General features: G+C 40.4%; 4 protein-coding genes across 7 annotated transcripts; 1 reads left to right on the top strand and 3 right to left on the bottom strand.

The window, feature by feature from the left end:
- Positions 1-3,463: 3,463 nt before the first annotated feature.
- ccn1 (cellular communication network factor 1) lies at positions 3,464-5,993 on the bottom strand. The gene is made up of 5 exons (XM_061780320.1): positions 5,711-5,993; positions 5,406-5,625; positions 4,838-5,182; positions 4,540-4,742; positions 3,464-4,447 (listed from the first exon to the last, which is right to left on the bottom strand). The coding sequence occupies exons 1-5, from the start codon at positions 5,756-5,758 to the stop codon at positions 4,145-4,147; spliced, it is 1,119 nt and encodes a 372-aa protein (XP_061636304.1). The 5' UTR covers positions 5,759-5,993; the 3' UTR covers positions 3,464-4,144.
- An 8,215-nt stretch (positions 5,994-14,208) lies between these two features.
- On the top strand, positions 14,209-83,814 carry ddah1 (dimethylarginine dimethylaminohydrolase 1). Its single transcript, XM_061779802.1, has 6 exons — positions 14,209-14,775; positions 61,657-61,756; positions 64,692-64,765; positions 68,304-68,423; positions 74,891-75,034; positions 82,587-83,814. Exons 1-6 carry the CDS (start codon positions 14,482-14,484, stop codon positions 82,701-82,703), a joined length of 849 nt encoding a protein of 282 aa, XP_061635786.1. The 5' UTR covers positions 14,209-14,481; the 3' UTR covers positions 82,704-83,814.
- A 2,005-nt stretch (positions 83,815-85,819) lies between these two features.
- On the bottom strand, positions 85,820-95,498 carry mpl (MPL proto-oncogene, thrombopoietin receptor). 3 transcript variants are annotated; one of them, XM_061779800.1, is made up of 12 exons: positions 95,175-95,498; positions 94,939-95,059; positions 94,519-94,697; positions 94,166-94,269; positions 93,051-93,201; positions 91,249-91,363; positions 89,018-89,181; positions 88,103-88,245; positions 87,271-87,430; positions 87,056-87,137; positions 86,805-86,892; positions 85,820-86,710 (listed from the first exon to the last, which is right to left on the bottom strand). In XM_061779800.1, the coding sequence occupies exons 1-12, from the start codon at positions 95,281-95,283 to the stop codon at positions 86,231-86,233; spliced, it is 1,896 nt and encodes a 631-aa protein (XP_061635784.1). In that variant the 5' UTR covers positions 95,284-95,498; the 3' UTR covers positions 85,820-86,230. The 3 variants fall into 3 exon arrangements, with proteins under 3 accessions (XP_061635784.1, XP_061635783.1, XP_061635785.1); XM_061779799.1 differs by having other exon boundaries at positions 94,112-94,269; positions 95,175-95,496; XM_061779801.1 differs by having other exon boundaries at positions 86,572-86,710; positions 87,100-87,137; positions 94,112-94,269.
- Positions 95,499-98,098: 2,600 nt separating this feature from the next.
- On the bottom strand, positions 98,099-116,275 carry tie1 (tyrosine kinase with immunoglobulin-like and EGF-like domains 1). Of its 2 annotated transcripts, XM_061779892.1 has the most exons (24): positions 115,945-116,275; positions 114,018-114,314; positions 113,815-113,925; positions 113,562-113,717; positions 112,069-112,200; positions 111,336-111,476; positions 111,085-111,213; positions 108,787-108,932; positions 107,976-108,120; positions 107,740-107,898; positions 107,472-107,612; positions 106,169-106,471; positions 105,537-105,827; positions 104,642-104,835; positions 104,345-104,491; positions 104,195-104,258; positions 103,964-104,074; positions 103,028-103,218; positions 102,004-102,117; positions 101,734-101,804; positions 100,682-100,722; positions 100,446-100,542; positions 100,276-100,375; positions 98,099-100,097 (listed from the first exon to the last, which is right to left on the bottom strand). In XM_061779892.1, exons 1-24 carry the CDS (start codon positions 116,006-116,008, stop codon positions 100,026-100,028), a joined length of 3,417 nt encoding a protein of 1,138 aa, XP_061635876.1. In that variant the 5' UTR covers positions 116,009-116,275; the 3' UTR covers positions 98,099-100,025. The 2 variants fall into 2 exon arrangements, with proteins under 2 accessions (XP_061635876.1, XP_061635877.1); XM_061779893.1 differs by lacking the exon at positions 106,169-106,471.
- Between the last annotated feature and the right edge of the window lie 319 nt (positions 116,276-116,594).

Below are 116,594 nucleotides of genomic sequence, written 5' to 3'. Positions count from 1 at the left end.
AAAATCATTGAATGATTCCCATGACTTTTGGGAGAATATATGGAATGACAAGATGGATGTTTTTCAAAGATGTGTCTCGTTACATCTGGCATAAATGTAGCATTTCCGAAAAAAATATCATACCAAGAGTCAAATGTGGTGGTAGTGTGATGGTCTGCGGCTGCTTCACTTGCGCAAGACCTGGATGACTTGTGTTTGATAGAACCAGGAATTCTTCTGCTATAATTTTATTTACCAGAAAATGTTTGGTCATCAGTTTGTGACCTCAAACTGAAGCACACTTGGGTTCTGCAGCAGGACACCTATCCAAAACACACCTGCACGTCAACTTCTGAATGGTGTCAAAAAAAAAAAAAAAAACTAAATGAAGGTTTTGGAGTGGCCTTGTCAAAGTCCGGACTTGAACCCGATTGAGATGTTGTGGCATGACCTTAAAAAGGCTGTTCTTGCTCAAAACCCTCCAGTGTTGCTGAATTTAAACAATTCTGCAAGGATGAGTGGGCCAAAATATCTCCACAGAGATGTGAAAGACTCCTTGCCAGTTGTAGAAAATCCTTAATTTCAGTTGTTGCTGCTATGGATGGCCCAACCAGTTATTAGGTTTCGGGGGCCATTATTTTTTCCACAAAGGGCAGGTAACCTAAAATATTTTTTTTACCTTAATAAATTAAATCACCATTTAAAAACATCATTTGTTTGATGATCCTAAACATTAAAGTGGGGAAACTGCAAAAATGTAAGAATTTGAGAAGGAGGCCAATACTTTTTCACGGCACTGTATAAGTTTGTCTACTGTAAATGTTGATCATCAAAAAATATATATTCCTTGTAAATTACATTGACTCTTATGTTTTTTTTGTCCCCTAATAAATAAAATCATTTAAAAACTGCCTTTTAATTGTACTTACGTTTGTCTGATTGTTTGACGAACTTAAACATTTAAGTGAAGGAACTGCAACCAAAAAAAAATAATTGAGAAAGGGACAAATACTTTTTAATGGAACTATATACTTTATTCAGTTGATAAGAATAAAGGTTGTCTCATGGTGACTGTTTGATACTGCAACATAATTTGAAATTGAAAGATGGCCACGATAACATTGTGTGTTCCACTGTATCTCACTAGTGTGTCATGAGCCATCAATAGAGTTGTGAGCTCGACCAAGACTGTATACTGCGCAGTATGTGTGTCCTTTAGGCTTTAACGATTTGGTCTTGGTCACGGTTCTCAGTATGAAATAATTCTTACCAATTAACCAATATTTGTGGAATTGAGTTTATTTTTAAGGCCGGAAAACAAATATACAAACAAAATCCAAGTGAAAGGCTATGGCCTTGTCCCTTGGTGAAGGTAATACAAATTGGATGGTTGTGACAGCTGCTGATGACTGTCTGCCATCCCAACACAACAATAGCGTAACTGTTAACCCAAGTCCTAAAATAGCAAATATTGTATACCATTGATATAGTGGTCCAGGGTTGGCAGACCCCATACACTTGTTATATTGAGCCAGTGTACCATTAAAAAATGTTGACGCTTATGTTTTTAAGTTACATTTCTACTAACTCTTGCTTTGCCAGCCAACTGAACACAAATGTGTATTGTTGACTACCATAAATTCACAGAATGACATGTAATTGTATCTTGCATATTTTTCTACTGTGTCAAAGTACCAAGTTTACACAATGTGTATTTCCTTTTCAACCAGCAGATGGTGCTTTTTAACATCTTTTACTCAAAACTTTCCTTTCTGCACCTAAGTTGGGTAAAAGTGAATATCAGCCTGAGTGACTGTATAGACCTAGGCTACAAAAATACTGACTGATGTTCATGAATTTACAGCCTGTAGCAATGCCCATTCTTGATCCTGCTTTAACTTCTTGGTTGCCTCGTATTACGTAGTGCATGTTGACGTTTTAATGCTAATGCGTTTGTCATATAAACATTTTGAGCTCAGGAGATGAGGTAGCCACTGAGTGATTTAATTGCTGGGGCGCCTGTGTGTGAAAAGGTTCTTTTTTTTTGTGCACATGAGCATAATCACATTTAACCATTTGTGCATGGTTGAGCAGGGCAGCCCATTTGTTGGAATCAATGATTCGAGCTGTCCTGAAAAGACAACGTTGAAAGATTTCTACCCTCCCTGCTGTACTTGTCTCAAAAAGGAACACAATGGATGACTGAAAGAACTGCTCACATAACATTCAAAAACCATTACATAACCACGTTAGCTGTGTTGTGTCTGATTGCATGGCAGTTTCCAAAGTACAAAGCACTGTGATGAAAATGTGCTTTTAGGAAGCAGCATAAAGGCAAAGAGCAAAAACAGGGCTCTCAGAGTGTTTTGACTGTAAATCAGGGCTGCAGGGGAAAGGACACGTCTCTGTGATTAGGTAAACTTTCAAGTCTTTCATGTGAGCAATCTGTAAAACTTAAGTGGGCACATCCTGTGCAGCATGCAGCTCCATCAGCGACAATGTGTCAATTAAGAATTTCCCGAATCAGAAGAACCATCCAAGAGTGCCTTCTCGAAAGAAATGCATCTAACTTGTAGAAGCCAAGTGAGTACAAGGGAGTGTTTGTATATTTTTAGATCATCCTAGCTAAAGTGAACACGCGGCTCTGAAATGCTTTCCAACATCTGCCGCCCATCAGGATGTCTGCTTTCTGAGCCACTACTGCATTCCTGAGCCACTCCCAATACCTGGCTCAAAAAAAGAAAAGCCTACCCCGTCGTTACCCCTGAGCTCTCACTACCCAAGTTCAAATCATGGTGCAGGTATTTAGCACCAGGTGACAGCCTCCTCTGTCAGTCTTGGATTTTTTTTTTTATTTTTTTTTTTTTCTCTCCCCTTCCTTCAGGGTCATAAAAGTAAAAGACATCGCCAGCATGAGTTCAGGTAAACAATGAACGAACTAGTGCTTATGTGACAGCAACACTGTTACATTAGCTCCAAAACATGGTACCTTTTTCTATGCCAAAACACTGTTTTTTTTTCTAAATGCCTGTTAATAAACACAAGGGAGACTTGTAATGAATTAGATCAATTTGATGACATGATTTGATTTTTTTTTTTTTAATTGTCTACAGTCCATATAACAGTTATATTAATTGTCTTAAAGCGTCTAATCCCAGCCCATTCAGAGCAGCACTTTCTAGACTCTTGGCATACTCTTATAGTCATTACGACTCATGGGCCTAATCTTTTCCTTAATCTTCTCACAATCATTCAAGTGTAAATCTTAGCCAGATTGAATTAAAAGAACTCGCTTCAGAATAGCAATAGAAAGTCAGCAGAGAGCCTCCGAGGTGGTGTTATATAAGAAGAGATCAGCCCTGCTCGGTGTCGGAGAAATTGTGGGATCCGCAGATGGATCTAACAGCAACAATTTCTTTGGAAATACTGTAGTGGCCTTGTGATCGTGTATGTTGTAGTTGGAACACAGCAAAGTGAGACAGTGTCATATTTCATAAATAAGTTCATTTTATTTGTAACATATAAAATTAAATCATTTTACAATTTATTCCAGTATGACTTTTAATATCCAAATAAAGTAGCTACATTTTCTTAGATAAATAATATTATTAACAACACCAAAAACATTCATTCATCTTTTGACATGTTTCGCTTTGCCTTTTTGATGAAGGGAGTTCACTAGCTGCCACAAAACATGAACGATAATGCCCACGTCAGGAAGTCATGAAACCACACACTTGATAAACAAGTCGAGAGGTTACATTGTGGGATGGTATGCTAATTGATATTGCGTTGTATGCATATGTACATATGCACACACAAGTCTACAGTCTTGGCCATGTCAGATGTTAAAGATCCAAATATACACAGTGAATTGATATCAGCGAATAACGTAAATGTACAAATGTTAATTACATCTTGCTCCATAACGAAGCCAGCATTGATGCTCCCTTAATATGAAGCAATTCTTAGATAAGTGCTGATGTAGTCACAGCAAACAGTGCACTTCATAAAGTCCTCCTGATGCAAGCTCACAATTCCTTAGGAATCTAGTTACAACAAGAAGCTGGTAGTTGCTTGGTGGCTTATTTACACCCCTGCATTCATCTGGACTGCCAGTGGCTGCCACTTCTCTTGCTTCGGGGTTCAGGAAAGTTTTCACTCATCAGTCTCTGAACTTGTGGATATCATTCGAGAGGCGGTAGAATGGGTAGGAGGCTTCGTTTGCATGGGGGCAGTTGTAGGTGCACTTGCAGGACTCGATCATCATGATGTTCTTGTTGAAGGTCTCGCCGTCCTCGCAGCGGAACTTGACTTGGATGGTTCTGGTATCATGAGGGCTGCAGCAGCGACCGTCCACACAGGCTCCGCAGTACTTGGGTCTGTACTTCTTCAAGCTGGAGCAGCCAGCGTAAGTGAACTTCACTGGCTGGCTGGACTTTTTGGTTCTGCTGCATTTCTTTCCTTTCTGCAAATAAATGAACACAGTGGGGCATTAGCGAGGAATGATGTACTCTCATTTTGCCGGGATAACATTCTGTGGAGCGGGCTCAAGCTTACCTTGAGACTGGAGTAAGATGACTGCGTGCATGGTCGCACTTCACAGATTCGAGTCTCCTTGACCAACTTGCACTCGCTGTTGTTGTTGGTGACTCTGGTGGAGATGCCTGTCCCACAGCTCTTAGAGCACTGAGACCAGGGTGTGGTTTGGCTGATGCACTTCTGGCTGTCAAACATGTGAATCTCAGCTTGTGGCCTGTAGGCTGTTGTGGGGGGGGGGGGGAAACAACATCTAATGAGCACACTTGGCGTTTGCATTTTTTAGGACGTTCCTGTAAATGTTAAGTTGTTTACTTACCAGCTAGTGACTTGAGTCCCCCCTTGACAATTGCAATCAGCTCGTTTCTCTTGGTGAGGTCTCTTTCGAGTTCCTCGCTCATCTTGTCCTTGCCAAAGATCTTCTCCATAATGTCTGCGTCCTTGCCATTGTCACACACCCACTCTTCACAGCACTGGCCTGCTACCTTGACCAGTCTTGGGTTGGCACAGCCCAGATTGGGCAAGGAGAGCTCCTGAGGGCACAGCGGGACACATCCCACAGCACCGTCGATGCATGTGCACTGGTGTTTACAGTTAGGCTGGAAGCTCTCTCCGTTCTGGTAGATCCTGCTGTTGTACTCGCAAGGTCTGCCCTCTGACTTGGCTGCAGAAGGGAGGAAAAAAAAGAAACAGAAGAATGTCACTCTCCCCTGCTCTTCGGTTCGAAGTGCCTGATAAGGATCATCTAGCCAGACCAAAAGCATTTCCACTGTGCTTTTGAGGTTTAGTCTACTTTATCTACATTCCGCAGTCCACAAATCTTGCCCAAATGTGTTGGAAAGCTTATGCGAAGGAGAATAAAAAGCGCAATCATGCTTTCTACATACCTCGGCAGATGCCACGAGTTGCAGCAGCAGCAAAGGTGGCCCCAAAGTTACACTCCAGCCCTTTGGTGTGGTCGCAGGGCTCGGTAAGGCTGCAGTCCTCGTTCAGCTGCCTGGAGCAAACTTTGCAACAGCCGCAACCGTCTAGGATCACGCTGACACCGGGTGCGCATTTGGGCATCTCCAGTGGACACTCACACACGGATGAGCAAGAGGAGAAAGCCTGAACAAACAAGAATAAAAACACTTAAGACTCCCCTTGACAAATCTACTTCACGGTCCTAATGAAGTTAATATGAATAACTCACCATGTTGATGCTCCCCAGGAAGGTAACGGCAACAAAAATCATCATCATATTGGATACGGTTCTTGCAAACAGGGATCCTGGTTCCAGAATAAGAGAAGTTGACAAATTCTTTCTCTTTGGATGTGAAGTATTCCCTTTCGCAGGCTTGCTGTGTCCGCTGCTGGTCTCTGGAGGTCCAAGCTGGGCTTAGTGAAGCTCTCAGTAAAGTCTGCTGAGCTCTGGCACCCTCCTCACTTATATACTCTACTGGGAAGCTGACGTCGTCCCCGGGCTGCCTGCTGAACTGTTCCCAAACTATGCCAGGAATGTTTCTCTGCCTTTTTCCATCCAAGACATAAGCCCCGCCCTGTCTAAACCGTACGCTTTTTTTCTCTCTCTCTCTCTGTGTCTCACTCTCAAATGGATTTTTTTCCCCCCTAGTGATGCCCATAAGAATGTACTTTTCCCTCTCACATTTTCCTTTCTTGTTGATCATAACCCGCTTTCAAAAACGCCACATTTTTGTTCATTTGGCGAAAGTCTATTCTTCATCCCGTTTGTGTGTGTTCACCAAATATTCTGACTCATTTTAATTGGTTTCTCCGTCCTATACATGAATGAGGCTTGACATAGGACAACGTGAAAATGTCATCATTCCGTGCGTCGTCGTGACAAGCTCGCGCAACAACTGTTTGCTCAACACACATTTATACCGTTACTGTGGAAACCGTTTACAATCGCAGTAGCTTTTTTTTTTTTTTTTTTTTTTTTTTCAACATAATAATCTGAAGGTGTGTGCTGCAATACGTTTGAACAGAGTCTATTTCTGTCTCCCCGGTTGCCTTTATTCAGCGCACTTAAGCGCTTCCAGATGCGCGCCACAACGCAGACGTAACTATATTACCATATTTGGTATGGCAGTAGCCTACATTATTAACATATCCCCCCCCCCCCCCCCCCCCCCCCCCCGCCCCCCTTCTTTTGGCAAGCACACCACAAAGCATTCCTGACACAGCTTAAAGACTTGTGAAATATGTTCTTCGGACGGGGAAATTCCTTTGCATTCATTGCTCGGGGCAATTTTAACTTTTCACGCCACCCGTCTAGCAAGTTTCCGAGGGCAGAAAAAGTCGGTCCCGTTACAGATAGTAGTACTGTAGTAGTGTAGGTGGGGGAGAGGCAAGACTTTGTTTGGATTTAGACAACAGTGTTCAATTTTGAGGAAAAAAAGAAAAGAAAAGAAAAAAGAACAACCCGAGTCGTCGTATTCCGTTATTCCTGCAATATAAGACGGTTTTCAAGATAGTTTAATTAAGTTTAATTAAGAATCTAGATATAGCTTAGAACACAAGCAACACCCGTGAGGACGCTCTGGTGAGTTTGTTTGTTTGTTTGTTCTAACTTGACGCATATGACGCACAACAAATCATCCATCTCGGAAACTCATCATCAAACTGAGCCCAAACAACAATGCGCTGAATGATGTTGTCGTTGTAGGAGCACGTCTGCCTTCCCGACGCTAGATGGGGACATTTAAAAGGATGTTTATTTCCCAGTGAAACATTATCTGGCATCTGTTGAAATGTCACGTTTGATGTTGCGATCGCGATAAGAACAGATCTGCGAACGCTCTGTGTGGTGTCTGCGTGTTACACACGGGGGGGGGGGCGTGTACATGTAGTTGCGTAGTGCTCGACGCGAATCAGTACACTCGCTTCGATAATTAGCATTTCAAATCTCATTTGCAATCGATGGCCCACATGTTGTATGCCGTAGAAAAGTAGTTCTGAAAGGAAACCCAAAGTTTTCTCACAAATATTTTAGAGTGTACTCTTTTCTATTGACACGGGATGTGTCAATCTGACTTTTAGTTATTTCTACCCTCAGAAGTACTTCAGTTTTGTCGAAGCGCGATAGGAAAGGGCCGGAATGATTATTATATACTGTACAATGTAGCATTACTGTATGTGCTATATTATCCTCGCGTCTCAATACTCTTATTGTAGTATGTCGTGGAGCTCCTTAAATAGTGCTCAATGTGTTATGGCAATCTGGTATGTTTCAAGAGCAGATTCCATTGTAGTACATTCAGGAGATGTCATAACTGTTATGCCGTTCCTTCATTTCTCCTTGTGTGCTTGAAGCAGCAGGAAGCTGCGCTGTGCCTGAGCAAGAACATTTGAAGAGGGACAGAGGTGAGATGATTGATTAAATCACTGAGTCAAGTTGGGATGAGATATGTAAAAAAAAAAAAATAAAATAAAATTGTTATCGAAGCATGGGCTTCTTAGAACACTTTCTTCAGGTTGGATCTTGCATAATAACGGAATAACTGAGCTCTGAATTTAGCTGAAGTCAACTGATGAAATCCAGAAACATGATTTCATCTTCTGCAACACACTAACATTGGCCCGCATCATTTCCTGTGTTTCATCTGTTTGTGCGACAACTGATTTTCACAAGTGTATGCAGTATGCTGTAGATGTAGACAGTCATGCTAGAACAGAAGAGGGCCTTTTTCAAACATCTACCACAAAGTTAGAAGAATAGCATTTTCCAAAAAGGTATTAGTAAAATGAAGAATTAGAATTCAGGAGAAACTAATCCAACTCCAGATTGATTAGTTAATAATCAGTTTATTGCAAACTGTGTCACAATCCTCTATCCTGTATTTATAATCTATATTTGAGTTCTTGATTCTCTAATGGATAGCAATTGCTCTGTAATTCCACACTCCGAGAGCTATAAAGGAAAACAAAATATGACATGAACAGATGAATGGATAACTAAGGGAAATGGAGGCCGATTGCAGCCACTCCTCCAGGTTGTATGCCATTTATGTTCTCTCTTATATTAATGAAACATTAAATAACAACAAATTGCGCCTTGGCTGTAGCCATGCATATGAGAGGTGGTTCACCTCTTCAAATGTTATTCAACTTGCAAAGTGAGTGGGAGTTAAAATAAAGACACCCATCCATCCATCCATCCATCCATTTTCTGAGCCACTTCTCCTCACTAGGGACGCGGGTATGCTGGAGCCTATCCCAGCTATCATTGGGCAGGAGGCGGGGTACACCCTGAACTGGTTGCCAGCCAATCGCAGGGCACATATAAACAAACAACCATTCGTCACACCTACGGACAATTTAGAGTCTCCAATTAATGCATGTTTTTAGGATGTGGGAGGAAACCGGAGTGCCCGGAGAAAACCCACGCAGGCATGGGGAGAACATGCAAACTCCACACAGGTGGGAACCCCGGTCCTCAGAACTGTGAGTCGCCCACCGTGCCGCCTGCTTGTATCCTATGTATAAGTATTTGTGCAAATCAAAGAAGGTTATGCATTCTATTCATTCTTATGCATTCACGCAGGCACGGGGAGAACATGCAAACTCCACACAGGCGAACTGTGAGGCAGATGCGCTAACCTGTCGGCAGACGCGCTAACCAGTCGGCAGACGCGCTAACCAGTCGGCAGACGCGCTAACCAGTCGGCCACCGTGCCGCGAATAACAGACAGTCTTTGTAAAATCAGGTTACTCTGATGTAGAAAAAAATGGGGACTTCTTTGTCAGAAGTGTAATTTTCTGCCACAGCTGTCTGGAAATATGCCTGCTATTAATTCTGATTCATTTTAAAGAAATGACAAGATGTCACACTAAATCCTAGTGGAGTCGAGTCGTTGTTCCGTGATGAAGTCTTGCCTCTGTGAATTTTCCTCTGCCTGTCTTGTCCAGTTTTTGCATAATCTTTTTGACTACGTTTCACTTTTCACCTATCGGACATTTTCCAGACGTCCCTTGGGTGTCGGCATGAATATCATATTTTGAACAGTTTGTGGGGATGAGGTTGATTATGCACAATGTGCAATGATACGTCACAATATCCTTTTCAATCTTGAAACATAGACAGTCCTTGCAATTGCTTGCAGATTAATGTGGCCCCTGCCGTTGTGTAATCATCCATGTCACATTAGATTGAGCATCTCATCACAGTCATACCAGACAAATTAGGGGCAGTGTTTCTGGTGTCGCTTCAGCCACAGCTGGTGGATTGGGTCTGGTTTCAGTCACTGCTTTCATAGCTGCATAGTATACCAGCCAGGTGTACCTCATGTATGAGGGTTTTTCCTTCGTCTAAGTAAGCCAAATTCCTCAGCATGAAGAAAAAAAGTGGGGGGTCTTTTTTGTGCCACATCTTTCAATGGTGAGAAATGATGGAAAAAAAATAGTCCAAGTGTCTGGGTGGGTGCAGGTGTTTGTGTCGGTGGGGGTGGGGTGGGGTGGGGATGGGGGGGGGGGGGGGGGGGTTGGTTGGTGAGCTTGGCTTGAGCGGAAAAAAAGGAATGTGGGGCTCCTGGAATGTTTCAAGCAGTCGGAGGTAATTGAGGGAATCTGGAACAAGAAAAGACAAACCAAGGTCCCGCAGTGGAAGAATGTGCTTCTGGGATGGCTGAAGAAACATTCCATCTATGCAGACCGCTTCACTGAGCCCAAAACCTCCCTCAGATGGCACCTTTGGGAATATAAACCCCTCTTCTTTTCTTCTAACGTGCACATGCTGTACTCCTATTGCTCTGCAATACACCTCACGTATTGCAAGACTTCAATTGCTATTGTCCTTGTTGATATACGTTGTCTATTTCAAGTCTTCATTAGTATCTTAAAAGCAGCTTTTCTTATTCTTTGAAATAATATATTTTTGTTTTGTTTGTTTTTTTGCATGTTACATCCTCTAGTTTCCAATTATCAGTCCGTCAGTCGGTCCATCTGTCCGTTCGTTGGTCAGCCCATCTGTCTGTTGATCGGTCCGTCTGTCCATCCAGCAGTCCCTCTATCCTGTGCATCAGTCAGTCAATCAGTCAGTCAGTCAGTCTGTCTGTCTGTCCATCAGTCTATTTTTCGGTCCGTTGGTCGATCGGTCTGCCTGTTTGTTTGACCATCTGTCAGTCTGCCTGTTGGTCCGTCCGTATGTCCGTCTGTCAGTCGGTCTGTCCATCGGTGGATCGGTTCATCTGGCTATCCGGTGGTTTGTTTGGGGTGCGTTTATCTGTGCATCAGTCAGTCGGTCCTTCCGTCTGTCTGTTTCTAAAAAACTGCTTTGTTCAAGTTGGTATTATACCTTTTCTATCATATTGCGATGCAATCTCACATGAACTCAACAGCTAACAACCCAAAATTATATTCAATTACTAATTTAATTTGCTGAAAAATCAAAAATTTAGTAGGGTGTCATCAATTAAAATGGTAAACGTGGCCCTTGTGGGGACAGTCTAATACGCTTAACGTACGTAAGCGTAAAAAAGCTTAACGTCGCTCGATGTCAGAAAACTATGATCAATCGTCGCCAAAATTTATGTTGACATCTCTCCTTATGCCCACTTCAACCTATGAAAATAGTTAAAGGATCACCCCAATATTTTGGATTTCCCTCTCCATAGGTGCTCACTATGCAGAAAGTGACGCTCAGTGACGCTTCATGTCAGAAAACTATCTTCAGTCATCACCAAAGATTTATGTGGCCATCACTACTTATGCCCCCTTTCACTTCTGAAAATATCAGAACAATAGCCCAAATTTTATGCATTTTATGGACGTGAAGCGTGTGTTCCTCATTAAGCGATGTTAAGATTTTTCTGTCGTGAGCATCTATGTAGAGGAAAACATCCATAAAATCCAAAATATTGGGCCTATTGTTTAAATATTTTCAGAGGGTCAAAGTGGCATAAGGAGAGATGTCCACATAAATCTTTGTAACAATTGGTTGTAGTTTTCTGACATTAAGCGGCGATAAGCTTTTTCTCTATAGTGCCTATGGAGAGGAAAACGCTTAACGTCCATAAAATAAAAAATATTGGGCCAATAATTGTAATATTTCCAGAGGTCGAAGCTGCCATGAGTAGAGATGTTCACATACATTTTGGTGATGATTGGTGACAGTTTTGCAACATTAAGCCACGTTAAGCTTTTGTAGATAGTGGGCGTCTATGGAGAGGAAAAAGCTTAATGTCCATAAATTAAAAAATATGAGGCAGATTGTTCTGACATTTTCAGAGGTGCAAGTGGACTTATTGTGATGTCCACACACAATTTGGTGATGATTGATCGCAGTTTTGGGACAATAAGTGACAGGAGACGTCCTCGTCACTTGCTCAAGCAAAGCAATCATATACCACTGCTCTCTCTCACATGAACACAACAGCTATAGCACTTCAAAATTATGTTCAATCACTAATTTAATATGCTAAATGCATATTAAAGTCCGCAAGCTGTGCACATCAAAGTTGCGTTCAGTCGAGCCCCATGACTGTACAAAAAAACCTTTAATATGTCACAAAATCAAAGGCCTGTTTAACATCATCGTCCAAAACTCGGCCTGTCACGATAACAATTTTTGAGACAATATATTTTCCCAAAAACCATCACAATAACTATTAATATAATTGTTCTTTTATACCTCTGAAATCATGAAAAATAATGCCTGCCCCTTATTATTTTTATTTTTTTTACTATTTTATTTTATTTTTGCTTTTAAATCAGCTGTTCACTGGGGAACACAATTTTTGTTGCGCTAGGTCTGACAGCTGTTTTTAACAAATTTTTGGGTGTGGAATCCAAAACCCATCTCAGTTTTTCTCTATCGCATCAAGTTTTTGAACAAAATGAGAACACAGTGGAACAAAGGAAATATATACCTATGTAAATAAAACACTAAGATGGAATAGTTACAAGCTTTGAAAACTAAAAACACAGCATAAAACTAAATAGAATTTACAACAGTATGCCCAAATCCTCTTAATTCCTACTATGGTAGCTTTCTGTTTGCAGATATTGATAGTGCTGACCTATTGGGAGCTGCACAAACAAGTTGCCACGTAACTGTAGATGAGTCCAATCGTAATCAGCTGGCATGTCTTACTCCAGCGATCAGTGGAATTTTGCTTATCTGGAGGGTAAGCTGTGGAGAAAAAAACTTGACGTCCTGGAAAAAACTGACTGCAATTTTGGAATCAGCATGCAAATTTTTATCAGCATAAAAATTTAACGCAACAGATTTTTTTTCCCAAATTGTTCCCCAGTGGCGGCACGGTGGACAACTGGTTAGCACATCTGCCTAGCACATCTGCCTCACAGTTCTGAGGACCGGGGTTAAAATCTCGGCCTCACCTGTGTGGAGTTTGCATGTTCTCCCCGTGCCTGCGTGGATTTTCTCCAGGTACTCCGGTTCCCTCCCACATCCCAAAAACATGCAGGGTAGGTTAATTGAGGACTCTGAATTGCCCATAGGTGTGAATATGAGTACAAATGGTTATTTGTTTAGATGTGCCCTGCAATTGGCTGGCAACCAGTTCAGGGTGTACCCCACCTCTCGCCCGACGTTAGCTGGGATAGGCTCCAGCACGCCCGTGACCCTAGTGAGGATAAGCGGAACGGAAGATGAATGAATGAATCTTCCTCAGTGTTGTTATTGTTGTTATGATTATTTCCATTCTTGTTTCTCGACTAAACTGTTTTTATTTACTCTGTGATATGAATCCCCCTGGGTCTGAAATGAAGAATAAATAGCTGTAAGACTGAGTGGTTGGTCCATTGATGACGAGCCCTTCACCTGCCAATCAAATATACGTTGACGTTTGCTGTATTTAACGACTGGCAGACTAATGTGCACCACTGAGTTTATAGGCTTAAAAACAGTTAACTTTAATGTGTTTGTGTTAATTGTGGACCAACACACAACAACTCGGAGAGAGGCGCTGATGTTTTAAATGATTTCGCTGTGGTGGAGTGAGCTGTTTAGCTCCTTGGCTCGCTAGCTCATTAGCTTGTGAGCTAGCGAACATAATAAACAGTTAAATGTCCTGTATTTTGGCTACTTACGCCTCCATAGAGTGTCTCTCTAACATGCTCATTAGCTCGTTCGCTAGCTGGTAGACGAGCAAAGTGTCTGTGTTGGGTGATACTACGCGCTGCACGAGGAGCAAGGCTGTGGAGTATTGGACAGAGCCAACACCGGCAAGAGTATACCAGTGTGCCGGCGATCCATAAGCCCTCTAGCGGCTAATGACACAGCTGTCCAACCCTGTTGGCTCAATGTGTAAGCCGCGCGCCAGGTCACCACAACAATGACAGTTTATCGAGTCTGGAAAAACTATTGTGCCCATTTTATTGATTGAACAATAAGTCAATATAGTATTGACCTGAACTGGTTGGCAGCTAATTGCAGGAGTAGCCATTTAATCCAATTTTGACAAAGTAAGGAGTAGAATGTACATATTTGTTCTCAAATGTAGGCTATGTGAAAGCATGTTTGACATGTTAATTAAAACGGTACAGATACAGAAGTATTGTTATTTTTTATTATTATATGGTTACCTATATATTGACATGTACTTCATCTGTTGGTTTGAAATTGGTGGGAAGTAAGCCCGTGTCCTAGATGCAATGCTGCCTTGAGGCTGTTTGCAGGTGCAGTGTTGACTAAAGCTGATGTTAGAGTGTGCAACTGGCTCTCACTTGTTTGGCAGAGCGCCTCTCCGAGGGATGACAGGCTGTGTGTTGGCTTCACGTGATGGTTGCTGTGCGTCACTGCGACCCGCCTGGAGGCTAGAGTGCGGCTCACTAACACTCAATGAAGCAGCCGTCTCTGTCAATTAAGAATGAACCCCAACGTGGTGAATAAGTAAGGCATGCAGCATTGTGACAGGGGATGGTCACTGATTCGCTGGGGTCCTCTACAGGCTTGATTGTTTCCCCCCTTTAGTTATTAGTGTGCCAAGTGAAGGGGAAAACATGGCTGGTTTAATGGCAGGTTTTGGTTGTTACACCCACGCTATCGTCCGGGAAATCCCTACGTGTTTGGCAAAAGAGGCGCTCCGGACCTGCCAGGCTGAGGTGGATTCAACTAAGGCGCAAAAGGAACATGATGCCTACGTCCACGTCCTGAGGAGCATGCTCGGGCTCGAGGTAGTGGAGCTGCCTGCGGATGAGACGCTCCCGGACTGCGTGTTCGTGGAGGATGCCGCTGTTGTGTGCGGGGACACGGCGCTCATCACCAGACCGGGTGCAGAGAGCAGGAGGAGAGAGGTAGGAAAGTGGCAACATATGCTCCGCATCATAGATCGCTGTCACCTCAAATAACATTGGATGTTATCGTCGGGAGCTTTGCTGGTCTTTCTCACTTGGCACTTTCACGAGGATTAAAAACTGCCGGTGAACGTGTATTATTTAATTGCATGTGATGTCTCCCTCTCAAAATATTTCATTGCATTCAACTACGTAGCAACAAAAGGCACCTTAGAAAGCCGCAATTTAAGTAGGCCTACTTTAGCCTTTACCACTCTGCACAAAAAGAATGTTGGTAATGAGGCACATGGGCAACGCCCATCTAAGACCACAATGCATTTATATTTACATTTTCTGCAAAATGTGCTACATTAGGTTTAGGGGTGCTTTGCATGAATGATGTGTATTAGACCAAATTAATACTCTAAATAAGGATTTTCTTCAAGTGTGTCTTATTTTGTAGTTATGTAAGCTAACGTTTGTTGCTAGACTTCATGCTCACACAAGATGCGTTTGTGTGTGTGTGCGTGCGCGCTTGTGTGTGACCGTGAGTTAGAGACAGAGGGAGGAAAACACAGACAATGGGGAAAACGGTTGGTCGGCTTCTGTGAAAGCCGCTGTCATTTCAGATCAATTCTTCATCTTCCGTTCCGCTTATCCTCACTAGGGTTGCAGGCGTGCTGGAGCCTGTCCCAGCTATCTTTGAGCGAAAGACGGGGTACTCCCTGAACTGGTTACCAGCCAATCGCAGGACACATAGAAACAAACAACCATTCGCACTCATATTCACACCTATGTGCAATTTAGAGTCTTCAATTAATGTATGTTTTTTGGATGTGGCGGGATGTGCCCGGAGAAAACCCACGCAGGCACGGGGAGAACATGCAAACTCCACACAGGCGAGTCTGGGATTTGAACCGTGACCCTCAGAACTGTGAGTCAGATGTGCTAACCAGTTTGACCACCGTGCCGCCCATTTCAGATCAGAGTCGCTTTATTTGAAACAGTGACTCTAAGGGGCCCCAGCCTCACTGTGAAACAGAATCTATGGAACATGCTGCCCTCAGCATCTATTTTTGCTGCGCATGGTGCAAGCTGCATTTATACAGCAGCTAAAATAAGTATTCAACACAACACAATTTTTCTCACAAAATAAAATCAAAGATGATATTGTTGTGAAATTTTCAGCAGATGTTGGGAACAACCCAAGTAATCCATACATACAAATAAAGTAGAACAAATAAGATCAGAAATTAAGTTGTGTGTAACAATGTGAAATGGCACAGGAAGGAACACATGAAGAAAGGGAGGTGCAAAAAGGCATGGAAAGCGAAGACAACACCTAAAATCTTCCAATAATCAAACAGCAATCCAGCCCCTTGTCAGTACAAATGAATATCAGCTGGTTCAGTCCTAATTGATGGCCTACAAAAATGTCTCATTGCCAAGATGTGAGTCAAGACACATCTCATGATGTGTAAGAGCAGAGAGCTCTCTCAAGACCATCGCAAACTAATTGTTGCAAAAAATAATGATGACATTGGTTACAGGAGCATATCTAAGCTTCTGAACGTTCCAGTGAGCACAGTTGGGGCCATAATTCGTAAGTGGAAAACGAATCATACCATCATAGATTTGCCGCGATCAGGTGCTTTTCGTAGGACTTCTGACAGAAGAGTGCAAAGAATAATCAGAAGAGTTGTCCAAGAGCCAAGGACCACCAGTGGAGAGCTTCAAAAAGACCTGAAATTAGCATGTACTGTTGTCACAAGGAAAACAGTGAGCTGAAAAAAAGCATGTCAAAGATCGTTTAAAATTTGCTGAACAACTTTTGGACAAGCCAGTTAAATACTGTGAAAATATAGTCTGGTCTGATTGGAGCAAAATTGAACTCTTTGGATGCCATAATGCGCACCATGTTGGGAGGAGAAATGTCACTGCACATCAGCCTAAAAACACCATACCAACAGTGAAGGTCAGAGGTGGGAACATGATGGTGTGGGGCAGCTTTTCAGAAAATGATACTGGTGATTTTCACATTATTGAAGGAAGGATGAATGGGCGAATGTACCGAGACACTCTTGACAAAAATCTGCTGCCATCTACGAGGATGATGAAAATGAAACAAGGGTGGACATTTCATCAGGATAATGATCCTAAACATACTGCCAAGGAAACTCTCAATGGGTTTCAAAGAACAAAAATAAAGCTGCTGGAATGGCCCAGCCATTGAATCATTGGCGTTATTCCAGCAAATGGGTGTTCATTAATTATTCAATACAGATTTGAAATGTTTGGAAATATATTTAGTGAGAACAATGGTGACATGTTAAATACTTATTTAAGCCCCTGTATACCTCTTATGTGTAAACAAACATATATATTGCTACTTTATGTATAAACTAGCTTGTTAGCTGGTCTTCTGTTTAACTGATATCATGTAATATGCAGTAAATGTTTCTGACACTTGGTGGGACTGGGACAAACTGGTATCACTACTTTTCTCATGTAACACATACAAATTCTTACTTACCACTATCACATTTTTTCTTTTCATTCTCTTTTTTTTTTCCATGCACTTTTTTGCATGCGATAAGTTCGCTTTATTTTCTTGTACTTCAGGTATATACCAACAAGCGCATTAATAAGGGACCCTATGCAGGGGATTCCCCACAGCGATATTTTGTCCTAGCAGTGTTAAAGCAGTTGTTTGTCATTTGTCAGTTGCCTGCCCTGTTGCTGTCTCTCTGACATACACAATAAGTGCCTTAATGTTGTCAAAGTTACCTCAATGTCATCTGGACTTAAACATTCCTGCCAATTTGGGGATACGGTTTACGATGGTTAAAGTGATCTGATTGTACAGTACAACACACCAACATTAATTATTTGATCAATAAATCAATCAATCAGCTTTCAGACTCTTACGTACTGGCAAAGACAAACAGCATACACATAAACAGGTGGTTTATGTTGATGGATTTAGACACTGCAGATTTTTGTGATAATATGGAAAATCAAACAAAACATCTGAATCGGAATGAACATGGTTGCAAATATGTTCATTCATTCATTCATCTTCCGTACCCCTTATCCTCACAAGGGTCGCAGGCGTGCTGGAGCCTATCCCAGCTGACTCTGGGCAAGAGGTTGGGGTAGACCCTGAACTGGTCGCCAGCCAATCGCAGTGCACCTAGAAACAAACAACCATTCGCATTCACATTCACACTTATTGGCAATTTTCAAGTCTTCAATTATCCTACCATGCCTGTTTTTGGGATGTGGGAGGAAACTGGAGTACCTGGAAAAAACCAGTGCAGGTACGGGGAGAACATGCAAACTCCACACAGGCGAGGCTGGATTTGAACCCGGGTCCTCAGAACTGTGAGGCGGATGTGCTAACCAGTCGCCCACCGTGCCCCCTGCAAATATGTTGTTTGAATATTTTTCTTTCACTTGAGCAACCAAATACCAGTAAGGTTCATGCTATTTTGGTTAAAGTCTATCATTAAGCCTGACCATAACAAGTCATTTACAACACATTTTCTATGGGTATTCTTGCTGCTACTGGAAAATAATAGTCATTAAAAAGTGGTTAAATCTGCCATAACGTGTAAAACCGTAGGTATGATTTAAGGTGTGCAGACAGGATGGAAAATTCTTCCCTGCAGACACAATATTTAGGTCATGTTTTAGCCAAAATATTTAGGTTCAGTCCTGCGAGTTTATCTCTTTGTGAAGCCCTCTTTCCGGTCACCCCCCCTCTCCAAACTAACACCATACTGCATAAAGACCTTGTTTTGACTAGACAGTCTGCAAATTCAAATTCCTAGCTATTCTTGCTTCTCTTATGATTTCCTTTATAGAACTAACCTGGTTTCCTTCAGTTAGTTTTGACATCAATGTGTGAATGGAGCAGAGAATGTTGAGATAACTGGAACCCACCAAGTAGCATGTAGGACTCGGGCAACGTCACTTCTCCAGCTGTCTTTCATATTCCTATTGCATTTAACCTTCTGCTGTAAGTCTTTCTGAGTTTGTCTGCTTCATACGTGCAGCATAATATTGTCGTACTGCTGCCTTATATTAATTTTCTTGCATATTAACAAAACTTAAAAAATACAATTTCATCAAGCGTAATTTATGACCACAATTCCTCCAGTTAGATATGTTAGTTAGATATGGAGTAAACTGTGCAAAAATTAGATCTATTTTGACTGACTGACAGGAAAATTGTCTCTCTGCCATGAAAGTCTGCTCTCACTGAAAACACATTTAGAACCCAATGTGAAATAATATATTCTATAATCTTATACAATGCATTCTATCATACAAGTGCACAACACTCCAAGGACATTGATTTTTTTTTAGCATGAATTATTTGATCACCCTACTGAATTTGTAACTTTGCTCACAGAGAATTGTCTCTAATGTTTGTTGCTGTTGTTTCTTTTTTAAATTGATTATGGTAGTAGACACTCGTTTTATTGACTAAAATAAGTATTTTACAAGAAATCGTAGTTTGCAAGCACATGGATGAGATGTTTCTGATAGTTGGTCAGCAGGATTGCAGTGCACACAGCTCAGGAAGGATTTTGACCCATTCTTCTTTCTAGAAACTCTAAATTCTTGCAGTTTTCTTGGCTGCTCCTGCTCCTGAAGCTCGAAGCTTCAGTTCCTTTTACAGGTTTTCTATTGGGTTAGGGTCTGGAGAAAGACTAGCTAGGCCACTCCATGACCCACTCATTTGTTACCCTGGAAGGATATTTTGGGTTATTGTGAGGCTGGAAAGTCCATCCACGACCCATATTCAGTGTTCTTGTTGAGAAAATGTTTTCATCCAAGATTTTATAGGCTCTGTTTATTACCCCCTAAATGCGGTTAAGTCACCCAGAACTCTTTGTAGAAAAACACATTTGCACCATGTTTGATTGTGCGAATGGTATTTTTTGGGTCATACCCAGATTTGTTCATCCTGCATACACAGCAGGTTGAATGCCAAAGTGCTCAACTTTGTTTTTACCTGACCACAGCACTTTCTCCCAAGCCTTCTGAGTCATGTACTGTAGATGTTCTCTGGCAAACTTAAGGCAGCCCTCCATATGTTCCTTCTGGAGCAGAGGGACGTTGCAAGCGCTGCTGTATCTATAGCTGCCTCAACGGTGACATGGTTACACAGCCAATCCACAATTTATCCCCCATTACCTTTGAAAGGTTCGTAAGAAAGAGATAAAGGACACTATATAGTCCCAACTACTGCTTTTTTTTGTGTTCTAGTACATGTATGCTATATGTACTATATCCAAATGATCGCCAAGGTCAATTCCGCCTTGGTGGACATTTACCATGGATTATGTGCAAAGACTTGAAGATTACCAGACCAGACAAACCTCTTCACACTCACACACACACACACACACACACACACACACACACACACTCACACACTCACACACTCACACACTCACATGCACGCGCGCACACACACAAACGCACGCACACACACATACACGCACACACAAACACAGCATCGTTCTGTCACCTCAGAAGACGCATAGTCCAGTTGGCTGCAAGACAGCTGCTGGAGACTTACAAAAAGGAACTCCTCTCAATCTCACAAGATGACGTGGTCACACTCAGCCGTCACCGGGGGTGTGTGAATGTCTGGTTTGGTGTGTGAGACCACAGGAAGTAGTCTATGCATGGTTGTGTTGGGAGCGAAAAAAACATCTCACTTTTCGGTCAGAGCGGGCACAGAAAAAACTTTACCTTTCTTTTGAAGAAATGCCTTAAGATTTGTAAAGCATAAAACCGAGACCAGTCCTCTCGTCCACCAGGGAGAACCCCAATTTACAGGTGCAGAACCAGGGGGCAATAGGTATACCCACACCTGCTCGGCGCCTCTTGCCATGGGCAACTCCAGAGACGAAGAGAGTCCAACCCCTCTCGAGAGGACTGGTACCAGAGCCAAAGCTGTGTATGGAGGCAAGCCCAAGTATATCTAGTCGTAACTTCTCGACAGCACACACCTTGACACCCTGCAGCAACATCGGGTGGACATTGGGGACAGTGCCTCTGGATTGGCAAACTGGGGTGGTGGTCCCCCTTTTTAAGAAGGGGGACCGTAGGGTGTGTTCCAACTACAGGGGGATCAAACTCCTCAGCCTCCCTGGTAAGGTCTATTCAAGGGTGCTGGAGAGGAGGGCTTGTTGGGAAGTTGAATCTCAGACTCAGAAGGAGCAATGTGGTTTTCGTCCTGGCCGTAGAACAGTGGACCAGCGCTACACCCTCGACAGGGTCCTCGAGGGGGCATCGGACTTCACCCAACCAGTCTACATGCGTTTTGTGGACTTGGAGAAAGCGTTCGACCATGTCCCACAGGGAGTTCTGTGGGGGGTACTTAGGGAGTATGGAGTACCGAACCCCTTGATATGGGATGTTCGATCCATGTACGAACAGTGTCAGAGTTTGGTCCGCATTGCTGGCAGTAAGTCTGATTCGTTTCTGCTGAGGGTTGGACTCCGCCAAGGCTGCCCTTTTTCACCGATTCTCTTCATAACTTTTATGGACAGAATTTCTAGGCACAGCCGAGGCGTAGAGTGGGTACGGTTTGGTGGCCTCAGTATTGCATCTCTGCTTTTTGCAGATGATGTGGTTCTGTTGGCTTCATCAAGCTGTGATCTACAATTCTCACTGGAGCAGTTCGCAGCCGAGTATGAAGCAGTTGGGATGAAAAGGGTGGGGAGATCGACAGATGGATCGGTGCAGCGTCTGCAGTGATCGGTGCAGCGTCTGCAGTGATGCGGACTTTGTATCGGTCCATTGTGCCGAGGAAGGAGCTCAGCCGAAAGGTGAAGCTCTAAATGTAGTGATTGATCTACGTTCCTACCCTCACCTATGGTCACAAGCTGTGGGTCGAAAGAAAAAGATCCCGGAAACAAGTGGCCGGAATGAATTCCCTCCCCAGGGTGTGTGGGCTTTTGCTTAGAGAGAGGGTGAGACGCTTGGTATCCGAGAGGGTCTCACAGTAGAGCCGCTGCTCCTCCGCATTGAGAGGAGCCAGATGAGGTGGCTTGGGCATCTGATTAGGATGCCTTCTGGACGCCTCCCTGGTGAGGTGTTCCGGTGTGGAAGCACCTGGAGAACCTTAAAGGCAGAAATGCACTATACAAGTTAAAGCCCCTTTACCTTTTATAATTACAGTATGTATTCACTGTGTGTAGTTTTACAGTATTTGTAAAGTGTAAAAAGATGTTAACCACTGTTTACTGTAGGAGAGAGACAAAGTACATTTTACATCTGATAACAAATGACGTATGATGGTGCTGGAGTCTGCATTAAATGTGAATCTGCTTATTTGACTAAAACATTGTACGTTAACATACTTTATTGAGATGGAACAGCATATTTTGGAGTAATTTACCCCCCAAAAAACAAGTATCTAATAATACCATATTATGACTTGCTAAAAAGGTCGATGCTTTTAAATGATATAACCGAGGAATACATTAGCTTTATCACCAGTCAGCTAGAGTTAATTCGAGATTTGTCATTAGGATGGACATTTTGCACTACAACAATGAATTTTAAATTAATCCATCAAGATGTGGAAGTGCCAAATACTTTCATGACTGGGAGGGTTTAATTACAGTGCATAGTACATGATGTTGCCTCATTAATTCTGCCTAGTAGCAACTTGCAGCAAAATGTTTGACCACTTCTGTTACTGCATCTGCAAGCTAGTACTGTAATTCAGTGATAACAGACTTTTGGTTCTCTACGTGGATTATTACATTGCCGTTGGAAGTCCTCAAAATGCATCCATTATACGGCCTACCCAACAGATGAAATGTGTACTTGATAGTTTGTGGGAGCCTGACAAAAACTTCCCCTTATCCTGAAGCTGATGTGGTGTTTTTCCCATTTGGTGGTTTAATTTGATACTGTTCCAGAAGGACCCACAAATGATCGCCCTCTGTGCCTGTAAATGGTGTTTTTTCCGATGAGCTCATGCCCACTGAAATGATGAAATAGCGCTCATGATCAAACTCTCCTGTAGGTGAGGCTAATTATACCTGTAATTGAAACTGAAAGAGCAAAGCTGGTCTACACGCCCCTGTTTAAGGTTCAAGGTGCCAGGTTTGTGTGATTATAAAAAAAAATTAGATCAAGATAAATTATTTTATTTAAAATATTATTGCATTTTCCACTATCCCACTATGTGACCTATAACTTGTATAACTCAATTTAAAAAAAACATGAAGTCTTTTCGAGAGGGGAAGTAAAAATAAATAATTGAAGCTGGGTTTACATGGAGCCTTGTGTTCCGATTACAGTCGGTTTAGAACCCCAAACTGAATGAAAATGCTCCATATGTACACCTCAATCAGAATAAATAGGCTAAATCCCAATCGAATTTCATTCGGATTCACAGGGATGGAATATTCCCAAACCAATCCAAAGTCATGTACAGCATACGGTTCAATTGTAATAGCCAGGCTGCGTCCCAGGCATGCTCTGTGTTGGCGTAAATGCTTGGCGTTGTCATTGTTTACGCATGTAATAACGGAGTCTTCCAACCAGAGCTCGTATGTGACGGAGATCTTGATTTAACTACTTGTAACTTGTTTTTTATCAAGTTGTTGCTTTAATAAAAGTGTAAAAACAATCTCATCTACTGCGCTAAACAGACGACTGACCAGCTTGATAGCCTCAGTAACTGCTCCCACCAACAAGAGTGGCAGGCTTTATTATGAATCCCACTTCAGTTCTCTTCTTGAGTTCTTTTGTGAGGTTTTAAAGTGTGTTTTTAAAAAATGTTGCCAGGCTTTAATGTTTCTCTTTGTAAGATGAGACTTCTGTCTTGCCTTGTACAACATATGAACTTTATTTGGGGTTATAGGAGCACTTTAAATTGTGGCAGGTGTGTGCTGTCTGCCATTTAACATGAGTTTGAATGTGACTGGTTCATTCTGAACAAAGCCACATCTCAAGTTATACAAGGGTGTGCACACTTGTGCAACTACTTGATATAATTTTTTTTAAATTTCCCTTCTCAGGATATAGTGTTTTTTTCTTTTCTTTGTATGATAAGGCTTCCATCTTGCCACCGTATCCTCTGGGCCAGACATATAGTATGAGGAAAATGGGAAATTGTTGTCACATGTACTAAAGAGTTATTTCCAGAAATTCCAAAAGAATAAAAAAAAAAAAAATAATTCAAAAATTTGTAAAACGCCTTCGCATTTTTTCCATCTTTGTTTATCCATCCATTGCGATTTAATTGTGATTTGGTATTTTCACGATCAAAACAAAACATAAAAACATTATAATCAAATAAAAACTATTAATGTGCCGACGGTATGTGTCTGCAAGTTCCTGCGTTGTAAAAACACCCCGAATGCACCTGCAAGGAAGTGTGTGATGTACTGTGTTATTCTGTCCTCCCTGAGCGTGCTTGAAACAGTTCATTGACAAGCCAGTTAGAATTTACTGTAAAACTAAACGCACAACAAAAGAATTACACAAATTGTATATTTAAATACAACACACTTTTAGTGTTTTAGCTTTGTTCTTGAAAATTACCAGTTCAATGCTAACAATTAGCATTAGAAGTCACGACGACAAACGGAGGGATTTCCCTTCAAATAACGAATATTCACACAAAAACACTGTAAAAACACATGCCAATAGGTAATATAACAATACCCACAGGCATATATTCTTATATTCTCACCAGGAACAGCAGGTATTTCTTTTTTTCGTTTTTTAAAAAATATATTATTATTTTACTTGGTGCTATTTTCTTGTTGTTCCTATAAGTTATATTTAAAGTTAGATTTTGGTAGTTGGATAAATACAAAGTTTTTAAATCAATGAATAATCATGTTTATTAATACTGATTTCAATCAAAATAATTGTGATGATTATTTTTTCCCATGATCGTCCAGCCCTAATTTAGAGTCTTCAATTTAGACTATGGGAGGAAGAAGGACCACCCTGAGATAAAACATACAAGCGCAGGTAGAACAAGCAAACTTCGAACAAAGGCCCAAGCTCAGAATTGAATATGAGACGGTGTAAACCATACCACTCATCCACTGCGCTGGCCGACATTACTTTTCTTGGTCTTGGTTATCAGGCCTCCTTTAGTTACGCCAATCTGTTTCTGCCTTTCTCCATTCTAGTCTATCCCAGAGGTGTTTGATGCGATTGAATTTTAGGTCTCTCTGTCAAGTTGTTCTGGAAAGCACACCTTTTATGAACCTTCCTCTACAATATTCACTGTGGCACTTTCATGCTAAAACAGAAAAGAACCTTGGTTAAAGTATTGCTTAAATGTTGCAAGCCTAGAGTTGTCCAAAATGTCTTGCTGAGATGAACAATTAAGGTCCAGATGGAATTAAGCACTTTACAACACCAATCAACCTGATTGGTTAAGGTTGGTCCCAGTCCTTTTTTAAAAAAATATTATTATTATTTTCTTTTTTTTAGTGTTTTCCATGCGTTTACTCTGAATCTACTTTTCATATTGTTTCTGTGACGACTTTTTTGGAGTACTGTTTTGTCAAAGTGTTCTTGTGATTCTTGAAAAGTCATCATTGTTGTTGTTCCAGATATGGTTTCCTGTGCTTCCATCCCTTGAGACTTTGTGCACAGTTTCTGAGTTGCTGCCCTGACATCACTGTGTTAAAGTCAGCTACCTTATTAAGTCAACAGACACTTTGTTAGTTAATTCATATTGTGGATGATTTGCAATCACAAATTTGCTAAAATTGTTGACATGCCATTGGCGTCGTGATATTTAAAATAATACGTAACAGTGAATCAAGTACAGTCATGTTTGTTGAGTTAATGCTGTTTTGTCTGATTACTTACTGGAATGCATGAGTTCATCACAAGAATGTACATTTTTCTTGGGTCTATTAAAAATTCTTACAGACTGTCTGCACGGGCCCATTCATTCATTCTCAGACATCGGAGGTGACACTTTCCACTTGAGTGTGCGTCAGGAGACAGTATTTGGCAAGTAGGCGCCACAATGTTCTCAGAGTAGCAGGAGGAGGCTGAAGGCCTCTGACTCCTTTGTACCTATGTGTTATTTGTCCACGTGTGTGACACCAGAGGTATCCAACTATGCAGATAGTACATACAGGACTGGAAAATCTGCATCCTTTCTTCAGTTAGCAAATAAATGCTCTAAATATCTGTATTTTAATTTGGGAATGTTGTTTCAGTAATGTATATTTAATTTTTCACATACATACATCATTCTACACTTGGGACTATGTGAGTGCCGGGATGCACATGTCTCGAAGCAATGAGTCCCAGCCCTGGAACAATGAGTCAAAGAGGAAAAGAACCATCCAGACTGTCATGGATGCAAAGTTCAAAAGCCAGCATCTGTGATGGTATGGGGCTGTGTTAGTGCCAATGGCATGGGTAACTTACACATCTGTGAAGGCACCATTAATGCTGAAAGGTACATACAGGTTTTGGAGAAACATATGCTGGCATCCAAGCAACGTCTTTTTCATGGGCCCTGCTTATTTCAGCAAGACAATGCCAAACCACATTCTGCACGTATTACAACAGCATGGCTTCGTAGTAAAAGAGTGCAGGTACTAGACTGGCCTGCCTGCAGTGCAGACCGGTCTCCCATTGAAAATGTGTGGCGCATTATGAAGCGTAAAATACGACAACGGAGACACTGAACTGTTGAACAGCTGAAGCTGTACATCAAGCAAGAATGGGAAAGAATTCCACCTACAAAGCTTCAACAATTAGTGTCCTCAGTTCCCAAACGTGTATTGAATGTTGTTAAAATAAAATAAAATTCTAAGTTAATGATTATTTGCTAAAAACAATAAAATGTATCAGTTTGAACATTAAATATCTTGTCTTTGTAATGTATTCAATTAAATATAGGTTGAACATGATTTGCAAATCATTGTATTCTGTTTTTATTGATGTTTAACACAATGTCCCAACTGCATTGGAATTGGGGTTGTAAGTATCAGTGTATAGAATGCATAACCTTCTTTGATTTGCACAAATACTTATGCATAGAATACAAGCAGGCGGCACGGCGGACGACTGGTTAGAGCGTCAGCCTCAGTTCTGAGGACCCGGGTTCAATCCCCGGCCCCGCCTGTGTGGAGTTTGCATGTTCTCCCTGTGCCTGCGTGGGTTTTCTCCGGGCACTCCGGTTTCCTCCCACATCCCAAAAACATGCATGACTTGGAGACTCTAAATTGCCCGTAGGTGTGACTGTGAGTGCGAATGGTTGTTTGTTTGTATGTGCCCTGCGATTGGCTGGCAACCAGTTCAGGGTGTGCACCGCCTCCTGCCCGATGACAGCTGGGATAGACTCCAGCACGCCCGCGACCCTGGTGAGGAGAAGCGGCTCAGAAAATGGATGGATAGCACATCAACTGTTGCATTGTTTTCCATTTATTAACATTAATTTGTTGTATTTTAGTCATATTTTATTTATCTACTTAAAAGTGAGGTATAACAATTGACCATAGACCATATATGCCAAACTCAGGCCCAGGGGCTAAATTTGGCCCACGATGTAATTATATTTGGCCCGCAAGACCATATCAAATGTGTATTAGAGCTGGCCCGGCAGTATATAGCACATGCGCCACTAATATTACAAACCCCAGAATGCTTTGCTAGTGTGTTGGCCCATCAGCCAAGACCGGCGAGCACCCCTTCCCTTTCTGTTGCTGTCGTTAGCAACTATGCTATGTCTCCTCGGGCAAATTTACACTTCCCCTTCCCAAAAATGGCCAAACGAAAGATGGAAAACCGTTAACTTCCAAGACAGGTGGGAGGCAGATTATCTGTTCACTAAAGTAAAAGACAGACCTATTTGTCGTGTGTGGAACAACGTGGCTGTAACAAAGAATATATATTAGATATATGTTTTTTTTTTTAATGCCCTTTATCAACTCCTAGGCAGGGACTTTTAATAGTTTGAAGTTTGGCTTTTTATTGAAGAACATTCTTATATTTCTGGGTTGTTTTGTTGTTGGCTTTTCATCAAAAAGAAAAGGTAGTTGGACATAGATAAATAGAAGATAGAGAGACAGAAGAATTCATGTTATCTGTTACAAAACAACAAACAAATACCGCTGATGTCTTTTATCGCAAATTTTATTTCTCATGTTTATAATACTGCGATTGGCTGGCAACCAGTTCAGGGTGTACCCCGCCTCCTGCCCGATGACAGCTGGGATAGGCTCCAGCACGACCCTAGTGAGGAGAAGCGGCTCAGAAAATGGATGGATGGATGGATGGTGTTTATAATATTAAAGTTTGTTTATTCACGATTCAGTGTTTTAGCAAAATTTAAGTTTGTTGTCATATGATAAAGTTTAACGCTACATTTCTGCAGAGAAGGGAAACATGCACATCGCAGTGATTTTCATTAAATATTGAGTTTGGCCCGCGACGTTGTCCCAATTTTTAATTTTGGCCCACCGTGAATTTGAGTTTGACACCCCTGGACTAGACCATCCTTGACAAAATGAAAATTCATCACTATGTCCGAGTCGACAGCAGGATGTGATATGCATGGTCATAAATGGAAATATTAAAGGTCTAGTGTGCAGAAAGTTTTAGCTGAAGTCAACTCAAAATTGCAAGTTAGCATTTAACCAAAGACCTTCATAATTTGGAATTTAACTTAATTAAATTGAACTGATAATGTGGGAAATATAGATGGACAGATTATGCGTTTCTGCGGTTGTGTATGTAGACATTCAGAGCTCTGCGATGGATGAGGGTTTGTGTGTGTACGTACGTGTGAGTGGTTCGTTGAGAAAGGGCAGGTATGAAGGTTGGGGAAGGTTGTGTGTGACTATGTGTTGCCTCCTCTGTCTCCCCTCAGCTGTCACAGTGTGGTGTGAGGTCCGCTCTTAGTCTGTTCTCACGCCAACACACATTCACCTCTTTTCCAATATTTATTCTACTTCGTCATACACAGAGCATCTGGAGAGCGAAATGGAATGAGCCAGTGCTGAAATGATTCATCAGTTAATTTATTTGAATAAATAGTCAACTATGTAAGATTAAAAAAAATGTATAATAATCTGGTCTCAGCTTTTAATATGTTGAGTTAAATATGCTTTTTATGGCAATAGTGGCAAAACCAAAGCTGAAAAAATTGGGTTGATACATTTTGAGAATGAAGAGAAAAAGACTTGCTTTGTGTTACTTGCGTGTTGTTTACGGTTATGTTTTAGCCTTTTAGTAGCCCTATCACATACTGTATCTCTAAACCAGAATTAAAAAAAAATATATAAAATTGCCCAAATATCCACATGAGAGATTTCTGTCCGACACTGGCGATACTGACGATGGAGAGTGTAGAGAATACCAACAAGTAATGTTAGCTTGATCAATTTTTCCTAATGTTTTTTCATTTTTTCCCCCCCTATTTCAAACCAGACTGAACTGCATCACAATTTAAAACCTGCAGTACTGCTTTATTTAACCAGCATTATAGCACGGGCTCTGCCCTTCAGTGCTCAGCCATGTTTGGCAAGCTCTTGTTTGTCAGAATCAAGCATTGAACATCTAGTCAGGGTGAGGTAAGAACAATCATGCCAATGAGCACTGTGCAGTTCTAATAAATGTAAATCTCTGTTTCGGGGGCCCACCATTGTTTACTTTAATTTTGCTTGAAAACACGCTCTTTAGAGGACAGCGTTTGGTCCGAAAATCCAAGATGAAGCTTGGCAAGCCGTATTTGAGGAGGTCCACATCTTCTCCCACAAGTGGACTTGTCATAGAATACAGAAGACTATGTTATGCAATATCCTGCATGCATATGCATGCATGTTGCAAATAGATGTCCGTTCCTCTGTCTAACAGTTTATTCAGTTTCCCAGCAAACCATGATAAAATGTAATCTTATGAAATGATTTAGGAGACACAGGGCGAACAAAGTACAGCATGTACCAGGATTGAATAACACTCTTTGGACTAAAAATACAGACATGGATTAATAATGGGGAATTTTATGCTTTCTGTACTGTTTGTATCCAGTTTTTTTTCATACTTGTGGAAAGACAAGTATTATGCTATGGTAGGCACTATGTTTTGAACCTTTGCTGCCTTTTGGAGCGCCTTCAGAATTTGTGAGCCAATGATTGTGCCAACTCCTCATTTTTTGCAGTGTGTAACAATCTACTGTATATCACTGAACTTTACATTTAAAAGAACATTACTCTACTGTTTACCCAATTAAATAAGTTTGCTGGTTTATGCTCACTGAGCGGGTCGACTCTGGCATAATACTGTCCAAATTAGCTTTGACAGAATGACAAGCGTCTCCGCTTTTTAGCGTTTATCATAAACTCATGTAATTGCTCTGGGCCTCTGAACCCACAATAAGAACTCATCTGCTGGAGCCCAGAGCAGCGGGACGTTCCAGCAGACTTCCGGGAAAATTTGAAAGTGTGGAAAAGACAGACACATACTCACATGTAAGCACAATTTAGTACTCTTCTTGTTCTTGCACCTGCTGTGCTTACTATTAGCTAATATTTTTTCATGTCATTAGTTTTCCCCGAAGCAGATGTTTTATTACTGAAGCCAAAGGAACACGTGTGTGCGCGTGTGTGTGTGTGTGTGTGTGCTTGTGCTCACGAACCCATGCCATTCTGTCTTTGTCATGAGATTAAATGAATTACATAAACTCTGCTGGCACTGAAAAACCCCGACATCCTCATGTTGACCTGTGACCCGGCATAATTAGAAGCAGTCGTGGCAGATGATCACAAGTCAGGAGGCACACTTCTTGTTGGCCGGTTGATGCGCTTAGTAGTTGCTTAGCAGACTGGATCGGCACATTAACACACACAGGAAGCCTCAAAGCCAGCATCTGCTTAAGGATAGCTTGTGTCTGTGTTCTTTAATGCCTCCTGATGCTCAACAGGAAATAAGTAGGATTCATCTGTGTTAAGGGTTCACTTCATTCATTACACATGATTACAACACATTAACAACATGAATGTACTCTGCTTTCCTCCCACATTCCAAAAACATGCAGGGGAACAGGTGAGTGGAAATAGCTGTTTATGTAGCATGTGATTGAGTGGCGACCAGTCCCGGGTGTTCCCGGCCTACCATGCAAAATAAGCAGGGAGAGGCTCAGACCTGTCGCTGGACCTCAGTCTTCAGGAGAGCACATGAAATTATTATTACCCTATATACTATTATAGGTTGGTTCAAAGGTTAGAACAATGGGTAGATATACAATATGTGCCTCATCAATCCTATGGCAGGTTTCACAATTTCAGCAAATGTATCTTTACGAGAAAGTAATCATTTAAATAATCATCATAATCATAATTTATTGGATAATTCTTTCTGGCATGTCAAGATATTTAGTGATTTGTCCTATTTTAATCTATACTGCATATTAAAATGTGATAAGGAGCTGTTCCACGTACTGCTGGTTTACCCAATTCATTGCAAACTCGTGTCCTTGTGAGGACGGCGCACAGAACAGTGTTTGCTGCTTATAAATGTTCCCCATTGACCAAGCTACTGTTTTTGTAAGGTACATGAATGAGATCGCCTTTAGCCATAGCCAAAGGTAAAATGCTCAATGTGACTCAGAGGCATTCATTAATTACTTAAAAGGTAGTGATGCCTCAAATAGCCTGAAGCTGTAGAAGTTCAGAGAAATGCAAACTAGGTTGCGATAATGCATGTCTGGGGTTTGGCTTTACAATTCTCAAGAGAGATGCAAAGTCTGAATGATGGCCGTGTGCCTTTTGGCTGCCAAGTTCTTTATAAAATGTTATTTGAAAGACTCTATCCTACTTCCATCTTTCATAATGTATCAGTGTACCTTTTGAGTTTGAGGGTTGCAGCATATGGGTGAAATGAGGTTGTATAAATGTAAAATTATAATGTACATGTATTGTTCATTATGGTGAAATAGTCTATACTTGCTAAGTTTATTGTAAATATCAGATAGTTTTCCATCTGCCGGCCTCCTTTATAGAGGGTTCTCATTAAGACATTTAGTTCTTTCTTTTTAAGATTGTCTTATGGATAGCAGTAAAAAACAAAAACAAAAAACAAAAAAAGTACTGCAGGGCCTCCAACAATAATGACTTCCTGGAGGCATAAAAGAGGCAGACCGCAGCCAATGTTTAAAGAGAGTGGGAAGTTTTACACTCACTCACTCCCCACACCCCTTTGTGTTGAAAGCAGTTTTGGCTGTCAACATTGGCAAATTCTGTCTGAAAGCAACAGGAAAATAAATGTCGCCTCTGATGTGCAACATTTCCCAGGGATGTTGTGTGAAAAATCCTTTTGACAGCACCAACACACAATTGAACACCTCTATGAGTGGCTTTTCTTTAACCAGAGGTGTGTGTGGTCAGTTTCTTCTGCCACGATTAAACACAGAGGAGTGTGTTACCCTGGCAGTGTTTTCGGTGCTGCTTTCATTTTCACCTGAATAACACTTAATCAGATAACTCAGTTCCAACTGATCCTCTCCACCTAATTAATTTAGCTATTTCATTTCTGTAGGTGAAAATGGTCGATCAAAGAAGCATTCTGTCAGCTAAGTAAGAATTTGCACTTAGAGGTATAATTGAGATTTATTTGAATGGTCTGTCTCAAAATCAATGTCTAAGTATATTTAACTGCATTAGTAAGTGGTACTGTAGCTTACCGAAACTCTTAAAAGTCATACCAAGTATTGTATATGGTTGGTTCTTTTCTACAGGATTGCGACAGACTAATGCAATCTTTTCACATTAAACTTAATGCAACAACAAATTATGATTAAGTTATTGTAGTTATGTAGTTTACATTTATCAGTAAAAAAATTTAGTGTTGAAAATATTAACTTGTTTTACCTGATTGAGCCTTGTATTTTATGTATTGTGTTCTTCTCCACTGTCATATGGCTTTATGAAATTATCAACCATTATTAACGTGAATAATAATGAGTTACTGAGATTTACAGCGTATGTAAAAATTAATTAATTCATTCATTTTTCCGTACCGCTTATCCTCACTAGGGTCGCGGGCGTGCTGGAGCTTATCCCAGCTGACTCTGAGCGAGAGGCGGGGTACACCCTGAACTGGTCGCCAGCCAATCGCAGGGCACATATAGACACAGAATGATTCACACTCACATTCACACCGACGGGCAATTTATAATCTTCAATTAACCTACCATGCATGTTTTTTGGGATGTGGGAGGAGACCAGAGTACCCGGAGAAAACCCATGCAGGCACGGGGAGAACATGCAAACTCCACACAGGGGAGGACGGATTTCAACCCGGGTCCTCAGAACTGTGAGGCAGTCGTCCACCGTTCCGTTGTATGTACAAATCAACTTAATAAATGAATTTGACTAGTAATTAATGCAGTAAAGTTAGCTAGTTGTTCTCCCTGAGCTTGCATACAAACTCTGCAAGAATAGGTAGGGTAATAGGGTATTTTGGGAAATAATTTAACCAGTCATTTATAAATTAAAATAAGATGAGAGGAGCGCCAATCAACATTTTTGCACAACCCAAAGTAAAAAAAAAAAAGCAAAATGTTATATATTTTAAAATAGGCTTCTTCCAGATAAAAAAAACAAAATCCTAGTAGTGATACATGTGGACCTGTTAGAAGAGAGATTAAGGCATCTTGTCATACCTTAGTCATTATTCTGTTTTAAGCTAACTTTAAGGCAGAGCTAGCATTGGCAAATGTGGTCGTTTGAGGCAGTTTGGGGTTGAGTGCCCTCTCCAGGTCGGGGATGAGATCCTGCCTGGGGTGCTGGTGGAGATTTGGGTTTATTTTCTAAATAGAATACTAGCGGTTCTATGTATAGTTTTTTTTCTTTCTTTTTTTTTTTTTTTTGAAACAGCTTGTTGGCTAGCGGAATGCTTATGTTGTGGCGGTCACTAGGATCATGTTCCTCACCCAGAGGAAGGTGGGTGAGGTTAATGTGGCTTCTGTGTCAGTTCTGGGCGTGTTAGTTGGATTGTGGCAGTTGAGTGAAAAACGTCAAACTCACTGCCCTTGTGTCATTTTCTCAACTGCCACAATTTCATCTTTCACAAGAAAGTTAACCCTTGTGAAAAGTTATTATAAAACTGCATCAATAAAATCTTTGACTAGACAATAATCTATTTGCTTCTTATTTAAAAAAATATTAAGGAATTATTTTTCTCAACAAGGATTTTGCGTTTAATGGGGGGGATGAGAATGGAGAGTCTAAATTGCCCTTAGGTGTGAATGTGAGTGCGAATGGTTGTTTGTTTCTATGTGCTCTTCGATTGGCTGGTGAACAGTTCCGGGTGTAGCCCGCCTCTCGCCCGGAGATAGATGGGATAGGCTCCAGCACACCCGCGACCATAGTGAGGATAAGCGGTAAAGGAAATGGATGGATGGTTAGGGGGATGAGAATTTCTTTTAGCAAACTCATGACACAGACTGGAGGAACTTATCAAAACTGGGCTGTGACGAGGATCAACATCCACTACTGAGTGCTACTGCTAAGTCATTCATCATCAAGTATTGCCTGTACATTTATGGATTCCTAGTTTTAGCTTGGCCATGACATATAGTAATAAAAATTAAATTTTTAGACAGTGAACGATCTTGTGTCTTGACCATGTTTGTGTGGGTAGACATCTTCTTTCATGGCAACATAATTTACAGTAGACCTCCTTGTGGTGACTTGACTCCATCATTCAGTGCATTCAACAATGAAATTCAGGGTGGCGAGTGACATGACTAAAATGTTTTCATGTTGATGACAAACTGTTCTGCAGCTTGTTTTCTTCTTCTTCTTTTTAATTAGTTTGAAACCCTCAGGTCTCAAAGACAACATTGTAGAAGATTTATTTTATTGTTCCTGTTCCTATTGATTATTGCCCCTACATTTTGGTTCACTTGGAATTTTTTATGTGAAAAGAAACCAAACTAGAGAGGAAACACAGGACCTTTATGAACCCATCCATATATTGTAACCCATAAACACCCCATGACCTGATTTTTGTGCTAGAGAAAGTTTACTACAGGGAGGAAGTTATCAAAATAAACCAGGACCAAATCACAACAGAACCTTGTGACACAACTCCCATAAGGTTTTTGACCACAAGATGAGTTACATGTCAAGATGATCTGAAGGGGGAGCTTTTTCAACCACGCAGGCCTCTAATCCATTAACTGCCTTACTCTGACTCACATACACACAAACATGGAGTAGCTGGTATTTTGGAACACAGAGTACCTCCCTTGGCATGGTTTTGTAGGAGATGTCACAAACCAAATCATCACATCAGTATTTCCAGTATTTCCCCTCTGACCTCTGCAATGGCCCTCATTGCCCACATGCTGAATCATCCTCTCCCTTCCTCTGGTTACCATCCGCCGCCTTTATCCTATTGTTTCTCCAGTCTACTAATGTCGACCGCAAAGATGACATCACTGCCATACTTTCTGGAAGGCACTTCCTCCAAAATTGGCAGAATGAATGTTCCCCATCCTAAGTCAGTTATATATGATAAGCAATAAGAGCGGAGTCGACAGAAGCTTAAACTAAGTTGGTTCATTTCAGTTTTTTTTCTTTTTATACAGTGTATTGGTCCGTAATGTATTATATTGTGTATTTTATTCCAATCTCTGGGGCAGCAGTTTTAGCAGAGAAGCCCAGACTTCCCTCTCCCCAGCCACTTTGTCCAGCTCTTCGGGAGACCTTCCTTGGCGAGCGTATGACGTAATCTCTCCAGAGTGTCCTGGGTCGTCCCCGGGGCCTCCTCCCGAAGGGATGTGCTCAGAACACCTCACCAGGGAGTCGTACAGGAGACATACAAAACAGATGCCTGAACCACCTCATCTGGCTCCTCTCAATCCAGATGAGCAGCGACTCTCCTCTGAGCTCCTCCCTGATGACCGAGCTCCTCACCCTATCTCTTAGGGAGAGCCCGGACACTCTGCGGAGGAAGCGCATTTCGGCCGCTTGTACTGTATCTGTGATCTTGTTCTTTCGGTCGTGACCATAGATGAGGATAGGAACGTAGATCGACTGGGAAATTTAGAGCTTTGCTTTTCGGCTTAGCTCCTTCACCACATCAGACTTATACAGAGTCTGCATCACTGCAGATGCTGCACCGATCTGCCTGTCGTTCTCTCGCTCCAGTTAACCCTCACTTGTGAACAAGACCCCAAGATACTTGAACTCCTCCACTTGGGACAGGATATCATCCCCAACCTGGAGAAGGCACTCCATCCTTATCTGACTTTGTACCATGATCTCAGATTTGGAGTTGGTGATTCTCATCCTGACCGCTTCACACTCAGCTCCGAACAGCTCCAATATTTTTACCAATGATTTTTTTTTCATGATTTTTTAATGTCCTTTTATTGGGTTGGCAAAATAATTTGGGTTTAAAGCTATAATCGACAGCTAATTTTTGTAAAAAAAAATAGTTTTTTTAAAAAGTCATTTTCACCCAAGCTGCTACAAGAGTAGATGACAGATTGCTGATTAAGCCTACCAGCTTCCGACACATCTTGCTATATTTTTCAATATTTTTATTTTTTTTTATATTTAGTGACTATCCTATACATTCCTGCGCTGGATCACTTGGTGAAGCTCTAAAATGACATAGCGGAAATTATGTAATTTACCTATGAACGGGCAAGCCCATATATAGACAGCGCGCATGTGGACTGAGTCATAGAGAAAGGAGAACACATGCAGAGTTGGAAGGGGGAGGAGGAGGCCAGACAAGCATTTAGTTACGTCTTATCGCAGTGAGGAAGACTTTGTTGTAATGCTGAATTCCAGCGTTAGGGGGCATCTTTTTCACCTGGCAGTTGAGATGGCCAAATTTCTCATTAATATGTGACCTGTAAATAGGCTTTGCTCTGATTTAATTACTTATATTCTGAATATAGTTATGGAAAATAGAGTTCCTCTGACTGGCCGACTGGGCGTTGGCGATATCTCGGCAGTGAAGCGTTTCATAGAAACCTCACGTTTGGCTCATTCGATGACGTGGGGTCTTACTCTCGTCATGAAGAAGAATTCACCAAGTGTTGGATTGTTCGCCCACTACTCACAAATCACAACCACACAGAGGAGCCAACGTGTCACATGGGTGAAGTAAAAGAGAGGAGGATTTTTTGAAAGCGTGTCTCATTCAATCACTTCAACTAACCGCCTTGCGTCAATTCCTCTCCAGTGTTGCCACAGTTACCTTGAAAAGTAACTTAGTTATTTTACTGATTACTTGAGTTTAAAATTAACTTAGTTACTTCACTGATTACTTGATTTCCAAAGTAAGTAAGTTAGAAAAAAGTAGCTTTTTAGTGACTTTCACCAGCTGCCAAGTGGCAGGAATATCACTTATCCACAGTAGAAAAAAAAGTATTAATTTAACCGTACCCATTACTTGGTAATGTATGCCATACAAGTTACATAATGATGTAATCAACATGAACCAATAACATAAATATTAGCGTAGTTGAAGCCACATTAAATCAACAACTTAGTGCAGATGACATGCCAACACAGTACAGTAAGTACCTAAACATTAACAAGCAAACCATTCTCACTACAACTTCACTAAAGAGTCTCAACTGATAGATGGATGCCGATTGTGGTCCATAAAGGCAACTGTGTCTGTGTGTGTGTGTGTCTGTGCGTGCGTGTACGTAAATGTGAAAGTTAGTGACACACACACACACACGCACACACACCATTGCTCCCACCGTAATTTTTATGCGAAAGGCGAGAAAAGGTGACAGGTTTATGTTTACTGTTTAACTAGCAAAGTTGTGGGTGATTGGGTCAGCTGTGCAGAGCATTAAACCAGCTCAAGGTCCGGATTACAGACGAAGTTGAAAGTTTTCACTTTTCATTGTAAATATTATTTAAGATATGTATTGTGGTGACACAGTGGACGACTGGTTAGCACATATCTGCCTCACAGTTCTGAGGACCGGGGTTCAAATCCCGGCCCCACCTTTGTGGAGTTTGCATGTTCTCCCCGTGCCTGCGTGGGTTTTCTCTGGGCACTCTGGCTTCCTCCCACATCCCAAAAACATGTGTGGTAGGCTGACTGAAGACTCTAAATTGCCCGTACGTGTTAATATGAGAGCGAATGGTTGTTTGTTTATGTGTGCCCTGCGATTGGCTGGTGACCGGTTCGGGGTGTACCCCGCCTACCGCCCGAAGATAGCTGGGATTGGCTCCAGCACGTCCGCCACCCTAGTGAGGATAAGCGGAACAGAAAATGGATGGATGGATGGATATTGTAAATATTGTAAATCCTTCAGTGAGTCAATCTTTATTGTATGACGATCTATGACCGTGCACTTTGGTATGAATAATTAACCCAGAATGCACTGTGCAATTAATACGCCAGTAAAACTGTATTCTTAATGTGTAAATAAAAAAGTAACAACAATCAAATACACTTTTTATTAAGCAAAATAACACAAATATTGTGGCGATAGTAAAATTGTGCATTTTTTGTGCACTGTACCGTCACTGTGCATTGTAGAATAAACAATTAGCTCCCAATCACTTTCTTGTGTTTGCTGAGCAATGATTTGTCAGTGTTAAATGCTGTTAAATAATATTCAATAGCTGGGCTAAATTTTGTTTGAGCCCACAGCCACAAATTAGTGTTTGGTGAGAGACATGGATGACTCAAAAGTAACTATTGCTGGTTTGAAGAACTTACTGTAGTCTAATTATTTTCCCGGGAAAAGTAACACGTTACTTTGCGTGTTAAATGCTAAATGGAGGCATTTTGGAGCATCACTATTCATCGCTCACACACTTAAGCCATGTTATGTCAAACGGAAACCAGGTCCTTGACCTATGTTATGCATAAAACAGTAGAAAGAGTCGGATTTTGATGGAAGGGGACCTTAAAGCAACAAATTGAGTTGGCAAATGAGAAGTTTAGAATTAATTTACAATGATAAGTATAAGAAGTATATGTACAAGTATGTATCATGAATATACAGTATATCCACCCATCCATTTTGTATTACTTATCCTGTTCAAGATTACAGGTGAGCTGGAACCCATCCCAACTGAGTATAGTTGACAAACGGTATACGTCTTACACTGTTAGCAGTCGCAGGGTATATAATAAAGATACAGTAAGAAGATGACATTTTGACGATCATATAAGCTGTAGATGTATAGAATATGTGTGGCAAAAACAGACAGACAAAATAAAATGTACAATGTTTCTTTTTCTTCTTCTAATTAGCAAAAGTTATTAAGACTGTTAGAGATATGTGGTGTGTACAATCAGCCTGACGTTGGAACCAGAATCGTTTCGACTGTGAAGCACAGTCCACCACTAGGCCAAAATAAAAAAATGACTGGTTAAATTATTACATAGAATACACTTTGGAACCACCACAGCATAGTGACTTTTGGACCCCCATATTTACCTGTCCTTGCACAGTTACTAAGCAAAATTATTATATTTTATTGGGGCGTTACGGACATTATAAAAGACTTATTGAAACTTTTCTTCAAGGCATATTGTTTGTAGTTGTGGATTGTGCCTATTGTCTGACTCCTCAGATGATATTTTGCAGTGGTGGTATATATATATATATATATATATATATATATATATATATATATATATATATGTATGTATATCCATCACAATGAGTATAATGACTTGAATGAATGTATATACACACACAATGAATAGACACACACACACGCACAGATCTTTGAAGTCAGATTGTTCTGCCAGGTTTGGATGCATGTATGCTCTCTGTAAGAAAGCAGTTAAACACCCCCACTTTTGTCCGTTCTAGTCTAGACAAGGCATAAACAACTCTTCAGATGGACAAACTGACTGATCAGACAACGGGAGGAAGTGGACATGGAAACTAATCAAAGAGAGTGGGGGTCTAGTCAGCATAGTTCTCTGACTAGAACTATGCTTTGAGAAATCTTCCTTTTTTGTTGCTCCCCCCACTCTTTTCATGCTTGTGGTCATCCATGTTGTTTCAATCATAGCACCTGCTTTCCCCATCATCTTTTCAGAGCCATCACACTCCCGCGCAGAGTGAGCTCTGTGCTGTTGTATGGCCCTCTGACTTCAAACATGAGCCACTCCAGGAATGATAATGACAGAAACATGCTTGGAAAAATAAGATTGTCCTCCAGAAATACACACTGCTACTGATGTGTGTGTTGGTTCTCAGGGCACACAGTGATTGATGGTTGTTCACTGCTACCTGTTTGCCAGGGTTTGGTTGTGTTCGGCTGACAATGAAGCAGTAAAAATAGGTTGGCAGCGGAGTTACGGATTCTTCCATCCCTTGAAGCACACCTGCTCTGTGTCTCAGCTAAGATGCAAATGCACACACCGGGACCCTGTGAGACATTCCCAGTGTGCTCCATTTCACATTCTGATCCTCTGACCACATGTCTGCTTTTATATGATCATATTTAAAGTTTATAAAAAAAAAAAAAATGTCCCCTTGTTTTGTTTGACACCATTTGGAAAAATACTTACTATGCACAGCCCTATGGGTAGATCAATCTCTTGCTTTGTCCCAGCATCTCTGTTCATGCCCTCATTATTGATTTTTGTTTTATTATGACTATATTTGATGACAGTTTTTAGCAGTGATGTTATTCACATAGAAATTAGGTCAAGAGTGAAAAGTGTTGAAAATCATTGCAAATTAGAGTCTAGTAATTAATGCCCGATAACACATTTTAAACTTAGGTTTAGTTACAGTTGACTCATTTAGTGATGAATAGATCACATTCTATTTTTAATGCTGTTTTTTGACATTGCATAATGACACAAGCTGTGACCACTGGAGCAAAATATTCGTCATCAGTCATCATCAATCCATCCATGAGTCCTTAACTGCAGCAGAACTTCATCAGTTACTTCATGCTTGTCAACATTCCGACAAATGACCCACCCAACAGATGGAAGACAAAGACAGAAGTCACACGTTTGCTCACTGGAACGTTGTCATGGCCACATGATGTCAAGGTCTCTTCAGAAATATCGCTGTGGTCTCTGGAGTGGTCTACCATGTAATGCCCTGATGCTAACATGGATTATGACTCATTGTGATCTAAGACGTCTTTGTTTGCAGTCTTACATCAAGAATGGATGCCAAGGGCACCTGTTGTTGTGAGTAATGTGCATTCAGGTTCTTGCTTTCCTTCCTTTTTTGTCTTGTAACTCTAAACAAAAGGATTACTGCATTTACAAGTTAATGAACAAGTTACTTAATTGTTCACAATGCAATGTTGTATAAAAAGACCAAAACAGAAAAGGGATCGTACAGACTAGTCGATTTGTCGACTTTACGACATGGTTAGAGTGTGACGTCGACTAGTTGCGAATCACGTTTTTGGCTTGAAGGGGGGAGGCAGAGTTGCTTGCAGCAACAGATGAGTGCACTCAGTGAAATTTGTCCATCACCTATATTGATTTAAATAATTTTCTATTTCTGAATGCACAGTTTTGGTTAGTGAGGGAGAACCAGGAAAAGGGAATAAAGGCAGGCTCGAGCAGGATTTTGAGCAAATTCTCAGCCCACACTATTAAAGTGGAAGAAGAGCGAGGAATTATTCCACCGCACACAAAGAGATCTGTGATTATTTGGAAGCATGTGGTGGTCCCGTAACAAGGACAGGTTTCTCCGTTCGGCCAAGTCGTACAAACATCACCTGGCTGTCCCACCAGCAGCAAGCACACTGAGAATGAGAATAATTTCCCTGGCTGGAAATACCATCTCAGAAAGCAGCGGGCGAGCCTTCACCCAGTCCATAATGTGGATGTTCTGCATAGGTTGGGTGGATGAGCTGTCGTTTGTTGGTGATTATTTTTTTAATCATAGTACTGTGTTGGAAAAATATCAGTGACATCATCAGCGACTTGTTGACATCGTCTCGACTTTCATGACATTAGTTATAATATATATTATATTATAACATATAAGTCATTACCAACCCAGATTGGCAGAATAGTTTCTTTCTTTTTAGGAACGAAAGCTATACATTATTGTAAACAGTGATGAGCATTTCAAATTTACTCCCCACCACCATGACAGTGATTATGTCCTGCTGTCTCAAGCAGAATATAATTTATTTCAATAGTTATTTTGTTTTGTACTTGTGTCACAGGATGTGCAAAAACATGGCTGAGCATTGACAGTGGAACAACTGAGCGTTGATCCAAACCATTTTTGTAAGAATAAGGAGATGAATATGAAGCCAAACGTCTTGTCATCCTTGCCATAGTTTGTCAATGTACATTTTCCTTTGGCCTGCCCCGAGGGAATCTCTCCTACCATCTGTGTAATCCTCTCAGATTGGGTCCAAGACATGAGAGGTTGATAACAAGGGATAACAAGGGAGCCAACCAAATATAACCACGACATCTTTGGGAAAACTCCTCAATAGATTGGGCCAGAAATCATGACAAATTGTAAGGGATTTGGAAAGCTTTTACAATGAGCTCTGAAGTTAGATCTTTTCCTCTGGGGTGACTTTGTGCAAGACAACATTTGGTCTTGATTTCCACCGTTATAGCAAAAAGATGTAGCTGGCAATGCTCTGTCTTTTAAGTCAGAGCAAAAGTTCATATTCCTTTATGTTGCTGATTATTTCTTGGTCATCTTAAAAACTTTCCAAAGTACCGTATTTGCACGACCATAAGGCGCACTTAAAAGTCTTAAATTTTTTCCAAAATGGACGGGGCGCCTTATAATGCGACGCGCCTTATGTGTGCACCGAGTTCAGAAATCTGTAAATGTTGTTGTGTGACTTTGATGAGCGCTCCGCTTGACTGACAGGGAGCATTTCCGACACGCTGCTTATATAGAGGAAAGGTGGACGTGACTGAGGACAGCATGCGGACGTTAAAGGGGAAAGATTGCGCGTGAAAGAGGACGCTAAAGGCACGCCCCCAGTATGTATATAGTATGTGCATTGTGCAAAACAACATCGGTTTGGCTAAGGACCCCCGAAAATGGCAGCTACGAAGAGACACTCTTACGAAGCACAGTTTAAACTGCAAGCTATCAGTTACGCGGAGGAACATGGGCAATCTAGCAACCGCAAGACAATTCAAGATCAACAAATTCATGGTTCGCAAGTGGAGGAAGCAGGAAAACGAGCTTTGCCAAGTCAAGAAAATGAAGCTGAGTTTCCGCGGAAACAAGTCAGGGTGGCCCGAGTTGGAAGACCAAATCGAGCAATGGATTAATGAGCAAAGAACAGCCGGGAGAAGCGTCTCGACAGTCACCATTCGACTGAGTGCAATAACTCAGAGCTTGCCATCATTCCGGGAGGCTTGACGAAGGAACTCCAGCCGCTGGACATTGGTGTAAACAGGTCGTTCAAATTGAAGTTGCGAGCGACGTGGGAGTGATGGATGACAGACGGCGAACACAGCTTTACTAAGATTAGGAGGCAGCGCCGGGCGAGTTACGCCACAATTTGTGAATGGATTGTGGATGCTTGGGCTAACGTGTCTGCTCGCGCTGTTGTTCGAGCTCTCTTAAAAGCCGGCATCATTTCTGAGGAGTCGCACGGCAACGAGACCGACTCCGAGAGCGAACCTGCTGTGTTTGATGGAGAACTTGCCCAGCTGTTCATTTTGGATACAGAAGATGAGGACTTTGATGGATTTGTGGTTGAGGATTGATCAAAAATATCGTGAGTACATTGTTAAATACTTCACACGCTGAACCCGTCTGCAAGTGTGCTTTTAATCTCAGTTTCATCCAGAAACAGAATGGACAACAGGAATTAATGACAAATGAGAGACTGGGCAAACACAAATATCCCTTTTATGCGCTCGCTGTCCATAGTTTTAGATTCTTTTTTGACTTCTCTCTTTGCATTACCCACACCTTTTGGCACTATGCTAGTAATGCTTTTTTTTTTTTTAGTGCAACCTTCTAAACCTGCTATTCAATGAGTGACTGCATTTCAGTTTTTATATCACTGAAATCAGTTACAGCAAGCCATAGCAATATCAGAGACAGGGCTTGACCTCGTCATCCTGCCAATAATTGCCCCTTAAGTGTTTTCCAAAGTGAGCATTGGAACAACAGCCCTAAGGATTTGAAGCTTGTATCAGTTGTTGTCAGTACAGTGGAACCATTGGGAGAACAAACTTTACTGATAGAAGGTGATTAGGGCCAGCCGATACTTCCTGTGCCTTTCTCAGGACTTGAGCCGCATAAATGTTCGTCAAAGACAAACACTGGACAACAAGGCACCCTGTATTTTTTATCCATATGGAGTTAGTACTTGTTTATGCCAGTGGAAATGTGTCAATAGCAAGTAGAACTGTAAAAAGCCGAGTAGGTGCCATGCAGCAGAAATGGGATATGTGATGCCATTTCCAATGTTCGTTCCTGTTTTCTTATATATCGTAGAAATTCTTTAAGTTCAACAATGCCCTATGCAAATTTTTTTCATCAGCAATTTGTTTCCATTAGCGTAGCATGGCACTGTTCTGGTTGAGCAGCTTCAAACAGTCACCTTCTCTTCCATTTTAGTCATTTATCATAAACGACTAGAGGCCTTTTGCTTTTCTTTCTGTGATGGAGTGCATGCAAAATGCATCAAGAGTTTCACACCATGCCTGGAAATGCTGTTAAGACCAATGACTACATGCCCTCAGCAGGGAGCCAAACTGAGCTGATACTCCAAATGAACATAGTTTGTTTAGCACTTATGACCATCTTGCATGACCCTGATCTGGCCTATGACTCCTAAGTGAGTCATTGCTCCTATCAGTACACAGTCGGCATACTTATTTATGTGCCCTCAACAGTTGTTGGGCTGGTAGTTAGGCTCTGAGCCTGAGTAAATTCACGTGCTTAGCTTTATTGGCTATTTGATTTTAATGTGGCAGCAACGACTCACATAAGGACAAATGGGCTCTTATTGTTTACAGAAAAAGAAAACCGAGTAATCTCAAATCATACATTTGGTAAGCCACCAAAATGCTTGAGGATACAAAGAACATGAACCGGAAAGCCATTATTTAATGCACAAACCACAGTCAGAGTTTAATCAAATAAATTCACAAATACTAACCTTAGCCCGACGTACGGCTACTGCACAAGAGTAACATTTAGTTAGATTTTTCTACAACTACAGTACGGTACTGTAGTTAAAAACATCATCATAAATAATTCTGGGAAGCAGCAGGGTCTGCCGGCCCTACTTCCTGTGATGTTTTTCGCTGCCTACACCGCCCAGACCACCAGTGTGATGCAAATTGCTTAATGCTTTAGCCAGAAAATTGCCTGTCTTCAGCACGTCTGCATGGGTTGATGTTCATGTGACTCAAGCAGAACACACCCGCCCTTTTAAAAATAGAGTACCTACACCTCTCTATCATACCACTGAATTACACTGAATTGCATATAGAAACTTATCGATTTATATAAATAATACAATAAATAATTGGTTGCTACTTCACGGCTTTTGTCTATTGGGTGGGGTTTCTGGATTGTAACCCCCATGATAAACAAGGGATTATTGTACAAACAGGTATCCACCCACTGGCAAGGGAGGGCTGTCAGTTCAAAAGTGTTGTGCTGCTTAACGGTTTGCTCGCTCAATCGGTGCCTTGCTCAATGCAACAAGTCGCAATTTCCATTTTCAGCTGCAGTGACATTATCAACCTTCTCCCTTAAGCCCTAAAGACATGTTTAGAGTGTGAAATGAAGAAATGTATTAAGAGCTAATAAAATTTAACTTGGTGTTAAGATAAAGTTATTCATATCGCTCAATTTCTGCCTTGGATATATTTGGTTGGCTTATTTTGTTCTTGCTGACTCGCAGAGGTGAGGATTTGCAAACCAACAGAGTGTCTAGCTGTATTCTAGTTTTGGTTACACAACAAAAACAACGCAAAAATTGTTAGGGATACATTTTTGGGAGGTCACACTTTACAAGTGTTGACACTTGAGGAGGAAAAAAAAAGTTCTAAACTGTTTGGTCCAAAGAGTTGCCAAAGTATTGATGTAATCCTGTCAACATGGTGCAGACTCTTCAGAACCTTCTGTAGAACAGCAGTATTGGAGCAGAGGCTACAAGAATTCCAAAAATGTTCCAGATCAGACCTACCACCAGGACGTTCACTGTTTGTGTGTGTTGCTGGCATTGACCAGTGGAATGGAATGATCTTAGCTCAAGTCGTAACCCAGGAGCTTTCTTTTAATAGGACTCAAGCTTTCGTGATCCACCTCTGATGTTGCCATCTCTGCATGATAGCAAAAACTCACCAGCTGTGCAAAATATTCTCCAGAACATCCGAACTTTGCTCCTTCTGAATGCCTACACACACAAATGCACAAAGCTACAAAACCTGAAGGCAAAACCTTCTAAGGTAAAATGGCACGTCCGTTTGATTGAATCTCCTTTGCAGTATCCAACACAACTTTATTTGTTAAGCACTTTGAAAGTACGAACAGTGCACCACAGTACTGTATAAAGCAATAAATACCAGCTCCCATTCAAACGTTTGGTATTTACGGCTGGGAAAACCATCAGGTATGCATCCCCCAGTTCGTTTTCATTACTTCCCCATAAGCATCCTGCGGTCCTGACTGAATGGTTCCTTGCATTATGTATAAGGCAGGAATCTGTGCGTATGTGTTTTCCAACTTGGTTTGGGGAAATAGTTCAGCACTGTCAATATTTTCTGTCTGCTTATTAGGGTAAACCTTTACCCCATTTTTTACCTATCATACCAGATGGCTCAGAGTTTGTGCTTTTGCTTCTCTGTATATACGTTAAAAATATATGCAGTACATATCTTATAATTTGCACATTGTTGTTTGATATGTACTCTATGTGTGCATGTGTGAGTCTCTGTGTGTTGTTTTTCTTGGATACCTGAACCCCAAGCTATGTAATTAATCATGTCCACCCTCAGTCATTCAATAAACCCCTGCAGTAATGACCAATCACGCAACAGAAATCACAAAGGTCCCGTCTCCTCCTTTTTTATCACCAGCTCGTAATGAGTGAGAGGCATACAACTCCAATACTCCCACAATAAACACACACATACACACACACACACACAGGAGAAAGTGCTTGATTTCCAAACCTAATGGATCGCTTTGCTCCGTAAGAACATTCCGAAAAGCAAAGACCCATATAATTGCTTTCCATGGTAAGGACTGTGACATGCATTAACAGCATGACCATTGGTATTTATCCCCCTCATCTTACATTCTTTACCTACTTTGTTTCTTTCTTGGAATCACTCAAATATAAATGAGGTCAAAGTTAGTGCAGAGACTAAACTCCCATCTACAAGTCTATACAGCCTGTACACCCACCTCCAAAGGTATTGGAAGAGTGAGGGAATTTCCTTTGTTTTTGCTGCAGACTGAAAACCTGTTTTTTAACATCAAAATATGAGACAAGACATCAACACTTGAGCTTTTATTTCCAGGTATTTACAACAACACAACTTCGAATATGACTTAAAATTTACCTGCAAATCACTTGCTACCCACTAACATCCTTTCATTTGCATTATTCTTCTGTGATGCTATTCTAGGCTTTCCCTGCAGCCACTCACTTTGAGCAGTTTGATTTTGTGGGTTGATAAAATGCATGCTGTATAGCAGGGGTGTCCAAACCTTTTTGTCCGAGGGCCACATACAGAAAAATGGGAGATTACAAGGGTCACTTTGAAATTCTTCAACTTTAATTTATTAAACACGCTAAAACCTTGTGTTATTCATTTTAGCACTATTCACCACAACTGATGATGATGTAGAGCACGTGTCCTACTTTTAATTAAGACTTGGAAATTTCTCTATCAAGCAACTACATGCATTACAATTCTTGGACATTTCCCAAATTAATAGTTGACTTCCGTTGATTCACCTTGCAAATCTGAACTGATTTTGAACTGTAAGTAATTCTAGTCGCTGCGCGAGTTTGCTTCATTCATACTCGCCAGTGTTTACATGCCCCCCAGGCTAATATGAGTGCCGGACTGCAAACGCTGGCTGACCAAGTAAATTTACTTAACTTAAAAAAGGGAGCCAGATTTACGCCTCATTATTCTTGGGGACTTTAACAAAGCAAAACTCCCTTACTTCCTAAATACAAGCGGCACATTGACTGTCCCACCAGGGAAAACAACGTTCTAGACCACTGCTATAGCACGCTGAAGGACTCGTACCATGCTGTTCCCTGTGGAGCTTTGAGGTCGTCTCATCACTGTTTAATTCGCTTAATACCAATATACAGGCACAAACTTAAATATTTTGAAGCTTGCGGTAAAAATAGTGAAGTGGACCAACGGAGCAAAGATGGAACTTCAAGAATGTTGAGATGGGTCAGATTGTAACGTCTTTGAGACTTCAACTGGCAGCTTGAATAAATATACAGAAATTATTACATCCTACATCAGCTTCTGTGAAGACGTGTATGTACAAAGACATTTTGCACATTCAGTAACAACAAGATGTGGTTCACTGCCAAACTTCGCTAACATTGCCAGGCTAAAGAGGAGGCCTAGGGGAGTGGGGACAGAATCCTGTACAATCAGACCCGAAACCAGCTGACAAAAGAAATCAACATTTCCAAGAAAAATTATGCAGAAAAGATGGACAACCAGTTTGCTTCTAACGACTACTTCGACTTCTTCCCTCTTGCCATTAACTTCTTCAGTTAACTTACAATGTCAATGCAAAATGCTGCCAATTTTACACATCACTGTTGGGACACTTCTACATTATTCATACACTCACTGTTTTATCACGCTGCACTATTTGCATACTGTTGTTGATTAGTACTGGCCACATATGTGTTTGAGATCTCGCTGTACCATTTGCACAATCGTCACTGTAGCAGATCATTGCGCTGTTAGTCACTTTAAATTGTGATAACGATGCAAGAAGAAAACCAGCAGCTGCATATGGCGATATAGCAAGGCAAGGAAAATTAGGGTTGCGGGCCCTATTCGATGTTATTTTTAGTACATGCTGCCGGCCACAAAAAAGCCACAGTGGGCCACAAATGGCCCGCAGGCTGTAGTTTGGACACACTTCTCTATAGCGTTTAAGTCTGGAGATTCATTAGGTCACTCTAAAACCTTCCACTTCTTTACCCCGACGAACTGATTTGTTGCTTTGGCAAAGTTCTGGGTCATTCTCACTGCATGAAAAAGGTTCACCAAATCAGTTTGGTTCCAACTTTCTTTTGGCACACCATATCTCTTCTGAGTTGATTTTTCTGCTGACATCATGTTGTCTATCAATTAAGATTAGTGAGCCCATCCCATGCAGGCCCAAACCTTCACCTCCACCACCACCTTCACTTTCATGTTCATGTTCATACTATTAGGTGACCAGAATCTGAATGCTAATGTTGCTACAGCATGCTTGCCTAATTTTCTAACTGAAATATTTTGCATTTCTCGTTGCAAAAATCACTTCATGTGTCCTTCAGATTTGGCACTAACATCCTCTTGGATTCAAGGATGTATGGATGAGTTTACAGTATATGCTGAATATATCAAAACTTAAAGCAAATGTCAGGATAATATTGTGACACTTTGTATGGTCAGCATAACTGATATCATCAACTCTTTGAAAGGTTTTTGACTGTTATTCATAAACTCAGAAAAGAGGGGATAGAGTAGTATGTCTCAAATCAAATTACACCTCCCAGTTTGTCATTTTGTGGAAAACCATCCATCCATCCATCCATCCATCCATCCATCCATCCATCTTAAATCATTTATTCTGGTTGGAGTTTCAGGAGTCTCATCTTGGGCTGGTCGCTAGTCAATCACAGGGCACATACAGTATACTGTAAATAAACAACCATTCAAATTCACACCAGCGACCAATTTAACTCATCAAGACTCTAACAAAAATGTTTTCGGAATGTGGGAGGGAACAAGATACAAACCCCACAAAGAAAGGGCCGAGCCGAGATTCAAACTCCTCATTACTGTGCCTACTTTTTCTAGAACCGACGTGTCAAAATGAATATCACAGTTCTTACTAAACTGTAGTTTTTTCAGGTCATGCATTTTATATTATTTTGCATTAACATTAACTGTTAACAACAGTAATCTATGCTGTACTATACAATAGCTAGACTGTTGAAGCTTTTAGGGTTATCAAGTTCACTCAACCACAGGGTCTTCCGGAAGTTTGAATCTGTTTGGACAAGGTGCAGAATCAGTGAGCATGCACATAAAAACATTTCACTCAGGTGAGACAGTCATGAAGCATATACTCAGTCACACTTGCATCTGGAATTTGCACTGTAGGGCCATCTGCACAGTGGAGTGAAAACATTCTCACTTAGGAAACTTGTTGTTTTCACTCGCAAGTGCACCCACAGTCAAGTTTGCACATAGTCATTCATTCTTTGCAAGCTTAAGTTTCCATGTCGAAGCAAAGGTACTGCCAGGGGTTATTTTCCTACTACATCCCTCACCCAATGAGGTCACACCAACCAGAATCCAAAGAATGTCAGGAATGATGAGGTTTAAGCACTTTGAACAGCACTGTATGTTATCAGATAGAAGGAGGCTGATTGAAAGGAGTGAGATAGTAATGTGATCCACTATAAAGCTGGACTGAAAGATGGGTTATGGTGGTATGCTTCTTGTCCTTTTAGTCTAGTTTGTGAGCCATTTTAGGGAGATGCCACAACATAATAATTTTTCCTTTGATTTTGAATTCATGAGCATTGCTTATTAGTGTTAAATATATATTAAACCAAACCCATTTATGTGTTTTTGAGTTGATTACTAAGGCTATACTTACTCTGTCTGAAATTGCCACCCAAGGTCAACAACTTGACAAATCTGCATGTCACCAATGAAATATAGGCTATGTTCTCGAAAGTAAAATAGCGCAAGTGTGTATGCAATAACACCTTTGTAAACTTTGCAATTGATTTAAGACACAGTCCCATAGAATAAGCCTCATATTGTAATTGTTTCACTCTGTACTGAAAGGCAATGGAGTTCTCTTCAATGAAGCGCATGTTTTAAAAAAAAATGTCTATGCACACATGAAACAAAAACTAATAAGCCAGCAGAAACTATTCAGAAAAGAGGAAAGTACTTTGAAAAAAAACCCAAAAAGACAAGGAAACTGATTAGATATTGGATAATCAACAAGGGCATGCAACTGAATTGCTCTTCTGGGACTAATAAAGTATTCTGAATCTGATTTTGCACATCTGCTTAACCTGTCGGTTGACAATTCAAATAACTGTTGTATGGCTGCATCTCCTTGGGGTTTGCCTTTGGAGACAACTTTGCAGCATTCTTTAAACCAAACCCGCAGCTGCCACATTGGACTCTTCAAAGCATGCTGATCACTCTGGCCATATATGACTGGCGTTTACCATTTGCCACAATCCTATCATTTTGGAATGGATTGCTGAGATTACATACTGTATTTGGAATCTCATGTATCCTGTTGCCTTAACAGGTAACCTAAAATCTAGAGAGAAATTAGAATATAGAACTTCACACAAATACTATTCCCTGAGAGTTTGATAAAGTCAGTATTCCTTCAAATTTGGAATGACCTGTGACTGATGTCTGGTTGTGTAATCACCTTCTCGGTGCAGTGTGCAGAGTGTAAGCAAGGGGACTTAAAAAATGACAGCCTAATCAGCCCCCTTCTCAGTGGTTATACAAATGTCTCATTCTCCAAGCCTGACAGTTACACAAGTGTGTTTAATTATGGCAACATTCTTTACAAGGTCCTTACATACAGGCTGTCAGTCAGCTGTTGGATCATACAATGACTGGTATGCAGCATAAGACACAGAATTATGATCTGTGGATGGTCTACATTCATAATTAAGTAGAATAGTGAAAATCGCATCGATAAAAATAGTCAGGGACAATGTGATAGAATTAAAGCATTCATTGCAGTAACTGTTGATTATTTTTCTTTGTTTCTTATTTCATTTAAAATTCTTTCATTTTACTATCTGTAATGTACTGTTATCATTACAATAGTGACCCAGTTATTTTTTGAAAGATGAGACGTTCTGTTGTCCAGACAAAGTGAGTGGGTGGGAGACCAGGATTGGTAGTCTTTATTTCTTCTGTCTTTTATAGGGATCAGGCAGAGATGTTTGCTATTCCCTCAAGTGTCTGGAAAGTGGGTTGTTTCCATTACAGTCTGTCTCGTTTCACTGCAGCAGTGGTAATGTTATTGAGTGGATGCTCAGGGGTGTTCTGTGGCCTTGTGAGCCCAGTCCACAGCAGTGCACAGTAGAGCAGCCCATCATAGACACATATGGGTTACATTTGGAGCTTCAGAGACAAAGTTGGAATGGGCTAACTACTGGCAAAGTTATCATAAGGTTTAGGAAATTAGATGGTGTCGACGTTAAATCAGCTCCAAATTCTAAGAACTCTGTACTTGTTGAATTGATTCTGCTGAATGATTTCTGTTTTGACCTATCTAAGTTGACTTTTTAGAGCGAAGTAGTAATGAACTCATTACACGTGCCTTAATACATCTGAACACTGAATAGGAGATTGGATGCAACCTCTCAACAATGTGCTAAATTTTACCGCCTGGCGAAAAGAATGGCCTCACACCATGCACAGCAAGACAACAACCTCAAGCACAATAGCAATTTGCATTCACAAATTGGGGCTGTTTCCGACTTCAAGTCCCATTCAGATTTAGCCTTCGATTGACTGTTGACCAGTCCAGCGGTGTAGTCTCAGCCAGGATGTAGAAGATAGTTTAACGAATGGATGGAGAGAGTTTACTGAAAACTTTACTGTAGTTCAGGCATTTTATTAGACACGAATGCAATCATTCTGAATGAACCAAAAGGCAGGTTGTCTCCCTTGATAGCAGATAGATTTAATTATGACAAATATATTTCACAATAAATCATGATCCATGAATTTCATGTGATAGATAGATAGATAGATAGATAGATAGATAGATAGATAGATAGATAGATAGATAGATAGATAGATAGATAGATAGATAGATAGATAGATAGATAGATAGATAATACCTTTGCTTTACGTAGTGCCTTCCATCACACCCAAGGAAGCTTTACAAATAAACAATATCAAATCAACAGATACTGCACTGTAGATACTGTTGATCACATGGTTTTGAATTTCAAGGCAGATGATTAGATCCGTCGTGGCTGGTTAGCATCTGACCGCTTGCTTCATGCAAAAGATGGAAAACAACTGTCCGGAAAAGCCCATCTTTGCCAGTATTTGGGAAATCTTTTGGCCCTTAATGTTTTTCCCCTTTCAAGATTAGAACATATAGTCCTTTTCTTAGTTTCCACTTCAGACCCCTTGCTTGACTCTCACATTACAGGGCTGTTTTGGGAAATCCCTCATAATAGGCAGTTAGTCCAGCCTTTGCCGGGCAAACCCTCATGCTTTTTTTTTTTTTTTTCCACTTTGGGACCCATCCATCACATTCTTTGAAAACCGTGGGCGTAACCATGTGGTATGATAGTGTTTTTCTTCAGTGGAACACACTCCAGGCTGTTTTTAGTATTGTGAATAAAGCGAAGAGCATAAACCTCTGGAACATTTGAGTACCGATAAGAATGCAGATATGAAAAAGCATCCATTTATTTTCTTCACTCTTGGCACGGTATGCTCCAAAGCTTTGAAAGGTGGTTAGAAGCTGAAGTTATATAAGCTTGCAGCAAACAGGACATATAGATCAATAAGGATTTTGTTTCAAAAGAAAAGCACACATCATTCATGCCTCTCGTATCCAGTGAGGTCATTGTTCTCTGACACTACTTAGGTTCCGATCACTGCCTATTGGGTTCCTCTTTCTCAGAGCAATACAGCACCATGTATTAAGGGGGACTCCCTGTGTTGGAGGAAAGTGATTAAAAGGGGAAGCCTTAGCTTAATCTAAATCTAACTTCCCTGTCTGTTGATCAAACGGTCTCCTTCCTTTCATGAATCCTTCCTAGAGCTCTACATTCTCTCCAGTTAATGCATCAAACCACGTTTTTCTCCGCACATGGTAGGTCATGCTTCAAGACACATCATTTAAATCATCCTTTCTAAGTATCTTTGATCACACATTCTCTCCTGCAGTACACCTTGGGCCTCACAAATTTTAAAACAACTTTAATACGTGGGAGCTTTGGGTATTTTTGTTTTGGGTTTCAGAGGCCTCAACTGGCAGATCGAAAACAAACACAATGGGGATTCCTTCTCATAGTCTCAATTGAATCGTCTCTGGTACATGTGAGAAGGGTGCCAAGTTTTGATTCTGTAAGGGTAATAAGCATTGGTTAACCACAGCGCTCGGAAAGCCTGACCAGTTATGGGGAATATAACTTCTTGTGACAGTTGTCAGGCATTCCACTTTCCATTCATTTAGTCCTCTAACACGACCATATATGTGCTTCCAAAAACCTTCGCTGGCAGATGCGCACTAAAGCACATGACAGTAACACAACACTTTTTCTTTTTTACAAGTGGGTTTAGCTGTTCAACAACAGTCTATAGCCATACTGTGCACACCTGTCCCCATGTTTGAAGGTCAGATAATAGTCATTCATCAATCAACTTTCAGTGTATATTCTTCTTCTCCTAGTCCAGTCCATTTGCAAAACGATAGTACAAAATCCAAAGGAAAAAGCAAGACACGCACACAGTTATTCCTTTGATGCTGGCAGAAATGAGGTCTAGTGTGCTGTCATATAACAGTATGACACTTTTTAATAATGCACTTTTTTCATTTTAGAGAGCAATATGAATTGTGCCGATTCATGTTCTAAAGTAAACTATGGAGGGCAAGACAGCAAGCATCATTGCACTTATGTCAGACCATACGATTGAATTTAACAGGATTATACTAACACCTCACTGAAAATAAGCACGGAAATCAGCAGTATATTGCGCTCTGTAATTATATCTTATTGTATCTTCTTTTCTTGTTCTATTTATATTTCACAAGTCTTGAGACTTATTGGGCTCATCTGGGATCGTGGGTATCTGATTTTGTGCCATATCGTGTAAAAGTGTGTTGATATGACTGTTAAACTCTTTGAATCAATTGAACATGAATGCTTGATATGGACCGTGTTTTTATTTAAAACTAATTCCTGGTGATTATAATTACACAGTAATAGTCCTCAGGAGTGCAATCCAGCTGTTACCACAGTCAAACTTGGGTTTTGAACCTACTGAGTGTAAATGTGGGTGTAGAAGATTGTTTGTTTCAGTTAGTCCTGTGATTGATTAGTAATCTTCTCACCAAATGTCAGCGAGGATAGACTCCATCTACCCCCTTGAACATTAATAGGGTTAAGTGCTATTCAGACGAGAGACCAACTAAAAACGTCAGTGGGCTTTTTTGAACTAACAGGCATAATTTATGTGGAATATTTTACACTTTACCGATTGTGGCATTGCTTACTTTCACTAAGACCATGTGTCAGTGGGGAGGGACAGATAACCCTGGTGGCTTTTTATGATGTTCGTCTTTGAAATCAGGATCCATTACAGGATTTCAACAAGTCTGCATGCTTTATACCATATTTTCTTTTCTCCAAATATATGTCTAATCAGTGTAAGTAAAGGACACTAAGTCAAATGTTCTTCTAACAAATACAATTCTAGTATGGTATCCCGAGAGCATTAACATTTGATAATACCAATGTTAGCCATCTATTGAAGTGAAGCAAAGCAGAACTCTCAATGAGGTAGGTGAGTTTATTGTCTTTTCCCCCTCTGTTTGGATTAAGAGGTCCAGTCTATAGATAAAACCCAACAAATAGAGGATCTGAGTTGACTGGAGAGCTCCCTCTGTCTTTATAGCCTTTATGATTGGACAGCACTCTTTATTTGCTCGAACAGACTTATATTTCTCTTTGTTTTTGTAGTGCTCGACCCTGCTTGGGTTTCATTTGAATAAGACTGTGACCACTGTGTTAAACAACATCCATCCATCCATTTTCTGAACCGCTTATCCGCACAAGGGTCGCGGGTGTTAAACAACAGTCGGTAATAAACTATATAGTCTGGCAAGGTATTTGATTTGGATAAACAGCAAAAACTAATGAAAGTTTGACAGTTTTACTAATAATTTTGATTTGCACAATAACTTTGACCCTTTGGAGCAAACTGATTTGATTCCAGTCTGCATAATAAATTTGCTTACACCTCCAGCAAGAAAAAAATAAAATGAGTAGACAAGAAAAAGTTTTTTTCCTTTATCATTGGCAATAGGATTTGAAATCAAGGAATACTTCTCATTCTCTTCTTCACTTCCATTTATTTTTCTTAATTGACAATGACTTAGATTTTTGGGGGTTCTCAGTGCAACAAGCATCAACCAGAAATGCATTGCATTCCCTTGTCTAGAAAACCCACCTGTGATGATGAGACGTCATAATGCCAATGTTTTACTTTCCAATATAGATTGACATTCATTAAATTACTAATAGAGTTCAGTAAATAAAAAGACAAACAATTTAAAAACATTTATTTGTGTAATTTTACATCTGTCATATCCTCTTTGCAGCTGCTCACATAGTATAGTGATGCTGTGCACTGAATAATTAAATGTGTAAAATGCGTTGCATGATCAATGACCAATTAATGTTTGGTCTGGGTGCAAGCTACACATGTCCACAAACAGGTACATTATTTGTGTTTCAAACTCTGGTTTGTCAACAATTTTGTATTATTTCCTCCAGTGCACAGTAGCTTCTCTTTGATTCCAAATTTGCAATTATATTTTGTAAATATTACATTTTTATCAATGCTAAAGCTTTACCTTGTTATTTTCTCACAGATACTTTCCTCTTAGGCGACGGTAAATGTGTCCAAGTAGGACTGTCGTGTTGAATATTCCTCCTTGCAGTCTTTATGTCCCCAGGAGTCCCAAATGAAAGGAGTCTGAGAGTACAGTGTGTTTGGCTGAAACGGCTCCTTTACTAAGGCAGTCTGCCAGATCTTTGTGGTCGATGTGGTGTGAGGGTCTCTAGTCCTGCAACTGTTAACTGTGCATGGCTTCATACTGACCTACTTCTCAACATTTATGTAATGCTGTTAAGCAAGGTGGGGGTGTTGTATGATAGGAGGGTGTCATGGCTTGGTTAACCACATGTATGTTCCTACATACACCAGGGATTTGTTTGGATTAGGCAAGGGTCTGCCTTCTGTTGCATGCTACTAAATGAGTGTTTGGCATTTCAGACTTAAATTCCTGTGACAGGCACTTAAACTTTTTTATTACGTTTTGTCTTGCAATGGACAAAACCTGTGTACATTCAGCCTTTTCCTCCTTCAATACAGAGTAAGCAGACTCAAGTATGAATCGGGGCAGATTTCAAGTCTGGTCAGGCATCATTAGCTGTAAAGCATACAGGGGGATACGAGACCATCAGAGGAATTTTTGCCGCCTCAGAATAGAGATGTAACAAAAATGGATAATACTGCTTGTTAGCCTTGATTTTATTCTCTTGCTTATGCAGTCTGCTGTGTGTTGGTCACCTGTATTATGGCTTTTCAACCAAAGGTCCAGTGTATATGCTTTTAAAGTACCTGAAAAGTGAAATATACGTCTTGGACAGATAAGAATGTTGTTAACAACCCTGCCAAAATGGAATGATTTAAAAAAAAAAAAAAAAAAAAAAAAAGGAAAAACAAAAAAGCCAAGTATGCCTTTATAAAATGAGGCTATAAAACTGCACCCTGTTCCATTGGCAGCTCTCAATCACATACCAGTATGTGTAAATTCTTTCTCATGCCTAAACATCCCAACACGTTTGAGCTTCGAAAATAAATCTGCTTATAGCCTCCGGTGTCTGTAATATATCCCACCGGGTGGTCATGGGACTTTCCACGCCGTGACAAGAGGTGCAAGCCACCAGCCACCAGCTACCTCACAAGCGAATGTGTAGTTGGTGTTCCGCGACAATGCACCCTAACCCCCTCCCGTCCACGACTAGCTGTAGTGGTAGAAATTATAAAGTGATTATATAGTGGGGAAGGGGTGACGCATATGGCACACCCAAGTGCCGTTAAATTCAGCACCAATGGAGGATTTTCGAGCATGAACGGCCTTTTTAAGGTCATGCCACAGCATTTCAGTTGGATTCAAGTCAGGATTTTTAGGAGGCCACTAAATGATAAATGGACTGCACTTATATCGCACTTTATCTATACCATCACAGTGCCCAGAGTGCTTTACAAAGCCTCACATTCACCCACACATTCATTCACCAATGTGCGACTGCTGCCATGCAAGGCACTCGCTGCCAGGCCCACTGGGAGCAAATTAGGGTTCAGTGTCTTGCCCAAGGACACTTCAGCATGCGGACAGTCATAGCTGGGATTTTAACCAGTGACCCTTCGGTCACGGGACAACCCGCTCTACCTACTGAGCCACAGCAAAAACCTTCATATTGTTTTTTAGGCCATTCAGAAGTTCACTTGCAGGTTTGTTTTGGATCGTTGTCTTGCTGCAGAATCCAAGTGTGCTTCAGCTTGACGTCACAAACTGATGGCAGACATTTCTCCTTCAGGGTTTTCTCGTAAAATACAGAAGTCATGGTTCTATCAATCACAGCTCGTAATCTAGGTCCTGAAGGAGCAAGAAGCCCCAGATCATCACACTACCACCACCATGTTTGACTGTTGGTGTAATGTTCTTTTTCTGAAATGCTGTGTTACATTTCCGACAGATGTAACGAGGCACGCGCCTTCCAAAAGGTTCAACTTTTGTCTCATCAGTCCATATATAGTTCCAAAGTTCTTGGGAATCATTTAGATGCTTTGACAGTTTATGTTCAATTTGTTAAGCAGTGGTTTTTGCCTTGAAAATCAGCCATGGATGCCATGTTTTCCTAGTCTCTTCCTCATTGTTGAGTCATGAACACTGACCTTTACTGAAGCAAGGGGGGCCTGCAGTTCTTTAGATGTTGTCCTGGGTTCCTTTGTGACCTCCTGGATGAAACATTGCTGTGCTGTTGGGGTAATATTTTGGAGGCCCGCCACTCCTGGGAAGGTTCACCACTGTTCCATGTTTTCTCTATTTGTGGATAGTGGCTCTCACCGTGGTTCGCTGGAGTCTTAAAGCTTAGAAATGGCTTTGTAACCCTTTTCATACTGATAGATGATGAACTACTTTATTCCTCTTCAATTTCGTTGGCTCGTGGCATTTTGTTGCATTTTCTCGAGATCTTTTGGCCGATTTCATTTTGTCTGACAGGTTCTGTTTAATTGATTTCTTGATTGAACAGGTGTGGAAGTAATCAGGCTTGGGTGTGAAAATGTGTGGAAATTAAGTCAGAATAACAAATAATGTGATTACACACAGCTAATTAATGATTTAACAAGGGAGCAGTTACTTCGTCACACAGGGCCAGGTAGCTTTGAATTGTTTTTTTCTTCGCCATTTAAAAACAACATTTTATGTTTACTTGGGTAATTTTTTGTGTGATCAGGGTGTACCCCGCCTCCCGCCCGAAGATAGCTGGGATAGGCCCTAGCAGCCCGCGACCCGAGTGAGGATAAGCACTAAAGAAAATAGATGGACGGTTGGATTTACATTTGTTTGAAAACATAAAAGTGGGAAAACTATGAAAAAAGTCAGTATTTGAGGAGGGGGCAAATACTTTTTTTTCACAGAACTGTATATATATATATATATATATATATATATATATATATATATATATATACAGGATAGTCCTCTGTCCTCTAGAAAGGCTAGGATGACTGTGAATGCTGTTGTTCCCTTCCCCAAATGCACCGTGTTCTAGCAGACAGATGGTCCTTTTTAGCTGAATGTGATATGCAGAGGTACCAGGGGAACAAAAACATTTCAAAAGGGTCCATAAAAAGCTCAAATAAAAGGCGGGTTCTTCTTGCCCTGGCCCCCTTGTACTGAGCTGGAACGGCAGTAATGTGGCCTGCAAACCAACTGGCCTGAAAACCCCTTAATGAATTTTAAAAGAACATAAAGGCCTTTTTCATTTAAAGCAGGGTGCAGGCTAACCTTGTGTTGCCTAGCCAAGCTCTCAGAAGAAAAAGGTTGTTTTACGGAAGGGACATGAGGAGACTGCAAAATGAGTTGGCACCCAGAGAGGCTCAGCTATTGGGCGGTCTCTTACATTGAGAGATAATCGTCCTGCAGCTCGGGGTGCCAGTTGGAGGATTTCTGACCCTGCCACAAAGGTTGAGAGAGCATGGGGAATGTGGTAGACACAAAACAAGAAGGAATAAACAAGGAGGACTGATAGGAAAAACGTAGCTTTTCCCTTGGGAAATATTGAATTAACAGTTGTATACTGTCTAACCAACTGTGACTGAAAAAGCCAATGAACGTGAATGCGAAATATTAACAGCCAGTCAGTGACATCTTATTTTTCTATTTGTGTACCTCCAAAATAGAACATTGAAAACATGCATGCCCAAAAAAGTAATGGCAGCAACTGAACAGTAGTAATATCTTTTTAGCAGCTTGAAAAATATATTTTGATATGAACCATGATTGAAATTGATTAGCCTTTTAAAATACCTATCAGAAGCACACTGTAGTAAAGGTCAATATTTTGTTTTGACACTTGCTGTAAATGACTGTTCAATTTCTGGGCCCGTGTGGACAGTCAAATGTTCTTGACTACATCCTCAAAGCAGATACAATTCTGCTGTAGAAATTCACATGATGGTAGGGTAAACACAGAGCGAAACATCCTTTGTCTCTTATCACCTCCAGTGATGTCAGGGGAAATGCTTGGCAGCTTAGGTAAAGGAACCTTTGGTGCAGTCTAGTAGATATTTGCTTTGCGTACTGTTCTACTAATGCAATGCCAAATGAATAGGAATAGGACTATATGATGTAGATAGCTCGTGCCACAGCCACACCATATCAATAATGCATAATATTCATCATCTATTCAATACCTAAAACCAGTACGAGAATGATTATTCTTTGAGACCAACTGTTGTTTTGGCTTAAAGTTATAAAATCTATGACTTGTAATTTCATGGAAACATGTGCATATTCACTTTTGTATTGTGCTATTTGGAAAGTGCATGGCAGTCTACCTGTATGACCGAATGGTGTGTCCTTCCATAAATAAGTGGAAGCAGAAACATTGTGTTGGCCAAGAAGCACAATGAACAGGCTGAGGTCATAATGAGATAGGGCTTGTGGAAACATTGATGCTCTCACTAACATGCCTGGCCTTGGAAACTACTCCTGTAGGACCCCCCAAATCAGGACAGTAAAACCACACTGGGCGGTCAGGCAGGAGGAGAGCAGATCAGCCGTGGAGCAACCAAACAAAGACCTGCTCTCCTCAAGGTCTGAGTTCATGTAAAGGACATGCAGCTAACCACCAACCTTTCTCATTTTCCATCTCAGGAACACATTTCATAATACCCCCTAATATCCAGCTTGTCATCTTTTTCCTACAAATACTGACTAGAAAGACAGAAAGAAAGATGACCCAGAACGTGAGGGCAGGATAATGAATTTTCAATATAAAGTTGGTGTTTTATCTGGAGTCAATACTTCATAACCCGTATAATTTACTTATAAAATGACATCATATCATGGCTCATTACAATGATGTCATCGCAAAAAAATGATTTGTTTCATAGCATCTGGTCTCACAGGAGCCAGCGTGCTGTTAAGTAGCCCAGCAAGATCTTCAGAATGATTTTCTTCATCCTGTTTATGGATTGTTGATTGGAACTTGACTGTATAACAGTCACCGTGAAGATAAATGTTGTTTTCGTTTCACAATTAGATTACCTTCCATTGATTTGTTGTTATCAGTAGTTGATTTATACGTACTTTGGTTTGTGTTCTTGTTTACCCAGACAGAGGCAGTGAAAGATGCCTTGAAGGAGCTGAATCTGAACATTGTGGAAATGGCTGATGAGAATGCCACATTGGATGGAGGAGATGTCCTTTTCACAGGTAAGTGAAATATCCTTAATTGCTGATCCAATCGTATTATTCCTCAGACCCAATAAGCCTTTTCATTTACATCATTAGCTTTCCATTTGAATTAGATATTTACGTTTTTTTTTTTTTGCGGGGGGTTCAGGGGTTCCTCTTTACATTTGATAGAGGTCGCAAAGCACCAAACTACATTGCTTCATACAAATTCACCTCATGACTGATTTTCATTTAGTCATTCATGTTATCAATCGGGAAATTAAAAACATTTTGTGACGTCAAAGTGAAGAGATGGTGGTTCTGCACCTTTATCCAAATCTCGTAATCCATTTCATAATACTATACAGAAAAAATAGAAACATTCACTTTCATTTGACAACTGAAAGTGGTTTCATGCCTGTCCTTAAAATATCTCTAGACACACACGACCGACATGGCTCCTACCCGGAAGGTATATGTCAGTTTGGCGATGTGGTATCGGGGTGTGCAGTATAGGAGAATTTTTACAAGTACCGATACTGTCTGTCTGTAGAAAAACAGAGACCCAATACTGGTGTCAGTAATGGTGCATTCCGACTTAACACCTTTGCAAAGGATTGTACAGTATATTATACAGTAGTATTACATATCCAGACCATTTGTCCCTGCTGACAAAATACACTTAAATATTTTTGTAACAATGTAGCGCAGAAATGCAGAGATAAAATGTTAAACTCAAGTGTATTTCAGACCTGGGCCTTCAGGGGGGGTCTTAAGTGACCACTCGATACCACCACTATCACATGGCAATTTTACAAACTAATATACAGAAACGCAATTTAACAATGTGTGACATCACAGAGTGAGAGAGTGAGAGAGAGAGAGAGAGAGGCATTACGATACCATTAATACAAAAGCAAGACTCTTTATCTTCTGCCTAACAACTCCAAAACATATACACTAAAATATCACAGTTCACGATCAATATTTATCTAATAACATGACAAAAACATACAAACTTGAAATAAAATGCACCACACTCTCCAGAGATGCTGATTACACTGGTCAACAACAAAATTGTCCAAGATTTTATAGCTGATTTTGGACAATTTTGATGTGCTGAATCCAAATATCATATTGGTTTTGCTCAATCAGATCAATGTTTTTAACCATGACCACATGTTTACATGGTACTGTACTGTATTTTTGCTTTAGAGGTTCAAATAGAGGTTCATGCCCTGAATTTTGAATAATGATGACATAACATTCAATTTACAGGCACTTACTTTTATTAATGTCTACTATTCAATTTACTGTAAGCAAAGTTTGTAACATTTGACTGATAAACGGTTATCAAGAAAAACGGATGTCATTTTCAGATTCAGCCATGCAAAATTGTCCTAAATCAGTTGAAAATACATAGACAACTTACAAAAAAAACAACAATATTTTTTGTAACTGAGTGTTATTTATACATAAAATCCACTTCCTTTCTATGCTCCTGCCTGTAAGCTAGCTGTTTGCTTTGGAAGTGCCAAATAAATCCTCTTTTTCAGCAACAATGAAGAAAATAATAACAACACACACTGTGCTGGAAACTGGACATGCAACAGAATGGCTATGAAATGAGGATAAATGACTGTTGAAAATAAATTAATACAATTTCATTCAAGTTGTAAATGCATATCAATGCTTCTGATAGTGTTTAGGCCGGCAGAGAAGACTGCACACCACTGGTTACACTGTTATTCAAAACCTTTTTATTTTCATTTTACAGGGATTTTCAAATGTGTTCTCTTTTCTTAACTTAGTTGTAGATTAGGCTGACAAGAAGTATGGAGTGTGCGATCATAAAGGATCGACGATACTGTACGTAGCTGAGCGAATGAGTCTGTGCAATCATAGCCTATGATTACTTCCCAAGCAGACGTTTGTGTGTCTGATGGAGTCCGTGTTTAAGCTTTTCTAAAAGACATTCCACAGTGTGACCTCAATGACCCTGTACCTCAGCACACTAAGCAAAATTTCTCCTGAAAGTAATCTGCAGTGAAAACATTACGTAGCATACTGCATGGTCAAATCAAATCAGCGGGAATTACATTTCGACCACGGGCTTTTTACTCTTCTGGCAACCTTTAATTCCACTGATGAAGACTGGGAATCAAGAATATTTTGGGTATTTTCGAATTTGTCTCGGTTCAGCGGTTAAAATCTGGGTCAATGTCTTTTACCACTATGAAGCCCAGTTAGCGTACTTAATTGGGTTTCTGGACAATAGTGCTTGTCTCAGTGTTTCACATGGCACAGCTCAAAGATTTTTGTTGGCATCACCCCAGCTAATGGCAAATAAAGGCTCAGCAGTTCTATTGGTAGCCAATCCCAGGGCTCAGTGGTGTATGCCAGACATTCAGCATTCTCTTTTTGTGTTCTGCCATGTTGGCCACATTTGAATGTGGTGACTGCAGTGTTCAGCGAATGGTGTTCCAAGGACCATTCTGTCAGTTTGGTTTTTCTTTCACGGAATATTTCAGATTCTTCTTATGAATGCCATGTGCCCTAAACAATTGGGACACAGGCCCTTATAGCTATAGAAATGAAAAAATGGCAGAAAATATTAAGTTGGTTGCCCATTTTTACCTAGCTTCCTACCTGGTTCTCTCACATTAATTGAGAAGATTTGGATCAGTCTCTGCTTTGGATCATCCCAGAGGTGTTTGATGGCCTTGAGGCCAAGTTGTTCTACACCAAACTCTTCAAAGCTTGGCTTTATGGAATTTGCTGTGTGCACTGGGTCACAGTCAAGGTGGAAAAAGACTAAATTGTTCGCATCAAGTTGTATACGATTTTGCAAAATGTTTTGGTATGATGGAGAAGTGTAACTCGTGATTGCTTAATTAAAGGATTTAGAAGGTGCTGAAGATTGAGAATATTTTTTTCTTGAGCCTCGCTGATCTTTCTCTGTTTCTTTCTGCAGGTCGAGAGTTCTTTGTTGGCCTTTCCAAACGGACCAATCAAAGAGGAGCAGAAATCCTTGCTGATGCCTTTAAGGTGAGATAAAGTGGCGGATGGAATGAAACAAATTATTAAAGCAAGGATATCTTGATGACCAGGGCATCCAAAGAGCTTACGTTAAGAGAGGAGAATCATCCTATTTGACCTTAGATCTCCATACCCTGTAACACAACACTGGTATCTCCAATCCCCGAAGTAGTGAATAATTGAGCAAATTCCATCAGACACAAAGCAACATAAATATTGGAGTCAGGCTTGTGACCATGTGTTAATTCCATTACTCACTTTCCTTTTAATGCTCCACCAGGTTTTCTAGTTTTGTTTCTAGTCTAGTTTTATTTTCTGTTTATAAATAGGTTGCTCATTTTCAGGGCTGCCATCACAAGATACTGACAACTTTCTGTTATTTGGGTTTAAATCCTTAAGCCATATGGTGTGTGTGTGTGTGTGTGTGTGTGTGTGTGTGTGTGCATATATATATATATATATGTATATATATATATATATATATATATATATATATATATATATATATATATATATATATATATATATATATATATATATAGCCATCCATTTTCTGAACCACTTATCCTCACCAGGGTCACGGGTGTGCTGGCACCTTTCTCAGCTGACTCTGGGCGAGAGGCAGGGTACAACCTGAACTGGTCGGCAGCCAATCGCAGGGCACATATAAACAAACAACCTAACAAAAAAAACTGCCAGCACGCGAACTACCAGTTGATCACGATCGACGTATTGGGCACCCCTGCCTTACAGGAAGGCTGGAGCCTGGGAACGAACCCATGAACTCTGAACTGCAAGCCAGTCATGCTAACCAGTCGATCACCGTACCGCCCTGATTCAGTAAAAAGTTTTAAAATACATTTCCCGAAACAGTTTTACCTTGGAAAGAAACATTCAAGTTTTGTCTAATAAACTGCCTACTAATACTACTATGAACTTTTTTTTATCAAAATAGCTACTGTATGTCTATTATCGTTGCATTTACTGTATAGCATCCTTTGCGATATGGTTCGATTCATAATTAGAAACGGCTTGCAAGTAAAACTCTTTCACATAGACTAAATGCAACCCACTTCACACACTATACACATGCATCCTTTGATTAAAGGTGCTAGCAAGATTTGAATGTAGCCTCACTTCACTTAAGTCTCATGAGATATGCTGAAGCTGAGTTTGAAGTTAAGTTTTTTGTGCAATTTTATTTTTTGTATTATTTATTATTTTTATCCCTATAGTAGAAAGAACTTTGAGAAGCTTTTGAACTTTAGAGGTTCACTGTATATTGACTTATACCTCTACAGTGAAACATTACATAACATGCATTACACACATCAGTCAATCTATTTAGGCATAACTAAACTTTATGCTTCCCTATAAATGTACAGGTTTTCACATTAAAAGGTTCTGTCTTACAGCATATCTGATTGGCACTGGTTCTGAGGCCTTTCAAAGGCTCTATTAATCAACTTGAGAAGAAGAGGTTATTCCTTTTGGTCAATAAATCAATGAATCTCTAGGAAGAAACAGCAGATGATGATAGTTCTGCAAGTATAGAATACATGTTTCTCGATCTACAGTATGTACCTGAACAAAATGACCAAGAAAAAGTTCATGAAAAAAAAAAAAAAACTCATAACAAGCTCAGTAAATAGTAACAACCTGAATATAGAGTCACAACAGAACAAGAAAAATACGAGACTACTCAACTGAGTGGAAATGTATCCTGATGGTTCGGATTTGGAACAACCCAATAACCACAAGATTGGTGTGACCTGCAAACATGTTTATTTTCAGTTCATGATCATTTATAGAGCTTTATATTAGGTACCATGTCCTATTGTAGTAATTTATGGCATATTGGTTCATCAAGCAACAAGGTTTTGACTGTGTGAATGTGAACGTCGATGGTCATCTGCCTCTATGTGCCCTGTGATTGAACGGTGACCATTGTAATGTGCAGTGCAGATGCCAGCTGACTTTGGCCTGTTACCCAAAATCAAATGGATAGGATAGGCTCCACCTCCCCATGACACAGAACAAGATAAGCGAAGAATGATGAGAATGATATTATATGATGTTATATTTTTGTGAGTTACTTTATCTAAAGTACAAAAAGTAAGGAGATTTGTCTTTGGTAGATTATATTGTTGTTGTTTCAACATTGCTTCTTACCAATCAATCTTTGACTATTAGAAGGCATTTTTATTTTCCTTTTAAATGGTGCAAAATGTTTAAGGAACATGGATTTTTGGGATGAGAAGCCTACATGCGGGTTGCGCCCATTAATTTTTTTTTCAAATCTTCTCTCTGTCAAACAGATGTTGCTGTTGCCATTGACTTCTTTTGACCTTCTGGTACCCCATTTAGGTAACTGATCGGCAGCACCTCTGAGGATCGGCCAAGCTACAGCGGTCAATAGGTGTCTGCTCCAAGAATTGCCATAACACATTTGATTGATGTGGATAGGGAAACTTCAAGTTGGTGTACCGCATAACCAAGTTGCAGCATTGTTTGGATTGAGACATAATACCATTTACAAGCCCAATTCCAATGAAGTTGGGACGTTGTGTTACACATAAATAAAAACAGAATACAATGATTTGCAAATCATGTTCACCCTATATTTAATTGAATACACTTCAAAGACAAGATATTTAATGTTCAAACTGATAAACTTGATTGTTTTTAGCAAATAGTCCTTAACTTAGAATGTTATGGCTGCAGCACGTTCCGTTTCCGTAATATAACGAGATGTCAGAAATAGGATGCAAAATGGCCATCCCAAGAAGATGACGCCGCAAGAAGACTGTTTCCTCACCATGTCAACATTTACAGGATGTACTGTAGGCTGTCTTCTAAAGATATGCAGTGAAGATTTGCTGGACGATATGGCAGAAGGCTCCCTGCCCAGACAATCTGGAACAGACTGCTCTCAGCCAATCTCCTCTCTTATTGACCTTCCAATGAGACAGGAGCCTGAACATGTGGAGGAACGTTACGTTCAGCGATGAGTCCAGATTGTGTTCATGGCAGTTGGATCAAAGGGTCAAAGTGTGAAGACACAGAGAACGGTATGCTGATTGCTGTACCAATAGCGTAACATCATTTGGTGGAGACAGTGTCATGGTGTGCGGATAACACTGGATAACAAAGACTTGCTGGTTAAGAAAGGGAAGCCACCTATTTTCTTGTTTCGTTGAACTTCAATCATCCAACCACCAAATGAGAGTCAATGGCAGCAGCAAAAGAAGCTGTTTGACATTGGCAAAGAACATTTGGCAAATTCTTCTTGGGTGCAACGCATTTACCTAGCTCTGCTGCTCATCCCACAAAATCTTGTTCCTTACAAATGTGGCACAATTTATATAGGTAACACATTTATTGCCACGAAGCATTGTTAAAACAAATAAATTATCTTCCCAAAACAAATTTCCTTACTTTTAGATTTTTGTTGGGGAAAAAAATAACACTTGAATAAAAAGAGACTTGAGAAAAAATAAATAAATAAATAAATAAATACAATTCTTTCTCTGTTTGTTTCTTGCAGGATTATGCTGTCTCTACTGTGCCTGTGTTGGAAGGGCTCCATCTGAAGAGCTTCTGCAGTATGGGGGGACCAGGCCTCATTATCATCGGCACCAGTGAACCTGCTCAGAAAGCCCTCAAAGTATGGAATTTGTGCATATGCGTAATGTGTTTATGGAACTAGCGTCATCTCATGGTGATGATTTTGCCAGCTGTTGTCATGGGAACAGTTGAATCATTGTCTTGGCAGTCTCTATTTCTTAAACTGGCACAGCAGATGTTTGCTTCTTTTTAAATTCCTTGATAGCCTCTCGGCTCAACCTTGTTGGTGTGTGTTCTTTTCATCCTGACTGACTAGATTCCCTGTCATTATTTGCCAGGCATTCTAAATGCCACCTTAATCCTTTATAGATAATGACCATAGTAAGAAAACACATTAGTAAAAGGTTTGGTACAGTACCAGTATATCATCAAATAAAGAGCTTAAATGCTAACACAAAAAAGACCTCTGACTTGATCAAGTTCCAATACAGCAATGGCAAACAATAACACAGACGAAGTGGAAGGAATGGCAATCTTTCTTGCTGACGGATATGACATGGTATCCCATTTCTTTTGCAGACAGATGACAAATTGCAGGCAAAATGAGGACTGATATGCCTTGGCTGATTCGAATCATCTCGTGTATTGGTTCACGTAGTTGAATTCCTTGCAGTTGGAGTGGGATCTGTTCCCACTTAATGCCCCATTCATTCATAAAATTCGCTCTGGACCATTTTTTACACGTGGTACAGAGATTGTAATGGGTATTATGTCAAAATGGATGCTCTAATAAAAGTCATCAAAACATCAAAGCAAGTGCATGGTGACCTAAGAACTTTGCGCAACTCTGTATGTACATCAAATGTTTAGGGAATTTGGCCCTGATGGTCCCCTCTTGGTTGGCATGGTGAAATTCACCTTGGCCAAATTTTTCCATCAGTGGTGCCTCCTTGTGCGAGATGTCCCCCTACTGGATAAGGCTTTGAGTAACCAACACACATCCCAATGCAACTTAAACCAGACCACCTTTAATGGCCTTGAACATCCATCCATTTTCTGTACCGCTTTATCCTCACAAGGGTCGCGGGCGGGCTGGAGCCTATCCCAGCTATCTTCGGGCGAGAGGTGGGGTACACCCAGAACTGGTCGCCAGCCAATCAAAGGGCATTACCAAAACTTTAAATGTCAAAAGCTCTCAGGTTAGTCCTTTCATCATCCCTCAGGTAGGAGGAGTCTGTTCTGTCTGTTTGTTTCTGAACAAACTATGCGGTGTACTTTGTGATGACAGCCTTGTAACTCCTACGGTTCTTAAGAGAACACCATTAAGTAAAAGCCAAAACCGTCTTCTGTTGGTCAAACATAATTTGATGTGTACCTAATGGGCTAATGGAGCATTAAAGAGATTTATAATTAAGCTATAATACATGGCATAAAAATGTTGCAATCCTTCAAAAAAAAAGTAATGTGAACAAAATCTTCATTCCTCCTGTCTCCTCTATTTTAATTAAACCACTCAGTCGTGTTTGTTAATTTATTTAGAAGCACTGACTCTGGACAATTGACAATTGTCATTAGAATAAAGGTTATGTTTCATATGCTGTGGTCTCAATTTGAAAAACATACTGCAGACAGCTTTATCACAGAGCCAACAACAGATGCCATTTTAATGGCAAAACTTCAATAAACACCTTCAGTAGTATGAAAATTATATTCACATGTAGCTACTCACAGTTTGTACTTTTCTTACTAATTTGTGGATCACACTTTTGTCAACATTTTTGATCGTAATGCAAAGTGCTCCCATACAGCAGACCTACAACAGCCTGGCTTCTTCTAGCGCTGACTCTTTCGTCATGCCCGCAAACATCTCCGCACCTTATATCTTAGGTGCTATTTTCTGCTCTGGAGTCCATGAGAGAGAGAGAGAAAAAAGAGAGAGACTTTTTTGTGCCTATGAACTGAAACGAAAGGTTCGGACAGTTGTCATAAACCATCTCACCTCTAGTTACATTGCTTAGCTTTACTAAAATGTTCACAATTACATCATTTTTATTTTTAATCATCCCAAACCAGTCTGTGGAATGTAATGTTTGACCAGCTAGCTAAACTGTTAAATTAGCTAACCTGTCTTTGTGAGTTTTGTGGTGATGAATGAAGTTTGATGTATTTCTTGTTGTGTCTTTAATGCACGAGTTGCAAACCATGCAGGTTGCCATCCCCTTTTTGCAGAATTCATCGACAACATAATCCTTGAATCCAAATTGTATTTTTTTTTTAACTTCCATCGTTGTTCATGCAGGTGGTTATGTCAAAGTGACACGTGTGCAACAACACAGGCTGTGTTGCCAGGTTGGCGCGAATGACCCCCAAAATGTTTCTTACTTAGTAAAAAGCCAAATTGTCTCAATTAAAATGCATATTTCCAATTCTAAATGCGATGATTTGTCAGGTTATGTAGTTCAAGTCAAAGTCAAGTCAAGTCTCTTGGCTACCAAGTCTAAAGTCAAGTCAACTCTTTCTGAAGTATTTGGCAAGCAATTCACAAGTCATAAAACTGTGTCAATAGACTCGAGTCCCCCCCATCTCTGGTGGTGGTACCTTGGCCTGACTTTGTTGCGGGCGGCGTGGGTTAGTGACGTTGTGCATGTGAGTGCGAATGGTTGTCCGTGTCTATATGTGCCCTGCGACTGGCTGGCGACCAGTTCAGGGTGTAGTCTGAAGTCAGCTGGGATAGGCTCCAGCGCCCCCCGACCCTGAACAGGATAAGAGATATTGGGAATGGATGAAACTCACTGTTTTGACCTCTAAATCTGTAGAATAAAGATTTTGACCTCATGTGCTGTGTTGTTTTGCAATGTGGTTCAGGTTTTGTAGAAGAGAAAGCCTCCGGACTCATGTAAATATTTGTATAATCTTGTGTTTAGATTGACCAGATGGATTTCATCATCCGTCAATCCCTTTCACCACCGAGCTTCTCCCATGAAGTAATTCTCTTTAAATACCATACAAGGTTCCAGCGCCCCCTCACTTTAGCTCACCACCAGGCACCCCTTACTCAGCCCAGCCCAGTCTCTGTCATGAGGTCACCAAGTTATGCTGTTTGGGGTTCCCCTGGAGGATGTTTATACTGTGTATTAGTCACTAGCATATTACAGTGCAGTGAAGGTCTCAAACTGAGTTGTGCCTCAGAACCAAAGATATGTGGCACAAGGCTTCTCTGCCTGCTACATTAGCGGAGATTCCCTGAGTCAGCTGAAGTGGTAGACAGCAGCAGCTGGAGACAAAAGCGGTTCCCAAATTTGACTCTCTCCCTTTTTAAAACAAAAGAGTCTCAATATCCTGTCCCAATGTAAAGCCAAGGTACAATTGTTCAACTGTCTGATTGCACCATTTTCGAATGCCCCGTATCCGTTTACTGTGCTTACATTTACTGATCCATTGAAAGAAGTTGCATGTGCACATGCCTAAAATAGATGTAAACAACTACACGCCGCAGCATAAAAGGATCAGATTCGCAAGACCAGCTTCTCCTTTCGACCTTTCATCCTAAAATGTTTAAATACCATTAAAAAAAAAATGTAATCTACAAAGTCAAGAGTTTGTCTCACCAAATTCTGAATTCCATAAACAAGCTTACTCAGAGAAGCTAAGCCATACCTATGGTGATGGTTATGGCTATGGTTTGTCAATTCAAACAATTCCTGTAAAATATGTATTTCATTATAAATAATAAAAACATCCGTGAACAGGCCAGAGTTCTCCAGGCATTGACTGCATCATTCATAAGAAACACAAAGTGGATTAATACTGCTGCAAGTTGTTTTCAGTGCAAAGCAACAGAACTTTATTGAACAAAATATGAGAAGAAAAAAAATAATTTTCATAAGAGTAAAGTTTATAAAGATAAAACTACCATGTCTCCCGTATAGATGAGGACTGTTAATAACAACGTGACCAGATTTCCCCAAAAGTCTGTCAAAATGAAATAGATTTTTTTTGCGTCGTAAAAAATGGCCTCTTTGGGGAACGCTTTTGTGTGATATCACCTATAGAAAATCTGGGCAAAAATGCCTTCAAATTAGTGTAAAACAGTAACTTGATTATTGCTCAATGTATGTCCTCTTCCATTTATTTTGTCTTGTACTCGGGGAACCCCTTTTCTGATTGGCTGAAAAGTTTCAGTTAAAAATATCCACCAATAAGCTCCTACAGTCTGAAAGTCCAAGGGTTCTTCAAGTCATTACCACGACTTTCACCAGTTCGCCTAAAAAGTCGACTTAAATAGTACAAATGGAAGATTATTCGTGAGAAGAGCACTGTGGGCAGAAGAATAGGTCATGTACTTTAGTCATCAATTGTTTTTACCCTGAATGTATTTGTTATGGAGGATTTTAGAGGCATTTGAAGTGCTCATTCTATGTTGTTGTTGTTGGTGTTTTAAGGATTTTGGCTTCATGCCATATCCATGTTGAACAAAGAATATTATCTGTTTCAAAGAAATTGTGTGTTTTCGTTGAGTTTGTTCAATCATTAAACTCCAAGTGTTTTTTAACAAGTTGTTGAAATTATATTATATAATAAATGCGTCATCTCATAAATGCACTATATTGCAAGGCTCATCCAAATCCATTTTATTATATATTATTATAACACATTTTACAACAAAAAGTAAATGTTCAACAAAACGTGTGATGCAGGAACAAATGTGATCTTTGGTGGAGTCAACATTTCGCCTACCACCTACTTCTTCTAATCCCACTGTGTGTGAGAGGCGGTTTCTGCGGTCACGCACATGAAGATTGTTTTCCTTTAGCGCTGCTGCAGCTACCCCTACCCCCTAGGGACCTGGGAATCTATGACCTTTCTGTACTGTCTGTTCACACACACACACACGCGCACGCACGCACAGGTTTTTCTAGCACAGCAGAAGATATTATTTATATATTTATTTAGATATTAACTTATTTTCATTTCCTGCACACTTAGCCTTGTCAAAACTTTGGTCACCTTTAAGCTGAAACTAATTTGCAGCTTCAGTCTTTAACAGGATCTCTATTGATCAAATAGTTCACTATTTGGATGGGCGGCACGGTGGGCGACTGGTTAGCACATGTGTCTCATAGTTCTGAGGATCGGGGTTCAATCCCCGTCCCCACCTGTGTGGAGTTTGCATGTTCTCCCCGTGCATGGGTGGGTTTTGTACGGGCACTCCGGTTTCCCCCCACATCCCATAAACATGCATGCTTGGTCAATTGAAGACTCTAAATTGCCCGTAGGTGTGAATGTGTGCGTGAATGGTTGTTTGTTCATATGTGATTGGTTGGCGACCAGTTCACGGTGTACCCTGCCTCTCTCGCCCAGAGTCAGCTGGGATAGGCTCCAACACGCCCATGACCCAAGTGAGAATAAGCGGAACAGAAAATGGATGGATGGATATTTGGATGTACAAAATGCAATACTTGATTGTTCTTTTAATTTTATCCTTATATCGAGCCCATAGCATTTGCTACAGCAGCACATTTCTTCATCTTTCACTTAGACCAGGGGTCGGCAACCTTTAATACTCAAAGAGTCATTTGGGCTGTCTCCCACAGAAAACAGCATAGTACTATGCCCTGTTTCCAGAAGACAATATGTCACTTCTTGCAACCCAGAGTAATTTTCTTGGGAAAGGAAAACACGTTTTACCTTGACAGCACATTTAACGTCTGGGTTTTATTTAGATGCCAAACACATTTATTTTCCACATAGTACAATAGCAAGGTACAAACTTAAATTGTACTACTATATGTGTAAAGGAAGACAGGGTAACGTTGTCCGTGCTTGTTGCTCTAACGGCAAACGCAGGCAGTGAGATGTTTCATGAAAACATCTTTGGGCCATTGTGAAACAAAACCCCTTTACACACGCACTTTTGTGTCTGTCACCACATTTGCTGAAATCCACAAAGATAAACCTCAACGTGAATCAAACTTTTATTTGTGCTTTAGTCGTTAGAACAGTAAAAGACAAATCACCATCCTCAGCCTAAGACACATAGTGTTACTAACCCAGTTGTTGTGTTTTTTATAAAAAATAAATGATCATGGATTTTTTGTTCTTTTTTTGGAACTGGTGACATGGATACACACACACACACACACACACACACACAGCTTTTGTCTCAGTGGTATCCATTCACACATGTTCTGCTCATATATATTAAGAGACACTTGCTTCTCCTCTGGTCTTAACATCCTACCCACTGACCACCTTCCATCCCCACTTCCTCTTGGCAGCATGGGAGTCATCTCAGCCTCTGTCTTGCTCCTCCCATCCCACCTTCACCATTAGATTACATAAATAATATGACATCTGCCGAAGAAGAATGTCTGCTCTTGTGTTCTCCATTAATGCCCCCCCTCATCCCCCACAGGTCTCAGAGTGGTTTTGCAGAGCAATGTGATGCTCACATAGTATTGTGGCCTTGCTTTTCACTCAGTCTGTCTGTATCTCTACAACTCATGTGGACTCTTATAGGCAGTTACTGTACCTCTTTGTCCTAATGTCCATATCCTGTGTTTGTAGATCATGCAACAAATGAGCGATCATCATTATGACAAACTGACAGTGCCCGATGACCTTGCTGCCAACTGCATCTACATGAACCTGCCCAATAAAGGACAGGTGCTTCTGCATTGTACAAGAGAGGAATATCCAGAAAGTGTAAAGGTAATATTTTGCTCAAGAATCACAAAGAGTGATTGAAATTATCCAGTAAAGGGATTTGAGTCACCACTACAATACCACACACAAATAGGTTAAAGTGCCAAGAGCTGGCAAAGAGGTCATTGTCACTAATGTCAAAACAAGATAGTGGTATTGGAACCAGCGGCTACTAGTTACAAGAACTACTGACAGTTCATTTGAAGTGCAGGATGTGCTATTTTCATGACACTGCCAAGATCTCCAATATTGTGAAACGTGTCGTTCTGACAAAAAAAAGGTTTACCACTCATTTTTGAGTCTATTCATTAAAGTACATTACTTAATATAATGAATTATGCACTTGTAAAGGAAATGCTACAATGTATCAATGCTGCAGTAGCATTAGCAAGTACTGTTTGTCACAAGGAAAACAGTGAGTAATGTACTCTGCCGCCATTGCCTGTATGCACGCTTATCACGCAAGACTCCATTGATGAAAAAAAAAATCATTTCAAAGCTCGTTTATAATTTGCAGAACAACGTTTGGACAATCCAGTTAAATACTGGAAGAATATAGTCTAGTCGGATGAGAGCAAGATTGAACTGTTTGGATACCAGAGTGCACACCACCCTAAAAACACCATACCAAGAGGTGGGAACATGATGGTGTGGGGCTACTTTTCAGCAAATGGTACTGGTAAACTTCACATTATTGAAGGAAGGATGAATGGGCAAATGTACCAAGACATTCTTGACAAAAATCTGCTTCCATCCATGAGGATGATGAAAATCAAACGAGGGTGGACATATCAGCAGGATAAGGATCTAAAATATACTGCCAAGGAAACTCTCAATTGGGTTCAAAGAAAACAAATAAATCTGCTAGAATGGCCTGCCAGATCACCTGACTTGAATCCAATCGAAAATCTATGGAAAGAACTCAAACTCAAGGTCCATAAAAGAAGACCACGGAACCTTGAAGATTTGAAGACTGCTTGTGTGGAGGAATCACAAAATCACAAAATCACAACAGCACAATGCATGCGCCTAGTTTCTCCATACAGGAGGCGTCTTGAAGGTTTTATTGCAAACAAAGGCTTTTGTACAAAGTATTAAATAAATACCATTTGGCATGTTCAATAATCTTTCCCTGTGTCATTTCACATTACCGCGATTGGCTGGCGACCAGTTCAGGGTGTAAACTGCCTCTAGCCCGTAGAAGGCTTGGACAGGCTCCAGCACGCCCGCGACCCGAGTGAGGATAAGCGGTACAGTAGTGATGTTACGAGATGTGCGGAGTCTTCGAGGTGTGTTTCGAGTAATAGAGGGGGCATTTCCGCAAAGTGAGTATCGAGGCTTGCTTCATTTAGGGGCGGACCTGGAAGTGATGACGTCCAAAGCCTCGCTGCCCGGCTGTACCACGTGACCGATTTGGGAAGCGCTTCAGGGTTTGCCGCGAGGTTTGACAGCAAAATAAAACCCTCATACAGGCTCCATTCAAAATGTGTGTGTGTGTGCGTGTGTTTTATATAGAGTTGCGGTCAGCTCAGTTTGGATAAAGACTGTGTAGTTTGTATAGGCTAATAGAGTTTGGAGTGGAAAGCAGTTTGTAGCGAATCTCCTTGGAATCCTTGGAAAGAGGCTGCTGCCTGCTAATCCAGCACCCGGTGCTAATGGCCCAGCGGTTGGTGCACTTGACTCTCAACCTGGGGTCGCTTGAGTTAAAACCCCAAGCAGTACCGCACAGCACAAGGAAATATCATTGTGGCTTATCAATTACCTTTGTTTATCAAAAACTGCATTTTCCACCATTTCTTATTTTATTCATGTTGAAAGTAGATATTCTGTTCACGGAAAGCAAGGTAAAATAAAACCTCACTGGGATAGGAAAAATTACTGTACCCCAATTTAAAAATCTTGCACTTGAATGAATCGTTTAACACAAAAATTTCTAAATAAGCACTTTCAGAATGCTCTCCCCTCTTAAGCCCATGCCATTTTCCCAAAGTGACAGAAAAACATTATACAACCTGCCATACCAGTGGTGATGAACATTTTAAGCACACAGAATACGTTCAATAATAATATATTTTACACTTTATGTCGGGAAATTACTTGATCAAACATTGTTTTCTAATACATAGTCATTCACGAGAGCCAAAAAGACGCAAAAATGCAACGCAGCACAAACTCTATGTGGTAAAGATACAGCTGCCTGTGATTATGCACATGGCCAGCAGGTGGTTTCGTGTGCAATGAAGCGTCAAGAAATGAACTATTACTCGAACCAATGGCTGAAGAGTTATAATGCTTCATGAAGCTTCATCTCTCCATCACTACGGTACAGAAAATGGATGGATGGATGGATATCACATTATTACACACAACTTAATTTCTGAGTTTATTTGTTCTTTCTTTTTATGTATGGATTACTTGGGTTGTTCCCAACATCTGGTGAAATTTTAAGGTCAAGAGCACCTGTGGAAATATATTTAATGAGAAAAACGGAGATTTGTTAAATACTTATTTCAGCTGCTGTGTATATGTGTGTGTAATTCAAATATATATATATGTGTGTGTGTAAGTATATACAATATGTATAATACAATACAAAAAGTAAAGTCACCAGAAAACTGGCAATGCAGCGAACATGGCCGGGATGTCATTATTCATTATACAACACAGTCACGGTTTCACTAAAGAAACATGGCCGCTAAATATAGCTAAATATAGTTACAAATGGGCACCGCAAAGCATGCTGGGATTAGCAAGGCTTTCAGTGTCATTATAACATATATTCCTCTCATACTACCGCATTACTTACTTTCACTTGGACATTGTTTTGTTGGCTGTTATGTTATTGCGTTGGCTTATTAATAGGTGTGTTATTTTGAGGTGCCGTGGGCCTCAAAACCTCCCGAAAAGAATCTCATGAAATTGAATCCAGTAGCCTGCAGCCTGGTTGTACAGAACTTCGACCTCAAAATGTGCTCAGTGGTTAAAAGCCCAACCTTGCCAGCTATTTTTAGAAGGAACAATTCCGAAAAATGTGCGCATTTGGACGGAGACCCGTGGCAGAGAGTCAGTTTTTTTTCCCCAGAAGATAAACTGACAGGATTCATCATGAGCATAAAATCTATTTTTCTATCACATTCTTTCAGCTTTGGTAGCGCTTTGACAGACCATCTGGCATAGTGAGAAATGAATATTTCTTCCATGATCCAGTTTTGCAAAGTTCAGACCCACCAGAAATTGGCTTGAATGTGTGGTATAAAAAGTTGAAAAATATTAATAGTGGCGGCACGGTGAGCGACTGGTTAGAGCGTCAGCCTCACAGTTCTGAGGACCCGGGTTCAATCCCCGTCCCCGCCTGTGTGGAGTTTGCATGTTCTCCCCGCACCTGCGTGGCTTTTCTCCGGGCACTCCGGTTTCCTCCCACATCCCAATAACATGCATGAATTGGAGACTCTAAATTGCCCGTAGGTGTGAATGTGAGTGCGAATGGTTGTTTGTTTGTATGTGCCCTGCGATTGGCTGGCAACCAGTTCAGGGTGTGCCCCGCCTCCTGCCCGATGATAGCTGGGTTAGGCTCCAGCACGCCCGCGACCCTAGTGAGGAGAAGTGGCTCAGAAAATGGATGGATGGATGGATGGATATAGCAGTAAAATACCAGGCTTTGTTCTATGCCATTATATGTCTTGTCACTGAGCTTCATTTGCTCCACGTAATAATATCCCAGTGCAATAACATTTCTTCTGCTCTCTCTCTCTCTGCCACAAATTATCTATCCAGTCAAGTTGCACAAGAGCTGCACATTAACAAAGGCAGGGCCACATGAGGATTGGCAGAGTTGAAGCAGGCGGAGAGGAGGCATTGATTGGTAGGCAGTGGCAGACAGCTTTATATCACTCACTCTGGAGATAAAGAAACACAGCAGACAAAAGCCCCAGTGAAATATAGGAGCAGCTATTGTATTTGACCGCACCATCCTCGACCCAACAGATACATTTCAACCACAGTAATAAGAACTCAGCTAGAAAGATCAAAAGAATAAATGTGACCGAGGCGGAGCTGTCATCAACAGCAAGGGATTCACCACCAGAGGCCTTGTAAGCCATAATGCAGCTTGAGATCAAGTGTGTTCTGTCAGTTTCCCTGGCTGCGCTACAAGGTCTGCTGCAGTCTTACAGCAAGGTTGAAGTAAAAGCTTTAATTATTAAACATTCCGAGTTTGGAGGTCTGTTTCATAGGAAAAAGCTGGTGTTCATCTTGACAAAGTCCACAGCCCATGGGTGTTTTGAGTAGGTATATGTTATGGAGATTGGCTGGATACAAGGTATTGAGACAGATTACCAATACACCTAGTAAGAAATTGGAAATAGGTTTCCCCTTTATACTTGTACACATTTTTGGGAAGACTTGCTACAATATTTTGGAGTTTCTCCATGGGATTTTCCATCCATGCCCAGAGCCCTGTGTGGGCCAGAAATGTCGTTCCACACCAAGCTCATTCAATCGTTCCTTTATCAACCTTGCTTGACGCACATTCATCATGAAATAGAATGGGTCTTCCTCATGATTAAGGTTGGGCATCAAGAATCCAGAAACCGATTCTCCCAGAACTAACGTTCCGGTTCTCCCGGAATCGTTCAAATTGAAAAATTTTGGTTCCCAGTTTCGATGGCTTGTCCACTGGCCCCAAAGAAGATGCGGCGAAAACCAACGAATAAGAACACGCATAAAGACATGCTTGTCCCCAACGGTGGCGGCGGCGAACAAAAGTGTGTCTTAACTTTGTTAAAATTGATGACAGAGCAACACTTGGAATAAGATTATATTGTGCAAAGGAGGCTTTCATGATGTGTACCGTCTGACGCCCTTCCGAGCCTCAGCCTACATCACGTGGAGCTTCAGTGAAGTCAACTCGCAGTCAATTGGGTGAGTGAAACAATAAAATATGTTTATGCCAACATTGAGACAGCTCACAAGGTAAATGGTTGATTGCACTTTTGCACTGAGGGTTTTTAGCGTTTATTTTAGTCTTCAAACCGACGAAAAAGCCGATGACAGAAATTCCAAAGCTTAACATTGAGCTAAAACTTCACCGTAGCAACTTTACATCACAATGAATTGGGACAAAATTCACATAAACGTCTCACAGTATCACAAACACTAACCTTGTGCCTCATAAGGAAAGGGATCAACGTTTTATAGCATTTCATTCCATCCACGGCAGCACAGTGAACGACTGGTTAGAAGATCTGCCTCACAGTTCTGAGGACCCGAGTTCAAATCCGGCCTCGCCTGTGTGGAGTTTGCATGTTCTCCCCGTGCCTGCGTGGGTTTACTCTGGTTTCCTCCCTCATCACAAAAAGGTTAATTGAAGACTCTAAATTTCCCGTAGGTGTGCATGTGATGGCGAATGTTTGTTTGGCTATGTGTGCCCTGCGATTGGCTGGTGACCAGTTCAGGGTGTTACCCTGCCTCTCGCCTGACGATAGCTGGGATAGGCTCCAGCACGCCCACGACCCTAGTGAGGATAAGTGGTACAGAAGATGAATGAATGAATGGTTCCATCCATAAAAAACAATAAATAATTGTTTTTAAAAATCACAGGTGATGTGTGAAGTTACTTTTTGTGCCAAAATGTGGAGTTCCCATGTGTACCCTTCAAAATAATCAAGTCAAGTCAAGTTCAAACTTGCACATATAAACCATTTGATGTGATAAAACAATACCAAATAACAATTTGAACAATGCTATATTTAACGTTTAGCTGAAACATTAATTAATAAATATTAAGGCAATTGGGTGGGTTCCACAGACATTGCCTTTTAGTTCATAGGTTTGATATTGATACTGGTTATAAAGAACCCCGAGTCAAATGTTGATTTTAGTCTGTGCTGCGGGCTGCTAAGAAAATGGATGTTCATAATTTGGAAGGCCTTTATTTAAACCATGCAAACATTTTTGACCCAGCCCCCTAAAAGAATGGGAATCGATGTTCGTTTGGAACCGGAATTGGGATAAAGAACCGGTATCGGGACCGGAATCGCTCAAATTCAAACGATGCTCAACTCGACTCATCAGCCAAATACATTCCACCTAATTGCAAAAAGCTAGCCACAAAGCAAAATAGATGCCCTCGCTACTCATTTAGGTACATAGGGTGAAAATATTAGGTACAGCTCCCAGCATTATGCAGTCCAGTCGAGACCCCTGCTACAACCACAATATACGCATAATACTGTAATTAAATGAATAAATCTATCAATCAAAACTCAGCATTATTAGTACAATAAAGGCACAATTGCTGAGATGAGAGTTTGAGACAATTTCTTGGCACAAATACTGTGTTGGACCCAGTCAGATTGTGCGCTTGTGCCTAATATTATGACTGATTGGTGTAGTTTCATCATCAGTGTTCAGTGCTCTTTTCTTAGGTTGGTTAACCCAGTAGAGCACTATGTTTTCCACAATACCTTTATAGTTTGGCTTGAATTATGTCGTGTTCTTCTTTGTATTTGTGTTGTACTTATGTTTCCCCATAAGTTCTTACTGTGATTCCTACAGTAGTTCTGGCAGACATCTAAGAACTACCAGTGACTTACGACTTTATTTTAATTGAATTGACATGTTCACAAAAAAAGCTTTTCCTCAAGCAAAGCTTGTAACAGTATTGACTGATGTAAATTGAAATAGATTGTACTGATGAGTTACTGAACTCATGGGTACAGAGTTTGCCATGTAAACGTGAACGATTGATTGGACCACAGCCGACATTTTGAACACTCGATGGATAAACGATGACAGACTCCATTGAGAGGTAAAGAACGACAAAGACCTGGGGCTCACTGTGTTAGGCAGCCTTTCCAAAGGGGGGAGGAGTAGGATGGCTCGCTAACAATAGAGTTCGATGCAGAATCTGGATGTCATGCCAACCAGTCTGACTCACACTGTACAAAATAATGAATTCCAATCGGGTTGCATTAAAGATTTTGCCTTTCCAAAGATGAGAATGTTCAACATATATATATACAGTGTGAATGCGCCTCACAGTGCGAATGGTCGTTTGTTTATATGTGCCCTGCGATTGGCTGGCGACCAGTTCAGGGTGTACCCCGTCTCTGGCCCGAAGTTAGCTGGGACAGGCACACCCGCCCGCGACCCTAGTGAGGATAAGCGGTACAGAAAATGGATGGATGGATGGATATACACACACACACATATTTATATTTAAGGTCATTTAACTCCATGAGAGGTGCCAAATATTGTGAATGCAACCCAATATGGTGCAGTGCAGTTCTGTAGACTAAGACAACAGTAATAATACTTTAAATCTTTCCATCCATCATCTATCCATCTGGTTTCTTTATCACTAATCTTCTTGTTGATCTAAATTTACATTATCGACTAAGTTGGATAAGAGGTGATCAAGACAACAGCAATAGTATCATATATTAGTCATTCTTTCTTTTCATTCTTCTTTTTTTTCTCGTGTTTTATGGTGTTTATACTTACTGGTATGGATTGTGGATCAGGTGTGCGCACTAACCTATTTCCATTCTTTCCATAGGTGTTTGAGAAGTTGAAGGACCACATGCTGATCCCTGTGTCCAACAGTGAGAAAGTGAAAGTGGACGGCGCGCTTACATGCTGCTCTGTGCTCATCAACAAGAAGGCCAACAACTGAACAGAGCCTGTATCCCATCACAACAGAGTCCAAGACTTGGTGAAATAGTCATGGTCACTGAATAATTAAGCAGGTTTGGTATTTTTATTGAGGGGCAAATCATAGTATTAGGGTCAGACACATTTTCGTCCTTAAAACGATTACATGAACTTCTCTTCAAATGTATTTACAGAACAGAATTAATTTCAGGTTATTTGTGTTTGGCAGTTGAACAACACTGTATTTTAGTCATTGTTTTTATTAAATTCATGTTGAATGCAGTTAAGAATGAAAACTTATAATATAATAATATAATATATAGATAACAAATCACAGGAAGCCTATTATTGTATGTGTAGTTTGCATGTGTTAAAACCTGTATTCGACGTGCTGTATGTCAAAGTCCAACACTGTTTAGACTGTGCTGCTTCTCAGCGAGCTGAGGAAATGACATCAGGAGGTGATGCTTGCATATGGGCAGGCAGGCAGTGATGAAGCATGGAAAGAATTTGGTTTGTTCTGTTCAGAGGAAAGGCTTGCAACGCCAGTAAACACTAATTCTTAAACATGCTCCGTCTTCCTCCCTAACCCACCCGTTACTGTTGAATCATAGACAGGTTTGTGCCAACTTCAATCTCGTTATATATCGTACACTCTGGCAAATGCGCTTCAACGTATGACAACTATAAGGAATTGTACCGACAAACAGCTGAAAAGTGTCATTGCTGGCAAGCGTCATTCTCAAAATTGTTACTGTGCAAGTGTTTGGCCAGTGGGTGATTAACTTTTATTGATCTCGCCTAATTATTTTGTCAGAACCTGACATTCTATACCTCCTCGCCATAATACCATTTCCCCGCTAATTAAATAGAAAGGGTTTTATCATGACATTTTACCATGGCTTTTTTGTTGTTGCTCTTTCTTAACAATGGTGTACACTGTGTGGTAATAGCACTTAGTCTGTTGACTTTTGGAGGGATTCTCTTCACTTTTTTTCTGCTGCACTAATCTGATGATTTTTTGATTTTGTTTTGGTTTTAATGAAGGTTGTGACTAATGCCTATTTTAGTAATTACATCAATACAAGAGTATTACATCTAATTTACAAAGTAAAGTAACACCCAACATTCAACTGAGTGGTGTTTTCTTCACTATAAAAGGACTGTTACTGTAGTAGAGCAGTCGATATGTTATCATATGTTTTGAAGGACATGTTTTGGTATTAAATGGGTTAAGATTGCTTTGATTGATCAACTTTAGACTAATATTAGGGTGACAATATGGTAAATTCCCGCGACCCTTGTGAGGAGAGGCGGCTCAGAAAATGGATGGATGGATAAGTATACTACCGCCACCTAGCGGCAATAAAATAAAACCTGCATTTTGGTTTTTTTTTCCACCCAAGAAGTTGTAATCTCAAACCTAAAATGTGGCATCAATAATGGAACAGCCAAGAAACCTTTTACTCCACGCACTATGGAGAAAGTATTGATAGATAAACCACAACATTTCTGACTACATTGTAATTCACAAGTTACAGTGAAGCAATTAATATGACAAATACATGAGCTGCATATTTAATTCTGTCAATCCATTTTTAGTGTGAACTTAAACATTTAAACAATAAAGTACTACACTACACAATGTAAATGATTAAACAGCATCAGTGGTAAATAAAACAAGATGCTGTTTAAAAAAAAACAAAAAATAACCCACGGCATTTGAATACAAAAAACTAAAAATGCATTTAAAAATGTATTTTGCCCTTAATAAACTGCTCAAACCACCAACTATTAGAGCGTTTACTTAGAAAAAATCTAATACTGTATACCAAAACCAGTTTTTTTTTTTTTTTTTTTTTGCCTGAGCCGTATATAGACGGCTGTGTTTTGCAACCAAGCTGCTTGCTCCCTCTAGTGGCAACAGAACGTCGCAGCCATGGATGTAAACCGCACACTGCACGTCACGCTAATAGAGTAACGTGTCAAAAAGTGAAATGTTCAAACCTGCGTTTAGAGAAAATATATCATACTACACTATATAGACTGCTCATTACAAATAAAGAGAACATCCAATGTTACTCCCTTTCAGTCATACTTCTGGGATATCAACTTGTACATTTAGGGAGCAACAGTGCCTGGGAATCGATTTCACCTGCTGTTGAGATATGGAGGGGGCCACAGAGGGACCACAAACCATCAGCAGGGCTGCCATATGCTCCGTTGTGAAAGGAGGAACAGGAGGAGCAATGCCCTATAAAATGACCTGCAGCCAGCCACTAATATGAATGTTTCTACTCAACATGCCAGAAGCAGACTCTGTGAGGGTACGTGGTACAAGTATGAGGGCCCGACGTCCATAAGTGGGGCCTGTGCTCACTGTCCAACACCACGCAATCCAGGTACACCAGGACTGGCAGATTTGCCAATAATGCACTGCACTCTTCACGGATGAGAGCAGGTTCACACAAAGCACATGCAGCAAACATCAAAGAGTCCAGAGACGTCATTGAGAACATTCTATTGCTGGCAACATCCTCCAGCATGACCACAGCACGGTGCACGACTGGTTAGCACATCTGCCTCACAGTTCTGAGGACCGTGCTTCAATCCCCGGCTGCGCCTGTGTGGAGTTTGCATGTTCTCCCCGTGCCTGCGTGGGTTTTCTCCAGGCACTCTGGTTTCCTCCCACATCCCAAAAACATGCACGGTCGGTTGATTGAAGACTCTAAATGGCCCGTAGGTGTGAATGTGAATGGTTGTTTATATGTGCCCTGTGATTGGCTGGCGACCAGTTCAGGGTGTACCCCGCCTCCTGCCCAAAGATAGCTGGGATAGGCTCCAGCACGCTCACGTCCCTAGTGAGGATAAGCGGTACAGAAAATGGATGGATGGGTGTCTTTGTTTTTTGAGCAGTGTATTAAAAGAGCACACATTATATAATATTAAAAACTAGTACTACTTCCTTGCTTCAAATACTGTAAATCATTTGGCCATCTATAATAGTTCAAGCCTTTCGCAAACACATCAAGAGTTACTGATGGATAAATGGATAAAATGATCTGCTAATCAACTGTGCCTTGCATATACTGTAAGTATTCTCCCTTTTCACTTTTGCACATTTTAAGTTACAACCATATTCATAAATGTATTGAATTAAAAATGTTCCTTTAAATAAAAAAACAAACAAAACTAAAACTGTGGTCCCCTATCATTTGTCAAACAGAATTGAAGTTGTAAAGCTGTAAAGTCAATGCATAAGTTTGGAACGGCCAGGACTTTTGAAGCTGCAATTGCTGCCAAGGTGCATTCAACAACATATTGAGTAAGTAATGCACTTTTTTTTTTTTGGTTTACATTTCGTACATTGTGTGTAGAATTGAGCGGAATACAATTTAATCAATGATAGAATATGGCTGCAACATGCAATGTGCAAAAAGTGAAGTGAGGTGAATTCTTATTTGAGGCAGTGTATTATCAGTGAGCTCAGATACTGCATGAACTGTATATTGGATCTACAACAGTGACAATATGCTTATGGCGTTACATTTAGCTGCAGGGTACGTTAGTATAGAGGTTTCCAGGCCCCCTTAGGCCAGTGTTCTTGTCACGGACTCTGAATGCATGTTCGGAAAGAGGCAAGTAGGAATGGTTGAGGAAGTCGGTGCCCAAGCAATCAGTGACACACACAGAGTCGTCAGTGCAGAAGCAGTGACATGTTTTTGGAAGAAGCTCCCCCTCCATCCCTGGGCCTCTTATCTCCCCAAGCTGCTCACAGACATACATATTTCCTGTTGAACAATTAATGACAATATCTCCGCTCAGAGTCACATAGTCTGGAAACAATTTAAGTTCTCTTCTAGGGTTTCCCTTTTCCTGGTCTCCGGTGTGGTGGCCTTGCTCTGACGACAGAAGCTGCGTAGATTCCTGGCATGCCTTACCCAATCCTGAGACCTCACCCTGAGGCATGACTTCCACAAAAGAAGAGGTGGTTTCCTCGCAGTTTGGCTTTGCAGTGACTGGAGGGTCCTGTAGTTTGAGTATTTCAGAATATTGCATATTTGCATGGAGTGCCGCAAAGCAGAATATGCAAACAAAGTACACGCATAAAATCTCAAGGTACCCATTTCTGCAAGTTGATCTCAGTCAAAAAGCCTTGAAGAACTTTGTCAAGGTTCGGCACTGGCGGCCAGAAACATTGCTTGACCTTGCTATCAATGACATCATGTTAAATACACACATTAATGTACTATCCGGTACAGTTCATTGTTGCATTTACTTAAGGAGTGAATATCACCTTGTATTTGACGGTGTATGACACTGCTTTATTAAAGGCTATACAATATTATATGGATGGGAAAATGTAAGTCTTACCGGAAGTAAGTAAAACCCAAAGAGATGAGGATAACAACAATTACCAGCAGCATGGCAGGAATGCAAGTCATAAGCAAAGTGTCTGTAAAAATCACATCATGGTATGATATTGATGTCTAAAGTAAGAACAAAATTGGAGTAATTTGAATTTCAGGCAATCAATGCTGACCAAGTCACAAATAGCTACAGGCGATGCTGCAGCAAAGGGAGCTTACCAATGTCCGCAGGAGTTTTCCCAGTGAGAACGTCTGACCATTCACTCCAGTGACCAGTGTAAATGGATCCATTAGGTTTAGATCGAACCTTCACTCTGTACTGGATACTTGGGGGAACCTCCAGACATGTATCAGTTGCTGGGCCCTTGGGGGAAATCAACTAAGGACACATTCATTGATGTGGATTTTATTGAAATGAATAAAACAATGCAATTTACTGCATTCGTTGTTTTAATGTAAACCACTGACATTTTTTTTCTAACGCAGCGCACCCAATGCAAGTCTGAACAAGATAGGCAATAGAAAATACAGTAGATGGATGGATGGTTTTTAAAAAAAAAAAACGGTCAAACTGGAAAGACTGCTTTGAGTTAAGACATACTAGTCTTTCCCTCTATTATTTGTATTTCTTTTAAATTGCGTCACCACATCAACTGAAATGAGGGATGGATAGACATGCATTAATGTGTCGTAACGCATTACAATAATACTGCACAATATTTTGTGCACACTTTACTTTTTAATTTGCATACTTTCGTCTTTTAATACGGTACATTACTTTTACAATTTGCATTCTTTTAGAGCCCTTTGACTATTTATTGTGACTATGCAAGAACTTTGATGATCGTTGCTCTTATTGCTGCTCCTACTGGGTACCAGAACAATAATCGAACAAACTATTTTCCTTGACTATCCATCAATTTTTTTGTGTAAATGTAATAATATGAGGCACTCAAACATTTATTTGGTTTCACAGTCATACCGGCCCTCTGAGGGAAATCGTAACTACAATGTATGCTGTTTCAAAAACTTCCTGAGTATCACATCTTACCAGCCATGCTTTGCTCTCTCCGATTTGGCAGCCAACTTCATATTGCAGGTGGGATGACAGAGTCATTAGAGGAGCGTTCCACTTCAAGCACAGTTTTTCTTTCTCCACTGATACTCTCAGTGGAGCTGGTGGATATGTTTTAACTAAAATCAAAAGGCACACACAAATCCAAAAAGCCATGAGGACATATACACTTAAAGACAAGTTGGTGTAATTATGAACATGATTATTAACAACTTTACTGTCTGTTAAATGTGACAGAACATTTGAGTAACTCCAAAGCCATTTTCATTCATGTGAATTGATAGCAATATACACATGATGATGATGATGATGATGATGAGTATGGTAATAATGTGAAATTGTATTATGAAAAGTGTGTATTTACTGGACAGCATGTGATCCATTAAACTAAACATTTTATTTACATTGCAATCTAAATGTTACAAAACAGCAGCCAAAAGAGAACAATTTTTTTTCTGTTATTTGAACCTAAGCCACCCTCCTTGAGTGGTCACTTTATCGTGGTTGAGGGGTTTGTGTGTCCCAATGATCCTCGGGGATCTGGGGGTCACCCATGACAAAGCACGGCACAAAAGACCCTATGATTTAAAAAATATTGGAGGATGTTTTCCCTTGCCCAGACGTGGGTCACCGGGTCCCCCTTTGGAGACAGATCTGGAGGTGGCACTCGAAGGCGAGCGCCTGGTGGCCAGGCCTGCACCCATGGGGCCCGGCCAGACACAGCCCGAAAGGGTAATGTGGGTCCCACTTCCCATGGGCTCACCACCTTTGAGAAGGGCCATCGGGGTTGGGTGCAGTATGAGCTGGGCTGTGAATTAAAGGATTAAACTAAACCTAATCCTACTGGCTAATAAAATACCATTAAATAAAATAAAACATAAATTTACTCACTGATGTTTTTCAGTGTGAACTCTTGGGTGTAAAATGTTCTGCTGAGTGGAACTGCAGCACTAATTAGTTTGACTCTGACATTTTGGGACTCATCTCCCTGAAAACTGCACTGGTCAGTCTTGTCCGGCAGACATTCTGTCCAATCAGTCCAGCCCAAAGATTCACTGTAAAATAATTATTTTCATGTCAAATACAAACAAAGCACAGTGAACATCAGTGTTCGCTTTAGTTGAAAGCAGCAATTCTCAACTGGTACCCACTTTTGGGTGCGTTACAGAACAGTAGTAAAGAATTACAGGGGTCCTTAGTTCATAAGAAAACCAACATACACATTTTGAGGTTATGGATGGCATGCAATGAACTAGTTTGCGCAGCAGGGTACAAATATGTGGTCAGGTGGCACAACACAGCATGCTCAGTTACTGCCATATTTACAGTTTTTCCTTGGATTGTTTAATATTTATGACCTAGAAGTGTTTTTCATTCAAATACTTCCTGACGTTATTTGGAACAGAGGAGTGGAACTCGATAGTAAACTGAGAACCTGTTCAACAGTAAAATATTTAATGTGCATCTCAGGTGGGACTTGCACTTTATTTGTAAAATAACAGTACATGTAGAGTATTTTGACAGGCATGCATTAAAAAAATGTATTACTCCGGGTGTAACGTATTTGGTACCCCTCTGTACTAAGTAGCCACATGGAACATATTCAGTCAGAAACGAATAAACGAAAATGAATAAACAAGGGCGCTCAGTGCCAAGATGTGAAGTTTTGTGTCCGTATTTAATATTAAAATACAGTAAACTGCTGTATATTCAAAGTGTGGCATGTGGCATTTGGGCAAATTAGCCCATTTGCTAATTTTTGCAGGTCAACCTATCCACCACTATTCATCGAAAAACCTCACCTATTCATTCTTTTTGTGATCAGGCCAAAGCCATGCGTAATATATTGCTTTGTTGTCAACTTGCGGCATCTTGGTGACAAGGAACAATGTTGAAATGAGGGGAGGATTAATGAGGCCATAATCATTAATTTATTCCTTTTCCACACTGCTTTTCCTCACTAGAGTCATGGGCGTGCTGGAGCCTATCCCAGCTGACTCAGGGCGAGAGGCGGGGTACACCCTGAACTGGTCGCCAGCCAATTGCAGGGCACATATAAAGAAACAACCATTCATACTCACATTAACACCTACGGGGAATTTTGAGTTGTCAGTTAACCTACCACGCATGTTTTTGGGATGTGGAAGGAAACCGGACTACCCGGAGAAAACCCACGCAGGCACGGGGAGAACTTGCAAACTCCACACATGGGATGTTGGATTTGAACCCGGGTCCTCAGAACTGTGAGGCACATGTGCTAACCAGTCTTTCACTGTGCCACCTAATAATGCCATAGCCTTGTGTAAGAGTGCTTTGCCGCCATCTTGTGCCATTGATCGGCAATTACAAATCTTTTTTGTGTGGGCATCAGTTACGCGCAGATTTTTGCTATTCACGGCAGGGCATGGTTCCCCGAGCTAATAGCTGGGAAACACTATTTTTATACATGCAGTTGTAATGTCATCAGCTTCTAAATAAGGTGCTCTAAAAAAATGTTTTAACTGAAATAAGAGTGAATTTCTGTAGTTTTGTTAAAAATATGATAAACAAGTTTTCAAGGGGGCACGGTGGCCGACTGGTTAGAGTGTCAGCCTCACAGTTCTGAGGACCCGGGTTCAATCCCCGGCCCCGCCTGTGTGGAGTTTGCATGTTCTCCCCGTGCCTGCGTGGGTTTTCTTCGGGCACTCCGGTTTCCTCCCACATCCCAAAAACATGCATGAATTGGAGACACTAAATTGCCCGTAGGCATGACTGTGAGTCCGAATGGTTGTTTGTTCCTATGTGCCCTGCGATTGGCTGGCAACCAGTTCAGGGTGTACCCCGCCTCCTGCCCGATGACAGCTGGGATAGGCTCCAGCACGCCCGCGACCCTAGTGAGGAGAAGCGGCTCAGAAAATGGATGGATGGATGGAAGTTTTCAAGGGCTATTTTTAAAAACATTTTTTTTTTTTTTTTTTTTTACTGTTCTAAACTGTATGTAAGCGGGTCGTAACTTAGCAAAAATTGGAAAATGTGGGTCCCAGGGTGACAGCTGTTGACAATCACTGGTCTAAAGGTTCAAACAATATTGCATAAAGGCAGCTATGCATGTTTTGACTGAATTATATGATTTAAATTGCTACCTGAGATGCATCTTATTGAAAAGTTTGCAAACATGACGTTGGCTGTATCTGCTACCATTCCACTGACAGGTGATCGTTTGCAGGTTAGAGGTATAGCACATGAGTGAAATGTCGTCTGGAGAGAAAAGAGGACAATTATGAATGATTGCATTAATGAGTGAAAACATTGTAGAGGAATTCATCTGCCTGGGGATTTCGCTAACGGTATCTATGCAGCTATATTTTTATATTTCTATGCAGCTACTGATTTAAATTTAAAGATTTTCAACTAACTTGTTATCAAAACTGCTTCCAGGTATTCTTTTAGATCAAATCTAATTGAAAATTGAAAAGGCCTCCATCGCCAAAATTATTTACAAAACTTCCCAAAAACATAGATTGATATTTTTAACTTATATTGATCATTTTTTCTTACACAATCAAAAGTCTTATCAAATAGGACAACTCAAGTGATCAAACTGAATAAATAAAGGAATAACCGGAAAAAAATAATTGCGAAAATATTCTAACTCAAAATTGATCAAAACTCTACTCTGAATAAATGAAATAATAATAAGGCATCCAATATATTGTAAAATACAACTATTTACAAAGGAGGTGAAGGGAGGGAGGATCGCTCAGCTACTTTACAGGAGCACGCTCCTTGATGCTATCTCCTGGAAGATTTTTATGACCTCTCTGCTAGAACAGAGTTTTGGCTAGGATGCGGTAATCATAAAATATATATATTTTTTCTGATATTTTCAACACTTTATTGTCAGAGCTACTTGGCATCCTACTGCAAAATGTTTGCAGTCAATTTCCCCCCCCCCGCTTTTGGCAAAAGAAATAATCACGATATTAACTGAAATAAAACTAGTGAACTTGTCGATTTTGTGAATCAGGAAAATGTGTTTCAATGCTCTGTCTGACTCAATATGTCTTTATGTGTGTGTGTGTGCGTGTGTGTGAGTGTGTGGCTCTTCATTAAACATAAGAAGCATTAGTTAAACAATTGGATGCTTTACAAATCACAAATTTCATTAGTACAAAATGTGTAGGGATTACATGGATGCACTTTGTTCCTTTGAATGAAAAAGGCAAGCATTTTAAATCCCACCTCCTCCCCTTTTGTTGTTTGTATTTAGGAAATTGCCGGGTGAGTAGCCACGTAATGTAATGGTTAATACTGTGATGAATTTTGCATCAAATAATATCAGGGATTGCAGAAACGCTGTCATTACCTGCCTGTCTGATGAGAGCTCAGCACTGTATGAGAGCTGAGTGGCAGGGGAACGGCGAGTGACACAATTCTCACAAGAACACAAATAAATGCTTGTCAGATAACAAAACACTTTTCGGGGGATTAGACGAAAGAGAGGTGATATTTATTTTATTCAATTTTGCCGGATGAAGAACATTTATGGGCTCCAGCAAAAAGGGTACTCGGGTTCTATCTGTGCACGTGCCTGTCAAGGTCTGATTATGTGCTACTTGTAAATGTTTTTTTTTTGTCTAACCTCTCCTTCATTCAGTGATTTTATACAAATTATCTTCAGTCCTATGAATTTCAAATAAGATGTGATCTCCCCAAAAGACAAATGTACAGTAACTAAGGTGAATGGTTATATGAAAAGGTAATTTTGTTTTTCTATTTTTCCGTCAGGTGTCTTCAGTCAATACAGTAATTGCGTTGGTAGGACTCATACAGACTACACACACACACACACACACACACACACACACACACACACACACACACACACACACACACACACACACACACACACACACATGCTTGTGTTCCTCCTCGATCTACACACCTGCACTTTGTGGCGCCACATCCCTCACAGGGTCCGACCAGTGGCTCCAGTGCCCTGCACTCACAGTATTAGCGCACTTGACTGCAACCTGAACTTGGACCTCTTCCCCTGGCACTAGAGACACCACTGCGTCATCCCACTTATCAATCCACTGTAAGCAAGCAAACATAAACAAACAATTTAGAGCAGTGAATATGGACACACAAAAGCCAGTTATGCTTTGTGTACATGGCTTTTTGTACATGTTTCATACATTTATTTTTTATTTTTTAGTTTGGCCTACTAATTACAGAACATTTATCTTTGAAGAAATACTGTATTGTGCTTTTGTTTTTGCAATTTAAACCAGTTCTAAGATGTTTGAAAAAAGGATTTCTGACATTATTTGGTCACCAAACTCAAATGATTATAGTACACTTAACATACTCTTGTAACACTTCGGTTGAAATTACAATTTAAAGTTTTGGAGGGGAATTTCTGTCTCATGCAAACGAGCCACTGCAAGAGTGTGGAACAAGGCGAGTAGTAAGGACAAGCCCAGAGTGTGGGGACGTGATCCAAAAGATCTACTGTATTTTGATTAATGATGGCAGCACTTCATCACCAAGCGAATTAGACTTGTTCGCAGATTCGTACATTTGGCACATGCAGCAGACACATTGTCAAACACAAATATCCCCGCTCCCACGTTGACAACTTCGCTGTATATTTGAGTATATGCTGGTTGTCAAACTAATGCTGATAACACTGTTAGCAAATGCTAATCTGTGCTAACACTACTGCTCTAATTACCTTTTGGCTTTGACATGGTAATGTTTCTGCATAAACTGCCACCAAGTCATGGACAGATACATTTTTGTGGCAGCTTTATTGTGTAAATTACCTTAAGTGTGATGTCACAATCTGTCAAAAATTTTAAACAGTGCGCTCAAAGACACATTTTTGGAAATAAGCAGTTACTGTAAGAACAGATTTACTTGGTTGTGTAAAATTTTACACTTGCTTCAGAGACCCAACTACTTGTATAATTAAAGACAAATTTTCTAAATACTTGTCAGTACCTCTTTTGTCCTCTCTCCTAGCCCCTTGGAGGTGTATCGGATCTTATATCGTACCTTATCCTCCCAGTATTTTGGCACATTTGTGAGGCATGAAACCCGCAGCTGTCCAGCTTTGCCATTATGGTGTAATGACACATTGAATGGGGCATCCAGGAGAACTAAAGACAAAGTCGTGTCAGGGAAAACAGAAAATTTCTGAGTCCACGAGAGTTGGAGTCATGTCACTGTACACTACTAGACAAAGCAATTACAGTATGCTTTTTTTTTTTTTTACATTTCTGACCAAACCTGTCCAACCCTGCAACCGGCTGGAACCTGTGCGATACCGACATATGGACAATCCTAGATAGAATGAACAACATTCAATGGACTGATTAAGTATGAAATGGTTGAGGAAAATGTCTTACTGTGGTCTTCCACACTAATGATGCGACTGTAAATTCTGGTCTTGCTGTTGCGCTCCACCACTTGAAGGTGTATATCCACATATGTGACGACATCCAAATAAGGAAATGCGCAGATGTGGAGTAGCGTTCCTTTTTTCGTTCTCTGGGTCAACAATTCACATCTTTTCTCCCTGGACTGCCTTTGAACGTAATGACATACACAATTGCTGCATTTTATAAGTGTGATAGCACAAAAAAAGCAAGCCTCAAGATTAAAATGTGATCGTAATTAACAACGTACATTGTTTGGTTATTATTACTGGTATTAAGGAAAAGCCCATTTCTACTAGACATCAGTTTATACATGTGCACACAATACCTAACAGTCAGATCTTCGACAGCAGGTAATAGACTACAAATTGATATTTTTATGCAACATACTCGCCAATGTTGTATAACAACTCATAAGTCTCATTGTCTGTGGTCTCAAAGAAGCAGGTGAATTCCTCTTCTGTCCTTGTGAAACATTTTGGCTCCTCTTCTTCCTTTAGGAGGGAAATATCTGCCCCAAAAATTATAACTGTCAACCAGGAGGTGATAATTAAACAATATTAAAAAAAAAAAAAAGAATAATATTTATATTTTGTTGAAATAAAAGCATATAAGATCTGTCCTACCATCTTGTAAAAGATGAGTGTCAGTCACATCCTTGCAACATATCCAGAGCAGGCAAAGTGCTTGTAACCACATTCTAAAGAGTATCTTCCTCGTATTGTTCAATACCATGATAAAATTAGGTAGTTTGAAGAATTAGCCACCATATAGTAAAACCAGCACATGCTTGTATGTGCATTGTGTTTGTTGTCATGTCAAGGGTGTTTCGACTCACTGGGGAGTAGTTGAAGGGGGGTTGGCCAAGGGACTGGTTTAATGTGACAAGAAGGAAATGTGCGTGTAGGTGTGTGTGTGTATGTATGTGTGTGCGTGCATGTGCGCGTGTGTGGTAAAGCCTTGTGAAAGTTTACAGCAGTTCATACTTCAACAGAAAAAAAGATGTTGCAGTCACATTCGGGTGAACAAGCACAAGATAATCTATTGGAAATTTTAATGGTACCCTTATGAAGGGTTCTGAACATTAAAAAAGGAGATGGTCCTAAGTAATTTATAACTGTTAATGGCTTTTTATCATTCATTATTAGCCCATATATAAACAACAATATATGTTTTTTTACAATGTAAGTGACACTGACACTGTCAAAGTTATATTAACCCTTTGGGTCTCAGCTCTCTGCTGCTGGACATTAGTGTCTACCGCGCCTCCTTTTTATAAACCAATTTAGCTCTGTTAATGTAAATGAAATGCGACTTCCCAAGGGTGGGGATTTTTGTCAGATTTTGTTTCTGTACATTCTCCGTCATCCAGGTTTTTGTAATCCGCAAAGTTTGAATCAAGGCAACTGGACTGTCCTTGTTGTCTGGTTTGTCGGATTTTGTATTTCCCAACTTCAGCTCTTTAAATATACTGTTTCAGTAAAATACCATTTATATCTCCCGTATGAAGCGTCTATTACTTTACTGCACTCCAACGGAGCAATGATGTGGTTTTGATTTTAAAAGTTCCATCCATCCATCCATCCATTTTCTGAGCCGCTTCTCCTCACCAGGGTCGCGGGCGTGCTGGAGCCTATCCCAGCTATCATCGGGCAGGAGGCGGGGTACTGGTTGCCAGCCAATTGCGTGCCGCCAATTTTAAAAGTTGTAAAGTGAAAATACAATACCAATACAAAACTAAGCCAGGAGGTGACATATTAGACATACCTCGCTTGTCTTGCGAGTTTGTTAGCTTGTAGCTCGCGTACCTGTGGTTGGGCCATCTAATTTGTCATTGATCGCTACGTGTGCCGGCACGTGGCTCCACACAATAGAGACAGTGTATCCACAATTGAGTCTGAGTCCTGAAACATAGATTGCTTGTAGCACTTACTGTATCTTCAAACATATTTAAGGTATTTATAGAAACAATTCACCAAAATGATATCAAACTCAAGGCCCCTCATTTTACAGTATGTGGCCCAGGAAGCAAATCATGAGCACCAACTTCCATGATTCTTACTAAACTCTGCATTAACATAAAGTGTAGAGAGCGCGCCCGGAGTGAATTTCCCAGTGTCGATATTTTGTGCGTTTCTTGTACCGGTGCGACTAAGTGTAATGCAACTGTATGGTGATAAGGAGATCTGGGTGTGCATCTGCATTGGAATGTATCAAACAAAAGTGTATGCAGTGTTGCGCAAGCGTGCAGCCAATAATTTCTGTCAACATGAAAGTCAAAATACTGAAAACACCTTTTTCTGTTACTGGTCTTGTATTGGGCCCAATTTGATTGCGCACCTGTACCTAATGAATTGTCCCTGTAGTGGATGAATATGCCTCTGGAACTGCAACTACTGATGATTGAGCTTTTCTTCCTCTTGTTAGTCTATTGTTGGAATGTTTTTCCTCACAACAGTTGTCAAGTCTTCATGCGCATGTGGGGATTTGTGGTTTAGTGGTTAAAAAAAAAAATGCAGTTACACAATGACCAAAAGGCCCCAGGTTGAATTCCCTTTACAGGACTACAAGTTTACGACTCAGCTCCTTTGTGATGTGCCCTTGAACCTGCAGCTGCTTCACAGGCCTTGGAAAGTTGCCCACTGCACATTTTGTGTGCTTCCTATGTGTTAAACAGAGAGGTTACATTTTGTGAATACATATGGATTACTTTTTTTATGGATACTTTTATTTTTTTTAGACCTGTCCTGTTCGGCTGCTAGGTCAAGGAGAATGGAGAATCTGTATCCCTTTTATGCTGAAACAGGTTTACTGTGACATACTCGATCTAATTTTGTATCGCAGATTTTTCTCTATATCACATTTTGTGGTGATCATTTTACCACAGGGACTTTTACTGCAGACTGTAAATCTACTGTAAATTTATTGCATTTCATCTGACTAAACCCTGGTGGTCTACCATTTCTGGGGCATCAACTGGCCAAGTCAACATGAGGCTGTTTTCTGCAAACTGCTAGTTTGCTAACTAGAAATGCACTTCTTTTACTAAAATAAATGAATAAAATGTTTGGACAGGGAGCTTTGTGAACATGATCCATAAATACTGAGGGCTTGTTTAGTACATTAAGGCAATGTCTCAGACAAGACACAACGTTGTTCTCTTCTTATAGTTGAGCAGTGATCTTTGCGGAAGCCATCAGGAAGGCCATGTTTGACAGACTCTTCTGACATCGTAGTTTGTTTATTGAGAAAGGAAACTGATGACACATCATCTTAGGGCAGCAAAGGAGATACTGTATGAGTTAAGAACTTCAGCACGAGTTGCTGTAATGCTCACTAATAGTGACTGAGAAACAGCCATCTAAGTTCATATAGTACTAAAACTACTTGTGTTTGATAATAATACATTGGGATTGCAAAGCACTTTTCTATGGGTATTCACAGATGCAAACATAGACACACAAAATAGCAGAAGACAAAGACAGGTACAGTATAGTGAGTGTAGACAGAAAGGATATAAAAAAAAAACAACAACAACAGAGAATAGTCGTAGTTTACATACTGTATCAAAAGTTTTATTCAGTGAATGTAAAAACATACCGTACTGTATATTCCCACTGTGAGACATTCTAGCACAAATTTTTTAATTGCACACATATAGGTAATTAAACATTTCAGATCATGATTTGAATCCTAGGAAAAATTTGCCACTGTAGGCGGAAATGTCATAACTGCTTAAGTCATTTATACAGTGAAAAAAATATGATTTATATATACTGTATATGATTACATGAATATTTCACACAAGGTCACAGCCACGCTTACACAAATAGTTTTAACACTCTCTCATTGACAAATCAAAAGATTTGTTATTCTCCCGAACTGTGAGGCCATTTTAGTCATCAAAAGACTGACAATAAGTAAAACCTGTCAGTAAACTATTAAAAGAAACAATGACAAATATAGGAAAATTGGACTCACAAGTGAATTAAATTTGAATATGGAATTAACATAACATTAAAGATAAAAAAGTAAAACAAAAAAGATAGAGGTAAAAAGCTACATTGTATTCAAAGGCGGCAGAACCAGGGGGGCATTGGGGGCAGGCAGCCCCACACTTTTTGAACTGATGTGCCCCTTTGCTACTTTTATCTGGTATGTTTTAACACCCCTAATTTATTGCACTGGGTGGGATTATGTTGCTTATCACTAGCACAATTATGCATTATTTCAGGAAATGTAAATATTTTTTTTGATTGCGGAACTTTAAACACGAGAAATGATTTCTTTTGCTGTACCATGTTATGTGCTCATGAGATTTTCATGTCAATGTTTGTATACCTAGTTACTTAATGATATGGAATTGTTCTTTAAATAGTTTTATACAATATAATCAAACTCATATATAATTTTGTTGGTGCTATATTTAGTTGTATCTGCTACATTTTGTAAATTGATTAAAGCATCGCTATCTTTGAAAACAATGATGTGTTTTTAAATTTTCAGCATGGTTGCCTTCTTTGTTGGAATTTGGAAGTTACGCCGCCACCCACCCCACTTCCATTGCTTCTGGTTGTATTAGACAAGGGAGAAAAAATAGAAATTAGAAAAATAAAACATGAAACGCAGGTTTTTACGTTTAACGAAAACACTAAAAAAGTGAGTTTAGTGTTCCAAACAGTGACATAAAATAATTTGCAGGTGAACAAAAGACCAAAACCACACACAAAAACAAATGTGTGTCCTTAAACATTCATATAACCATTAGTGCATTTGTGCTGACTAATACATTCAGGCTATAGGAGGTTTTGATAACAAAACACAATTATATATATATATATATATATATATATATATATATATATATATATATATATATATATATATATATATAGATAGATATAGATATATATAGATATAGATATATATAGATATATACACACACAGTACAGTATACTGTACAGTAGTTCACATGGCAGTGATAATACACAGAGTGTATTAAAAAAAGGCTGGTGTTAAGTGCTACATTGTATGTTTCTAACAGTCCAAGAAGTGAAATGATTGTCATTCACTCCATGTCCGTTCCTCTGGGAGAACAGAGAGCAAATAAGGTCCAGCATAAGCACCCCACAGACCCTGTGGTGTTTTAGTAGGCCACACAACTCCATGACCTTTGACACTCAGTCAAAAGTGTAACATCTTCAACAACAAGAAGCCCGATGATTTGACTCTCCTCAATATGACGGGTTGGTAGTGATTGCCTCCATCCGAGGCCACGCTCCACATCTGCGAATGCCTCGGATACGTTCACTCAGTGTCCTTTCACAGTCCTCCGTCTATAGCTGGGTGGTTTTGAAAGCACGTCTTGTCCTCCTTTCTCTGTGGTTAGCAGCGAGGAGGTGGCAGTAACGTGGTGACAATCGTTTGGGCTTCCTCTTGAGGTTACGTGGCATGCCAGGGCCTGGGGGGGCTGGTAGTCAGGCCTCCTCCGCAGTAGCATCTATTCCAGCGTAAGTAAAGTTCTCGAAAAGCGCCATGTTCACATAGGCCTAGAAAAAGGAAGTATTTATCAAAAGTGGCACATTTTAGGCATTATTAGTCTTCTTGAATTGGTTTATATTTCCAACAAACATGCACGGCCTACATATATTTTTAAAATAATGTGTTACATATAAAATTCCTACAAAGAAGCCTGGGCTTCTTCTTTTTATTTTTTTTTATTTTTACCTTCCTGGCCTCTTGCATCCTGTTGAGCTGCACCGAGACTTGGGAAAAAGGGGGTCTTTCATACGGCCGATCCCTCCAGCACTGTTTCATCAGCTCATACCTGGGACCAATCAAGTTGACTCATATGGTCAGGATAACAGACTGAATAAAGGAGTGAAAATATGACTTACACTTCATCATCACAGTTCTTGGGCTTCTCCATCCTGTAGCCTTGTGGCAGTTTTTCATAAAGCTCAGCACACGTCATTCCACAGTATGGCGTGCCACCTGACACACATGCACAAATGCTATCATGAAAGTGTTTAGAAGCCATTGTATCATAGAGAATTGTGAAAGGCTGTCATTTAAATGGACTATTATTTTGATTTGATTATTAGGGTTCAAGTAAAATAGTGGGTTTACTTGCCTAGGCTTACAATCTCCCAAAGGAGAATTCCAAAAGACCACCTGAGAACAAAGATCATGGAAATCTTTAACAGTGCAGCTGTTATGACTTAAAAGTTATGTGGCATGCAAAATGGACTTCAGGACTGTAATTCATTCCAATCCAAGTGTAAAATTCTTGCCTTATAAAGTGTACCATTTGATTGGATTCAAATTGTTGTCATATGTGTCATTATGTCTACTGGATGTCTTCAAATCCATAATTTTGTTAGTTGTTTCTCTGTTTTCATTTATTCAAATACTGCTGATGTTTACATGTCGCTGTGACTCTATAACCAGCTCTGCCTCCTCTTCCAACTTTGTTTTTCAGTGCATATAAATAGGTTCCAGTTGACGTATCAACGTCTGCAATGTTTCACCCAGACTTCCTGGTTGTGCTTATCACACTTAACACACTACTATCATCTCTCCAGTGACAGGGGGATGATTTGTTGTTCTGCCTTGGTAGCCGTTTTCTGTGGTCGGCAGAGTTTAAAACTCACAAGAGGGTGAAATAAGTAGTTTTTGGTGTCATCATACGAGCTACTTTAGAAATTGTTTTTACTTTGATGTCTCAGCCAAGGATTTTCATACCACTGTGTGCACCAATAGCCCATCCATCCGTATTCCATGCCGCTAATCCTCACTAGGGTCGCAGGTGTGCTGGCGCCTAGCCGAGCTGACTGGGCAAGAGGCAGGGTACAACCTGAACTGGTTGCCAGCCAATCGCAGGGCACATATAAACACACAACGATTTGCACTCACATTCACAGGGAGGAAACCTACGCAAGCACGGGGAGAACGTGCAAACACCACACAGGTGATTTGAACCCGTGTCCTCAGAACTATGAGGCAGATGTGCTAACTAGTTGCCCACTGTTCCACCTGCACTAATACTGTCTCTGAAATATTGTTACCATATATAGTGCAGAAATATAATGGTTACACAAATTAACACTGTTGAGCTTGGCCTTTTGTGAAAAATTCTCTTTTTCTTTTCTTTTTCTATTGACGGAAGATGTAATTGTTACTCACACATCACTTTTGGTTGTATACACACTGTAGTTCAGAGACTCAATGGCCATCCAACGAACAGGCAACCTACCCTGGAAGCAACACAATATCACGATCATGCTAAATGGGTGTTGACAATGTTGTCCTCGTTGTAACTTCAACATTGATATCTATGTATCTCCACACTTGTTACAGACACGACTAACCCCTGCCGATCATCGTCTCCAACTGGCTCACCAATAAGGAAATTTGATCAAATCTAAATCAAAATCGAATTCACGCAATACTTACCATTGTCTTCTTAACATAAACCTCCTCACCACGGGACAGACCAAAGTCTGCTATCTTTGCCATAAGGTTGTCGCCAACAAGGACATTTCTGGCGGCCAAATCTCTGTGAATGAACTGATTTGAAATGAGTGGAGAAGGAGAAGAGGGAAATTATTGCAGGGAACAATGCCAGAAGAATCTATTGATTTTGAGCACACAATTAATTTGTTTTTATAAAGATGCCTTATACGCTGACGTTTTCTCTCGACATAGACGCAAATATTTTTAGGAAGAGAAAAAAAAAACGAACTACACAACTTAGCAGAAAAGACATGATTAAGCTAATTGCTCTGACCACGGTCGACCAAAGGTAAGTCCCCTGTTTTCATATTTGTATTTTTCCATGAGTTCAACCAAAACTGAGGGTGTCTCTCAAACCAACACAACCCTCTTACTTATAGTAGCAGAAAAAGACATATTAATATCAAAGTTTTCTTTTTTTCATTATATATACTACATTACCTTATTACCAGTTGGTATAGCAGCTAACATAACTAGCATGGAGCCTACTCTTGTGCAAAAACTCTAGAACATATTATTATATTAATTTGCAACAATATCACTTGGAAACCCTGTTACTATGATTACAGTAATACTAAAATCACATCAGTATTTGAATAAAATATAACTTTCTTTATTTAATTTTAAGGGATTTATTCAGCAATATTTTTGAATTATGTTTTTCAGGTGCCTGAGTATCTGTAACAGAATTGCGCCAAACACATGAAAATATATGATATAACAAATAAAATATCTCATTAAAGGGGTACTGTTGATGGCTGAGCTGGACGAATCAAATTATATGATGATTCATTAGCTGTTTTTCAACAAAAACAAAAACCAAAAAACCAAACGGAAAATCTAAAAATAAATGGTCGATTTTTTTTCAATAATGTTGGTGCCTACTAAATTGTCCTCCGGTTCTGGAACGACCCTAATAAAAGTTCATACATGGGTTTAGATTAACTTCCACACACTGTCTTACCTGTTTGTCACTGAGATAGTGCATCCCAGTCGCTACATCAACAGCAAACTGCAGTAATTGTTGGGAGGTGAGCGTAGAGGCTGTGCCATGCTCCTTGGCAAAGGCAGGGTCAGTCTCCAAGACACGACTCTTTCGCAAGAAGTCCAGAAGGTTCCCATAAGGAGCATATTCTATGGCGATATACAGGTAACCTGGGACAGGTGAAGACATTCCTTTTAGTAAAAGGGCAGAGACACAGCTTGAAAAAGCAAATCAAACCACAGACAATGTCAACTTGATTATTGCTCAAATCTGTGAAAGCTAGCCTTAACTGGTAGTACAACAAAGCTGTCATTTTGTTGATGTTTGAAGGGCCAAATGACAAGTTCGAAAATATTAAATGTTTATATTTGAGGACTGATTTGGTTCTACAATTACCTAAAAATGGAGGCTACTCTTTACTCTAAACATCTGAAATTTATTTGTTCAAACACTGTCTGAATCAGAGCATTGTATGATGTAAGATGTAGCAGGGAAACAGATACCGCATGCACAGCTCAGTCAGAACGGGGTCAAGAAATGTTATACAATAAGATAAATAGACGGATGATGTAATGATCCAAGAACCCAATGGTTATTTTGAATGGCTCCATTGTGGTGGATTCCATGTGCAGATGAAGTTACTGCTGAAAACCCCAATATAAAAGTCTTCATAACCCACACTATTTTTATTGGATATACTAATTTCATCATGTGTCATGGCATTTTTCTGTGATTAATGTACATGCTGAGGCAAACAACAAAAGGAATAAACAGTTAATCACATTAGAACATGTTGAAATTGATTGTGATTAAACATCAAAACATCTATGTTTATGTCACACTTTGCAGTAAACATTGCTTCGTATTTTTTGGGGGGGGGCCATTAAAAAAGCCCACTAGATGTCAGTCCCTCACCTCTGTTCTCACAAGCTCCAATCAAGTTGATGATGTTGGGATGCTGGCCTAGTTTACACAGCACTTCCAGTTCCCCTGCAAAGTCTCGGTGGTCATTTTCTGAGGCAAACTCTGCAGGGAGATGAGAAACAGACACAGTGTTGTGAAATAAATACCACAAAAAAAAAAAACACACAAAACACATCAACTGCATGTGAAATACAGTTTTGTTTATGTTTAACTGAAGGTCACCTTTCAGCATTTTTATGGCTGCACTCATCTTGTTGCCGTCCTTCTTGATCATGGCTTTGATCACCTGGTTATGACATCATTGATAGCTTAAATATGTAACCACATAAGTAAATGATGGTGACATATGAAGACAATACCAATTTGACACACCTGTCCAAAGTTGCCCTCACCGATGACATCTTCAAACTTAATGTCGTCCCATTCTAGGATTGGATAAGTAAGAGGTTCTGGGGTGGGCTTAGGTCTTCGGGTCAGGGTCAGAGTTCCAGAGTTAAACTGCAGAATTGTCTCCTCACCCTGTTGATGTCAACAGGGCTCATCTCAGCAATAACACAAACATATTAAAGCAGTATGAATTTAATTGGACTATTAGAACAGCATTTAGGAATGCCTTAACTTTCTGAAATTCAAAACAAAATAAACATTGCAAAATGATCAGTTCCTTACCGATCCAGATTGGTAGGTGAATGTGCGACGGCGGTTAAGTAGAGTTTTGCGGATGAAGAAAAGTGCAAGCAGTGCCAGCAGGATGGTCACACACGTGACCGTCACTGAGCCCACTACTGCCACCAACAGCTGGTAGTTGTCCCCTGCTGGTCTCCGAGCCACACCTTGGGTGGTCGGAGTTAAACTTTCCAGGCCTTTTTTTTTTGGCAGAAGAGAAAAGAGATGGAGAGAAAAAATAAGGAGCAGATGATTTTTAGGCAGAAGAGATAAATGGACCTTGTGGTAATATCCTAAGTGTCTCTGGAACCTGTGTGGGTGGTCCAGTCTAAAACACAAAACTGGCACACAAACGTGTAGAAAGCAATTCATTGGAGGTTTTAGATTGATAGGACTAAGCACATTTTCCTAAAAATAAAATACACAACTGCATTATGTTCTGTACCCTGGACTAGATTTGTTGATTTTTTTTATTTTTTTTATTTTTTTTTAAGTATCTGGCCTTTTGCTACAATACCTTTTCTCAACCACGTTAGTCTCATAATGCTATAAATCACTTTTTTTTTCTTTTTTTTTTTAGTTAAGCAAAAAACTTTTGGGACAGTTATCACTGAAATTGCATCTAACAACAATTGGCAGTAAGACAGTCTTGTCCAAGTTTTAATTTGATGTATGGCAAATAATTCCGCTACAATAATACATGTGGATAGACACTCGTATATATTGGGATTCAATACAGAATCCAGAAAGGTATTAAAAATACCATGTATTATTTTGGTTATAGTTTACAGTCCTGCAGAACTGAAGTGTCAGGGGTTTCAAATAGTTTTTGTTTTTCTTACATTATACCAAAACCGATTGACAGAAGTTATTCATGGATTGAATCTTATCCACTTACCATCCCCTTGTGTAATGGCTTGAACAAACTTGCTCCACTCCCCTGGCACCTTGGAAAAAGCCCTCACTCTGAACTGGTAGAGGGTGCTGCCGTTGAGTGCCGTAACATCTTTCGTGGTCTTGTTCCCGTCATCTGTGTCCACCCAAAAGTGTGGGCTCCCTTGGCCGACTGGCTGGTACTCAATGACGTATTTCATGACGCCTCCATTAACATCCTCGGGGGGCTGCCACTTCAGCTGGATGGCTGACAGGGACACGGACACGGTCTGGACATTACGAGGAGGTGATGGGCCTGAGGCAAGAAAGCATGAGAGTTGTTAGGACCATTAAGAGTGATTCTATATTGAACATGAAACAAATTTGTGGCTTCAATACACATCTATCAGGGCTCAGGTGTTCTGAAAACACATTGGGCATCCAGCTGCTCAACTTGTGCTCAACTCACACAAGGTTTGTGGACAGAGAAACTCCACAAGCAACCAGCAAGCACGAGCCATACACCATAAATCTAAGGATCCCATCCTTTATTTGGTAGAAGCCTACATTATTTTTATAAATACCGCATGTGCATCATTAAGATGTCGTTTTAGTACAGTTTTGCTTCTGTCCAAACTCATTTGAATTACTATTTACCCTGGCTGTTGATGCGGATGTGGTAGGGCTTGGAAGGAGGCCCCTGGCTGCCACAGTTGATGAGGCGAACCACCACCCTGTAGTCTTGTTGATACTCCATGTTGTAGAACTTTTTGGACAGAACATTTAACAAGGTGGTCCCCTCCAGGAGTTTTTCACTGTGGGGCGGTGGCCCGACGAGCTGCACTAAAAAGCCACTGGCTGTCTCGACATTAATACCACTGTTGCTGGGCAGTCGCCATCGCACAGTGACATTGCGACCTTCCACCGTGCTGATGTCAATCTCAGGTTGGACTGTGGGCTCTGCAGTGACAGAGAACACAGGATGAACTGAGAGGTGCTAACAGCCTTGTAATAAAGTGAACTTCTTTCCTAAAGTGTCCACTAAGATACATTCCAAAGTATTCTGACCTACATCACTTTTATTTCTGCATTTGCAGCCTTATTCTCAGAGGAGGCACACCATTATCTCAAACTTAAGACCCCACAGCACAACAGAGTCAAAATGAAATCATGAGGTCCAAAGAACTTCCTGAAGAGCTCACAGACAATTTGATGGCAATGCATAGATTCTATGCCAGAGATACATGATACAATATATGACTCCTGCAATTATCCTCTGCACTTAAAGTGCACAATAATGTCTCGGGCAAGTTGCTACTCAGCAGACACTAGTTTCCTCCACACATACCGCTGATAATTGGCCCAAGATTTTTAAGTTTCATCGGAGCAGACAAACCCTTTAAACACTTTGGGATTCATTGCTCTCCTGGACCTTTTGCTCAGGATCCCCGGAGCATGTTTTGCATGGCAGACGGCAACATATCTGATAGGGTGTCCCACTTTTACACCTATTTTATATTTTTAGCCACACACAATATAACTGTATTTAATTTCCATTTTCTGAGCCGCTTCTCCTCACTAGGGTCGCGGGCGTGCTGGAGCCTATACCAGCTGTCATCGGGCAGGAGGCGGGGTACACCCTGAACTGGTTGCCAGCCAATCGCAGGGCACATACAAACAAACAACCATTCGCACTCACAGTCACACCTATGGGCAATTTAGAGTCTCTAATTAATGCATGTTTTTGGGATGTGGGAGGAAACCGGAGTGCCCGGAGAAAACCCACGCAGGCACGGGGAGAACATGCAAACTCCACACAGGCGAGGCCGGGGATTGAACCCGGGTCCTCAGAACTGTGAGGCTGACGCTCTAACCAGTCGGCCACCGTGCCGCCCTGTATTTAATTTTCAAGTCAAATTGAACAATTGTCTGTCAAAGTCTGTTTGTCTGTCGGTCTTACCAGGACAATCAGTCTCCATAATGGCCTCTGGCCCCGGGGCCCCTTCACCTCCTGCGCCAGGGCGAGTCAGCTGTACCCGCACACGGTAGCGTGTTGAAGGCTCCAGGTTCATCAGTGTTATGGGCTCCTTGTCACTGTACACTGGAAGAAAACACAAAGGAACGATGACTCCGCCTTGGATGACTGCCTCAGTGAAGGATTTGTACTCCAACTTTGATTTATAGTTCGTAGCAGTAGTAGTAAGTCTCATCATGAATGATATCTTTACCAATTATGGAGGACCAAGAATCTTCATTTTCGACAGGCTTGTAGAGGAGCGTGGTGGAGACAATGGGCCCATCTCCTCTGTGGCAGTCCATAGGCATCACAAGTAGCTGCTTACTCCTCTTTTCCAGCAGTATGGGAGCAGTGGTGGGAACTGGTGGCTCTGAACAAGAATGAGATAAAGCCTGTGCTGTCACGTTCTTCTCTTCTAATGTATGATTGAAATTCATTCGGACAGACCTTTAATGGTAAGATTGAATTTACGGGAATCCTGGCCTCCGTTGGTCGACACCCTGCACTCCCACAATCCTCCTTGTTCAGCACTCAGACGTGGAATTTCAAACATGGCTATACTTTTATTAGAATCCATGACAGTGTGTGATGCCTGAGAGTGCAATACATGAATGGTGAAAAGTAGACAGATAAAACATATTAATCCGAAAATGCAGTGAAACACATGCTGCTGTAAAACAGCCTAATTTGACAGTGGAACCTTAAAGGTGGAACACAATCTGTTCCTGGATGGTGCTCTAATTTTCAGTATGCAGTATGTTCTTCTTGTTTTTCACATTTTCTTCTCTCTCTACTACTACCTTTTTTTAATGTAGTATTTTTTTTTATAGAATAAATGTGGGGATAAAAGAGCCAAAAAGTTCAATAAAAAGCAAAGTGTGCCGGTTGATGCTTTCATACTGGCTGTAATGGGATTTTGTTAAGTTCTGTATACTGAGGTCTCAAGTGATACGATGACACCTTGGGATGTAAATCATGACGACGGCCCCACCTCTAATTATTAGTGTGACTTTTGAGCCATATTCTCCCACAAAAGTTAGGGCGAAATGCGCATCACTTCTGGTGTTAGAAGCTGTATTTTTAAATTTTTTAAAGATTACTTAATTGTCTCGAGAAAACAATGGAAACATATTTCCCTTTTGCACTTTGCTGTGTGGTGGCAATGGTTACAAAGACGTTTGATAGATTTTAGGGTATTCAGTGTGGGAAGTTCAAGTTTCATAGTGAATTTGGGGGGGATAATTGTTGGTCTACTCACCTTCAGCACAGTGCTGTCCAACTTTCGGAGCTCAATGCTGTTATGACTGGGCAGAGGATTGCCTGTGGCAGAGCAATAGATCTTTGGGCTGGAATTGAGATTCCACTCCAAATTACTATCCAAGTCCAGAATCTCTGGGGCCCGGTCTGGTAAGAGACGCGTTAGGTGTTTCATAAAAATAGAAGAAAGAATGATGACAAATAAGCTGACAAAATACAGATTTTAATAGAACCATTATAATACTTTTTGGACAGCTGGGTTAATGAATGTTATCAAACATTTCATTTGATATTCACTTGAGAATCTAAAATGAAAAAAGTGCCTTGCCTTTTTATTATTGGGTTATGAATTTATGAACCAAAGATATTTTTCAATATTTTTCGTACTTGATTTCATGCTTAGTTATAATAAGGATATCTTGCTGTCGTAGTATTGCGGTACATGCTGCTGCCTTTCGCACAGATTTGAATCCTGGCCAGTGCCCCAAAACCGAGCCACTTCCGGTCTCAAGTCCGGATAAAAACATTCAGTGGGTTGTGTCAGGAAGTGCATACTGAGTACAAATTGGGCCAAACAAAGTGTGACTCACTGTGGTGACCTCTGATGGCAAAAACTTGAAATCATAACAGTATAATAATGACAGATTTAAAAATGGCCGGAGATCTGTGATTTTGATATTTCATTTTATTGATTTGTGCGACTCGGAAATCAATCCAAAATTACTTTTCCCGAGTGTGACTCTTCAGTACATCATCATCACTTTGTTGTCACATGTTGCTGCTTACCTATTCACAGCCTCAGTGACTAGTTTTGCACTAACGATACTCTTTTTCAATCATACTAGAACAACTTTATTTGGGATCAGTGATGTGCTTGTTGCATCCGTCACATGCATGGCTCCGTACACTAGTTCACAAGTGTAATTCTGTGGCTTGGTACTGCCTCCAGGACTTAAAGTACAATCCATGCATCTACTGTCCTTATGGGGGCTTGCATGCACTTGCCTCTTTGGACTCACACTTTTAAAGTCGGGCCTCAACAAGTAGGCTGCCCGAGTCAATATGGTAATGATAGCCATTCTCGCTCTAGCACAGCCCACAATGGAGCCCATAATGCTTGGGGTGAGCAGCGGATCCTTTGTATGAGACTGTGATGCCCCCTTTAAAGAAGGTTCATTTCAATAAGGGTCTAAAAAGAGGGTGAACGGTTGACTATAATTCTTGATCTTTGATTCTTGATGATGTCACAGACATGTTATTAACACACCTGGGAACTGTTTTAAATCATGAGAAGCATTATGTCCATGACAGCATTATGTCTATGAGATTTATTATGACTGAATGTAATCAGTCAGCTCTGTTCACAGCAACATCCCCATTTATAAGAAAGTGTGCACATTTATACATACACATTATTTTATATTTATATTTATAAAATATCCCCTTGAAAACAGTTTGTTTTTAAATTAAGTTGTAACAGTTCACATTAAAGGCGGAAAAGGTTCTGAAAAGATTCATCTCGGTCTTGTTTTTTATTATTGTTATTATTATTTTTTTACACACAAATAAAACCTGGCATATCCGCTGTTTCTTGGTTTGGGTGTTTGCTTGGAAAGTTCTGCTACTTTTAAAGACTTGTAGAACAAGTAGCAGATAACATTAGGTAACATTACATTAGCTAAATCTTTGCCCTATCTGGAAGAGGAATGTGGCAGTATTGTTAAAGGTGCCATATTTTGGCTATTTAGACCTCTATAGAGTGACGCTCTAAAACGGACTTAGTATAAAACTGTAAAAAACATAATAGTTTTGTTATACTAGTGTCCAGAAAAGGTCCCTCTGACAGCTACTTCTGTTTGACTCAGTTTTGTATCTGCTTTGTCCATATTTGGGTAAGACAATCCCCTTTCCTCTCATTAGTTGCCTCCAGACCCACTTGTGAGAGCACACATGCTTGTTATGCTGACAGCGCTGGCTCGGGGGCGGAGATGTTGGCGGAGATCTTCACTAGTGACATAGATAAGCTCAAGAAATTGACCTGATTTCAGGCCTCTCGGCAGAAAAATGTCTGCAACTTAGGAATGCGTGGATGATTTTAATTCATATTTTACATGTTTACTGAGGCACCACAAAGCCAATGTAACATCTCTAATACTAGAAAAAGTTGGTTTGGTAATATATTGGACCTTTAATGAGGCTCATGCCAAAGTATTTATTTATTTTTTGTGTGATTTTGTAATATTAACTGTGAAGAGTCTATCAGTTGAGAAAGCCTCTTTGATGCTGATGTAAAACTTACCAGACTTTTCACAGTTTTGTCCCCTCCATCCAGTGGGACACTGACATCCACTAAAGCGATTGCATACTCCTCCATTCTGACATCTACAGCTCAGCCTGCAGTCTGGTCCATACATGTCATTATGGCAGGCTGATAATAAAAAAGAACCAAATGTGTACAAATAAACTGTAACAAAATGCTGAAACACACACAGTACATTATTGAAGTATAATCACATTATTCAAGGGCTGATAAAGTTAGGTCGGGATTACCCTTCTCACATCGGTTCCCATACCAGCCGCTACCACAAGAACAGCCATAAGGGTCTGGTAGGCAGAATCGAAGGCCCTTGCAGTTCAGCTCTGAGCTGCACGACTCTTGGCAGTTTCGGCCAAACATTCCTTCTCTGCAGGCTACAAACCATCAGAGAATAATAAAATGTGTTATTTTTAAATTAGGAGGAGATACAGTCAATTTCGGTATATGTGATATGTATATTTTGACCCCAGCAATCTTTATCTGAGGTTCTCAGATAACACATAGGGCCTGATTTACTAAACGTTTGCGTGTTCAAAAATGGGTGCAAACTTGATTTCTCACATAAATAGATGTGGAAGCTGATCTATTAACCGGGCGCAACCAGGATTCGTCTGCCAAACACCCAAAATTTCAGAGCAGTTAATTTTGAGTGTTCTGGAAGGATTATGTGCAAATAGATTCATTTAGCATGAGCAATGTGATTTAACAAACCTGAGAAAAATTGCGATGGGCTCTTTTGCATCCTGAAATACTGCGCCTGAAAGGCAGGTGCAAACAGCACCGCTATCCGTAATCATTATAATGAGCTTCAGGCAAAATGAACGCCGACTAACAGAACCGATCTTTTTTGCTTGTGCAAACATGTTTGGAATGGCAGGAGGGGGGGGGGGGGGGGGGGGGGGGGAATAGCGATTTGTCATCAATTCAGCAATGCATTGTTGAATGTTATGTTTGTTGAGTACCAACCTGTCTCACAGCGTGTTCCCATGAATCCGGGAGGGCAGATACAGTCTCCATCCACATCTTGGCATACGCCACCATTGAGGCATTCTGGACAGTCTTTGTCACAGTCAGGACCCCATTTCTTATTTGGACAATCTACAAAAATGGTTTTCAAGTTGTTTACTTGTAATCAATTTTAACATTCAAGACTTCATCCTACTCAATTCCAAATATAATGTTGGGATTTATTTTGTCTAACTGCATCTACTTTTGGCTATAAACTAGTGTAATGTATTTTGACAGTTTTTTTTTTTTATACACATATTTATGAGATGTTCACGGAATCAGATTATGACATACAACGCACACAGGAATTGAGAAATAACAAGAAAACCAAAATCCTAAAGCAGAACAGATGGCGGGTGGAGATGGCTGACCAATGTCTCTTAAGAATAACAAAGTACAGCATGTGGACAATCCCTGCAGTGATTTTACACCTCATTCAATGTGCACAATAGCCGCTCTCCTTAATTTTTTCCCTAAATATGACTTTCCAAGTGTTGCAATAATAACGAGGGAGACAATTGGGCAATATACTGCGGATTTGAAACTTCTTCACAATTCTGTTCATACGTGTGCAGGCACACCATTAGGTACATTTGCACAATTCAATTAGATATGATGCAAGCTCCAGAAGTGCTGAGTATTAAGAGGAGGAAATAATTAATTCAGCTAAAAATGTGTTTGTTGTTGTGTTTGTAGTTTACAATGGTATAGAACTGCACTGCATGACAAAAACAGTTTACAGTAAATGTTTTGCTTCATTCAGTCTCATGGTAGAGGCATGGTATTAGAAAAAATAAAACTACATCTCAAATAATTTAATATACAGTCATATTTTAGGGTGAAACCAATGGAAATTTTAACCACATGTCACATTAGCATATGATTAGTTCAATTAAATCTCAACAGACAGCAGAGGCAGTGTGCATCTCGGACAGGTTAGGCTAATCATTAAGATGAATACATCTAGCAAGGGGACAACATAAATCCCAGAATTGCGTATGAGAAGGTAGATTCAAAACACTAAAGCCACCACATTGTCTCTTTACATTCATTTACTGTAGTGGCGGATCAAATAATGTTATTGTGTCCTCGTGCACATTCTAGTTTATGAATAAGATTTATAGTACACATTATATAATTATTAATTGTACCTCAATGTGTGTCTTTGTGCGCATTACCCATGTCCTCAAATGGACAAACAAATGGAGCCAATTTACCGTTGCCCAGTTCATACTGATACTACAGTTGACTGATTTATTGAGCATTACAGCTGTAAAAGCTGATGGAAATCTATTTTGTGGCCTTGCCTATTACATGCATGACCAAAGTGTATGTTGCATGAGCATCTGTCTGCCATTAAACGTATTGCTACATCTGGTGCTTGAGGTGTTCAAATCTATTATGATGGATGTCTTTCAGTTTCAGCGGATGTATGAGAGGAGCTAACAAACCTCTGACAATGAGTCTCATCCAGGCGCCCTGAAGAGGACTGTCCCCTACATAGCTGGCACTATAGATGCCTTGATTAGCAAAAGCTGCGTTCTCCACTGTCAGCACAGCAGTGCGGTTGACCATGTCGTTCCAGTGAGTCATGTAATAGTAATTTCCTACACAAAGTACATTGTTGTTGACATAGACTTCAATGTATCCTGCAACAGGATGTTTTTTTTTTTTTTAGTGAACGTGTGAAAAAAACTGGCTTACCATTGTACTTCCAGGTCACATCCCTCTTTTGGGAACTCAGGAGCACCATGCTGAGGTGAACTGTTTCCCCTTTATTAACAGTTATTGTCAGGTGAGTCGGAACAAAATTTGCTGTGAATAACACACACATGCAGTTATTTCTCACAAATGAAGCTGAAATCAAAACACATTTGTAGGAATAGCAGAAAAAAAGGTGAACGCACCTCTGCCAAAGTTGTTTATCATTGTGACTGTCTCAAGCGGAGGAACTTCCTGGGTTGAGTCACAGTAAAAAATACCAATGTTATCCAAATCTCTGAACTCTCTGGCCACAACTTTCTTGTTCCTTGGTTTATGTAGTTTGAAGTTTGGCATCTTTGGGAATATGAGGATTTTGTTGTCTCTTTTAATGTCCAGTTCCACATGGGCAGGGGTGCGCTCTCCGTTAATACATGAGATGGAGAAGTGATTCACTTGGATGACCTCTGCTGTGGATATCATTGTTAAGTCAATTACAGCATCTGTAAGACATGAGTTTGGCATTAAAGCAATCCAATAGTCGGGCAAAAGCAACATATTTAGGATTTGTTCAATTGCTTCAAACATTTTAGATTAAAATAATCCGTGTAGTGGCAGCACAGTGACGGAGTAGTGAAAACATCTGCCTCACAGTTCTGCAGAGGTTCAGGGTTTGAATCTTGCCCTCCTCTGTGGAGTTTGCATTTTCTCCCTGTGTTTGTGTGGTTTCTCTCCTGCCACTCTGACTTTCTCCCACATTCCAAAAACATGCATGTTGGGCTACTTAAAGTCTTTAACTTGCTTATCGTGGGTGTGAATGGTTGTTTGTCTGTATGTGCCCTGCGATTGGCTGGAGACCAGTCCAGGGTGTATCCCGCCTCTAGTCTCACCCAGAGTGAGCAGCTCACCTGCAATCTTAATGAGGACAAGCGGTATAGAAAATTGTTGGATGGATGTACGATGGAGAACACATGTACTGGATTTTATTTTATTTTAGCTTGAGAATAGAAAATAAATATATATTAAAGAGTTACTCAAAGTTCAAACTTCAACGACTGTATAGTATAAAATATGTGGCATGAATTTAGCTGTCTGAAAACATCAGCATCATCACCATCTCCATTGTTTTCCATGAGTAGTTCTTTCTTGTAGTAGTAAGAAATTACCATATGAATTTGTATCGATCAAAATACGTTTTTCTAAAAGATTCTCTATCCGTCAATCCCCCATCTCTCTCGTACTCTTTCTCTCTATGACACACACAGTCATGTGATGTGTATACCTGTATTGCTACTACTACTACTGCTACTACTACTACTAATAATAACAATAACAATAACAATAATAATAATTATAATAATGTATTGTTGAAGTTTACACCTGGTTTTTGTTGATGGATTTATGCAGTACCTATCTACCAACCTATCAGCCAAAAGATCGTATATCCCACTTGTACAATATAATGATATCAACACGAGAGCTGTAATAAATATTCTGAATTGCAAAGAATGTTAAGTTTTGTTTGACACTCTCAGAGATTTATCCATTTCACAATATGTTCATGATTGTTGTTTGCAGTAGAATAGAACTGTATTGTATCACAGGCAGAATATTTAATGCAGTTCCTGTTTTAAATACTATTCTTATTGTGCAAGTGGTCATAATATTGTGGCTGGTCAACGAATGGGATACTGCTAAACAGAGTATGTGGATACTTATATATTTGATTAATCATGCCATAAAATGTCATCATAATCAAATCGAAAAGTGTCGTTTAAAAAAAACACTAAAATTAAAACACAAAACTTAATGAAGGAATGTGTAGCCTCTCATTACTCACAAACCTTTTGGAATGTACAATAATGAACCAGGTCCTGAACCAATAATGTCAGTTTATCCAACATTCCTCAGGCCCCAGATCCACAGAACAATGCCAGGAAACATGGATGAGCTCCTTTCCCCTCAAGAGGGTTCAAATTTTGCTTGAGAGTCCTCGTGACTTAAAAATAACATATTTCTCTAAATGTTAAACCATATATTGAAGGTACCAATAAAACAAAAAAGAAAGTGACTTGGATGTTAATATTTATTCATGGAAGAGTGGATATTCAAGTGGTTCATTGTCATGCTTACCTGCCAGATCCACGATGCACAACACCCACAGGCACACGAGCTTCATACTGTTTGGAATCCTCATTGACAAAAGGTGACTGTTCGTAAATAGTTCCCCCAGTGTGACTGTTAATCGACTACTGGAAGAGTTGTCAGTAGCGTACGTCAAAAGCAGTGGCCATGCGTCACGGCGAACGGTGCGCCTTTTTACGCATACCTCGGCGAAATGTCCCAAACAAAGTAATCTCCTGAAAAGGGCGTTCGATGTCTTAGGTAACGGCGCTCCTGTAGAGATTGAAAAGCAAGCCGCGATTAAACTCACCCCGAGGCTCCGTTTTCTCTGGGTGGGAAAGGAAGGAAGAGCGTCACAGACAGCGGAACGCCGCTGGCGCTCCGCATCTCCTCATTCTCATTCATGTAGCCTTGTTATGACTTTCAACTTTGTCTCTCTAAAGTGTTTGAACAGTCGATATGCTTGAAGTGTGAAGTCATCTGATAATATGAATAATTGAATAATTTGTGATGATTATTACAAGGTTCAAGTAAAGTAACACTGGAAAACTGTGCATTTTAATGTTAAAACATGAGAAAACATCTGAGAATGTCTGCACCTTAGAGACTTTGATATGCTTTGTTAAGCTGTTCACGCATCAATCACAAGCTTTGGGTCA

The sequence above is a fragment of the Phyllopteryx taeniolatus genome, chromosome 7 (assembly GCF_024500385.1).
Source record: "Phyllopteryx taeniolatus isolate TA_2022b chromosome 7, UOR_Ptae_1.2, whole genome shotgun sequence".
Taxonomy (NCBI): Eukaryota; Metazoa; Chordata; class Actinopteri; order Syngnathiformes; family Syngnathidae; genus Phyllopteryx; species Phyllopteryx taeniolatus.
This window is presented reverse-complemented; position numbering and strand designations above follow the sequence as displayed.

Bases quoted from the DNA above. Each gene is read 5' to 3' on its own strand.
- tie1 (XM_061779892.1), bottom strand. From the start codon at position 116,008: ATGAGGATTCCAAACAGTATGAAGCTCGTGTGCCTGTGGGTGTTGTGC. The intron at 102,118-103,027 runs GTAAGACAGTGT...ATTTCAAATCAG, and splicing joins ACTATCTCAGTGACAAACAG to TTCATTCACAGAGATTTGGC. The intron at 100,543-100,681 runs GCAAGTAAACCC...CATGTGTGTCAG, and splicing joins TTGGGAGATTGTAAGCCTAG to GTGGCACGCCATACTGTGGA.
- ddah1 (XM_061779802.1), top strand. From the start codon at position 14,482: ATGGCTGGTTTAATGGCAGGTTTTGGTTGTTACACCCACGCTATCGTC. The intron at 14,776-61,656 runs GTAGGAAAGTGG...TTGTTTACCCAG, and splicing joins CAGAGAGCAGGAGGAGAGAG to ACAGAGGCAGTGAAAGATGC. The intron at 68,424-74,890 runs GTATGGAATTTG...CTGTGTTTGTAG, and splicing joins CTGCTCAGAAAGCCCTCAAA to ATCATGCAACAAATGAGCGA.
- ccn1 (XM_061780320.1), bottom strand. From the start codon at position 5,758: ATGATGATGATTTTTGTTGCCGTTACCTTCCTGGGGAGCATCAACATG. The intron at 5,626-5,710 runs GTGAGTTATTCA...TTGTTTGTTCAG, and splicing joins TCCTGGGGAGCATCAACATG to GCTTTCTCCTCTTGCTCATC. The intron at 4,743-4,837 runs GTAAGTAAACAA...CCCCCACAACAG, and splicing joins GGGACTCAAGTCACTAGCTG to CCTACAGGCCACAAGCTGAG.
- mpl (XM_061779799.1), bottom strand. From the start codon at position 95,283: ATGGTATTGAACAATACGAGGAAGATACTCTTTAGAATGTGGTTACAA. The intron at 91,364-93,050 runs GTGTGTAGATCG...TTTTCTCTCCAG, and splicing joins TGTGGCGCCACAAAGTGCAG to ACGACATTTCACTCATGTGC. The intron at 86,893-87,055 runs GTAAGACTTACA...TGTCATTGATAG, and splicing joins TTGGGTTTTACTTACTTCCG to CAAGGTCAAGCAATGTTTCT.